We start from the raw sequence: 144179 nt of genomic DNA on the forward strand, positions 1-144179 counted from the left end.
TTCTATGTCATTGACCAAGGAGAGATGGATGTAAGTTTGGCTGCTGGATGAATTAGTATAAAACAGCAGAATTATTTTTTAGTCTGGCACTGTATTATTTCAAAATAGGTGTGCAGAGGTTCGTCTATTCCATTTCTTGACTGGAGCATCTTGCTTTCTGTTAAATGAAACTTGGTCCAAACTGGAATTAATTTTTGATACAGGTTTTTATGGCAATGTATACATGCCCTCGTGTAATAACATGTCCTTGTGTGGTAAACCTAATATCAAGCTGTACATCTATATCAAACTGGTGGTATATAAATGCAGAAATCTGGAAATTGTTTTCTTGTAATGTCAATACACAGAATTTGAGACATTCGGTAACACAGCTCCAGTGCAATGCTGATAGCAACACAGCACTCAAAGTATCAACTGTGTCAGACAAGTTAACATGAAAGTTTGATGGAATTTTCCTTCCCTTTTGTTTGATAAATAGACTTCTTTCTGGCTGAGTAAAATATAAGAGATTAGGAAACAAGGTAGGCACAGTGACACCCTGCAAGTTTGAAAATTTAGCACTTCCCTTCTTGGCGGAATTGCAGTAATTACTGAATCGGTCGTCAATTGAACCGAAGTGTGATACAAATAGGAAGGCTGTGTATGCTCAATTTTTTACTAAAGTATTATTTCTATTGCTTTAGTAACATATTGCTTCTGGGATATCAGTAGTAGTCACAAATTTTGTACTGTGCTATTATCGAAGAAAATCAATTTCTAACTGTGAAGGAAACACTATTTATTGCCTCTCCAATTTTATAAGAATGCAGACTCTAATATTTTTCAACTAACTATTAAGTTGTATGTTCAAGTTTTTAATGAAATTTGTCATTTTTCTCAGAATTTATTGAAGTGAGTTGAATTATTAAGTGTGGTATTTCCAGGATAGTACTTCAAAAATATTTCCATATTCCTGATAGATCTTAACAGTTTAATTTTCATCTGTCATTTGCTGTGTTCACAATACACCATAACTAAATAAATGAGAAGTTGACTGACAGTTGAAACTGGTATTGATTCTGATTTTTTTTTTGAATCCGTTTGCTTTAGGTTTACGTTAACAATGAATGGGTAACCAGCATTGGGGAAGGTGGCAGTTTTGGAGAACTTGCATTGATTTATGGAACCCCAAGAGCAGCAACTGTCAGAGCAAAGACCAACGTGAAATTGTGGGGTATTGACCGGGACAGTTATAGAAGAATCTTAATGGTAAGTCAGTGATTAGTACAGACAATATTGTTTTGCTTAATGCAAATCAACGTTTTTGAATTTAATTTCTTTTTTTCTAAGATATTTTCTAGTCAACATATGTTTTTCACTGGAGTTTAAAACTTGCAACAGAATTGGTGACAAATAACTGCACTTGTAGATATTTTAGCAGCTTTTTTTTTTGGTACGGATCTATCCCAAATTGAAAATATCATTGAAGAAAGAAACTTTATTTATTTATTTTTATTCTTTAGAGTGGGCTTCACTGGTTGGGCCAGAATTAGTGGAAGATCTCTAAGTGCTCTTGAGAGGCTGGTGGTGAGCCGCCGGCTTGAGCTGCTGCAGTATATCTGGTTTTGGGAGTGTGTTCCAGTATTTTGACCCAGCGAAATTGAAATAACATCAATGTATTTAGAAGTCTGGACAGCAAATGGCTTGGAGAGGAACTGGCAGGTGCCGGTATTTCCATGTGCCTACTACCCCTGGTTTTCTAGATGGAAGTGGTGGTGGGTTTGGAAGTTGCAGTCGAAGCAGCTTTGGTGAATTTCTGCAGTGCACCTTGTAGATGTTACACTTCTGCTACTGAGATTGGTGATGCAGGGAGTGAATCTTCTGTGAATGAAATGCCAATCAAGCAGACTGCTTAGCCCTGGATGGCTACACTCATCTAGACATATCAGTGGTATTGATAGAAGTCAGGAGTTTTCCATCACGCTCCTGATCTGGGCCTTGTACATCACGTTGGGGAATCAGGAGGTGATTCACTTGCTGCAGGATTCCTCGCCTTTGACTTGTTCTTGTAGCCACGGTATTTAAATGACAGATCCAGTACAGTTCCTTGTCAATGGTAATGTCCAGGACGTTGTTAGTGATTCAGTAATGGTATTGCCATTGAATGTCAGACAGTGATAGTTAGATAAAAACCAAAAGAACTGTGGATGCTGTAAATCAGGAACAAAAACAAACTTGCAGGAAAAGCTCAGCAGGTCTGGCAGCATCTGTGGAGGAGAAAACAGAATTAAAGTTTCGGGTCCGGTGACCCTTCTTCAGAACTGATGGTGGCTGGGAAAACATCAGTTTATACGCAGAAAATAGAGAGGTGGGTGGTGAAGGTTGTAAACGATAGGATAGAGCCCAAAGCGAGAGAAAGACACTTGGACAGACAAAGGAGTTGCTAACTATCAGGCTGGGAGGGTGAATAGCATTACACCATTAACAACTATTCACCCGCCCAGCCTGATCGTTAGCAACTCCTTTGTCTGTCCAACTGTCTTTTTCTCTCTTTGGGCTCTACCCTATCGTTTACTCCCTACACCACCCACCTCTCTCTTTTCTGCGTATAAACTGACGTTTTCCCAGCCGCCATCGGTTCTGAGGAAGGCTCACCGGACGTGAAACGTTAACTCTGTTTTCTCCTCCACAGATGCTGCCAGTGATGGTTAGATTCTATCTCTTTTGGGGATGTTCATAACCTAGCACCTGTGTGGTGTGAATGTTACTTGAAACTTTCAATCCAAATCTAAATATTGTTCGGGTCTGGGTGCATTTGGACGTACTCTGCAATACTGAAGCAGTTTCATGAATGGTGCTGAACATTGTGAAATCATTAGCCAATATCCCCACTTAAGATTTATGATGGAGAGAAAGTCATTGAAGCAGCTAAAAGTGATTGGCCCTAGGACACTACCCTGGGAAAGTAATGCAGAGATGACTGACCTCCAACAACCACAACTGTCTTTCTTTGAGTTAATTTTGCATTCAACTTGGAAAGAGCTTTCTTCCTGATTCTCTTGACTATGGTTTTGTCAAATGCGGCTTTGATTTCACGCGTAGTCACTCTCTTCAACCGACCCCTACCTTTATGGAGTTCACCTCTTTTTTGTCCATGCTTGAACTAACGCTGTAATGAGTTCAGGAACTCAGTGGCCTTGGTGTAACCCAGATCAAGATCATTGTGTGAATTATTGCTGAGCATGTGCTGTTTGATAGCGCTGATGACCCTGTCCATCACTTCACTGTGAGAAAACTGGGATGGTAATTGGCTAAATTTGATTTGTCATGCTTTTTGTGGACAGGACATATTCATCTCAATAGAACATAGAACAGTACAGCACAGTACAGGCCCTTCGGCCCTCGATGTTGTGCCGAACTTTTACCCTAAACCTAAGGTCTATCTAACTTCCACCACTACCTTATTGATCTAACATCAACTGCCATTTGCAGGGAAGTGTTTCCAGGACATCAAAGGTAAGTATAGAGGTGTTGGTCTTTCTGAAGGAGACAAACTAGATGCTATTCATGGAAGATAGTCCATATAATAAAAATAATTACATCTAATAAGGAATTCAGGAGTAACTTCTTCACCCAGAGAGAATGGTAAGAATGTGGAACTCATTACTGTAGCTGGTAGTCAAGATAATTAGCACCAGTACGCCCACATCCTGCAAAAAAAAAAGTGAATTTAAAAAAACCATCTTAAGCCAGACGTGCCAAGTGGCTGATCAATCTCAGCTTCTTCCAGACATCACCAGCATTATAGATAACAGTCTTCCACCAATTCAATCCGCTCCACGTGATATCAAGAAATGATTGAATGCACTGGATACTGCAAAGGCTACGTGCCCCGACATTTATACTGAACAGCCTGCCAGCCAATTTGTTCCAGGAGAGCTACAACACTGGCAATACCTGACAATGTGGAAAACTGCTCAGGTACGTCCTGTACACAAAAAAAAAGGACAAATCTAATTACCACTTGCTCTCAATCATCAGTAAAGCAATGGAAGCGGTCAGTAACAGTGCAATCAAATAGCACAGCAACAATTATCTCAGTCACCCAGTTTGGGTTCTGCCAAGGTCACTCAACTGTTGAGCTCATGACAGCCTTGGTACAAACATGGACAAGAGAGCTAAATTCCACAAGTGAGGCAAGTGACTGTCCTTAATATCAAGGTCGATTTTGATAGTGTGATCTCAAGGAGCCCTAGCAAAATTGGTGTCACTGAAAATCAGTGATACTCTCCATAGTTGAATACAAAAGCTGATGGTTATTATTATTGGAGGGGAGTCATTTCAGCTTCAGGACATCTCTGCAGGAGTTCCTCATAGTAGCTTGCTAGGATCAACAATCTATTAGGAAGGGAGTTCCATGATTCTGACCTAGTGATAGTAAATTATTGGCACTGAAGTTCAAAAAGTCAGAACAGCATCTGACTTGGAAAGAAACTTGCAGGTAGTGGTGTTCCCACATATCTGCTGTCCTGGATGGTACAGGTCACAGATTTTGAAGTTGCTGTCAAAGGAGCCTTGCCAAGTTGCTGCAGTGTTTTGGTAGTACAGTTTGTATGCCTGATCCAGTTCAGTTTCTGGTCAATGGTAACACTCTAGGATTTTGATAGGAGGAGCCAACAATGGCAATGCCATTGTATGTCAAGGGGAGATGGTTAAATTCTGTGTGAGATGGCACTTATAGCAAATATTATTTCCCAAGTATGAACTCAGGCCTGTACGTTTCCATGATGCCATGTTTGCAATAAAGAGCAGCTTGATCAAAAACATTTCATCCTACAAGAAAAGGGAGGTAAACATTTGAAGCAGAGGAAGATACAAGACCATGGAAAAACAACATTGTACAATTAATTTTGGATTGCTCCAAGTTTGTGGGGAGGTGACGATGTAGTGGCATTGTCATTGGACCAGTAATGTTTTGCGGACCTGGGTTTGAATCACACGACAGCAAAACAGTGGAATCTGAATTTAATTATAAAAGCCATCTGGAATTATCAATTCTCATGACAACCATTACTGATTGCTGTAAAAACCCCTCCGGTTCATTAACATCCTGCAAGGAAGGAAAACTGAAGGCCTTGCCTCATTTGGCTTACAGGGGACTCTACAACTACAGCCAATGTGATGGACTCTCAACTGGTCTGTGAACAGGAAGTAAATCATCCAGACGTACCAAAAAGATTCAAAAAGGAATGAAAGAGGATAGACCACCTGGCATTGACTAGACTACGCTGACAACAGAAACTCAGCACGTTGACTTTCAACATCATCTTGACCAATATCTGCGGGCTAGTACCAAAGTTAGGAGAGCTATCTCACAGAATGGTCTAGCAACAGTCTGTCCGAGTCATACTCATGGAATCATACCGTGCACACAATGTCCCACCAGGACAGGCCAAAAAGAGGTGTCATGATGGTGGTATATAGTCATGGAGTTGCCCTGAGAATCCTCAGGATTGACCAAGCACTCCATGAAGTCTCATGGCTTCGGGGATATGAAAACTTCCTGCAGAATACCAGTTACCACTGGCATACTCTACATGGAATAGATTTTGAACAGATCTAGCAATTTAGTACAGAGCAATCACAAAAGGCTTTGGGCCACCAGCAGCAGAGCTCTACTCGAACTCAATCTGGCTTATATGACATGAGGTTGCACTGTACCAACCTTGATTCTATAAGAAGAACAGAAAAAGGGCAAGCCAGGAACAGCTCAAGGCATACCTAAACATGAGACGTCAACCCTGGCAAAGCTGCAAATCAGCACCACTTGCGGGGCAAACAGCATAAGCAGCAAGTGATAAACAAGGCTAGGTGATTCCACAACCTTCAACTCAGATCAAAACGCTGCAGTCCTGCCACATCCAGTCATGAACAGTGGTAGACAATTCATCAACTTACTGGGAGGTGGTAGCTTCACAAGTAACCAATCCTTGGTGCAAAAAAAAAAGACTGAAGTATTTGCAACAATCTTTAGCCAGAGGTGCCTAGTAGATAATCAATCTTGGCTTCCCCTGGAATTCCCCAGCATAACAGATGCAGGTCTTCAGCCAAAATATTCACTCCATGAGATATCAAGGCAGCGCTGGATTCTGCAAAGGTATTGGGTCCTGACAATATTCCAGCAGTACTGAAAAATTGTACTCCAGAACTGTCACACCTCTAGCCAAGCTGTTCCATTACAGCTACAACATTGGCATCTACCTGAGTGTGGAAAATTGCCCAGATATATCTGTCTCAATGATGTAGTGCCCACAATTACCGCAGGCAACATTTGTCATCAGCATTTTGCGACTGATTTCAAAGGTGCTGCTTATAATGTATTATATGTGCCAGTGTTGTGTAATATTGACGTGGAATTACATAATATTTGTAACACCGAAGTAGACCGTTTGGCCTAACTGGTCTGTGTTAATATAAATGCACCATCCCAACAGTACTTCATCCAACCTAATTAACATTCTCTTCGAATCCTTTCTCACTTGTGTGCTGTATGTTAACATGTATTGTCCCATCCCTAGTTGCCCTTGAGATGGTAATGCTGAGCTGCCTTTTTGACCCACTGCCAGTCCACCTTCTGTGAGTTGACCAACAGTGACAGTTAAGGAATGGCACCAAATTTCCAAGTTAAGATGATGAGTGGCTTGGAGGGGAACTTGAAGGTGGTGGTGTTCCCATGTGTCTGCTGACCTTGTCCTTTTAGATGGAAGTGTTCGTGGGTTTGGAAGTGCTGTCTGAGGATCTTTGAATTTCTACAGTGCATCTTGTAGGTAGTACACACTGAAGCTCCTAAGCATCTGTGGTGGTGGGAGTGGGTGCTTGTTGCAGTGCCAGTCAAGTGGGCAATTTTCCACATTGTCCGGTAGATGCCAGTGTTGTAAATGTGTACTGGAACAGTTTGGCTAGGGGAGCAGCAAGTTCTGGAGCACAAGTCTTCAGGAGTGTTGTAAGGACCCATGGCCTTTGCAGTATTCAGTGCCTCCAACCATTTCTTGGTGCCACGTGGAGTGAATTGAATTTGCTGAAGACTGGTATCTGTAATGCTGAGGACCACTGGAGGAAGCCAAAATGGATCATCCAATCGGCACTTGTGGCTGAAGATGGCTGAAGCTTTCACAGTATTGTCTTTTGCACTGATGTGCTGAGCTCTTCCATCATTTGAGGATGGGGATATTCGTGGAGCCACCTCCCCAGTGAGTTGTTTAATCGTCTGCCACCAATCACAACTGAATGTGACAGGACTGCAGAACTTAGATCTGATCAGTTGGTTGTGAGATTGCTTAACTCTGTCACTTGCTGCTTGAATTGTTTGGCATGTAAGAAGTCCCGCTTGGTGGCTTCACCAGGTTGATACCTCATTTTCAGCTATGCCTGGTGCTGCTCCTGGCATGCCCTCCTGCACTCTCCATTGAACCAGAGTTGATCTGGCATGATGATAATGGTTGAGTAGGGGAAATGCCAGGCCATGAGGTTACATATTGTGCTGAGTACAATTCTGCTGTTGATGGCCCACAGCGCATCATGGATGCCCAGTCCTGAGTTGGTAGATCTGTGCGAAGTCTGTCCCATTTAGCATGGTGATAGTGCCACGCAACATGATTGAGGTTATTTTCAACGTGAAGGCAGGACATCATCTCCACAAGGACTGTGCAGTGGTCACTCTCCCTGATACTGTCATGGACAGATGCATCTGCAGCTGGCAGACTGGTAAGGATGAGGTCAGTTATATTTTTCCCCTCTTGTTGCTTCCCTCACCATCTGCTGCAGACCCAGTCTAGCAACTAAGTCTTTTAGGATCCGACCAGCTCGATCAGTAATACTGCTGCCGAGCCACCCTTGGTGGTGGACATTGAAATCCCCCACCCAGAGTGTGTTTTGTACATAGTTGCAAATGCTTAAGCTTTGTCTTTCACACTTATGTGCTGGGCTCCCTTATTATTGACGGAATATTTGCAAAGTTATTGTTAGGGAAATGGAATTGAAGAGCAGAAAAGTTAGCTATTAACTTGTTTTAATCTTGGCTAGACCATGTCTCTCCATGGAATGGATGCAAAGAAAATTTACAACAATGATAACAAAGGATCAGGATAGACTAAGCAATCTGTCCTTCTCACTGGAAAGAGGAAGTCTTTTGGCTGACCTGATGAAAGTCTTAAAGATAATGAAACGTGTTGATAGGTTGGATGTAGAGAAAATGTTTTCTCTTAAAGGCAGTCCAAGATTAGAAGTCTTAATTATAAGATGTCATTGTAATTATTTTTTAAAAAGAAAGAATAGTATGTTCAGGAGAAACCTCCTTACCTAGAATGATAAAATTGTGGAATGAGTTGCCAAATAGCACAGACAAATACCAAAGGAAGATGGACAAGCATGAATTGTGGTACAGGAATAGAAATGGGCTGGGAGAAGACTTGTGGAGCATGCCTATATGAACCAATTGAGCTGAATGCTGTCCTTTTTTTTAGTGTTTTCAGCTGTGGTATAAGGCTCAAACTTTTCATTCGCAACTGGTTGTTTCCACTTTTCACACCCTGCTATTCAGGAAATGCTACTTTTTAAACTTTGACTATATTTTCTACTTCTCTCTTTTTACTGAGATCCAAACTGTTTACTTTCATGTCTGTTGCATTTACTGTCTAAAGAGGTCATCATATTCACATACACCTTGTTAATTATAATACTTGCCAATGTAGACTTAGAATAGAATTTCTACCCTTCTAACTTTGGTGTTTGACAATCTGTTTTGGAGCTCTCAACTGCTTAGCCTGGATAAAGGCAAGTTTGTTGTTGCAAACAACTTTTTCTGTTTTCGATATTACTTCAACTTTAGCTATTTCAGTCTAAGTTTGTAATTAAATTATGACCTCACCACGACAACTGACCACTCTTGTAACTTGCCTTCACTGCATTTGCACAACACAGCAGGAAGTTACCTATGAAAAAAATTGAGTTCAGTATTAAATCCTACAGTATACAAATACTTGTTGCACAATAACATTATTTACAGAAAGGACAGTCACTAATTTAGAATGCAAATTAATAAGATTTATGAACAATGAAGATTGTTATTTAGCATTTGTAATGTTGTAGCACATTGCTGGTCTGTTCTTCAAGTGGGTCCCAGAACTTTTGGGGCTCTTTTCTTGATTCATGAACATGGTCTTTGATTCATGACGCCTTTGGAGATTTTAGCCTAGTCAACGTAATTCTCACATACATACAAGTCCTTTTGCAGCTTAAGCTCTGCTGAATCTTGAATCCTTTTTCAACCCACAACTTTCCAGACTGCCTAGACTACAGTAGCTGCACGCACCCTACTACTGAGTGTCAAGCAAAGACTATTTACTCTCTCTCGTTACTTAAGTCCCAATGTTGGATTCTAATACTCATCTATTTTTGAACTTTATCATAATTGTCAACTTGTGACATTTATTTTAGTCACTATTGAATTTTTATAGCAACCCCTCAGCCAGGGACAAATCCCCATCAACAGGTAATGTCACACACAAATGCTAATCTCCTGGCGAGTGTTCTGCTCCTAACTTTTGCTGTGGCAAATTTACTGAAAGCTGGTGTCCTGTGACGAACACTATTTCTTGGCTTGTGCATAGTCCTAAGTGATGCACCACTATTTTTATATCTGCTTTGCAGGTAACCTCTATAACATGTAGCCCATGTGTGTGCACCTGTGTCCACACTTCTAGCCAAATATTTGCAACTTCCGATCAGTGGGAAAAGTGCTAATAGCTTTTCCCATAACTTAACCTTTAACTTACATATCTAATTGTAAATCCTGGGCTGGCAAAATGATCTCAGCACATCAGCATTGAAGCCTCAACTTCTGTTTACCCTTAATGCTAGACTCAAGGCCACGTGTGCCCTAGCTATAACTCCACTTGCTCTAGAAGCTACATGTCAATATTTGGCACATAAATACCAGTGCTAAGAGTCTTTAGCAACATATCACAAATTTATCCCAACAATACATATTAATTAAAACTTCATGACTGAGCTTTCATCTAGTATTATTTGATAACTTGAGCATTATTTACACATATGTGTCAATGAGGTGTTTGTGTTTACCTTTTAAAATGAAGATGTTCTTGAAGAATATTTTCTGTATATCAATTCTGATTTTTGTGAGAAACAGCAACTTCAAACATTTTAACTGAGTAAAATTTCTGGAAAGTTTTTAGAGTTTTGTTAACATGTTGGATTACTGAAATGTTTCCTTTCATAGGGAAGTACATTAAGAAAGAGAAAGATGTACGAAGAGTTCCTTAGTAAGGTCTCCATTTTGGGTAAGCAGGAAATATATTCTTTTCTGTACAAAAATCTTGACCAACACGCAATTTTAAAGCAGGTTGAAGCAATAAGTTGTTTAAAGTGCCTTGGCAATATTCAAGAAATCCTAAAGTGCTTCACAGCCAATAGTGTAGCTAGAGATAGCAAGAACTGCAAATGCTGGAGTCAGGTAACACCGTGTGGAGCTGGAGGAACACAGCAGGTTAGGCAGCATCAGAGAAACCGGAAAGCTGATGTTTTGGGTTGGGACCTAGTTAAGGGTTGTGTTCAGGTTAAATGTGGCAACCAAAGTGTGTGCTAATACTTACATGACACAAGTAGGACAAAGATATGATTTTGATTTGATTGAATTCTTGGCTTCCACACTGAAAATGTTTCTGTTCAAAAAGGTGCCATAATCAATTTTTCAACTGCTTTTAAGACAAACGGGCACTCACTTCTAACTGGATTACTTATCCTGTTACTTCTATCGTAGAATGTGAGACTTCTGTTTTATGCCCATTTTGGACAATTCAAACTCTAAAATGAAGCATTCTGCTAACTATAAATGACAGAAAATTAGTAATATTTGCCAGGGCACACAACTACATTCTAATTATAAGGCAAAGCAATAATTCCAGAAAGCTTTAATTGTTCTATTGGGCACATTATAATGTCAGAAATTTCAGTTTTGAATGCAAAATTTATTTTGGAAAACTTGTGATCCTGATGAGAGAAAAGGCTTTAAATCAATGTTCAGAACGTAAAGGGAAGTTTCTCCTTGTAGAATCTCTGGATAAATGGGAGCGTTTGACTGTGGCTGATGCACTGGAACCAGTACAGTTTGAAGATGGACAGAAGATTGTCGTGCAAGGAGAACCAGGCGATGAATTTTTCATTATTTTAGAGGTATGAATAATTAAAATTTAGAAAATAACCAATTTGAGCTTGAATTATTGAATGACTAGTTGTTTAATATGCCCCTGTACTTGACCCTTTGACTGCGGGGAACAGCTGTTTTCTGCCCATGCCCCTCATAATTTTGTACACCTCTGTCAGGTTCCCCTCAACGTTCTCTGCTCTAACGAAAACAACCCAAGTTTATCTAGTCTGTCTTCATTGCTGAATCCTGGTGAATTTCCTTTCCACTCCTTCCAATACATTCACATCCTTCCTACAGTGTGATGACTGGAACTGCAAGTTCTGCAAGATGGTTTCACGTAACATTACGATAAGACATAAGGCTGGCGTGGTGGTTCAGTGATTGGCACTGCTGTCTCTCAGCGCTAGGGACCTGGGTTCACTTCTAGCCTCGGATGATTGTCTGTGTTTGCACGTTCTCCCGCTGTCTGAGTGGGTTTCCTCTGGGTACTCCGATTGCCTCCCACAGAGTCCAAAGATGTGCAGGTTAGGTGGATTGGCCTGCTAAATTACCTGTAGTATCCTGGGATGTAAATTAGTTGGATTAGCCATGGGAAATGCAGGGTTACAGGGTAAGGGGGAGGTGTGGGGGTGAGCCTGGGTGGGATGATCTTCAGAGTATGAGTGTGGACTCATTTACCGCCTGGGAACCCTGCAGCCCAATGGTCTCAATGTGGACTTTACAAGCTTCAAAATCACCCCAAACCCGACCTCATCCCAAGACCAGCCCATCTCGTCTCCGCCTCCTTGACCTGTCTGTCTTTTCTCCCACCTATCTGCTCCTCCGACCTCACTGACCAACCCCCACCCCCACTTCCTAACTACCAGCCTCATCCCTGCCTCCTTGACCTGTCTGTCTTCCCTCCCACGTATCCGCCCCTCCCTCCTCACTGACTAACCCCCATCCCAATTCCCTACCGACACTTGCCTGTACTGGCTTCATACCCGCCTCCTTGACCTGTCCGTGTTCTCTCCACCTATCTGCTCTTCTATCTAACTTCTATCATCACTGCCCCATCTCTCTATTTATTTCAGAGCCCCCGCCCCCTCCCCCATTTCTGAAGAAGGGTCCAGACCCAAAATGTCAACTTTCCTGCTCCTCTGATGCATGGCCTGCTGTGTTCATCCAGCTCCACACCTTGTTATCTCAAACTCCAGCATCGGCAGTTCCTACTATCTCTATATAGAGTGTGGACTTGTTGGGCTGAATGGCCTGTTTTCCACACCATAGGGATTCTACTTCTCTTCATAGATTGTTCAGCCAGCAAATCTTCCCTGCCATTCAGTGAGATCATGGCTGTTCTGATAATCCTCAACTCCAATTCTGTCCTTTCCTCATAATAATTGATTCCCTTGTTGTGGTTGGTTGGCTTGCCGAGCTGTTTCATTGTTCCGCAGACGTTTCATTACCCTGCTGGGTAACATCAGTGAAGCCTCCTATGAAGGGCTGTTGTGTTTTTCTGCCTGTTATTTGAACTCTGATGTCCGTCGGGCTGGATTACCTCACTGCCGGTTTTCCTTCGCAGTGGACTGTATATGGGGTCAAGTTCTGTGTGTTTATTGATGGCATTCTTAGTGGAGTACCAGGCTTCTAGGAATTCCTGTGCTTGTCTCTGCTTTATTTGTCCCAGGATCCTGGTGTTGTCCCAATCGAATTGGTGGTTCTCCTTATCCATGTGGATAGAGATGAGTGAATATTGGTAATTTTTTTTGGGTGCAGATTGATGCTCGTGTACTCGTGGTTAATTTTCTTCCTGTTTGTCCAATGTAGTGTTTGTCACAGTCTCTGCAGGGTATCTTGTATATGACATTGGTCCTGTCCATAGTGGGTAGTGTGTCTTTGGTTCGGGTGAGCTGTTGGCGAAGGGTTGATGTGGGTTTGTGTGCTACTCTGATGCCCAGTGGTCGTAGGAGCCTTTTGTTCAGTTCGGATGTGTTCCTAATGTAAGGTAGTGTGATGAGTGTGTTGGGGTGTGTAGTATCTTCCTGGTGTCGTTCGTGTGATAGGCATCTTCTGACCCAGTTTTTTGTTTTGGGTATCCATTGTCTTTGAATACCTGGAAGCGGTACTCTTCTTCTTCTTGGCATAGCTCTGTGCTGCTGCAGTGTGTTGTTGCCCTTTTAAATGTTCTCACGCAACTTCGTTTGTGTGTGTTAGGGTGGTTGCTGTCGAAATTCAATACTTGGTCAGTGTGTGTGGCTTTCCTGTGTACCTTTGTCAGGAGTTCCCCATTTGTCCTGCGTTCCACCATGACATCCAGGAATGCGAGCTGTTTATTCTTCTCTGATGAATCTGCTTCCGGTGAGGGTGTTGTTTATTAGTTCGTGTGTCTCCTCTAGATACCCAAAAAACTGGGTCAGAAGATGCCTATCACACAACACCAGGAAGATACTACACGCGCCAACACACTCATCATGCTACCTTACATCAGGAACACATCCGAACTGACCACAAGGCTCCTACGACCACTGGGCATCAGAGTAGCACACAAACCCACATCAACCTTTCGCCAACTGCTCACCCAAACCAAAGACCCACTACCCACTATGGACAGGACCAATGTCCTATACAAGATACTCACTCATCTCTATCCATATACTCCACGAAGAAAGCCATCAATAAACACATAGAGCTCCACACCATATATACTCCACTGCGAAGGAAAACTGGCAGTGAGGTAATCCAGCCCGACAGACACCAGAGTTCAAATAACAGGCAGGAAAACACAACAGTGCTTCATCGGAGGCTGCACCGATGATGTTACCCAGCAGGGTAATGAAACATCTGCGGAACAACAAGCCATCCAACCAACCATAACCTGAGCTACAAATCTATTCTAAAACCTTAAATTGATTCCCTTGATTAAAAATGTCTGAATATACTTAATCACCTAGCCTGAACAGCCCTCTGCAATAAAAAACTCAGTAGATTAATTGGAATGGGACTTGAACCCAGGAGCTTGAGGATAAAAGGCGAAAGTGTGACCAGCTGAGCCACTGAATATGATCATTGTCACTTGTTAGTAACTCACATTACAATGAGGATACAATGCACTTGTTAGACGTTTTGAACAAGTCTTTAGGGGTTGTTCTAGTTCACAAAATCAAAGCTCAGTATTTGAGATGTAGGAATATGCAGAACCTTTAGTCATAGAACTGTACAGCATGGAAACAGGTCCTTTGGTCCAACTCGTCTATGCTGACCAGATATCCTAAATAAATTTAGTCCCGTTTGCCAGCATTTGTCCCATATCCCTCCAAAGCCTTCCTATTTATATACCCATCCAGATGCCTTTTAAATGTTGTAATTGTGCCTGCCTTTTCCACTTGCTCTGGCAGCTCATTCCATACTTGCACCACCCTCTATATGAATAAGTTGCCCCTCTGATCCCTTTTAAATCTTACCCCTCTCACCTTAAACCATGCCGTCTAGTTTTGGACTCCCCCACTCTGGAGAAAAGTCCTTGTCTATTCACCCTATCCGTGCCCCCTCATGATTTTGTAAACCTCTATAAGGTTACCCCTCAGCCTGTGACACTCTAAGGAAAATAGTTCTGGTCTATTCAGCTTCTCCCTATAGCTCAAATCCACCAACCTGCAACATCCTTGTGAATCTTTTCTGAACCCTTTCAAGTTACACGACATGCTTCCTATAGCAGGGAGACCAGAATTGCATGCAGTATTCCAGTAGTGGCCTAACCAATGTCCTGTACAGCTGCAACATGACCTCCCAACTCCTATACTCAATGCACTGATCAATAAAGGCAAGCATACCAAGCGCTGCCTTCACTATCCTGTCTATCTGTAACTCTGCTTTCAAGGAGCCCTGAACTTGCACTTCAAGGTCTCTTTGTTCAGCAACACTCCCCAGGACCTTACCATTAACTATACAAGTCCTGCCCTGATTTGCCTTCCCAAAATGCAGCACCTCACATTTATCTAAATTAAACTCCATCTGCCACTCATTGACCCATCTGATCAGGGGTAACTCTGAGGTAACCTGCTTTGCTGTCTGCTGCACTGCCAATTTTGGTGTCATCTGCAAACTTACTTACCGTACGTCCCGTGTTCACATCCAGATCATTTATATAAATGACAAAAAGCGGTGGACCCAGCACCAATCCTTGTGGCTCATTTGCTGGTTACAGACCTCCAGTCTGAAAAGCAGACCACCACCACCACCACCCTTTGTCTTCTACTTACGAGTCAGTTTTGTATCCACATGGCTAGTTCACCCTGTAGTCCATGTAACCTAACCTTGCTAGTCAGTCTACCATGCGAAACCTCGTCGAACACCTTACTGAAGTCTGTATAGATCATGTGCACTCATCGATCCTCTTTGTTGCTAATTAGAAAACTCAAGTTAGTGAGACATGATCTTCCACACACAAAGCCATGTTGACTATTCCTAATCAGTCCTTGCTTTTCTAAATAAATTTAAACCTGTCCCTCCAGGATTTCCTCCAACAACTTGCCCGCCACCAGTGTCAGGCTTACTGGTCTGTAGTACCCTGGCTTGTCCTTACTCCCACCTTTCTTAAATGGTGGCACCACATTAACCAACCTCCAGTCTTCCGGCACCTCACCTTTGGCTGTTGATGATACAAATATCTCAACAAGGGCCCCAGCAATCACTTCCGAGCTTCCCTTGGTACACTTGATCAGGTCCCAGGAATTTAACCACTTCAATGCATTTTTAAGATATCCAGCACCACCAAATCTGTAACATGGTCGTTTTTCAAGATGTCGCTATTTATTTCCCCATATTTGTCTATCTTCCATATCCTTCTCCACAGTAAGCCCTGATGCAAAAATACTCATTTAGTTACTCCCCCATCTCTTGCAGTTCCACAGATAGGTGGCATTGCTGATCTTTAAGGGGCCCCATTATCTCCCTAGTTAACCTTTTGTCCTTAATGAATTTATAGGATCACTTTGGAATCTTCTTAACCCTAATTGCCAAAGCTATTTCATATCCCCTTTTTGCCCTCCTGATTTCTTCCTTAAGTATACTCCTACTGTCTTTATACTCTTATCGAGATTCACTCGATCTCTGCTGTCTGTACCTGACATATGCTTTCTACTTATTCTTGACCAAAACTTCGACTTCTGTAGTCATCCAGCATTCTTTGCAGCTACCAGCCTTGCTTCACCCTAACATACTGTCTTTGGCTTCTCATTGTTTCATTTTTTGAAGGCTTGCCATTTTCCAGCTGTCGCTTTATCTACAAACATCCGCCCCTATCAGCTTTTGAATGTTCTTGCCAAATATCATCAAAATTGGCCTTCCTCTAATTTAGAACTTCAACTTTTAGATCCGGTCTGTCCTTTTCCATCACTATTTTAAAACTAATAGAATTATGGTCAATGGCCCCAAAGTGCTCCCCACTGATACCTCAGTCACCTGCCCTGCCTTATTTCCCAAGAGTAGGTTGAGTTTCGCACCACCTCTAGGTACTACCACATACTGAATCTCAAAATTTTCTTGTACACACTTAACAAAGTCCTCTCCATCCACGCCCTTAACACTGGCAATTCCAGTCTGTTTGGAAAGTTAAAATCCCCTACCGTAACCACCCTATTATTCTTGCGGGTAGCTGAGATCTCCTCTCAAATTTGTTTCTCAATTTCGTACTGTCGGTTGGGGCTGTCTGTAGTACAATCCAATAAGGTGATCATTCCTTTATTTCTCAGTTCTACCCAGATAACTTAACTGGATGTATTCCTGGGAATATCTTCCCTAAGTACAGCTGTAATGTTATCCCAAATTTAAAAATGCCACAAGAGACTCCTGCACCACCTGCCTTCCTCTCTTATCTTTCCTGGAGGTTTACCTGACTCTATCTGCAGTTTTTCTCCCTTCCTGCAACTGACATCCATCCCACCCCTAACTCCTGTAAATTCTTCATTCCTTCCAACTGATCCATGTGATCTGATGAGATTTGCAACCAAACATGCTTCCTGCAGACATAAGTATCAGTAACATTGAAATTCTCTCTAATCTCCCACATCTGACAGGAAGAGCACATCACTCTACTAAAGGCCACCTTTGTACCTTAACAATCTACAGACCCAGAAAATAGCATAGTCTTACTCCTTTTACTGCTCTAAAAACAGTGTTCCAAGCTAACTTTAGTACCAGAGATAGGAGGAACTGCAGATGCTGGAGAATCTGAGATAACAAGATGTAGAGCTGGATGAACTCAGCAGGCCAAGCAACATCAGAGGAGCAGGAAGGCTGTCGGTCTAGGCCCAAAATGTCAGCTTTCCTGCTCCTTTGCTGCTTGGCCTGCTGTGTTCATCCAGCTTACACCTTGTTAACTTTAGTACTGTTGTTTTGTATTTTTAAAGTTTAATTGAGAGAGATCTCAATAAAAACCAACAAGAACGCACTCTACTTACTTGTAAATTTTAAAAAACAGTAAGGTTACGCCTTTTAAAGACTGGCCACTTAGCTGTGCCCTTGTTGTGATCTCCCCCACACAGGTTTCTCTAAGGTCAGCTGTGAATTTCGCTGTTTGTTTATTTTTCTTAGACAAACTGCGATGTCCAGAGATACTTGAAACCAAACAGAAAGGGCAGCCAGCTGTGCAGGTTTATTTCTCCATTTGATTCACTTCCCATGTGGTCATTGCCTTTGTCTCTCTACCTTTCTAAAGTGCTGTTGTTTTGATCTTTTTCTCCTAAGTTCCAAACAGTGCAACACCTTAAAACAGTAATTACTGTCCCTAGAATTTAAGGAAATCCGCTCCAACAATGAAAATACCTTTTTTTAAAAAATGCAGCTCTTACAGCCACATTTTTTCCCTGTTCCTCCAATATTAATGCTTCAAATGTACTTTACATTGAAATTTGTGTTCTAGGGTACAGCAGCTGTGTTACAGCGCAGGTCAGAAAACGAAGAGTTTGTAGAAGTTGGAAGATTGGGGCCATCAGATTATTTTGGTGAGTTTGACAAAGCTTATAAATTTTAAGGTTTAATACTGGAAGCATTTTAAATGTTTGAAGTTGTTAGGAAGTTTGGATTTTTGCTTGCAATAAAGCTGCTTAGAACCTGAAAGAGCATTGCTGTTAGATAGGATTCTAACAAAAGGATACTGAGTAGTTGTAGTTTGACTTCTTCAGCTTAGATTGTGTAATGACTAACAATTGGAATCAAACTTAGTCTAAAAAGCTCAGTTATCTTAGAGCACGGTAAATTCACCCAGGTCATCAAGAGCATGAACTTCATTTTGGTTTGTGGTATCAGTTTTTCAAGATGGATTTGAAATCATTTTTTCTTTATCTCTCAGGTGAGATTGCTCTTCTGATGAATCGTCCCCGTGCTGCCACTGTCGTAGCACGTGGTCCATTGAAGTGTGTGAAACTGGACAGACCTCGGTTTGAACGTGTCCTGGGTCCTTGTTCCGACATACTCAAACGAAACATCCAGCAGTACAACAGCTTTGTATCGCTGTCTGTCTGAAATCCTCTCCTCCGCTGCTGCAGCATCTGCCAGAGCGAACTGCCTCATTTGTCTAAAATGCCGCTTCCTGTGGCAAGACCACCACCAGTCCCACAGCTTCCTAATCGTCAGAGAAAGCATTCCCTTTGTAGCATTCAATGTCACATTTGCTTTGCGTCTTTCTCACACTGCATCAGCTTTCTACACAGTCAATACAGCTTCATTTAAGATCTTTTTTGTTTGGTGCTTGTGTGTAGAACTCTTCCCATTGGTTCTTATTTATAAAGATTAAAACTTTGCTGTTTTAACTGAACAGTGTGATTGATACCCAGATAATAAAGCTTTAGGTTGGTGATATGAGCAGAGGATTTTGAACCCTTTAACTTGCTCTGTTTCACGGTATGTTGTAGTGCGTTCATGAGCCTTGAATCTCAAAATTGTACTCCTGGAAAATCTTGGGTTTTAGGCTGGACAGTTTCAAAATTATTTTTGGGACATCTCAAGCTAACATCTTTATTTTAGTATGGCCAAGACAAAATGCTTAAATATAAACATGCTCTAAAATATTTCTGTGTAGCATTTGCACTTGACAACACAGTGCAGGGGCAGGGGCGGTGGTGAAAGCATCTAAAGTGATATGTTAGATTTTTCTTCACACGTCTTAGTTTTTAAAAAAAATTACATTTTAACTTTTTTTCTTGGAAGCAATTTTAAAAGCATTTGAAATTGTGTTTTCTTAAGTAGCTTCAGGTCTTGCTTTGAGGATTCTATTGGCCTGTGATTTTTGCCAAATTTATTCGCATCACTCCATTTGCACACAGTTTCATTCAGACCTTCTTACCAAAAGCATAAGGTAAAAGCTTGTTTTTATTTGTCAGTAATTTCTGACATAATTTAGTAGTCTCCCAAATATTTAATGGTACCTGCTTCTTTTTGTGCAGCAGTTGTAGCAAAATCTTTGCTTGCAAAAAGGTTAATGTACATTTATATTCATTTATATACAGTACAAATTTCTAAAAAAGCAACATTATTATAAATCAGTCACTGATGCTTAAGTTAATAGGATCTCATTTGTTTTGGCAATCAGATGCTTTTGATATTGTACTCTTATGGATGCTGGCCTTGGAAATAGTAGAGATTTGTATATATTACAGAAATCTTGCAATAATAGGCATACCAGGCTCTCAGCCCATATCATTGTACACTTTTAACAACTGAGAACTACTGCAGTCCTTTCTCATTAGCCTCCCTTCCTGACAACAGAAGCTAAATTCTCTAATACTCTTGGGTGTATTTGACATGCAGCCAGAAAGTCACCAGTTCTCAGTCTGACTTGTTTGCTTTTCTTGTGTGTTTTGCCAGTAGTGAAGGAGCACTGCATAGAGGTACACTGTGCCATTCCATCTCCAATGGGGAAATTAAAATAGTCTTGCTACACTTGAAATGTGCTTCCTGTTGCACAGTGATGGAGTTTTATTGCTGTAAACTGTAGAAACTTCTGCAGCCTAAATTGAGATTAATATGCAGTGTTGAATTCTGTAGGGATGGATTTAACAAAGCTAGATATGTTAACCTGCTCTGTACCAGGTAAGACATAACTGATTCAGTTGAAAGGCTTTGCGTGCTTCAGGTAATTTTACATTTACTGGCATAAAGTAGAAGTACAGATTTTACTGATCATTTGTTTTTGAGATTAAGTGTATTGCCTTTCCTGAAGTAGGGCAGCAAACACGGTCAATTGTTGCTATTTGCTAGGGCAATAATTTGAAACATTGACTGCAGACAATCTCAATCATACCTTGATAAAGTTAGAAAATTTTTTTTGGGAATATGTTTGTAATATATTGACACTCCTATATTTAACAAGTAACCTTTTAATCTGTATTTTTGTTAAGTGATCCTGCCAGTGACCATGATAACTAGTTAATTCAGAATACATAATTTGCAGATTGATTTTTCTCCCTAATTTTACATACAATTGGCTTTCTATTTGTTGAGACAGAGCCAGTGAAAGGGTTACAAAATTAACCTTTTATGTATTAACCAGATGTAATTTCATTCCAAGAGCAAAAAAGTTAAACATTCCTTTTTAGTAACAAACCAGTACCATTCTCACAGGTACTGGTGCAGGTACTGTGTGCATTTGTACTTGACCAGCACTGGCAGCGCAATGTTGGGTGATGGCATCCTAACTCTTCTGCAGTCCTGACCCAGCCTATAAACTATCCACTGTTACTTGGTTCTTATTAATAGCACTGGACATGTTTGGGTATTAAGTCGTTGTCCTGTGCTAGACTGGGATGGTGCGATGTGGTTTCTATTTAAATGAAGATTAATGGCTGACATTTAAGTTGGTGCAGTGCTTTAGTACCCATGTTATTTTGTGTTTAATTATAGTTGCACTTCTTTGCTGTTCACAGTAGCTGGCACTGTTGTTCCATTATTGGCAAACATCAGAGCTCAGCTGACATTATACAAGTGTACACCCAGACACACTAGTAAAATGCAGAAACCAAAAACTGGATGTTTGATCCCTAACTAGCTGACAGACTGGCATCCTGAAATGTATTACAACAGCTTTTTAGCATGGCATGACATGCAATTTTATTTTGAGACTTTCAAGAAAGCTAGAAACTCATTGCTGAGTCTTAATGACATTTCAGTATCTCTCAGCTTTGTATTACATGCGCTCATTTCACACACATTTTACAAATTCCACACAGCTGTAATTAGATGAAATTATATCCATTATTCTATATACAATGATTTAGACTAGAATAATTGTTTGGATTGTACAGCAAGCTGAAACTAAATTGCTTGGAGTTGGGTTGGACATAGGATGTTCATAGATTTTCCTCTGCTGGTATTGCATTTCCTTATGTAATTATACCAAATTTATTAGGCACCAATATTGCTCTTAGTGAGATAACCTGATGAAAAGTTAGTCATTTCAGCTATCTGTGCAATGTGCGCAGTACAAATAATTAGATGTAACTTGCATGTTTTTAACAGCTTATCCATGCACTTCCCTTTATGATGCTGTGTAGTGTGAATAAGGTGCATAAAAATCTGTGTATAAACAAAGACTAGTTGTGTGTTGAGGGCATGATGACTTTCACTTGAGTAGACATTGGCAGGGGCCAGTTCCATTTTACTGCAATTGAAGTAATAGTTTTGGGGGGGGGGGGGGGGTGGTGATTTTTGTTTGGTATTGGAGTAATGCCTCGAGTAATCATGTTCTAGCAATTATGAACGTCATGTCCAATTCTTCTGGTTGTGGCAATGAGTCACATTTATTGAGCTTTTGTTAAATAGAAAACTGTAAATTGGACTTTTATGAGTAACTTTTAATGCCTGACGTTGATTGGAATTCCTTTTCTAATGAGTTAATTTCTGTTTCATCAACTTAAACTTGCTTGGGAATTAAGAGTTGAAAGTAAGGCTGAAATGTATTAACCTAATTTGGTTTGATAATCTGAACGTGGACAAAATTAAGTCAGCTGCTTATTGGAGGTGTCCTTCCAAATATACTGCTATGTTGCATAGATGAAATCTATTGCTTTATATTTAATTTTTCTTTTACCTTGATAATTGGAAAAATTAACAAAGTAGATGAATGTTATTCCAAGATTGACCTTACCAGTACTTTTGATTACCAGTAAGAGTGACATTAACACCGTATTCCAGTAATTTTGAAACTCTTAGAGTCCAACTGCAACAACCCTAGCACCTAGCGGATTGTCTTTGGCTTGCTGCACATTCTTAAGGTTTTTATTTACCTAAATAATTTTATTATAAAGCAGCTGATAAATTTATTGAATAATCTGATGCAGTTGAAGCTTTAACTATTGTGTGCAATCAGAACTGTACGTACAAACGACCACGGTTTAATGTAGTTTGCCTTAGCTATCTTATGTGGGGATCAGAGACATCCTCAGCTAGCTTACCTACAAAAAAATTGCAAAGTGAGAATACAGCGTGATAATATGTAGATTATCCAAGGACCATTTTTTGTATTGTTCCCAATGACTGTATAAGATCAGATGTATGTGCTAAAATAATCCTTTTGTTATAGAGTGTCCTAATGACGACAGGTCAAGCAATAAAAGTTAATTCTTAAAAAGAAAACTGTTTTCCCATTTATTGATTTTTGAACTAATGAAGCAGATACACAAATCATAGATCTTGTTACTTGTAAATATATCAAGATTTATTTTGTTCAAATAAAATGTAAATGGTGGTTGTCATAATAGCATGTCGGTCTCAGGGATTGGACTTTGAGCTTTGCGAGAAGTTGATATATTGGATCAGGTGGGGGTCCGATTCTACCTTTCAAAATTTAACATATAATGTTCCCCTCCTTGACAGTGTTGCTGCTTTTTCCTGGTGGCCAATTCGACTTTGTATGAACTTGTGCTTTTTTTATTTCTGTACTTACACTGTTTCTTAATTTCAAGTGTGTGTATTAACAGCCAGGTTAAAACATTCCTAGCATTTCTCATGTATTTTCTCAATCTGATATGGAACAATGCCCCCTTTAATCGGTTTCTGTTGCTGCTGCACATAGTTGATCCTTCATGGCCACAATACAGATCAGTTAATGCCAGAAAAGTTAGGAAGTCAAGAGTGATGCTTGGCTCTACTTCACAAGTACACGCCAGGGTTTCTTTGGATGTGATGCAGGTTGAAGTTAATGGGAGGAGTTAATGATTTTTTTTTTTTTTAGGGGGAGCTGGTGATTTGGTGATCATTACTGGCTGCACAGGGGCAAATCACATTTCCAAATTTGTGATACCAATGTATGTGGTACAATGTACACATGCCAATATGATTCACGTTTCTCCTAGGTTGGCTAGATTGTATGCATTCTAACTGTTCAATTTTCTTCAATGTATTTCAACTGATCTGTCTATATCCACCAAGATGAGTTTTTTATTGTTCTAATTTTGTCTCCATTTATTTCCACTTAAATTTTCCTTAGCGCACATCAATAATGAAAATTAGTGAAATATTAACACTATATAATTGTAAATCAACTCATTGAACAATTCTGGAGCCCTATTTCTTCCATACTGCAAAGCTTTTTTTGCTGCAACCAAGATCATTGTTCTTCTGTTCACTGCAATTTTAATTCAAGGGATTTCGTAAAAATTGTCTAATTTTAGACCAGGCATTGACAAAATAATTTGGTTTCTATTTCGAATTATTTCCGGTTGTAATCCCACTCTATTTGGAACATTCAAGTGGCTTTGATTTATCTGGGCATGATACCATTAGAACATAGATGATATGTTGAGATATTGATGAGATGTCTGTCAGAGCCACTAATGGTAATTTTTAAAACCTTTGTGCAGGTTAGGCAACAATTTTACGTTTGATTTTACATTTGTTTACCGCTTAGCAACTTGAGCTGAATCTAATTATATTTTGCTGGAAATCTGAAATAAAAACATTTATACAGGTTTACCATAATGTCCTTTCTTTTATATTGTATGCATCTATTTATAAAGCTAAAGTTTCAGTTTACACAACCTTGTCAGCTTGTCCTACCTTAACCCTGCAAAGAGTTGTATTTATGACCAACTTTTCCTGCACCCCATTTAAATATGTACCATAATCATATGCTGCTTTATTTAACAGTGTGTAAAACAGCAAGATTTATTTCTAATCTTTAATGGGATGAGAGCAGTGCTGTCATGGCCATCTGTACTTTGCTTTGAAGGTGATGGTGAGCCACTGCCTTGAACTGCTGAAACATTTGATGTGGATATGTTTTATATGTTTGCTAGAAAATAAATGTCCAGATTTTGATCCAAAATAGTGCAGAAATGGCAATTGAAGTTCTGAAACACGTGGGATTAGTGGGGGTGAAATATACAAATTGAGAGAGGTTCTACTTTTGTCTTGGTGGCAGAGATCATTGGTTTAGTAGGGGCTGTGTATGGCACCATTGCATATTGCTGCAGTGCTTTTTATATACGTTACATGTTATGTTGGTGTGCAGGGAATGTGTGCCTAATGGGGTGCCAATCAAGTGAGTCTTTAATCTGGCATGTTGCTGGAGCTGCACTTATTCAAGCAAATGGAGAGTATTTTCTTCATTCACTTGTGGGATGTGGGTGTTGCTGGCTGGCCAGCATTTATTACCTGTTCCTAGTTGCCCTTGAGAAGGTGATGATCGTGAGCTGCTGCCTCGAACCACTGTGGTCCCTGTGCTTTGATAGCTCCATAATGAATGCCCTTTGGGGAGGGAATTTCAGGATTTTGACCATGACAGTGAAAGAACTGTGATATGTTTCTGAGACAAGATGGTGAGAGTCTTGAAGGGGAGCTAGTAAGAGGTGGTGTGTCTGCTGCCATTGCCCTTCCAATTGGAAGTTTTGAAGTGCTGTTTAAGAATTTTTGAATTTCTGCAGTGCATCTTGTTGATACAGCTGCAACTGAGCATTGGTGGTGGAAGGAATGGATGCTTGTGGATGTAGTGCCAATCAAACGGGCTGCCTTTCCTTGGATCATGTCAATCTTCTCAAGGGTTGTTGGAGCTGTCCCAGTCAAGGCAAGTGGAGAGTATTCCATTTCCAAACTTTAAGCCTTGTAGATGATGGACAGGCTTTAGGGAGTCAGGAAATGAGTCATTCTACACAGTATTCTTAGTGTCTGACCTGTTCTTTAGACTCACCATGTGAATAGAGGCTATGTTTCTGGTCAGTGGTACCCCCCAGGAGGATGTTAATGGGCGATTCAGCAATGGTAACACCATTGAAAGTCAAGGGCCAGTGGTTAGACTGTCTCTTATGGAGATGGTCATTGCTGGCTATTTGTATGGTGGAAGTATTAAATGCCACTGGTCAAACCAAGTCTGGATATTGTCAGATCTTGCTGCATTTGAACAAGGACTGCTTCAGTATCTGAGGAGTTGCGAATGGTGCTGAACATTGTGCAGTCATCGGTGAACATCCCTACTTCTGGTCTTTTGACAGAGGGAAGGCCATTGAAGCAGCTGAAGATGGTTGTGCCTAGGACGGTACCTAAGGAGCTCCTGCAGAGATGTCCTGGAGCTGAGATGACTGACCTCCAACAACCACAACCATCTTTCTATGTGCCAGGTATGATCCCAACCAGAGGAGAGTTTGTCCCCAATTACTATTGATTTCAGTCTTATGGCTCCTTGATGCCACACTCTTTCAAATACTACCTTGATGTCAGGGCTGTCACACACTCCCCTCTGAAATTCAACTCTTATTGTCCATTTTGAACCAAGGTTGTACTGAGGTAGAGTTGAATGGCCCCAGCAGAAACCCAATTGGACATCCTTGAGCAGGTTATTGCTGATCAGGTGCTGCTTGATAGCAATCTTGATACCTTTCATACTGATAATCAAAATTAGACTGATGGGTCAGTAATTGGCTGCATTGGATTAGTCCTGCTTTTTTGTGAACAGGACACACTGGTGTAATTTTCCACATTGTTTGGCAGATGCCAGTGTTGTAATTGTACCGGAAGAGCTTGGCTAGGTGCGTGGCAAGTTCTGGAGCACAAGTCTTAGTACTATTGCTGGAATGTTGTCAAGGCCCATAGCCTTTGTAGTGCCTCCAACCATTTCTTGATATCATGTGCAGTGAATCGAATTGGCTGAAGAATGGTGGGCTGCCGGTGGAGGCTGAGATGTATCGTCACACGGTTTGGTGGCTTCACCAGGATGACACCACCTATTTTATTACATTCTTGGCTTGTCTTGTAGATGGTGGACAGGCTGGTAAGGAGGTGAGTTGCTGCAGAACCTCTAGCCGCTGGACCTCCTAATGTAACCACCGTATTTATATGGCTGATTCAGTTCTATTTCTAGCCAATAGCCTACCCAGGATGTTGATAATGGCTCTACTTAACACCAAATCCATTGAATGTTCAGTGGGGCATGAATGGCCATTGCCTGGCACGTATTGCACAAATGTTACTTGCCGCTCATCAGACCAAGGCTGAAAGAAGTTGTCCAAGGTTTTCTCTGTTTGAATGGAATATTTCAGTATTGGAGAAGTTGAAAATGTTACTAAACCACCTTCAATCACCAGTTAACGTCCCACTTCTGACTTCTTACAATGAAGCAGCTGAAGATGATTGGGCCGGAGACACTTGAGAAATTTCTACAGTAATGTGCTGATACTGAGATGGTTGACTCCAGCAACCACAAATATTGATAGATATGACTCGTGAAGAGACTTCAATTGATTGTGATTGTGCTGAGCTCCTTGAAACCATATTCTGACAAATGCTGCCTTGACGTTAAAGGCAGACACACTTAATTTCTAGAATTGAGCTCTTTTATCAATTATGCCAGGAGCTGAGTGGGTGTTGCCCAAATAAATCTTTAATGTCAGTAATAGGAAAAGTGGCCTGCGGTCACTGTTGCCCACTGGGAAGAGTTCTTTGTGGTAGGGAGAGGGAAGGTGGAAGTGAATAGCAACACAAGGTCTATAAATTCGTTGGCTAGTATTGGAAAGAGGATTTGAAGGCAGGAAGGTCAAACCAAATTTCAGGTCAAGAGCTGAGATACACTTAGTTGTCCAGAGTATTATTAATTGGCTGAAGCCTATTCTATCATCAGGTTTTTGACCAATTAGTATAAAAAGATAGGAAAAGTTTCTTCAGATATTTTTAAAAATGAACGAGTTAACAAAGTAAGTGTTTGTCCTACAGAAATGAGTCTGAGGAATTAGTAATGCAGGATAGATGGCTGATGAACAGATATTTTGCATTGGTCTTCACCAGAGAGAATAGAAATAGGATTCCGGAAGTAGCTAGAAATTGGGATTTGAAAGACAGAAAGTAACTCAAATTACAATTACCAAGGAAGTGGTGCAGAATAATTTGTTGGAACTACGAGTTGCCAAGTCTCTGGGTACTGATGGATTTCATCCTAGGGTTTTAAGAGTAGCAGCCAGTAAAATAGTTGATGGTTTTAACTTCCCAAAAAGATTTATGGAATGTTCTTTTGGTTTGGAGAATTGCTGATGTAACTCATTTATTCAAAAAGGGAGGGAGGCAGAAAGCAGGAACTACAGACCAGTTAGCTTAATATCTGTCAGAAAATGAAAGCTTTTATTAAAGACATTATTGCCTTGAACTTATCCAAGTGCCTTGAATCAGCTACAACCAACATGGTCATGTCAAAGGGAAATCTTAGTTAACTAATTTATTAGAGGGCTTTGAAGAAGCATCGGGCTGCAGCTAAAGGGAAACCAGTAAATGTATTTAAATTCCCCAAAGGCATTTGATAAGCTGCTACATTAAAGGTTAGTGTGGACAATAAAAGCTCAGTGTAGGGGATAACATTGATAATGGAGAGAAGATGTGCTAGCTAACAGAAAGCACAGTAGAAATAAGTAGGTCTTTTTCAGCCTGACACAATTTCATGAATGGTGAAAGGTTCAGTGCTGGGGAATCAACTCTTCACAATTTATATATTTGATTTAGATGAAGGGATTGAAGATATGGTAGATAAATTTACTGATGATACAAAAATAGGTAGGATAGTGAGTTGTGAAGAGGGTATAAGGAGCTTACAAAGGGATATATTTTGAGTGGATGAAGAACTACCAAATGGAGCAAATGTGGAAATGTGAAATTATCCATTTTTTTTTTTCAGCAGCGATAAAGAAAACCTCCTAAATGGTGAATCATTGTAGAACTCTGAAATGCAGAGAGATCTGGGTGTCCTTGTGCATGAAGCACAGAAGGTTAACATGGCTTTGGTCAGACCATGACTGGAGTACAGTGTGCAGTACTGGTCACTCTACTTACAGAAGGGTGGCAGAACAGGCTCATAGAGCCTGAGAAACCATCCCTTAAGTAGATTGTTAGGTCAATAATTAGCTGGACTGACGTGCTGTATGTGCGTAATATGTCAAATTAATCATTTATCCTTATGGAAAGGGCCCATTTCCAATTCAAGTGACTCAAGGATGACAGCGTAGCAACTGATCAAATACACTGTGTTGCTGCTGGCAAGCTTTACCAATTGTGTTTAAGGGAAACTCCCAGGAAAGTACCCAAAAATGCTTTTCTTAGTTTTCCTGTAGTCCTCCAATACTTTATGTAAAATAATCATTCTATAGTTATGAGTATTAAGTCTGTTCATCCATCAAAATTTACATAATTGATAATTTTAAGTATTTCAGTGTTGATAGTAATAATCAATATTAAATTAAACAGGTATTCCTTGCTTTCACCACCATTCAATATTTCCTCTCCCATTCATATACCTGATATTAGATTTTCAATGGCATCTCACAAGATCTCCCTGTAAACTCCACTTTCTAAATGGTAGGTTGTTTTGATATAGACTGTACATGAGGGCTAATCAACTACTGAGCATGGTGACTCTTACAAACAATGATCTGTATCTTTTACAGCTTGTTCCCTCCAGATTCATGGTGATGAGAGAGGATTATTGTTAATTTACTGATTAGAGTCTAAACTGCATTTGAGAAATTTTCTGTTACCCATCACGATGACCACAAATGACATCTTGTTAGAGTACAATAATATATTTGGCTTGAAGGCAGAGGACTTGTCATATGGCATTGCTTTCTGGTTAGATATTCAGAAATGTATCAAATGTAAACCTATTAGCATGTATGATCTTTTGACTTCTAGTTTCTCGATTTTATTGAAAAAATAATCCCAAAGGTTAGATTTCAGTTTTGCTGAAGCGTCACCTCCAAAATAGATAGAGTTCTAACATGCAGTACAAAATGGCTAAGTAGAACTTTAATCATGTAAATTGGAATTTGTGGAAAATATCATTAGCTTGTCCAAAATAACCAGGAAACATAAGAGAAATGATCAAGGATGAACATAAACCAAGGGCTGGGGATCTGGAGATGTGTTGCAGAAGAATATGTTGGGTGAACAGAAATAAAATATGACAATTGCTGAAGAATGCACAGTTGAAGGTTTTTGTCTTGCATTCATTGGATCAATTCACAAAAAATGCTAAAGTTAATGGAAAGTAATATTTACAGTATATGCGAGGGAGTGGTGATGGGTTGACAAGTAGGCTGTCATCGGCAGAAGCTGTATAAATTAATGCCTAAAGCACTTTCTTTGCAGATGGAACGATCATGTACACACATACCTGCACCTATTTCAACAGCACAAACTAGGTGAACTCTGTTGTCTGGTTTGTTGGTCAAGGCATTGCCCTGTGAGATCAGAACCAACCTGCCTAGTTTAAAATTTAAACAAACGTTGGCAGTCAGTTGCCGTTAACTAACGCATTCTCCATGGCAAAGCCTTACTAATCAGAGTTCACTTGCCAACCAATTGGCACTCTCCTCTCTTACAGTGTAAGTATCGGTTTCATCTTGGTATTTCTTGTGTGTTGTCCTGATGAGTGCAAGATGAAAAAGCTTTGACAAAAATGTCTTTTTTTCAGTAACACTGAAGTTCTGTAGAACCAAATGACTATTTAAAATAAAATAGCCAATATTGTTTAAATTGCTGTGCATTTTACCTGAATAGGGTTATTGTTACATCTTCAAATGTGCTTTATTCTGCAGTTTTAAGGCTTCTGTTGTATCCCTAACTTGAAGATTCAAAATACTGCATAATTAGATAAAACAAGTCTTTAAATAGCACAGCAGAACTCTCTCATATTCATGTCTGAGAAAGTCATTTCCTTGAAACTTTTGCTAAGTTTGGCCGTCCTTGTATGGAACCCCTTTGCTCTGACGCTTCAGCCAGTATTTTGGCCTTTTTAAAAGGACCATGTTACTTAGAACAAAAACAAAGTTGCTGGAAAAACTCAGCAGGTCTGGCAGCATCTGTGAAAGAGAAAACAGAGTTAACGTTTCGGGTCCGGTGACCCTTCCTCAGAAAGTGCTTGAGGCATTAATTTATACAGCTTCTGCCGATGACAAGTAGGCTGTCAATCATTTGTTCCACCCGAGAAAAGAGTGACAAGATCAGCGAGAAGACATGCTACATGGCATTCAATGCAAAAGATAACACGGCAGCAAAACGATAGAGATAATGGAATGTAGGTCATCAAGAGAAAAACATGCCAAAATCAGCCTTGCCCTTGTCCAGCGGAAGGCTATCAGCCTTTATGCAAATGTTAAAATGACAAGTTAGCGCTCTACTATAAACCCCAATGAGAAACAAGAATCTTTTAATATATGCCACAGCTGGTTTTATTGTTTCCAGGCAAGGTACAGCTTTAAGAATGTGTATATGCAAGGGGAAGCTATGAATGCTGACACCAGTGTCGCCGAAAAATTCTTAGAGATGTTTGTGGTAGATGATGCAGAGGACAGTGGCTACAACCTTTGCCAAATCTTCAATGCAATTGAGATGGATCTGCATTGGAAATGAATGCTGCCTAGAACTTGCGTCTTTGTCAATGAGCGAAGTGGCCCTGACTTTGAGGCTTTGAAAGACTGCCTCGCTGATTTGCTAGGCGGCAATGCAAAGGCAACAAGAAACTGAACGCTTTGCTCATTTAACAGAATGAGAACCCATGTGCAATGAAAATTTGTCATATCTTATCTCCCTGTTACCTGGAATTCCATGCATTAAAGTGTGGATAATGAGACAGATTTTCTGTGTCTGATTCATGGACTACTTTCTGCATGAGATGGGAAAATTATTGAGCCAAGGAAAATTAGAGATTTAAGATTTTGCTTATTTTAAATAATAACAGCAATCATGATTTGGAATATGAACCTCTGTCCAAATGGCAATGTTGTGCTTCCACCTCCTCGAATGGCTGATGGACCAGGGCATCATTTGCAGCATTTAAAGTCTACAATTTCTAAGAATTTCCAGACTCTCCTAGAAAATAAATCTTTGAATCATATAATACAGATGAGGCCCTTCGATCCATCAAGACTGAATTGGCAAAAATGACTTTAAATCTACAGTTGTCCTATTAGTCAAGGGATGCCATATTTCCAAGAGTTATGGAAACAATTGAAAATCATCAATCTAGTTAACATCATTGCTGCATGGGGAAAAAAATTGTGGTCGGTGTGTAGAAGAAGTCTTTCCCAGGAGCAGTGAACAAATTTGCTGGATTCAAACCAACCACCATTTGTAACAAGTTGGTGAAATTGGCATGTCATGTGGGTTTTGAGGAAGCCGGAGAGGATGAAATCACAGTTATGAGTCCTGCTGAGGACCTTCTAATGAGGACCTGGTGGAAATGCAAGCATTCAGAAGAAAATTTTGACAATGACATCTCACTGCTAGAACATAAAAAGAGCCTGACAATAAGCTGCCTGCAAGGTGTTTTCAGGCATGTTGATAAGGTCTTGAACATTCTTAGGTGTCTTTAATCATTTGCCAGACTGCTCAGACAAAGTGCCATGGCTTGTAAATGACAGTGTGTTATGCTATTCAGAGATTTACGCTGCTAAGCTGCATGAAAGAAAAACCAACGCTGGACATTTTCTTTAAAGGATAGACAACTCCTGAACCTGCTTGGAAAACTTGGATCCTTAGGCCTTCAGACAAAAAAGACAGGAACAAAAAAGTCTGAAATGAAGAACCAAAACCAAATCAGTCACTTTTCTAAAGGAAGAATTAAAATGAAATAGTTTAAAAGCTGCTTGATTTGTGTACTGTATATGAAGTGAACAAATACTAGTGTAAAACTTCTTGATTGTTGTAACAAAGAAGACTTACAGAATTTGTCTGGACTTAAGTTGTTGAGTCTTATGGGAAATAAACCCTTTTTCTTGTTATTTTACTATTCGTCAGATTCTTCTGAAACATTTGTCCTTCAAATAGTGGGACCTCCTGTATCTACACTACTTACTTCATCTCAGCCCCTGTGACAGCTTGTTCCACATTGTCACCACTCTTTGGGTACAGCAGTTGCTTCTGGATTTTTGATGCTATCATACAGACATATCCTAAACCAATCTCAACATTTGAATGAACTAATAACTGGGGGTTGCCATTGATGAGAACTGACCTGGACCAAACACACAAATATGGTGGCTACAAAGGCAGGTCAGAGGCTAGGAATCCTGCAGCAAGTAAATCACCTCTTGACTCCCCAAAACATGTCCACCATCTACAAGGCACAAATCAGACACGTGAGGGAATACTTTCCACTTGCTTAATGGCTGTAGTTCAAACAATACTCGAAGTTTGACATCATCCAGGACAAGGCAGCCTGCTTGATTTGGTACCACATTCACAAACTTTCAGTCAATCTACCACCAACAATCAGTAGCTGCAGTATGTACCATCTTCGAGGTGCACTGCAGAAATTCACCAAAAATCCTTAGATAGCTCTTTCCAAACCCACAACCACTTCCATTGAGAAGGGCAAGGGCAGAAGATACGTGGGAATATCACCACTTACAAGTTCCCGTCCAAGTCACTTACCATCCTGCCTTGGAAATATATTGCTGATTCTTCAGTGTTGTTGGGTCAAAATCCTGGCATTCCCTCCCCAGTAGCATTGTGGATACATCTACAGCACACTGACTGACTGTTTCCCCATACTTCAAAAGAAACATTTGCAGAGGTATATCAGATTACCTGTTCAAAGTTACTATTGAATGTGTTTACACAACATTTTCATGCTGTGCGTTCTGGATCATCATAACCCATTGGGTAAACAAACAAAATTCTCTTCATCTCCTCTTGGATTCTTTTTCCCAATTACCTTAAATTCACATCCATGGGTTACTAACTATTTTACTAATGGGAGCAATTTTGTGCCCACTTCATTTCACTTTGTACTTAGTCCCTTACCTTTATTCAGTTTACTTTTGCTGTTACAGCATAAATTTAAGTACCCATTCTTCTGAACTACATCTAATGCCAGAAGTGGGGAAAAATAATAAACATCAACAGTAGGTTTTATTTTAGTTACCTTAATGTCTGTGATTAAATTAATTATTTTGTTAGTATGAATTTTATTGGAAAAAATTGCATAGATAGTACGATATCAAGTCTTGTCAGGCTTCCCAGAAAATGGTGTTGCCTTGCCTTCAGAATTCTTTGGTCCTTTTCAATACCTTTTCTGAAGATGTTGACTGGAGTACAATTCCAAGTCCTTTGGCAATCATTTTTATGTCACAACATAGATACTAGTAAGCAACTTGCCCCTCGTCAGGAGAAAGGGTGTGGATGTTCTGGCATGCTTTCCCAATTAGGTTCACCCCTGACATCCCTCACTGACCCTACCTGAGTTGGAGCAAATGGAGATCCTTGGATTACGATGAGGTAGCAATTAAGAATGGGAACTCCTCACTCTCAACCAAGAGATGCCAAGATCAGTTATGGAATTGCAGTGGCTGCAGAATACTGGTTTGGATCACTCAGTAATAATTGGGTGATGACTTCATGCACTGTGCCGTTGAGAGATCCACAAAAATTCTCTGTTTAAATAATTCCAAAAACTGTAAGTTTCAAATTATATTTTAAAGATACTAAAACTCAATTTAGACAAGTATGTGTTGATTTTAGAAATTCTAATTTTTGTCTAAGTTTTATATGTACAAGTAAAAGTAAACTTGTTTTTAAAAAGGCAACCATGTAGATACTATGCTATATTGAACAATGCAAGTTGGTAGTCGAGGAGTTAAAAGGGGAAGTTTTCACTAATGAATTCCACCAGGATTTTGTGGGCGTGGGTTTAGTGCGGGAGCAGTATGTAAGGATCTCATTTACAAACATTGCTGGGCTGCCCAGAAAAAAGGACTAAATACCTGTAATTATCTAGGCTATAATTCAGTTCTTCACCACATAGTCACAGTAAATGGATCTTTTGCAGAAAACAACTGAAAGCAACATGAAATCTCAGCTTCTTGTTTTCTTATCTCTCTTCTGTTTCTGGACTGCCATCTCTGAGGTAATAAATACTGTTTTGAGATCTAACAGTGTGTAATGTCTTGGATTTTTTGCATGTCTCAGCACCACTCTTTTGGTTTATATAGCGTACTGCTAATTGTTGCACAAGTCTTAAATATAGTTGCATTTGCAGTATATTCAATGCCAGTAAAAACAGATAGTTCACAATGTCTTGATTTGTGCAAATTATAGTCAGTTTTGTTGTGTGCAGATGTGGTTATTTGTGATTTTCTAGTCTATTTGCATATATTATGCAGAACACAGCACTTCATTTGTGATGCATGCTATTCAATTTATCTCACTCTCTTATTAAATAATAGAGGGCTAGGATTGAATGCAGCTATCCACATGGTGCTTGGATTGTTCAGGGTCAGCATATAGCCAAATCATGAAACTGAGAGTGAGTATGATCCCAAGATCATTTGATGTTGGGTATCTACCTCTGCCTCTGATTCCACTTTTGGCAGGAGATTCAGCATTAAAGTTTATTTCATTGCTTGGGTGAGTAGGCCTTTAATGAAGAACAATTATGAGCAAGTGGTGGAATTGGTACAATACAACACAAAGTGAAATGAAGAGTTGCAGCTATATATAGCACATTTCACCATCTCAGTACTTCCTAATGCTTTACAGCCAATGAAACCTTATCGATGTGCAGTCACTTTGGTAATCTAAGTTCATGGGTATAGAAGTTAGTATTCATCTTCTAACAGAAGAAACTGAAGGGTATGAGAATATATTTTCAAAAAAGAATAAGAATATAAAGTTTATTGTGCTTTGAACTCCTATTGCATCCTCAGGGTAAAGAGTTGGTGAATACAGTTTGCTTGTTTATATGTTGGCACAATACTGTAAATGATAATTCAGATTAAGAAAACATAACCAACATCTAATGAAAGCTGTTAATACTGACACTGATCACAGATGTACAGAAAAGTGTGATGCATTCGGCTGCTGTACAATGGATAATATATATTGGAGTAACAATGCAGCGCTGTGAGGAATGATTTTATAATGACAATGAATACAATGTTGCACTGGGAAACTGGACTGATGATCAGCATTCGATGGCTCTGAGGCAAAGTAGAATGGTGTTAGGGTGTGAGACAATGATATTCAAGTAACGGTCTCGGTTAATGTTCATGTTTCAGTTAGTGGTGAATGGATTAGGGTGGAACCTTCAGATGAAATGGAGGTGAGATGCCGCACTGAAACACAAAGGAAATTGGCAACAGATCTATTTCTGATCACAACTCTATATTTCTTGTCTGTTGACTATAGATGCTAAGACATCAGTGGGCCAGAATTTTCTTTGTGGAGAAGCAACTGTGCCAGTCACTTGGTCATAGATTTCCACTGGGTTTTGCATTGGAACTTGCTGTAAATAATGGAGCCAAAAAGGTCTGTGCCTGCCACAAAGTATTTTGGGCTTGTGCATTCAGGGAACCCAAGCATGTAATTTCTTAACCAATAACTGAAGGATTGTAAATGAGTGCTGATTCTGAACTAAGAAATTTTAGTTAGAATATCAGCTGTAGCTCAGTGTGTAGCACTCTCCCCTTAAGTTACAAGGTTCCAGATACAAATCCAACTCTAGGCCTTGAGCACAAAAATCTAGGTTGACTTTTAACTGCAGTACTGTGGTATTACTATACTGTGAGGATTACCATCTCTTCGTTTGGACACCAAACCAATGCTCCTTTTGGATTCTCAAGTGGATGTAAAAGTTCCTACGGCCTTATTCAAAGAAGAGATAAGGAGTTATTCCCAGTGACTCGGCCAATATTTCTTTCTGATTGACATTGGACAAAAAGAAAATTACATTGTTGTTTGTGGGATGTTGCTGTGTGTATGTTGCACGCCACATTTCCTACATTACAACAGTGGCTATGTTTTAGAAGAACTTCGTTGGCTGTAAAGCACTTTGAGACATCTCGTGGTCAGAAAAAGTGCTTTACAGACTTTTTTTTTTAAAAGACTTCAATGCCAAATCAAGTATGCTGTATTGAGAGAGTAAAAGGCAAGCTTTTTTCAAGATGTTTAACTTTTTAAAATTTACATTAAAATCCAAAGGAATGAAATTACATATTTTTAAGTTTTTTTTTGTGCTAGAGAAGTTGTCCTCCAGTAATCAAAACTTACCGTGCTATTAAAGTGTACTTTGATTGGACTGGATATCACCTAAATTTTTTGGTGTCTGAGGTGGGCACTAAACAGGGAAATGCAGCAATGTTGTATCATTCTACTTATTCCAGTTGTGAGCTATTCAATTATTGTGTTATCACGCGACATTTGGAGAAGCAGGGCATCTTGGAAAGTATCATCCCAATTTGTACATCTGCTGTGCATATGTGGTTGCTCGAAGTCGCTGCTTGATTCAACTAAATGAGAGTCCTTTAAGCCTCATCTTTATTTTAAGTGTAAAATCTAACTCAATAACTTCAGTTCATTTTTAAATCTCAAAGGAACCTATCCAAAGCAGAAAATTGTTTTAATATTCCATGGAAGCAAAAGCAAGAAAGTTTGTTAGAATGACTTTGGAATATTTGCTGATCAACCTGTACATACATGTTATTACACACCTCTGGAGCAGGTGGGACTTTAACCCAAGCATCCTGGCGCAGAGATAGGGACACTACCACTGCACTACAAGAATGCTTGGAAAGTTTCCAGACACTTGAAAGTTCATCTTTAAAAGGCCACCCTTACATTGCTATTTAATTCCAATTAACTGATAGTTCAATTTTTAATGCTAACTTCCCAATTTCCTGTTTTATTCATTTAATTAAATAGATAGAATAATTCATTTTTAAGTGCAAAAAGAAATGTTCAGCAGGACATTATTCTTCACAGGTTAGTATGGAGAACCACAAGTAATACATCTTGGAGATTAGATTTTGTTGTTAAACATTTGATTTCTCTTATAAAAAATCTTTCAGGATGTAGGTTTGAGACCTCCTCCACCTGTATAAACTATCGGAAAACTGCTTAATTGAACATAAAGAGGCAAAACTTGTCAAAAAGTTTAACATAGCTGGACTAAACCTAAAGCCTATTACCTGTCTCTTTGTTATACCTCTCACATTATTAACAGCCCATTCTGAACCACAAGTCTACACAGCCTAAAAAATTGATCTGATGGAATAGAAAATATGAAGTGGTAAATATATATCTACTCCAGTTTTCATAACAGAAGTTAAACTAACAGTATTAAAAACATTAGGAATCTACATATGTATTTGAACTAAATTACACTTCCAACTATCAATCCTATTCGGTGCTCTCATTTAATATACTTTCTTTAAGCTGTTAAATTATCTTTGTTGTGAAAATGTCAAAGGTTCTTAAATCCCATCCAAAGTGGGCAAAGTAGACCTCTCTCTAGGTGATGTTCCATATGAAGGTATTACACGGGTTTAGTCAAAATTATTACAGCAGTCTTAGCAACCACCAAACCTCCATTGACCTTTTTTAGGTGGTAGTGCCACTGTTGTGTTCAGTGATACAGGGAAACTTTTTAAACGGATGGAATTGTTCCACATTTAATAACTAAATTGCACAAGTTTACAGTAATTACTATCAAGGAACTGAGTTCAAAGAACTCCTTGGGGTTACTAGCCATAACATTCCAATTGAAAGTAAAATAGATTTTCTACTTTGTTCCGATAAAATCATTGGTCTGGGTTCTAGAAAATGTAGGCACCTCACATGTGCGTTGCAGTGCAATATGAATCTGGACATTGCTTTACAATTTCTCAACTGAACTGTGATTCAGCAGGTCAGGCACTGGACTGCGTGCAGCAAAGTCCCAACATAAATTTTTCCTTTCAAATAAAATTTATTTGGGTTTGTGGTAAAACCAACGTTTGAACATCTGCTTGATGGATTAGGGACGAAGCTCGGAGATGGTAATTACTGCCACTGTTGTCTTCAGTGATGCAGGGAAACATTTTAAACGGATGGAATTGTTCCATATTTAATAACTAAATTGCACAAGTTTACAGTAATTACCATCAAGGAACTGAGTTCAAGGAACTCATTGGGGTAACTAGCCATGGTTTTACCACAAACCCAAATAAAGTTTATTGAAAGGAAAGCTTTATGTTGGGACTTTGCTGCACACAGTCCAGTGCCTGACCTGCCAAATCACAGTTCAGTTTTGAAATTGTAAAACAATGTCCAGATTCACATTGCACTGCAATGCACATGTGAGGTGCCTACATTTTCTAGTTCCCAGACCAATGAGTTTATGGGAACAAAGTAGAAAATCTATTTTACTTTCTATTGGAATGTTATGGCTAGTCACCCCAATGAGTTCCTTGAACTCAGTTCCTTGAAAGTGGAGTCGCAGGTAGACAGGATAGTGAAGAAGGCTTTTGGTACACTTGCCTTTATTGGTCAGTGTATTGAGAATAGGCATTGGGAGGTTGTGTTGCGGCTGTACAGGACATTGGTCAAGCCACTATTGGAATACTGGGTGCAATTCTAGTTTTTCTGTTATAAGAAAGATTTGTTAAACTTGGAAGGGTTTAGACAAGATTTACAAGGAGGTTGCCAGGGTTGGAGGGTTTTAGCTGTAGGGAGAAGCTGAATAGGCTGGGGCTATTTTCCCTGGAGCGTTAGAGGCTGACTGGTGACCTTATAGAAGTTTATGAAATCATGAGGGGCATGGATACGGTGAATTGCCAAGATCTTTTCTGCAGGGTAGGGGAGTCTAAAACTAGAGGGCATAGCCTTAAGGTGAGAGGGGAAAGATTTAAAAGGGACCTAAGGGGCAACGCAGAGGCTGGTGCATGCATGGAATGAGCTGCCAGAGGAATTGGTGGAGGCAGATACAATTACAACATTTAAAAGATGGCTGGATGAGTATATGAAGAAGCAGGTTTAGAGAGACATGGGCCAAATGCTGGCCAATGGAACTAGATTAATTTAGGATATCTGGTTGGTATGGACCGGAGGGTCTGTTTCCATGCTGTACATCTCTGTTTCTATCACTCTATGACAATTGTATACTTTCCTTTTCAGTTCTCCAGGGCTTATAAACAAAAGTGTTATTTCTTAATTTTTCATAAGAGAGATGAATCCATCAAAGAAGAATCAGCTGATTATTGACTGACTCTTTCAGTGCTAGCCTAGTTGTGACAATGATTATAAAATTGAGGTAAAGATTGTTTAAAAACAGCTTGCAATCTATTTCTGATGGACAATTGTGCCTTTGATTCCAGTGCAGCTCTTGATGACACTAGGGCAGAATTTCTGGTATTTTCTTTCTGAAATGCAGAAACAAGTACATTCATTTCTGATCATTTGTATTGCTTATGCCTGCAGCTAATGTTCTTGTTGCTTAGGACCATCACAACACATGCTGCATGCTCTTAAACTTACTCCCACACAAAACGTGTGAATACGTGCCAGCAAATGACAGAATTCACATAAGATCCCTGTGGTTGCTATGCAGATAACAAATTCTATGCTGTAGGACAGTAGATTTCATATGGATTATCTCAAAGCAGATTACCTTTAAGCTTTCCCTTATTAATGTGGTTACTGTAGTTAATATGCAGAAAGATGTTCTGGGGTTGTTGGTGCTTATTGCAAGTACATGGAAATATTTTGTTCTCCTTTTCTTTCTATCAATTCAATCTGCACCTTTCCTTCCTTTCTTTTCATATGTACTTTAAATATAATATTATTCAGTTTCTTGCAGTATTGCATGCCAACGTCTCTGCAATTTTATACTTGCTTCTCTCAGCAGCCTTGAATGAATCCCATTCAGAGCAGATGACTTTTCTAATTTGAGGGCTGCTGATCTTTTAAGTAATTACTTGTGATCTGTTTTCATCCCATCTAATATCAATACCATCTAATATCAATACTGCCTTCCCTGGTATGCCTAGATTGGCAACATCCATTTCTATTGTGAAGAAAGATGCCAAGTATTCATATAGTAACTAAACCATCCCCTCTGTCTCCAGAAAGATATCTCCTTTGTCCTTATTCCTTTTTATAGACCTCCTCTATCCTATTTATAGTCATTTTGGTTCTCTGCTGTTTTATGAATATTACACATACCTTTTAACCATTATATCTTTCATCACACGGGGAACTCTAGTCAATGATGTATTTCCTTTCTCCCTCATGCAAATGACTCCATTTTCTAACTGAACATATCCTGTTTGAAAGCCTGCCATTGTTCATTTGCTCACCAATTTTAATTCCAGTCTACCTAGGCAAGATCACTTTTCAGCTCATTGAAGTTAGGACTCCTCCAAATAAATATTTTTACACTTAGTTCTTTCATCCTTTTCCAAATAACTGTTTCAAACCTAATATTATGATCATCAAGTACATCCCACTGAAGCGTATTTCATTTGCCCAATTCGCTAGATCCAGTAATATTTCCTTCTACCCTCAGTCCTTTGTTCTGTTGCTAGCCTAGTCTATATTAATATCATTGAAGTCCTCGAATATCACTGCTTTTATTTCATAGAACCATGAAATCCCTGCAGTGTGGAAGCAGGCCGTTAAGCCCATCGAGTCCACACTGACCCTCTGAAGAGCACCTCATCCAGTCCCCATCTGATCCACCCACCTTGAACATCTTTGGACTGTGGGAGGAAACCAATTCTACTGGAAGAAACCCGCACAGACGCGGGGAGAACTCGCCTGAGGATGGTATCAAACCCAGGTCCCTGACGCTGCGAGGCAGCAGTGCTAACCCCTGAGCCACCTGCTGTCCTGCACATTTCCTGGGTGTCTGGATTACGATAATAAAATTTGATGGGCCTGTTGCTAAATCAACAACTGCCACTATTGGGAGCCTAGGGAATGTATTCTGATTTTTAATCTTGAGGGAATCACAGAAGTGGCCCTCATCTGACCCCAGCTTGATCCCAATCCACTCCAGACTCTGTCACCTGTTCCCCAGCCCCTCACAGCTTCCACTCCCCAATCAAACCCCTAACCACCCACTGCCCAGGTTGCCTGCTTGTCCTCCTACCCTCTCCCACAGGAGGCCTGTGATTTAACTCAAAGTTTAGTCATTAACCTCTTTGGTAAACAGAGCTTCAAGCTCCTGCTCATCCAACACACCGTCACTATTTATATCATGCAACTTGAAGGAGATCCTTGCAATTCTTTTTTGTAATTTGCTCCTGTAGCTCCTTCCCACTATTTGGTGGCCTATAAATTACATCCAGTAGGGTAATGGCTTCTTCATTGTACCTTAATGTATACATGGGAATTTATAATGGAAATATGTGCGATCATAAGATTTTTTTACTATAAGCCAGTGGAATTATGGAGTCAGGAGAGTTCGGATCACATTCTAGTATACTTACGTAGTTTTTGTAATACCAGAATGCAACTTGATTGCCTTTATATTGAAATTTTAAATTAAATCAGTCAATCTGGAACATAAAGCTAGTTTCAGTAATGGTGAACACGAAGCTATCATCGTTGTAAAAGCTTGCCTGATTCACTAATGATCTTTTGGGAAAGATATTTGCCATCTCTATTTGGTCTGGATGATACATGACACCATTCCCATAGTAATATGGTCTGTTATTAATGGCCTTCTGAAAAAAGCCCTCGCAAGCCATGCAGTTCAAGAGGATTTAGGAATGGGCAACAAATATTGACTTTTCCAGTCTCAACTAAATCCCATGAAGTAATAACAATTTAAAAATATCTTGGTGGCATCTGATCCATTATTACTGTATAACATGCATGACTTCATGAAAAGCCAACAATGTAAGCAGAACAAAAAGATTCTGCATATTCAGTATGAGGACTTAGGCATCAATTTAAGAAGCAAACCTCAAAGGCCATATCTTAAGATTATTATTTGAGACATGTGTACATTGTATGGGGCAAATCATGTTAGAAAGATTAATGCATGGCTCAAAAACTGATGTAGGAAAGGTGTACTCCTATTCAAGGGGCACTGACACTAGTACAGGGGAAAGTGGAATCTATACCATTGGTCTCCACCTGAACTGAGCTGGGACTGGTGTTCTTCTAGTACATCACTGGAAAGAAGAGAGGATTTTAAACTAAATAGTGGGGGAAAGGATCAAATTTGGGAAGTCTGTTTTTCATAAATTGTATAAATGATTTGGATGTTAGTAAAGGAGGTATGGTGAGTAAGTTTGCAGATGACACCAAAATTAGTGGTGTCGCGGACTTTAATTTAGATAAATGTGAGGTATTGCATTTTGGTAAAGCAAACCAGGGCAAGACTTATACAGCTAATGGTAGGGCCCTGGGAAGTGTTGTTGAACAAAGAGACCTAGAGGTGCAGGTGCAAAGTTCCTTGAAAGTGGAGTCACAGGTATAATGGGTGGTGAAGAAATCATTTGGCATGCTTGCCTTCATTGGTCAAAGCATTGAGTATAGGAATTGGGATGTCATGTGGCTGTACAAGACTTTAGTGAGGCTACTTTTAGAATACTGTGTTCAGTTCTGGTCTCTCTGCTATGGAAAAGATGTTGTTAAACTTGAAAGGGTTCAGAAAAGATTTACAAGAATGTTGCCAGGACTGGAGGATCTGAGTTATAGGGAGAGGCTGAAAAGGCTGGTACTTTCTTCCCTGGAGCATCGGAGGCTGAAGGGTGACACTATAGAGATTTATAAAATCATGAAGAGCATAGTTTGGGTCAAGGTCTTTTCCCCATGGTGGGGCAGTCCAAAACTAGAGGACAAGGTTTGAGGTGAGAGGGGAAAAATTTAAAAAGGACATGAGGGAAAACTTTTTCTTGCAGAGTGTGGTGCATGAATGGACCAAGCTGCCAAATGAGGTGAAGAAAGCAGGTACAATTAGAACACTTAAAAGGCATCTGGATGGGTACATGAATAGGAAGGGTTTAGAGGAATATGGGCCAAATGCTGGAAAGTGGGACGAGATCAGTTTACGATATATGGTCTGCATGGATGAGTTGGACTGAAGGGTCTGTTTCCATGCTGTACATCTCTATGACTTTTTGTGGTGTAGAGACAAAGCAAAGGAAAATGGTATTCGTACTGGAAATGATGAGCAGTCCATGAGAGGAAGAGTTACAGAGCACAAATCAAAGAGAAATTCCACAGATAAAGTTAAAGGTTATTTTAAAAAAAGGATAAAACTAAAGACTCTATCTGAAGGCATGTAGCATTTGAAGCAAAGCAGATGAGGTCGGTGCTCAAATAAAAATAAATAAATACACTGGAGTATCCATTACAGAGACATAGCTGCAAGATGATATGGATTAATACCTGAATATTGAAGGATACAAGAAACTTAGGAAATATAAGAAACCAGAAAAATGGTGGTTCTATTTATTAATTATGGTTTTAGTACCATAGAGAGAGATGGCTTAAGTCCAGGAAGCCAGGGTGTGGGGCTGGTTTGGATAGAGATAAGTGACAAAAGCAAGAAGTCACCAATTCGTGCACCCTATTAGGAAACACATGGTACAATGGAGCATTAAGGAAGAAATAATGAAAAGTTATCAGAAAAACATGATAATAATCATGGGGGGATATATAGAGACTGTTAATGATAATTTCTTAGAACAGCACATTCTGGACCCAACCAGGAAACAGGCTGCACTGGACCTGGTATTGTGAAACATGATAGGATTAATTAAGGATCATGTACTTTAGGCATCCCTGGGTAGCAGTGACCGTAGTATGACTGAATTTTAAATTCAGATTGAGGGAGAGAGAAGTGGGCCTGAGATTATATTTTAAAATTAAATGACAGGACTTATGAGGGCATGAAAGAAGAGCTGTCTGTATCGAATTGTGTTAAAGGATGTGTCAATAGAAATACCAGGGCAGATATTTAGGAGAATATTTTGGAATACATTGGATAGATACACTCCTAAGGGTAAGAAGATTCCAAGGGATGGACTCCCCATCTTTGGTTAGCTAGAAAGTTAAAGATACGATCAAACTTAAAACAAAAGCGTAGAATTGTGCAAGGACAGATGGCAGGTCAGATGATTGGATAGAAAAAAAGAATGACTAAAAACTAAAAAGGAGGGGAAATTTAGAGTACAAGAGAAAGTTAGCTAGAAATTTAAAAACTGATAGTAAGAGCTCTTACAAATATTTTAAAAGAAAACAATTAACAAATTGAGCATTGGCCCAAGAGAAAGTGAGTTTGGAAAATTGATAATAGAAAGTAAAGAGATGGTGGATGAATCAGTCTTCACTATTGAGGGCTCAAATAACATGCCACACAGATCTGAGCACCTTACTATTTACAATTTATATCAATGGCTTTGTTGATGTGATGGAAGGTGTAGTTGCTAAATTGCTGATGACTTAAAGATAGAGAGGTAATTCAGTTGTAAAGAGGTCATAAGAAGGTATAAAAAGATATAGGCAGGCTAAATGAGTGGATTAAGGCCTAGCAGCTATAATATAGAATATTTGAAATTGTTCATTTTGTTTGGAAGAATAAAACAAAAGCATATTATTTAAATTGTGAGAGATTGCGAAGCTTGTGAGATGCGGAGGGATTTGAATGTCGTAGTGAATGAAGTGCAAAAGTCTAAAATGCAGGTACAGCAAGTAATTAGGAAAGCTAAAAGAATGTTATCATTTATTGTGAAGGGAATTGAATTCAAAAGTAGATAGGTTATCCATCACTTATACAGGACATTGATGAGACCACATCTGGGTTACTGTGTATAATATTGATCAACTTATTTAAGGAGGATGCAAATGTGTTGGAAGCAGTTCAGAGAACTTTTACCAATCAAAACCTCAGATATATGGGTTGTGTTGTGAGAATAGGTTGGACAGGTTAGATTTATATCTGCTGAAGTTTAGAAGAGTAAGACTTTGTTGAAACATATAAGACCCCAAGTGATCATAACAGGTAGATCTGGAGAGAACGTTTCCTCTAATTGATGATTCTAGAGCTAAGGATCATTGTTTTAAAAATAATAGTTGCCCGTTTAAAGCAGATGCTTCTTTTTTTATTCTTCCAAACAAAATGGACAATTTCAAATATTCTATATTATAGCTGCTAGGCCTTAATCCACTCATTTAGCCTGCCTATATCTTTTTATACCTTCTTATGACCTCTTTACAACTGAATTACCTCTCTATCTTTATGTCATCAGCATTGTTTCTTATCAAGGGTTACAAGTCTTTGGCACTCTCTTCCTGAAAAGGTATTGGAAGCAGAGTCTTTGAATCATTGAATGGCAGAAATGGGTAGATTTTTTGGCAAGAGGATGACAGGTTTTTGGGCCTAGGCAGGAATGTGGATTTGAGATTACATTTAGAATGGCCATGATTTAACTAAATGACAGAGCAGGCTTGAGGGGCTGAATGGTCCACTCCTGCTCTTTGTTCATTTGTAATTCACTCCATTTGTTCATTTGTATATATTTAAATATCTGTTGAATAATTTATCATTTAATTTGATTATAATATACCCAGGAAAATCAGATCTGAAATATAGCCTTGAAAAATAACATAAGATCTAAGTTAATTCAAGTTTTGTGGGATGGTGGTTTGGCTGAATTGTTTGGGCAGGGCAAGATAGAGGTGAAGAAATATTGACTGTAACTCTGCTATTACTGGCAACACTTTCTGTTCTTGTAACTTCCTACTGTTCTTGTGCTTTACTGTGTTGTTTCAAACTGTGGAACTTTGCTTTTGTCCTCCCCAACACTTGTTACTTCATCCCTGTTCCTTGGAACACCATTACCTTTCCTACAGATTTTGCTCAGTTACTGACATGTATATTTTCTTTTTCTAAAACATGTACTTTTTGTATTACCCTCAATTGCTGGTATTAGACTGGGGTTTGTAAGAATTACATAGGCCTGTTTCTGTGGTCTAAATTCCTTCAGCCCAAATTGTCTGAGCTGGTGTTTTGGCTCAACACCAACTCCCATTCGACTCCACATAACCCTTTAGCATATCCTTTTCTCCCTAATGTTCTAACCTAGCTTCTTCCTAAATTGATCTAAACTATTTAGTTCAACTACTTCATGTGGTGCCAACTCCACATATAAACACTCTCCGGTTCAAGATATTTCTTCTGAATTCTTTATAGGTTTATCAGTGATTATCTTATTGACTGTAGTTGTCTGGTGATTGTGAAAAGTGCTATATAGATGCATGCTTTTAATTCCCTCCCTTGCCTTCTCCCTGGCAGAGCAATGAGTCCTTGACAATTATAGAAGTAAAAGAAAAACAGTCTATTTGGCAATGTAGTGTAGGCAAGTTTTGCATTGTTAAAAATGTTCAAAACTTCCTGATCTCCACTTCAGAACCCAGGACAATGCAATGTTCCAATTCTCTTTCACTGTCACTCACTCTCAGAGGAAGCACACACATGCACGCATATTTTTGTACCGCAGTAGTTTTTAAAGAGCAATAGACTTTGGAAAGGAAATTGAAAAATGAATTGCAGTAAGATTTAGATGTCATTGTTTCATTATCTACATAAGACGTCCTAGTTGTTTAGCGTCACCTACAGCAGAACAGCAGCCATCTTTAGGAATACTTGAGTTCAGCAATAACATAGCAAGTGATAATTGGAGAAGCATCATCTATTCTTAAATACCATTTGACTCTTAAACCTGTATTTATATTTCAAGTGCACCCATTTGTTTAATGTTAGTCTCTCTATACTTTGTCCTTTTTTGGATCTTTGCTATCATAAGATTTTAAATCGCTGCAGTTTGTGCTTTGTGACAAGACTCCGATTTAGGGAACTACAGCAGAAGAGATTCTAGTAAAGTTCTTCTCTGTCACCTCTCTAGTGTTGCAGTAAGACAGTTGGACCTTGTTGATCCCTTCACTTATAATGTCTAGTTTGATTTGCTGCCCGATCTTTACACAATTCCTTTAAAAGTACTAAAAGGGCTGAAAGTTTAAGCAGTAAAACATTATTTGGCACAAGAATTGGCTCACCCTAGGCTTTGGAAGAATATGTAAAAGCTACTTCTCATTTCGATTAAATGTACGAATCTCTCCTGCAGCCTTGTTTTCTCCTTTTCTTTATGGGGGGGTCTCTACTTCACATCAATGGAACCTAGAGATTGAATGGGTCTATTTTGTCCCAGGCTTCTGCCAATCTCAGTCTGAACTAGCAGATGAGAGGCATGTAAGAATGATCCAGGGATGACTGTCTTCAAATTATTTCTCCTCTTCCATGACCTTGGCACCTCCCACTTGACAGTGACTGAGGTGGGAAATCAGTAACAGGAAGATAAAACCATATTCTACAATTATAGAGTGAAGACATTGGGAATATTGTCCTTGGAGAGAAGGTGGCTGAGAGGAGATCTGATCGAGGTTTTCAAAATCGTGAATGGGCTAGATAGAATGCATAAGAGAAACTGTTCTTGTTCGTAAAAGGACCAATAAAAGGACACAGATTTAAAGTGATCGCCAAAACAAGCAAGGGTGAAGTGAGGAAAGACTTATTCACTCAATGAGCAGTTAGGGTATGGAATGCACCACCTGGAAATGTGGTGGAGGCAGGTTCAACTGAAGCATTCAAAAGGACGTTGGGTGATTATCTGGATAAAAATAATATGCAAGGGTAGGGAGGAAAAACAGGAAATTGGCACTAGGTAGTGATGCTCATTTAATGAGCATGATGGGCATGATGGGCTGAATGGTCTCCTTACCTGCTGTAACACTTTAGTGATTCTATCACATTCCTATTATTGGATGGTATGGTACATTGAGTCTGCAGGACTTTACCAACTCTACATTTACAGCTGATGTAATTTTTCATAGAATGACGAAATGAGAGTTAAAATGAGCAATTTGTGTCTATAAGGGCAGTGTAAACTTCAAGGGCATTTTAATTGTTCAGATAACTGAAAGATCCTGCAAATTAAAGCTTAGTACATTACTTTGGCTGTTGCTTAATATTCGAACTTCCACCCTACTTTCTAGAATTTTGTTGAGCCAATGAAATCCATTCTACATGAATGTTATGCTAAAGACTTGGTAAAAAGTCTATCTGCTGTAAGATGATGCAGTAAACTGCAAATTAATGAGCTTGTAACTTACTATGCAATGCTAGAGAGGATTTCTTTGTTATCAAACTCCTAACTTAATATTTATGCTGTATGGACCCCTTAAATTTGGCGCTCTGAGTTCCTGATCTTTGCTGAGTATCCAGGGAGCTGAGTTCTTTACTAAGGTGGAACAATAAAGATCAGAACCAATTCTTACACTTAACAGGTTGCCTCAAGGGTAATTTGTCAGAAACTGAGGCGCAGCTGGCCCTGCTCTGCATGCTGGTGATTTTTATCAGAGAATGGTGCACACTGTGTGGATGGAATTACAAAGAGAGCAAAGTTACTGTGGGATTAATGGTAAATACAACTTAAAGGTGATATAGTGTGATTTCTACATGGAATACCCTAGGAATCTGGCAGTATATGAATGTAGAGAACTACATAGTTATTGAAGCCAGGCAACCACAAGCTGGGATAATCATTTTTGGGAATTGTTTACCTGTCTGTTTTTGTAGAGTAGAAGTCAACACCTGGCACCTTTCCTTGGACAACTCTCATCACCTGCTTTCCACTCCTGCTCCTTCAGGTGACTGAAAATACACTGTGAATGAGAAACATTTTAAGATTCAGAATTCCCACACAGGAGTATGATGGTGCTGAATCTCTTTGAGCAGCAGCAATTAATGGGCGTATCTTTATAACATATATTTGTAATTAGGACTGAGGTGGGTAATTGAAGTAGGGAGTGAGTGTCTGTTAAATTCATTAATGGTAGAGAGGCTGTATTTATGAACTGGGAAGAGGCGCTTAGATGGGGAAGAGTGCCTTCAGGAAATGGGGTGAGACTGGATAGGGATGAGATTTCTACTGTATGCTAAGAGATGAGATTGGAATAGAGTAACACTGTTGGCTAGGTGCAAGAATTTCAATGAGAGAGTGTTTGTGGCTGAGAGACTTGGCAAAAAAGGAAATAACATTGCTAATGTTGTCCTTGATAAGCTCTGATAATTTGTTTAAATATCTGTTGAATGTCACTTCCCATGGTCAATTACTGGCTTTTTGGCATTTTGGCCAAATTTTGAGCACATGTACACTTTACAAAAATGTGTTGTTATATTTATAAAATGCTGTTTTTGGAACCAAACATGACATCCAACCTCAGATTTCCTCGAAGGATAAGATATTCCAAAGATTTGGGCAACAGGTGAAGCTCGCTTTTAACTCTGCTACAATGCAGTAGCAAATGAGTTCTTTCCCCTAACTGATGCTGCCATCAAGCCAAAAAACATTCCGTCAAATACACCAATGAGTAATGTGATATATGAATTTCAGTGCCAGTGTGATGCTATCGAGAGAGATCATACCACCCAAAGACTGGCAGATAATATCAAAAATATCAGAATATACCCACAGTTGTTCACAAGCAATGTACTTGACTATATGCAACCAGCCTTACTTTCAACATACACAATACAATCTCCAACAGAAGATGTGATGCTATGATTGGAAAACATCTGCTAAACAATCCTGAATGTGCGAAGTGTGACACTGACAATCAATATAAACTGTCTGTCGCGCTCACAATGTAGGCACTTGCATATATGGGAAACTACATATGTTAATGTATGGGGTCCTGTTCTTTGCAGAACATTATGCATGTTTTAACTTGATAAAGTAGGTTCTGATTCTTTTCTCAGGGCAATGCTTTGAAAATCAGTCAATCTGCTGGTTAAAATGTAAACAAAGTTTGGAGTTTAACTGTCAGTCACAATTAACTGGTGCTTTCTCCTTGGCAATGCCTCTATTAAACAGACTATTTGCCAAACAACCAATGCTGTCTTCTCATAGTATAAATGTTGTTTTCCCCTGTTACTTTGATATTTCTTGCAAATTGCCCTGATGGGTGCAGTATGAAAAGCTTCTGTATAAAATTTGTTGGAATTAATTATTTAATCTGTTCATAACTGCCAATGTTTCCTCATCTTTCTGAATGCAGGATTTCTTGCTAATCAAGAACCAGAAGCATTGACATATACCTAAGGCAGTTACTTTAATTAGCTCGTTCGGACAACACATCTCTAGGGCAGGTAGTATTTGAACCTGGACCTGCTGGTCCAGAGGTAGGGACACTAAATGTGCCACAGTGTTGCTTGGACAATCTATTATTAGTGTAGTTGCCTTTTAATCGACTGTTTGGAGCAGACAGGAATTGAAACTATGCCTGCTGGTTCAGAGGCAGGGACATTACCACTGTACCGCAGAAGCCCCCATGTCTGCATTCTTGTTCTATCTGCCTGAATATCTTACACCTGGTCCATTAATGTATTCATCAGCCAGTTGAGATTGCACAATCTCTCAACAGGGCATAACAGTTGATTGCTACATCTGTTTCTAACACTTCTTTTCATTGAGATCACATTGTGCTTGATCTTTAGCTTCAGTCATTTCTCTTCCCTGCACCCACACCTTCAGAGTCGTCTCACTTTTTCTAATCTTTGTCACAGAGTACTTGAAGGTAATATTTTTAATCAGATGTTTATGTGAAGCTCCATTGTCAGAACATTGTGGTAATTTCAAGAAAAAACAAAATGTGCACAAAGTACACTTTCTGAATATTTATCTGTAATGTTTTGTCTATTTTAGAGACTTTGTCTTTCAGAGTAATGAAATGTCTTTGGTAAATTTCTGTTAGTACACACTGTGCTGCATGTATTCAGTTATTCAGTTGTCCAAACCAGCTTACTGAGGAAGTTGTATGTGATTGTGATTCCTGTTTTGTTGTTATATAGCCATGTTTCCACTACTAGATGTTTCTAATAGCTTTCTAGAATGAGACTGTACTTCCTTTGACATGTTGATGCCTAAGAAATAGTTCCAATACAAGTTATTTTAGGGGTCATTCAATAAGATCAACTTTTCTTTAAAGAGATAGTGAGAACTGCTGATGCTGATGTCAGAGATAACACCGTGTGGAGTTGGAGGAGCACAGCAGGCCAGGCAGCATCAGAGGAACAGGAAAGTTGCCGTTTTGGCTTGGGATCCTTCTTCAGAAAACTTTTCTTTAAAGTAGTGTTTTCTTGCACTGGAACTGTAGTTATACAGCTCAGTTCTCACTTTAAACTTCTCTTCATAGTGCAAAAGAAACACTCTTTTGACAATATAAACCTGATGAGACAGTTCTTTACCTCAAATGCAGGTTTAAAACATTCAGTATTTAGATTTGGGCCAAACCTAAGAATATGATTGGGCCAGTTAAAGGGGTAACTACAAGCCTTTCTGTTTATTATTATTTTTACAGAGACGTAGTGTGACTGTTGACCTGACGAGGTGTATGGAAGGAGAAATTTGAGGCCTTAGACCACATTAACTGGCGGTAGATACATTTGTAGGATTCGTAGATATGTGACATGAGATTTGAACACATGGATGACTCATAGATTGAGGATTCTTTATTCAATTGGTATTAGATCATTACAAACCAGAAGAGAAATTAATGCTAAAGGTGGAAAACACTATTTATATGAAATCAAGCCTGTGGTTTACATCTGATTGGGGGAATCCTTTGTCTATCTGATCCTTGACCCCATCAGACCTCCTTTCCCCCAAAGACCCCCCTTTCCTCCACAGTAGTTCTGATTGGCTGTTCAAGCTTCCGGCTCAGTATCTTCTCTCGCCATTGCCACCTGTTATAGGAGGTCCAGGCATACCTACCTCAGCTGCCCTGCTTGGTGCTGTTCCTCACCATCGCCACCTGCTGCTAGAGGTTTTTTTGCACATTTCTGTCCTGACAACTATATATAGCACACTGTGACTGTGTTGCTAAGCAGCTGTGTGATTAGCACATTTATTTGCGCCATGTTGGCTAGAATGTTTGGGTCTGCATTAATAGTAACGTTCTTTACTTCCATCACCAATTGTGGGCAGATCATAGAATCCCTACAGTATGGAAAGAGGCCATTCATTCCATTGAGTCCACAAGGCCTTCCAAAGAGCATCCCACTCAGTCCCAGCCCCACATCTTACCCCTGTAACTCCACATGTTACCCTGACTAATCCTCCTCCTGGACACAATGGCCAATTTAACATGGCCAATACACCTAACCTGTACATCTTTGGACTGTGGAAGGAAACTGGAACACCTGGAGAAAACCCATGCAGACAGTTTCCCAAGGTTGGAATTAAACCTGGATCCTTGGTACTGTGAGGCATTCTTCTTCAGATTTACCCTTTTGGATAAAGGTAAATCCATTGTCTTGTTCATTAAGATGCCGTTCTCCTTCCCAACATGCCTCACTCATTACAGCCATGTCAATATTGTAATGCCAGAGTTCCCAAGACAATGATAGCTGTGTGACATCCTAACTGCCGAGCCATGTGCCACTCCAGGGTCCATGGTTGTGGTGGTATCTAGCAGTTGCTCGAGAGAACCTTTTCATTTCTGATCTGTATTGGTAACTTCCAAGGGATTCCGGTTCTGTGACACATCACCCAAATTAGGGTCTATGTCAGTCAGGTCTCCAGGAGTCGTATGGTCAGTGCACATGTTTTAGTTTCTGCCCCTCTAGCACATCATCGCTCTACCATTTTGCCAATGCAGGTGTAGGCCTCCGCACATTAAATGCAGTCCTGGAATCACTACAGACAGCTCACTCCAGGAATACTGATTGCTATCCGACTCCACTTCACTTGAGTCATCACGTATCTCTGAGTGAGTTGCTTGTCTCTGTATCATCCCCAGAATCCTGGCATTAATCAGCTCCATCTGAGAACCATATTCCAGGGTATCCTTCAGCTACTGGTTCAGCAAGATAACTGTGGCTGCTTGTGTCTAGCTGCTTAATGCTGGTGTGGGGTGCAGGGTCCCAGATATCCTGTATCTTATCCCAACCCTTGATATTCTAGTTGTGGAGGAATGCCCTTATGCCAACTGGAAGGTCGGTCTGTTTGTGTTTTTCTTAGCTGTCTTGCATGCCATCTCCAGTTCTTGGTTTAATCTTGTGTGATACCTGGCTATTCACTCATAGACCTGACCATCTCCATCAAAAGGTACGATGAGCCCAAGGAATCCAAGCAAGTACACAATCAACAGATCCGATATAAACTCTGCAGTCTTGTCACATCCAATTACGTATGGTGGTGGACAATTAAGCAACTCACTGGAGGAGGAGGCTCCACAAATATCTCCATTCTCAATGATGGAGGAGCCCAACACATCAGTGTAAAAGCTAAGACTGAAGCATTCACAGCAATCTTCAGCCAGAAATGCTGAGTGGATAATCCATCTCTGCTTCCTCCACTGGTCCCCAGCATTACTGATACCAGTCTTCAGCCAAATCAATTTACTCCATATGATATCAAGAAATAGTTTGAGGCACTGGATACTGCAAAAGCTATGGGCCCTGACAACATTTCAGCAATAGAACTGAAGACTTGTGCTCCAGAACTTGCTGTTCTCCTAGTCAGCCATTTCCATACAGCTACAAAACTGGCATCTACCCAGCAATGTGGAGCATTGCCCAGGTATGTTCCGTACACAAAAAAAGGACAAATTATCACCCCATCAGTCTACTTTCAAGCATCGGAAAAGTGATAGGTGTCATCAACAGTGCTAACAAGCAGCACCTGCTCCGCAATAAACTGCTCAGTGATGCCCAGTTTAGTTCTGCCAGGGCCACTCAGCTCCTGACCTCATTATAGCCATGGATTAAACATGCATAAAAGAGTTGAATTTCAGCGGTGAGGTGAGAGTAACAGTCCTGGGCTGCATTTGACTGAGTGTGGCATCAAGGAGCCATAGCAAAACTGGAACCAACTGGTATCAGGTAGCAAATACTCCACTGGTTAGAGTCAAACCTGGCACAGAGAAAGATGGTTGTGATTGTTGGAGGTCAGTCATCTCAGCTTCCGGACCCCTCTGCTGGGCTCCTCAAGGTGGTGTCCTAGGCCCAATTATGTTTGCCGATGATTGTATAACATTCAGCACCATTTGCAACTCCTCAGGTACTGAAGCAGTTCATGTTAAAATGCAACAATTTCTGGACAATATCCATGCTTGGGCTGACAAGTGACAAGGAACATCCAGGCCACACAAATGCCAGGCAATGACCACCTCCATATTAGACAATTTAACAACCACTCCTTGCCATTCAATGATGTTACCATCACTGAATCCCCTATTATGAACATCCTGGGGGTTGCCACTGACAGAAGCTCAACTGTACTTGCCATAAACAATGGCTACAAGAGCAGGTCAGAAGCTAGGAATACTGCGGCAAGTAATTCACCAGATCCTGTCCACCATCTTCTACAGGGCATAACTCAGGATTGAGATGGAATATTCTCCACTTACCTAGATGGGTTCCAACAATGACCAAAAAGCTTGACACCATCCAGGACTAAGCAGCCTGCTTGATTCATACCACATCCACAGCATCCACTCCCTCCTCCACTGACACTCAGTAGCAGCAGTGTATAATATCTACAATACACACTGTAGAAATTTGCCAACGATCCTTAGACAGCACCTTCCAAACTCTCAAACACTTCCATCTAGAAGGACAAGGGCAGCAGATACATAGGAACACCACTTGCAAGTTCCCTCCAAGCCACTTGTCATCCTGACTTGGAAATATATATTGGTTCCTTCACTATTGCTGGGTCAAAATCCTGGAATTCCCTTCCTAAGGCCATTGACGGTCTACATACAGCACAAGGGCTGCAGTGGTTCAAGAAGGCAGCTCACCACCACCTTCTCAAGGACAACTAGGGATGGGCAATAAATACTGGCCAGCCAGGGATGCCCACATCCCTCAAGTGTATAAAAAAAAATGGTTCATTAGAAAGGACTGTGTTTTATCCAAAAAAGACAGTGTGTGGAGAATAGCCTGTGGGTAACTGCAGGCTGCTATTCTAACCATTAACCAACTCCAGAAAGTACATTTTCATTTATTCTTAGGAGGCAAGGCACGCAGATGGTCATTTTGAGTATGGCTGAATCGTTTAGACAATCCAATACCCTCTGGATGATTGGGGCTAGTGTGGTTCTTGGCGATGCCATTGACCTTACAAAGCTCCGTATAATCTCGCTCTCAAGATTGCACCTTCTGTCACTATGAATTCCACATTGAAAACTGAAATCAATGATGAGAGTTGCTATAGTCTTATCAGATTATAGGACTGCTCTCTCATTAGAGTGGTGATTTAACCTGAGGGCCACTATACCTCAGGTGAGGGGAATGGTTGAAAAGGAGTCTTTCATAGTAACCTCAGCCAGTGATGGGGAATTGAATCCATGCTGCTGGAATCACACTGTTTCATAAACTAACCATCCAGTGACTGAGCTAAATCAACACCCCCAACTAATGCTGTATTAACACTCTGGCTATAGTTGATGCCTTTTGGTTATGGGTGGAAACTTGCCGAGCATAGAACAATACAGCAGGAACAGAACCTTTGGCCCATTGTGTCTGTGCTGACGATGATACCATTTGAAACTAATCCTATCTCCTTTCACATAGTCTGTCTCTCTTTATTGCCTGCCTGTTCGTGTTTCTGTCTAAATGTCTCATAAACATTGTTTTCATAATTGCTTCTACTACCACCCCTGGTATTGTGTTCCAGGCACCTACCACCCTCTGAGTAAAAGAAATTGCCTTGCAATATCCTTTAAACTTTCCCTCTCTCACCTTAAATGTATACACCCTAGTATTTGACATTTCTACCCTGGGAAAGAGATTCCGACTATCCACTCTATCCATGCCTCCTGTAATTTTATATACTTCTGTTAGGTCGCCACCCAGCTTCCAATGCTCTAGTGAAAATAATCCAAGTTTGTCCGACTTCTCCTTGCAACTAATGTACTCTAATCCAGACAACATCCTGGTAAACCTCTTTTGCACCCTCTCCAAAACTGCCGCACCCTTCCTATAATGTGGTATCACAACTGTACACAATATTCCAAATGAGGCCTAACTAAAGTTTTATACAGTTGCAACGTGACTTGCCAAATTTTATATTTAGTGCTCCGACCAACGAAGGCAAGCATGCCATACACCTTGTTTACTGCCTTATCTACTTGTGTTGCCACTTTCAGGGAGCTATGGAATTGCACCCCAAGAACCTCCTGTTTTTCAATGCTAACTAATCTGCCATTTACATTTGTCTTCAATTTGACCTCCCAAAATTCATCACCTCATGATTGTCTGGATTAAACACCTTTTGCCATTTCTCCGCCCAACTTTCCAACTAACTTATATCCTGCTACACCCTGCTGTGAAGACATCTGTGTGTACCAAAACATGCTCCGTCCTGTTGCTATTGGGGTCAAGCATTGTAAACCCTTTTGCAAGGGTCTGTAGAGGTCTTTTGGCAGCTTGGGATCCCGTGCATTCATTTCCCTGCTTTGCTAAAAGATCACATCTCTCAACTGCAACTGTAGTCATCAATATTAGCAGCAATCCATGGCCAATAATACTGCTCTCTGGTCAGAGCAGTCATCTTTTACTTGTGTCCTGATTGGTTATGAACTGTTACTGACACTCGAGGCCATCAGGAAGGATGAGTTGCTTCACCTCACTCTCCTTGTTATGAACCAGCCAATAGAGGACACCAGCCTCTTCCCTAATCCAGCACCTTAACAGTTTCTGTGCTGGTTTGGACTCCCTCATCAGCTGGTGCTGGGCTGAGTGGACGTTGGGCCTTTAAGTAATAGTGCAGTCTATCGATGCCCGCATCAATCAGCTGAAGCTGTCTGAGGTCCTCTTTCAAGGTGGATGGCAGAGATGAAGCCACTCAAGACTCTAGCTCCCTGGATCTGGGTTTGAATCTTGCTCTCAAATGCATCAATGACATTACATTGAATCTTGGTCTGAATGTCATGGGGAAATCAGAGTCAGAATGCCAGACTGCATGGTGACGGCTATAGCCCCCTCAGATTGGGTAGGGCTGGGTTGCCTGTGGTTGCTGTGGTTGTTGAGGCTATTCTCATTTTGAAGTGATCAGCCCCATCACAATTCCAACGCCTCTTTAGAGTGTCCCTTAAGTGGGATTGGCTGTAAGGCTCACCATGGAAGTTGAACTGAATCTGCACTTATTGTATAGGGATCTGTTCTGACTGTCCCTTCAGCCTGAAGTTTACATTCCACAAGTGCGCTGACAGTCACATCCCTGGTGGTAGCCTCTTTCTTGATCATAACAGTCCAATTCTTCCCCATGGTCTAAATAATATGATCCCCACATGTCAAAGAAAAATAATTGAGTTTGCTCATGCAACTCCATTTGGAGGTTCCCAAGCCCTTCTACTAGGTAGTCCTCTAGCTGCCTCTCCCTGCTTGATTTGGAGGAAGGATCCAAGAGGACAATGCTGTCGAATAACTTCATCAGGACCCAGGACACAGAGAGTAGATCCTTCCCTTTAGCTTGCTTGCACTCATAAAACCTCTGCTATAGCTGCATCAGGCTATTGCCTTCTCCAGCAGCCATAATTAGCACCACAAAGATCTGCTGTGGACTTCTTTGAACAGCTGTTCCTCCTCTCTAGTATTTTCTGATGGGCTTTCCCACACAGATGTTTTATCATGAATGCGGCCTGTTCATTTGCATTGAGGCCCTGGAATCCATAACCAGCTGTGCATCCTTAATCCAGTTCGCAATCCCAGATCATTGGGCGTTTCTGGTCTTCCTCTGAATAGGCCCAGCTTCCTCCTCATAAGAAAGTAGAATATTTGACCAGGAACACCTTTTCCTTCCTCCGTGTTGTTAAAGGAATGCATGTTGGGAGCCTCTGTCTGGATATGGCCTAAAAGGGTCTTATTTCTTCCAAAGATGGCTGAGCCACAATTATAATGGAGCAGCCTCAACCACCCTCATGGATATTGCTAGTTTCTACGTAGCCACCATCCATTCCATCTCAGCTAGACACTTCTCAACCTCAGCCTGCCATGATATGTTCTGGAATCCTGCTGACTATGTCAGAAATGTAACATGAAACTACACAGATAGCCCAAAGATCAAGAAGCAGGGATTTTTTATTCCACTGGCCTCTGTTCATTAGAAACATGAAAGAAAATTAAAATTCAACATCGAAAACTTACCATTTACATAGATTCAAGCCTGTGGTTTATATCTGATTGAGGAAATCTTTTTGTCCATCTTATCCTTCTCCCCATCAAGCCTCCTTCCCCCAAAACACCCTTTCCTCCAGAGACTGTCTGTTTGACTGCTTCAGTTATCTTGCTTGGTGTTCTCCTTCACTGTTGCTACCTGCTGCTGAAGGTTCCAAGACAAATGTATACAAATGAAGTATACTTCTTCAAAAAGATTGTCTAGTTTTTTCACTTGAATATGACAATTTTTCTGAAAGTTGTATCTCAAAGATCAAGGACTCAGTCCTAGATGCTATGTCAGAATGTCACCTGCTGCAGAAAGTACAGGGGATGGAGGCTGATAACATTAGGGCTGGTCTACAGTGATGAAGTGCCTCTCTGATTGTGTTTGCAAGAACAGATTGGTCTTTAGGTTGGGGGCTTTGGAAAGACTGTTTGATGATTTCACCTTTTCCCAAAAGCTGCAAACCATGTTTCCATCAAGTTAATGTTTGGGCATTGTTTTAAAACTTCTTTAAAAAGATTTACTCTTCCTTACTCTGATCAAATGTGGAGCTCTGCTTCTATTGGGTTTGTGGTGCTGTCCTGGTTTCCAACTGAGAGTTGTGTTTCCTGATTCAGGAAACCCTTATCTCTACCACCCACTTAAAGTAGTGGTCTTTACAAAGGATGGATACAGACTCTAAAGGCCACTGGATAACAGCCAGGGCATAATGCTTCTGTGTTATAATTGTATTGGTGGCCATTGCAAAAGTTGACAAAATTACAGTGGGAGACTGCAAGAGCAATTGTATGTTCCTGGGTCCACGCTTTCTAATGTTACTTTCATAAACTCTGCTAATAGAATTCTATCTATCCTTGTCTCATGTGATGACATGCTGAAAAAGAACATGAGAAGGTCACTGAGTTATGCAAATACTCTTGCTGTGACTTTAAACAAATTCCTTGAAAATGATGTTATCTATCTGTTATCCAATCATGTTCCCTGTGACACTATTCTGGGAACTCATTCGTGTTAATATTGTTGGCACTTTAATTGCAAACATGTCTAGAACAGATTGTAGAATTAACATTTAATATACCCCATCTCCCACAAAGGTAATAATTTATCATTTTTGTTGATCACTTCTTAATCAAAGCTTTCTAGTGTTCTAAACCATCTCTAAGCAACCATTACAGTTCTTCAACATTTTGGAGTTCATTTTAAGGTTAATTTAAATTTGAAAGGCTGTATATTTGCTTGTGGGGGGTAATGATGCCATAATGGTAATGTCACTGGCCTAGTAATCCAGAGTTCCCATCTAATGCTCTAGGGAAATGGATCCAAATCAGACCACAGAGCTGGTGGAATTTAAATTCCTATTAATAATTCTGGAATTAAATTGAGTCTTGGTGATTATGACCATGAAACTATGATTGATTTTTGTAAGAATCCATCGGGTTCATTAATGCCCTTTAGGGAATTAAATCTGCCATCCTTACCTGGTGCACGAGTAGGACTGCATGCTAAAGAAGTCAATCTGTGCATTCCCCAACCAGAAACCTTAGATGAACTGAGACGGATGACTCAGACCTATACAGAAAATCCAGATATGACCTTCACAAAGCCATCGGGGACGTCAAGAGGCAGTACCGGACAACACTAGAGGCCCAAACCAACCATACAGACTCTCACCTCCTGTGGCAAGGCCGAAACAACATAACAGGATACAAAATGAAGCAGAGCAAGACAGTGGACAAAGACACATCCCTCCCTGATGTGCACAATGCTTTCTAAGATCAGATCGAGCAGAATGCCAGTGTCACCTGCCCTGATATCCCTGAATGCACCTGTTCCCTCCGTCAACACTGCAGATGTCAGATTGATCTTCCTGGGAGTCAGCCCAAGGAAAGTGATGGACCCGAATGGATTTCCTGGCTGTGCACTTCGATCCTGTGCAGTCCAGTTGGTGGGGGTATTCACTGACATCTTCAGCCTTTTCCTCCTACAAGCTGAAGTCCCCACCTGCTTCAAGAAGACAACTATTATCCTGGTACCTAAGAAAGCACATGCAACGTGCCTTAATGGCTACCGCCAAATGGCTCTGACCTTCATAATTGAAGTGTTACGAAAGGCTAATCATGGTCCACATCAACTGTAGTCTCCCAGCCTGCTTCAATCTCCTGCAATTTGCCTACTGACATAACAGGTTCACAGCAGATGCCACTTCTCTAGCACTGCACAGAAAATCTGGACAACAAGGACATCTATGTCAGACTCCTGCTCATCGACTACAGCTCTGCCTTCAACAAAACTCCGAGACCTAGGTTTTGGCTCCGCCCTGTGCAACTGGATCCTCAGCTTCCCGTTCCAAGTACCACAATCAGTAAAGATAGGTAACTGCACCTTTACCATGATAACCCTCAATACTAGAACCCCCCCAAGGATGTGTTCTCAGCTGCCTACTGTACTCCCTGTACACCCACGACTACGTAGCCAAATTCTGAATGAACGCCATCTACAAGTTTGTTGACAACACCACCTTGGTAGGATGGATATCAAACAATGATGAGTCAGAAGACCGAAGGGAGAAAGAGGGCTTAGTGATGTGGTGCAATGATAACAATGTCTCTCTCAATGTTCACTTCAGAAAGAAAGAAGGAGAATGCATCCCCATCTATATCAATGAGCAGAGGTTGGGAGGATTGAGACTGTACGGTTCTTAGGAGTGACGATAACTGACAACATGCCCTGGACCTCCCATGTAGATTCGATGGTCAAGTTGGGAATGGGCAACAAATGCGGATCTTGCCAGTTACTTCACATCCCATGAAAGAAGAAGTAGAACAAAAAACCTTGCAGTTCAGAAGTTCTATTTATGTTGGATAATCAGTTAAAGTTATTTTGTGTATTTGAGCGAGGAAAGTATTTTTGAACATAAAGAGGACAATGAGTTAGAATGTGAGCTCTATAGAGAGATGTCTCTTTCTGCCTAAAAAGGTGCTGCTGACTAGTGATAGTATGAGAAATAGAAAGACACGGATAAATGGTTGCAAGGAAACAGGATCTTTTTTACTTTTGGCAGTAAAGAACTGAACAAGAGAGAACTTGAGGAATATGCATTAAATACTTGGATTTTTAAAAGATTTTGACTGTGTCTCAGAACAAGAGTTCTGTGAGATTAGAGGACTATTCATCAGTTGCATAAGCAATTATTTGTATTCTCCTGAGGTAGAGGTTTGTATTAAAGGTAATGGTTTTGCATGGAACCTTTTAAGTAGTGATTGGTGAGAAGACCATAGTTTATAATGATCGATATTAACAAGCTTGTTGAAGGTATTTGGAAAACTCAGCAGGATCATAGACAACAGAAATATTTGTCCTAGTTTTAAAACAGTTAATAAGGAAAATGTATAACTACAGTTAGATCTGGATATAATGATGTGATGACCTATATCTGGCAAATTATATTTAATGCTGGTTAAGTATAGTGTTATGCCTAGTGCCAAATATTTGTATGCCATGAGAATTCCAAGCTAAAGTCTATTGAACAAGAGAGCCACTTAAGTATAACAATGTCTGAGACTGTAAAGGATCATCAATAGTTCTACAGTGGTCAGTTAGAATAGAATAGAATATTCTTTATAGAATATCTTTTATTGTCATGTGTACTGCAGTAAAGAAGTACAGGAGTACAGTGAAAAGTTTTTATAATGGTTGCCTCTAATGGTGCCATCTTAAGTACAAATCTTGGATACAAAAGAGGAATAAAAGGAAAAGTAGTAGCATTGCTTACAGTGTCTAAAAAATAAGTTAGACATAAGATAGTTATAACAAAGTTAATGGATTGACATAACACTCCAATAAAGAATTTCAGACCAATATTACATTGTAGCAGCTCAGTGAGGACGTGGTCTGACTGCCTGCACCAGGCCCCAGGCCAACAACAGTCCCACTCTACTCCAAACCTCCAGTCTGCTTTGTCATTTGGCTTGATGGCTGGCTTGCAATACACAGCAATGACAACAGCATGGCTTCAATGATAACACAGTGTGGAGCTGGAGGAACATAGCCGGCCAGGCAGCATCAGAGGAGCAGGAAAGTTGACATTTTGGGTCGGGACCCTTCTTCAGAAATGGGGGAGGGGGATGGGGATGGAATGTGTCACAATGATGCCACCCAGAAACTGGAGGAGCAGCACCTCATATTCCGCCTCGGGAGCCTACAACCCAATGGTCTCAATGTGGACTTTACCAGTTTCAAAATCTCCCCACCCCTGGCCTCATCCCATGACCAACCCTCCCTCTCATCCCCGCCTCGTTTACCTGACACAAACTGTCCATCTTCTCTTCCACCTATCCGCTCCTCCCACCTCACTGACCAATCCCCACCACTCCCTACCTGCACTCACCTATCACCATCCCACCTACCTTCTCCAGCCCCATCCCTCCACTCTGTTTTTAATTCTGAGCTCCCTTCCCCCATCCCCCATTTCTGAAGAAGGATCCTGATCTGAAACGTCAACTTTCCTGCTCCTCTGATGCTGCCTGGCCTGCTGTGTTCATCCAGCTCCACACTGTGTTATCTCTGACTCCAGCACCGGCAGTTCTTACTATCTTAGCATGGATTCAATTCCAGCACTGGCTGAAGTTACTGTTGAAGGGCTGTCCTGTTATCAGATGCATGGTGACTCCCAGGTTAAACCACCAGCAGTTATCTCTCTCTAATGAGAGAGCAGCCTTATGGTTCGGTAGAGCTATGGCAACGTTACCTTCTTGCAAATAGTTCTGCAGAGCAAATAAGAGTATTTGGGTTAATCAGTAGAATAATCCTGCATTTTTTAAAAAAAAGCTTATGGTGTTCTTTTAAAACAAAACCTTTGTTTAGAATAGGGTTCAAATTTGCAGTCACTGGCAGGTGTAGCGAGACCATGGAAGAGATTTGGAGAGTGATTACTAGTTCAAAGACATTGAGGTGCATAATAGGAATGGAGAGCTGGATCTCGTTAGTCTAAAGAAGTCAAGCATTCAGAAAGATTTGATTTGAAGTATTTAGAATAATGAAGGAATTAGACTGTGGCTGGACTATTTGAATAGGTAGTTTTAGGGAAAACGAGGAACTGCACATAAGTTACTTAAACTTGGAATCAGGTGAGTTGGCAAGAAGATGAGATAACAAGGTGTAGAGCTGGATGAACACAGCAGGCCAAGCAGCATCAGAGGAGCAGGAAGGCTGACGTTTCGGGCCTAGACCCTTCTTCAGAAATCAAGAAGTTTTGTTTCATACAGAGGATTGAGACCTTTGGAATGGGTTGCTGGCCCAATGCCAAATGCAGATTTGCTTCAAGAATTCAGAAGACAGACAGTCAAGTTCCCTCTTGTGGCAGAAAGTTGTGGACAAAAGAGAGCTAGGAGGCAAATTTGATGTGCCTCGTGGTCATGGTGGCCTCCTGACACCCATTTTGATAAGCAGAATATTAGAGAAGAACTTCCCAGAATATTTCTCCATCAACACCTGCCCTTAATTTGTTTTCAAATAAAAGCAAAATACTGTGGATGCTGCAAGTCTGAAAGAAAAACATAAAATGAAGAGTCATACTGGACTCAGAGTGTTAACTCCGTTTTTCTCTGTCCATAGAAGCTGCCAGGCCTGCTGAGTTTCTCCAGCATTCTGTGTTTGTTCCTGCTTTTCTTTTCTCTCCCTGATGTTACATGGCTGCTGGTAGAGAGGGAGCTCATGATGTTTCATTGCAATACAACTGTACGGGCAATGGCCCAGATGATTTATTTTTTCTCTGTCCATCCTTATTGTATGCTCATTGTAGTGTAAATCACTTTCACTTACTTTCAGTTGTAGGTGATCATGCTACCTGTACATTTCTTGATTTTCTTGAATATCCTTTTTTTGAAAATGATATGAAATGCCTTCCCTCGTGCTGTCTCAATATAAATATCAGAATTATTTGAAATCCAGGGAAATCTGTATTGTTGGCTCCATGATCATTTGTTTCCCTCCGCATTTATAAATATGTTTTGTCTTTCAAACAGCAAATGCCAAAAAGCATAGATACAGAAGAGGGTCTCCCAGAAGACGTGCTGAGGATGATCGCTCAAGCAGACATTAGAAGTATCAATGATCTGGAAGACCTCCTGGGTATTGAGGCCAAAGGTCAGTGTTCTGCAGAAGTATGACCAAGAGCCTGATTAGGCTGGGACTGTGTTTTTTTCTACAAAAGTGAAGGCTGAAAGAGGCTTTGAGAATTGTGAAGTGAAGGTGTTTCCACTTGTGGGGCAGTCCAAAACCAGAAGTAATACCTCTAAAGCAGTGACCGATAAATCCAGTAAGAAATTCAAGCTCAAGTTCCTTACTGAGATGAGAGAGAATGAGGGACTTGCTACCACATTAAATGGTTGAACTGAATGACACAGATGCTGAAGGGAAAGTGTGATAAGTACAAGAGGAAGAATAGAATGATGTGCTGGCAGAGTGAGATTAAGGTAGGGGAGGAGTTTTGCGTCCTCCCAGAAGTTAAAAAAAACCATAAAACTTTCAAAAGGCACAAACTGGTCTGACTTGTCGTCTTTACCTCAGAATAGTGTTCCAGTTTGACCACCATAAGACATAAGAGCAAAAGTAGGCCATTCAAGCCATAGAGTCTGCTGTCATTCAATGAGATCATGGCTGACCTGATAATCCTCAACTCCACTTTTCTTCCATTTTCTCATAACTATTGATTCCCTTACTAACTAAAAATCTATCTCACACTTGAATATACCCAATCTCAATAGCCCTGTGTGGTAAAGAATTCCAGAGATTCACAACTCTTTGCGAAAATAAATTTTTCCTCAACTTTGTCTAAAATGTGCCACACCTTATTCTGAGATTATACATTCTAGTCTTAGACTCTCTGACATGGGGAAACTAGTATGTCAATTTCCAAATATTACTTTTTCTTAATGGATTTTCCATTGGGATATTTTTTTTTCTTTATTCATTCACGGGATGAGGGCGTCGCTGGCTAGGCAGCATTTATTGCTCATCCCTAATTGCCCAGAGGGCAGTTAAGAGTCAACCACGTTGCTGTGGATCTGGAGTCACACGTCGACCAGACCAGGTAAGGATGGCAGTTTCCTTCCCTAAAGGACATTATTAAACCAGATGGGTTTTTCTAACAATTGGCAATGGATTCATGGCCATCATTAATTCCAGATATTTATTGAAATCAAGTTCCACCATCTGCCATGGCAGATTCGAGCCCGGGTCCCCAGAGCGTTATCTGGGTCTCTGGATTAACAGTCCAGCAATAATACCACTAGGCCATCATCTCCCCAATTCATTTTGAAAAAAATGTGCGATGAGAACCTGTTGTAATGTAATCCACCTGAGAACATGGTTTTAACAGTACGTTTCCAGGACTGGGGTTTTATTGGTAGAATAGAAGGGAAATACCATTCTTTATTTGTAGGATGAATTTTTTTTTCCACTCACTCGTGGGATGTGAGTGTCACTGACTGGCCAGCATTTATGGCCATTCCCTAGTTGCCCTTGAGAAGGTGGTGGTGAGCTTCCTTCTTGAGCTACTGCAATTCATGCGCTGTAGGTTGACCCACAATGCCCTTAGGGAGGGATTTCTAGGATTTTGACCCAGCGACAGTGAAGGAATGGCCATATATTTTCACATCAGGATGGTCAGTGGCTTGGAGGGGAACTTGCAGTTGGTGGTGTTTCCATCTATCTGCTGTCCTTGTCCATCTAGATGGAAGTGGTTGTGGGTTCAGAAGGTGCTGCCCAAGGATCTTTGGTGAATTTCTGCAGCGCATCTTATAGATTGTACACTCTGCTACCACTGATTGTCAGCTGTGGAGGGAATGGATACTTGTGGATGAGATGGCAATCAAGTGGCCTGCTTTGTCCTGGATGCTGTCAAACTTCTTGAGTATAGTTGGACCCACCCAGGCATCAGGGGATTATTGCATCTTATTCCTGCCTTGTACCTTATAAATGGTGGACAAGTTTTGGAGAGTCAGAAAGTGAGTTATTTCCTGCAGGATTCCTAGCCTCTAACCTATTGTTGTAGCTATTGTTAACAAATCCAGTTGTGTTTTTGGTCAATGGAAACCCCCAGAATGTTGTTAGTGCAGGATTCAATGATGGTAACACCATTGAAGATCAAGGGTTACTAGTTAGATTGTCTCTTTTTGGTGATGAACTTAGCCTGCCATTTGTGTGGTGCTAATGTTACTTTCCACTTGTCAGACCAAGCCTGCATATTGTCCAGATCTTGTTGCATTTCATTTGAATATGGACTGCTTCAGTATCTGAGGAGTTGTGAATGGTGCGTAATCATCGGTGAACATCCCCATGCCTCACCTTATGATGCAGGGAAGGTCATTGATGAAGGAGCTGGCCTTCGTCCATCTTCTGTCCCCTCAATGAAAGTCACCCTGTGCACCAACCAGTAGGAGGAGTGACAGCTAAGCACCCAGTAATTCTCAACTCAAGACAGTTCAGCGGTGCCCTGCTGCACCAATACCCCTCTGAGAGGGACCAAATACATCTAACAGGGCAGATTCAGGTTGCAGAACCTGCACCTAATCAGGAGATGTCCAGCAGGCTGGAGCCTTCCATGGCCCAGATTACCAAGGATACCCACCAAAGTCATTTGAGACAAAGCAGCAAAGCAGTCAGGAGTCTTCCTCAAGCTCTGCTGCTGCAGCTGGACTGCTATAAGGATGTGGTAGTAGTAAAAAATAACTAATGAACATTGAAGTTACTTTGAGAACAAAGAACAATGAACAACACCACACAGGAACAGGTTCTTTGGCTCTCCAAGCCTGCACTGACTCATTTTGTCCTTCCATACAAAAACAGTCTTCACTTACAGGTTCTACATTCCCTTCTTATTCATGCATTTGTCCAGGTGCTTCTTGAATGTTGCTATTGTGTCCGCTTCCACCACCTCCTCTGGCAGCGCTGGAACCTTTGTCTGAAAAACTTCCCTCGAACATCTCTTTTAAACTTCCGCCCCTACACCTTCAACCTGCCTCCCCTAGTAATTGACTCCTCCACTCTGGGAAAAACACACATATTTTCCATTCTATTCATGCCATTCACAATCTTATAAACTTCTATCAGATCACCCTCAACCTCCTGTGTTCCAGTGAAAACAAACCCATTCTATCCAACCTTTCTTCAAAGCTAAAATCCCCCATAGTAGGCAACATCCTGGTAAACCTTTTCAATACCCTCTCCAAACCATCCACATCTTTCTGGTAGTGTGGTGACCAGAACTGTATGCAATATTCCAAGTGTGGCCTAACTAAAGTTCTATAAAGCTGCAGCATAACTTGCCTATCTCTGTCAATGCCCCTTCCAATGAAAGCAAGCACACCATAGGCCTTTTTTACTACATTATCCACCTGCGCTACCACCTTTGGACCTGTACATCCAGATATCTCTGCATATCAATGCTCCTAAGGGTTCTGCCATTCACTGTGTAATTTACACGTATACTTGACCTTCCAAAATGCATCACCTCACATGTGTCCGGATTAAACTCCATCTGCCATTTTTATGCCCATGTCTCCAACTGATCTATATCCTGCTTTATCCTCCAACAATCCTCCTCATTATCCACAACTTCACCAAACTTTGTATTATCCGCAAACTTACTAATTATTTTCCTCCAAATCATTTATGTAGACAACGAGTAGCAGAGGTCCCAGCACCAATCCCTGTGGAATACCACTAGTCACAACTCTCCATTCCAAAAAGCAGTTTTCCAGCACTACCCTCTGTCTCCTATGGCTAAGCCAGTTCTGTATCCATCTTGCCAGCTCACCCCTAATATCATGTGACTTCACCTTGTGTACCAGTCTGCCATGTCAAAGGCTTAATTGAAGTACGTCTAGACAATATCAACCGCTTTTACCTCATCAATCATATTTGTCACCTCCTCAAAAAATTCATAGAAGTTAATGAAGGACAACCAACACTGCTGAAAACTCTGCTGCCTATCACTAATAAGTCCATTTGCTTCTAAATGCACATCGCTTTTCTCCCTGAGAATCTTTTCCAATAATCACAGGTCTGTAATTTCCAGGATTATCCCTGCTACACTTCTTAAACAACGGGACAACACTAGCTATTCTTCAGTCCTCTGGGACCTCACCTGTGGCCAAAGAGGATACAAAGATGTCTGTCAATGCTCCAGCAATTTTTTCTCTTGCCTTCCTCAATATTCTGCGATGGATCCCATCAGGGCCTGGGGACTTACCTACCTTAATACTTTTTAAGATGCAAAACAACTGTTCCTTTTTAATAGCAACTTGGCTTAGAAATTTGACACTCCCTTCCCTGAGATCTTCCTCCAATTCCTTCTCTTTGGTGAATACTGATACAAAGTATTTGGTTAGGACCCCAACTACCTCTTCTAGCTCCATACATAGATTCCCTCCTTTGTCCTTGAGTCGGCCAACCTTTTCCCTGGCTACCATTTTGCTTTTTATATATGTGTAAAAAGCCTTGGGATTCTCCTTAATCCTATTTGCTAACAACTTGTCATGACCCGTTTTAGCCCTTCTAATTCCTTACTTAAGTTCTTTCCTACTTTCCCATTTTACTTCAAGAGCTTTGTCAATCCCCATCCTCCTAAACCTCATGTATACTTCCTTTTTCTTTATGACCAAGGCCATAACATCCCTGGTTCACATAACTTCCATACCTATCCTTCATTCTCACAGAAGCATGACGCTCCTGAACTCTTATCAACTTCCATTGGAAATACTCCCGTATATCCAATGTGGATTTACCCTCAAACAGCTGCCACCAATCAACATTCTCCAGTTCCTGCCTAATATTGTTGTAGTTTGCCTTTCCCCATTTTAACACCTTCACCCAAGCACTGCTGTTATCCCTATCCTTGACTATCTTAAAACTCATGGTATTATGGTCACTACTCCCAAAATGCTCACCCACTGAAACGTCACTCACCTGGCCGGACTCATTTCCCAAAACAAGGTCCAGTATAGCCCCTGAGATAACAAGGTGTAGAGCTGGATGAACACAGCAGGCCAAGCTGCATCTGAGGAGCAGAAGGCTGACGTTTCGGGCCTAAACCCTTCTTCAGAAAAATCAGAAAACAATTTTTTCTGAAGAAGGGTCTAGGCCCAAAACGTCAGCCTTCCTGCTCTTCTGATGCTGCTTGGCCTGCTGTGTTCATCCAGCTCTACACCTTGTTATCTCAGATTCTCCAGCATCTGCAGTTCCTACTATCTCCAGTATAGCCCCTTCCCACTTTGGGTGTATGTGCGTCTGCCAACCTTCTGTATAATGTTACATTTGACACAAACACTGCACCTTGTACAACAGGCCTACTGTCTTTCTCTTTTAGCTATTTATGGTCTCCTTATAGACTACGTTGTCATTGAGCTTGATTGTATAGGGCACAGCAGACAATTACTATTCTGGAGATACTGATCAGCAAGTACTGAGTGATCCTCCTGAGCACTCCTCAGGCAGTTGAAGCGCATCTTTGGAAAATTAATTGTCTAATCACTAATGGCTACAATGGAAGCATGTGTTGCATCTAATGATATTTGGCATCAGTCTGAGAGTTTTGCACTCGGATCATTAGCCTTGCCTTTTGGGGGTATCATTTGTCATCCATGAGCCAGACGTGGAGATGATGCCAGGAGAGTAAACTTTCAAGGAACCTGGGAATTTTGCCAAATGCAAACATTATGATAGTTCTCTGGATAGCAGGTGCAAACCTGCAGGAATTGTTGCCTGTAGTCCCAAACAAGCTGGACATTAAAGGAGTGAAATTACTTTGTGTTTGAGAATCTGGCTGAATGATGCCATAGAGTTCTGAGCACCACAAGCATTCTGTTGATGACCCCATGCAGTTGAGGGAACTCAGTGGTGACTGTAACTCCAGTAGCTTGGACATCTTAGCTTTCTGGGTCTATGGTAAGCTGGACAAACTGTATTATTTCCCTGTAAAAGATGGTGAACATATGAACGCAGCTGTGGGCTGTCACACGTGTCCTCAGTGAAGGTTTCAATGGAACTGATGGTGGGGAAGTTCAATTCTGCTGTAATCTTCAGTGTCACAGACATAGTGCTTCCCTTTTTAAGCTACATGGCTGCAGGTCTGTCTGCAGGAACTGAAAGATCTATGTAACAGCCTCCCGAGACAGGCAACCACATCTCTGACTCTGCCTGTCCCTCATACACAGGAAGCTGTAATGCTTTGAGTACAGTCTCTCGGTTTTGCTCGTAAGCTTTGCAGACTTTGCTCTTCCTGTGCTGCTTCTTCCACAGCTGCAGCTTTCAGAGAATCTCTGTCTCTGTTGGTGTTGTTCATCCCTTAGTTTCCTCCTGCTTCTTCCACTTAACCTTAATAAAGCTAGTATAGCTGCTGGGTTAGGCATCTGGCATAAAAGTACTGATCTATGAAGAAATATCAGGGATGAGAGGTATGTTTTCTATTTGATATCATGACATGTTCAATACACCCATTTGGCCTTTATCAGACTGATTATGTCTTGTGACAAAGCCTGCTGTACAGCCAGAGGTGAGCTGCATCATCCATGACCACTGACTGGTTTTTCTCTTCCAAATGCTGCCACGTGCATGATGGCCATGATACTTACACAGCTTGCCATGCGTGTTAGCTCAATCTGGTGAGTCTTGTCGGTCTTCATCATTCCTATAATACAGCCTGACAATCTGAGAAACTACAACGATTTCATCTCCATGTCCTTAACTTCCATCCGTATAGACAAGGTTGTGAACGCTCCTGCATAGCCTAGTGTGGAATAACCTCTCCAGCACCAGCGCCACTGCTGGTCATTTCTGGGTGCCCTACGTCTGAATTAGGAGCAGGAAAAGGCCATTTGGCTCCTTCAGCCGTCCCCATCCCCCATTCAATAAGATCATGCTGATCTATGTGGTAACAAGGCCTGGTGTGTATGGTTGGGGGCTGGGACATGGGAGAGTTCAGGCCCTAAAATTATTGAACTAGAGATTGAGTCCGGAGGGCTGCAGAGTCCCCAAGTGAAAAATGAGGTGTTGTTCTTCCAGCTTGCGCTGAACTTTGGTGGGAAACTGCAGCAAGCCTGAGACAGAGATATCAGCCAGGGAACTGGGTGGTGACAGGCAACTGGAAGCTCAGGGTCTTTTTTGCGAGCAGAACGTAGGTGTTCTGTGAAGCAGTCATCCAGTCTGTTTTGTTTCCCACATTGTGAGCAGCGAATGCAGTAGACTAGATGGTGGGAAGTGCATGTAAAGTGCTGTTTCACCTGGAAGGTATGTTTGGGCCCTTGGATTCTGAGGAGGGAGGAGGTAAATGGGCAGGTGTTTGGCAATTGCAGGGAAAGGTGTTGTGGGGCTATGGGGGAGTGTTGGGGTGAAGGAAGAGTGGACAAGGGTGTCCTGCAGGGAATGGTCCTTGCGGAAGGCGGGCAAGGGAGGGGGAGGGAATATGTGTCTGGTGGTGGAAATGGCGGCTGATGATCTGGATGTGGATGCTGGTGCGATGGTAGGTAAGGACATGGGGAACCCTACCGCTGTTGTGGGAGGGAAGAGAGGGAGTAAGGGCGGAAGTGCGAGATGGGTCGGACCCTGGTGAGAGTCCTGTCGACAACAGTGCTGGGGAGTCCTCCGATGTGTGGGCGTGCTCTGAAGCCATCATGCTGGGGGATGGACACCTACATCTGCCTGCAAAAAAGACCCTGAGCTTCCAGTTGGCTGCCACTTTAACACACCACCCTGTTCCCTGGCCAACATCTCTGTCTCAGGCTTGCTGCAGTGTCCCAGCAAAGCTCAGGGCAAGCTGGAAGAACAACACCTCATTTTCCGCTTAGGAACCCTGCAGCTCTCCAGACTCAATATCGAGTTCAATAATTTTAGGCCCTGAACTCTCCCATGTCCCAGCCCCAACCCCACACACCAGGCCTTGTTATCACAAAGTCTGCCATTACACACCCCCTGTTGTTAGCCACTAATTGTCTGCATTAAAAGCTATTCGATCTCCTAACCAGATCGTTATCCACTCAAAGAACAAAGAACAAAGAAGATTACAGTACAGAAACAGGTCCTATGGCCCTCCAAGCCTGCACCAACATGCTGCACGTCACAACTAAAACCCCATACACTTCCAGGGACTGTATCCCTCTATTCCCATCTTATTCATGTATTTGTCAAGACGCCCTTTAAAAGTCACTATAGTATCTGCTTCCATTACCTCCCCCGACAACGAGTTCCAGGCATCTACCGCCTTCTGTGTAAAAAACTTGCCTTGTACATCATCTTTAAACCTTGCCCCTCGCACCTTAAACACATGGCCCCTGATAACTCACCCTTCCACCCTGGGAAGAAGCTTCTGACTGTCCACTCTGTCCATGCCCTTCATAATCCTGTAGACCTCTAACAGGTCGCCCCTCAACCTCCGTCGTTCCAGTGAGAACAACCCAAGGTTCTCCAGCCTATCCTCATAGCTAATGCCCACCATACCAGGCAACATCCTGGTAAACCTTTTCTGTACCCTCTCCAAACCACCACATCCTTCTGGTAGTGTGGCCTTTGTCTGTCCAACTGTTCTTCTCTCTGTTTGGGCTCTATCGCCACCTATTGTTTACTCCTTACAGCCCCCCGCTTCCCCCCGCCCTATCTACTGCATATAAAGCAACATTTTCCTAGCTACCACCCAGTTCTGAGGAAGTGTCAACAGGCCCAAAATGTTAACTCTGATTTCTCTTCACAGATGCTACCAAAACTGCTGAGTTTTTCTAGCAACTTCTGTTTTTGTTCAAATCCTATAATGGCCAATAAAATCTGGTTTTAAAATGAATGATAGTCTAATGAATGATATAAAGCCAGAAGGTTTTGGAGAAACTCAGCAGGTCTAGCAAGATCCATGGAGAGAGAAATAACGTTAATGTTTCAACATCAGTATAACTCTGTTCATGTTAAAATGAATAGCTTTTAGTCTGTTCTGAGGAGAAATTCAGAAGTTCTGACAAAGGGCCTCTGGACTCGGAATGTTAAATCTGTTTCTCTACGCAGATGCTACCAGACCTGCAGTATTTCTATTGCACTTTCTGTTTTGATATAGGGCAATCAATGTTTTCAGCTCACTGTGTTCATCCACTTTGAAATAATAGCTCTGCTGTCATCATTGCAATTGCCATGACAGACGGGCACAAAACTCTAAACCAAAAGGCTGGTCACTCCTCTCCAACCTTTGTAGTTATACACAGTCCCCTTTCCCATTCCACAATCCACATTCCTAAAGAAGGCCACAAATACCACAATTACTAGCCTGTTGTTCCACTAAATATACATGAAGAGACACACACATACAGGATTCTTCACATGGACGTCATTTAGCACCTTTCCACCCATTACTGATCATTCTGATCTGGTTAGATATTATCACAATTTTCACCTTCCTCTACCAACCCCACCCTCACACAAACAAACCCACTATGCAATGCAAAAATATTTTTCAGATTCATTCTAATTTCACCTCTGTATAATCATTCCAAATGATTAGAACCTCAATAATAAGCTGTTAAATCTGTAACTTTCAGTTATGCAGACCTCTTATGACAATGATATCATTCGGTTACCAATACTTATAGGATATTTTCAATGCTAATATCTTTGAGAGTTATAGTAATAATTCAAATTTGTGTAACAGTCCTTTAATGCTGGCTTCTCTGAATACAGTAAAAATCTCATGCATTCATTATCATTTGAAATTTAAGTTTAGCAATAATAAATTGCTTCAGAAGTTTTAAGTTTTCAGTACCAAAATATATCCCTTCTGAACCTGTTAAATGGTTTTGATTTCCAAACTGGTGTTAGAATTGCTTCACAGTTGCCTATTGCTGGTGTCAAAGTGAGAAATAACCTTCACCCTGCTGGTTTGATTTTGAGTCTAAAGTCTTCAGGGTCTATGAAACATGACACCACTATATGTTTCAGCTGCCTATTGATTCAACACCTTCAAAGTAATAAATAGTAAAGTTGTTTTATAACTATGATAACACATGCAAATTTATAAATTTTTAGACTTACGTCTCCTCCTATAGAGGATGAAAAAAATCTCAAAAGCTATGAAATCTTGGTTAACCTTAGTAATTCTTGGACTGACAGCCATGTTGTATAATTTATATGTTAACTTATTATAATGACTTCTGGGGGCCCACCCGAGCAAATCAACATGGGCTGCAGGGCAGTGATACAGAGTAGCACATGAAAAAATGACTCCATGGTATAGTTCTGTCTGGGCAAGGAAATGTCAGCTAACTTCTGTCCTTGATAACTCCCATGGGTTTTTTCTTGCTGAGAATTCAAGTCTTTCAACCGTTCCAAGGCAAGGGAATAAAAAAATAGTGCTTTCTCAAACTAATGCTTCCATCAGTCTTGTGAAGCTCAAAGGCATAAGGCTGGACTCTCAGCTGTCTCAGTCATAGAATCATACAGCATGGAAACAGACCCTTCGGTCCAATCAGTCCATGCCGACCATGTTCCCATGCTAAACTAGTCCTACCCGTCTGCGCTTGGCACAAATCCCTCCAAACTTTCTTATTCATCTACTTATCTGAATGTCTTTTAATCATTGTAACTGCACACACACCGCCACTTCCTCTGGAAGTTCATTCCACACCCAAATCAGCCTGTGTAAAAGAAATTACCCCTCAATTCTTGTTTAAATCTTTTTCCTCTCACCTTAAAAATTTACCTGCTAATCTTGAAATCCCCCACACTAGGGAAAAGACACCTGCCATTCGCCTTATCTATACCTTCATTATTTTATAAAACTCTATAAGATCACCTCTCAACTCTTACGCTCTGGTGAAAAACCGTCTGAGCCTCTCTTTATAACTCAAACCCTACAATCCCAGCAATATCCTGGTAAATCTCTTCTATATCCTCTCAAGTACAGGTTCTTGCAGCCTTGTGGAGTAAATGATCATTTGGTGAGTTGAGCTCTTTAAAATGTAAAGGGACATTTTGATCTGATCATTTATAAAGCAAGGTTGATTAGCTCATGTATGAGACGGACTGGAGTAAACTTTAGAAAGTCCTGTGGATGGTTCAGGATTTGGATATGTGTTTGCAAATGTGATTTGTAACACATCAGATTTTAGTCCAGTCTTTCGGGAGTTGAAAATGAGGTTGTGTCATCAGTACTCACAGGCTTCATTACTCATTATATAATGAAGGGTACATCATCTGTTTGTGTTTCAGCCATAGAAATTCAATATATGACAATTCCCCAAGGGTTCTTGTAGTGTAGTGCTAGTGTTCCTACCTCGGAGCCAAGAAACTTGTATTCAAGTCCCATCTGTAACAACTCTAAATCTATGACAACCGCACAGGTGAGGTCTGCCTCTTAAAAAGAGGTTTAGTTTAGAAGGCTACGCTCAGGTTAAGCTGGGAACGTTTTGCATTACAGTATCTCTGCAATGCAAATTTAAGTTTATTTTCCCAGTCTTTCTTTTTTCACTAAAACCTCATTTTTACTGTGCTGCACTTGGAGTTTTTGTCCCACAGTCGTCCTGCAATATAGGTTGCAAATATGAAGACAAAGAAGATGAGAGCCAATCTATTAACTTTGCTTTTATTCTATGTTCTGCATGAGGACCATTAGCTATGATTCAAAATGATCACAGGGCCGGAGAAACCTGCACCCCCACTGTCAAAAATCATGCCACTCCCATCTCAGCCTTGTCAGAAGAGACTAGTTTTTAGTGGCAATGTAGTAGCAAAGATATGTGGATGGCCTAGAATTTGCCCAACACTTCTCATTGTCACCAAGGACACCATAACATTTAGCTGCTCTGCAGCAGGAATTTTCCAGGTCACCCTAGGAAACTTCTGTCAGACAAACCAGTCTCCAGTCCAGACGTTGCACCTCTGTTTTGGTTACTTTTCAACTATTATCATCCATTAACCCTTCCACTTCCTTCGGTTAGAAGGAAATATGTTTCCTTGTGGCCACCAAGGACACTCCATATACTCCCAGGACCAGTCTATGTATAAGTGCTGATTTCCCCTTGTGTGTTGAAACTTGCATTTCAATTGCATTTGATTAATAATAGTGGCCAGACAACAAACTAAGAAAAAAAATTATCTCCAGAGTGGCAAGTACATTCTTCTGAGGATAACCAGTGCTAATAGATACATTTCAGTATCTTGGGTTTTTGTGAAAAACATCAGGGGTCAAGTATTCTCAATTTATTTCACTAAAATGTTCTGGTTGTTTGAAAAGGCTCTTAATAAGCAAATGCCACCACATAGCTTTCATGAGAATGTATGCATGGCAAGGCAGGTTTCTTTCTATGCTATTTTCATGTTTTTTTTAACCTAGCTAGGCATAATTAAAAGAGCACATATTGAAGCTGACAAGGATAATAATCTCTTTCTTTTAAAACAATACTGGCTTAGTGTTTTCTTTTACTTCTTGGCCAATGGAAGAGTTTTATAATAGGTTCTATTTGGTCGTGACCTGGAACTGTAAAGATCTGTTATTTTTTCCCCTGTTTCCAGATTACAATAAAGCCTACAGAAACTACAGAGGGATATTGTCTATTTAGGGTTGCACAGTTATTGATATGAAAATGAGGTTTAAATGTGCTCATTGAATGTAATCATTCTACCTCAAATCACTGCAGTACTGGCTATCATTCTTATTCCTTGCATTTGAGATCCACTTTGGCTTGACGTGTGCTCAACTGGAATAATATGGAAGCAATGACCCACAGAACCCTTTGGAATTCAATGCTCTTATTCTCACAGTCCTTTATTGCTGGTTTGGGTCAACAACCAGAATAGATTTACGTAACAAACAAATCAAAACCAGATATTCAGCTCCGAGCCAGAGAAAGTAGGATTATGTTTGTTCTGATTAATTAGAAAAGAAAACCATATGTTTGCAAGACCACAAGCTACTTAGAGATGAAGAAGGCCATTTGGCCCATCGTAATTCAGTGATTGAGAGCAACCTTGAATGCTTTCTATTGCTGTATTTAATTGGGGTGGAATAGTATCTCCTTAGAGCTACAGAGAATCCTACAAACAGCTGAACTAAAGTTTTGCCATTTAACTGGTATTTATGCTGCCCATCATAACCTGGAATCTTAAATGCACAATTGAGTGGAATAATGTCTGCATTATCTTCCTTCTTTGCATTTGAACAGAGATGAACAAAGATATTGAACTTGCATTAATCATTATTCCTCAGCAGATGATACTCCCCTCGCCATCTTCATCGCACCTTCCTATTTCCTTTTATTTACGGATCACTTATTTACAGAGGACACACCACGAGTCAGTGGCTTGCAGATAAAAAGTGTTAACGGAGACGTCCAACGTTAGCTTGCAACAGTGTTTCTGACTTCTCAATTTGAGGAACAGATCCAGAAACAAAACATTATACTATTGTTTCTTAAATAGTAGGGTTTTCACCTGCACCACTCTACACAGAAGTCCATCTGAGTGTTGATCACACCTTATGTGAAGAGCAATTTTTGGACTCCCAGAATTATCTTCTCCCAGTTTGAAACATTTGCTAGCATGGAAAATAAACAGGAGGGAAATTAGCTTATCAATTAAGTTAACTTAAACACCATAAATTATTATGTACTTGTATTAGGTAAATATATCACAAATGCTTATATCATTTCCCTTTTTTTAGGGAATTTAAAAGAAAGAACAAATGTTGTTACAATATCTAAACTACGATTATTTGAATACTCACTTTGGGATGATAGTAAAAGTTTAGGATTTCATTTTATTTTTTAAAAAGTGAAGACAAATCAGCCAAGGAAGATAAATGGTGAAATAAAAATCCTCACACATAGATAAATGGACCATGTTCAGTTCAAACACAGTCGGAATGAGCAATGGTGCTATTATTGAGAATGGTACTGTGTGGCCCCTGAGAACTTGACTCAGGAAGGAGATGCAATTGGTAACAAGAGAATGGATTTTATGTTGAGGGCAAGGGATGAGCAGGAATAAGATCATTGCCTTATTCTTCCTGAAATTGAACTGAAAAGAAGTTGTGACTCATTGAAGATTTTTGATGTTGGACAAGCACATGGACAAAGATGTTGGAAAGGGTAGAACTGGTCATCTGGGTAATGGAAATATGGACTGGAATTAAGTGTCTAGTGCTGTTCCACAAGGATTTATACCCAGCCTTCAACTATTCATTGTGTTCATTCATGACCTCAATATATGGCTGTCTATTGAGTTATCCAGTTTTGCCACAAAACTTAGTGATTTAGTAACTAATATGGATGAGATCCTAAAATTACAAAGCGATATTGATTGATTATGTGAGTGGGTGAAACTGCGGCAGATAAATTTCCACCTAGTTAAGCGTGAGGCCATCGATTTTGGATCACAAAAGGTTTTAAAAATGAGTTTGATTTATATGGTAACAATCTAGGAAAGGCAGAGATCTAAATAGGTTAAATGAAGTGGTCACAAAATAAGAAGCAAAAACATGAATTAAATGTTAGGTATTATAACTAGAGGGTTAGAATTTATAGCTTCAGATCTGTAAATCCCTAGTTGGCCACAGCTGAAGTATTGTGTACAATTCAGGATGCTCCACGTTAGAAAAGATATATTGGCTTTGGAAGCTGTGAAGCCCAGATTCATCAAAATAGTACTATTTTCCCAAGGTTTAAAGTATGAGTGGGTCTCAAATGTATTTTTATTCCAACATATACAAATATTATTCCAGTTCAGCATAAGTCAAGCCAAAGTGGATCATAAATACAAGGAACAAGAATGAAAGCCAGTGCTGCAGTGATTTGTGACAGAACAATGACATTCATTGAGTACATTTAAGCCTCATTTTCATATCAATAAGTGTACAGCCCTAGTTTCTGTAGGCTTTATTGTAAACTGGAAACAGAAGAAAAACAGATCCTTACACTTTCAAGTCACAACCAAATAGCACCATAATAAAACTCTATCACTGGCCAAAAAAAGAAGCAAATGATCTGATTTAAAACTTATACATTTGTTTTAAAGTGACATTATTGTCCTTATAAGCCTCAATTTAAGTTTTATTAATTATGCCTAGCTAGGTCAAGAAAAAAAACAAATGATGATGAAAGCATGATGAGGGATAACCTAAACTAGGTTTGCATGCCCTAGAATATTGAAAGGGTGATCTGACTGAGTTCTTTCGGATTTTAAAAGGAGGGGTAGACAAAGGAACTTTTCCCAATGCTGGCAGAGTCTAAGAGAGGGGAACATATCCTTAAAGTCAAATTCAAACCCTTCGAGGGAGAAGATAGGAAACATTTCTTCGAGTAAATGGTGGTAGAAGTGTGAGATTCTCTCTGACAAAATGTAAGTTGATGCCAGTTTAATTAATAATTATAAATCTGAAATTGCTGCTAGAAAAGGGTATGAAAGGATATGGAACCAGGATGGGCAAATGGAGGTAAGATATATATCAGCCCTGATTGCAATATATGATGGAACAGACTCGAGGCATTAAATGGCTTTTAAGAGACTTTTAAGGAGTAGAATTGCTACCTGCTTCAGACCTGCTTTGAGGGATGAAGTTTGATCTTTTGATAGTTTATCAAAAAATAAATACAAAATGAAAGCTCAGACAAAGTCAATCTGACTTGAGCAAAACGATGGAGGAATTTGAGAAAAGGAACCTTCAGAATATGCTGAATCTCATTCAAGTGAGAAATATGAAAACTCATCGTGTATCTGTTTGTTCTCACCTGATGATAGCACCATTCAGAAACAAACTTAACAATAAGAGACTGTCGAAGTTTTACTTTTGATGAGTGTTATTCAAGTTGTCTCACGTGTGCTGGAGTTGTGGCATGTTTGGAAATATTCTGGTTGAGCATATTTTTCATGTGGCAGGTTAAACATCTCAGAGCAAAAAGCAGGCTCTTTTTTTATGGAGGCAGGATTGAAACATGAGAACAACATATCTGAGTAAGAAAACAAGTTAGCAATAAAAAGGATGTTGTGCATAAAATACTGCAACACCAGATGTAAACAAGTATGGTTCCAATCGCAAAGGAAAATATTGGACTACTGCTGTTGTAAAAGTCCCTGGAGCATAGAAAGAGATGACAGTTGTTCAAATCCATGCCACATGAAACAATTGATTGTTGTTGTGGAGCTAGTCTTTATTTTTAATGTCACATCGCTGACACACCATTTGTATCTTTCTCTATTAGGACAAAACTTCTTAGTTTTTAATGGCTCTGTTAAAATAGGTTACATGCTCAATATAGCCAGAATGACTTTAGTACATAAATCTGTGATTGGCTAAGAATAAATCCTGAACTGATTAGGAATGGCAAAAATTGATCCAAGAAATAATTATGAAGTATATCTTGTCAGTTTTGTATGTTCACTCAAGTATTGAAAGAAAAAGTACCATACTTAAATAAAGTCAGAATTACTAAAGAACAGCAAGAGGTGTCTCCCAGCTCTGTTGAAAGTCAGTCTGCGGACACTTTCCCGGTTAAATAGCATTTTTCAGTTTGGGTGAGAGGACAATTTGCTGCCGAATCTAAACCACAAGATCTCTGTTGTCTCCTTCAGCAGTGAAAGAAACAACTTGGCTGAATTCCAACCCTCATTTGCAACTAAAAAAGAGAAATAATCACCTAGGCTTGAACCATTAAACCTTACTCTTGGCTTAGTTCCACCAAACAGTCAATGTTTGAGGAGACAGAGCCTGGAGCTAGATTGTGCTTGTTCCTTTTTTTAACAACATACAGCTTTTACAAATTCAAGCATGTTTTCCAGAAAGAACTCATCACGTGAGCAAGCTGATTGATTTTGAAGATTGTCTGAAATATCATACCTGGTGGTTTAAATATTACAGACATTGACACTAAAATTATATTAGTGAATAATCATTGTCTGCTATGAAATCACCTACTTTGGTGAGGGATGACTGATTGGGCAATAAATCTAAATAATACAGAGCTAAGCTGTGACAATGCTAAGGGGTTAAATGTGTAACTTGTTCAATCATTAAAATTCCACAGTTGTACCAGTCTTTGACAAGGTAACAGGCATTCCATTGAAATATTAATTCAATCCTCTCAAACCTACTCTGTAGACCTCTATGCAATATGTCATTTGAAAATGTCTGTTATTTTCATTTTAGTTTCCTTTCTGCTTTCTAACAAGCTCACTAATATTTTATCCATCAAAGCACAAGTTGAACTATATGAACAGCATAGCATATCTGTTTATTCAGATGATTAATACTAAGTGTAGTTTTAAAAATGCTGACATTTGCCTTGTTTTGATATTAATCTTGTATGCACGTTGCTAAGTGCGTATGTGCACACTTTTATAAATGTATCATACTTCCACTTATGTTGATGCAGCTGGTGGCAATCTTCTGCCAATAAATAATGATCTTCATGTTATAAGAGGGTACTGAAGCTACATTGTAATGAATTAGCACTCATTATTCAAATTTATGTATGACTAGATTGTTCTTATTTTAGTCATAGTATCTCAAAAATACTCCCCAGTTATTGCCAGTCTAATTTTTAAAATGTATTTTCTTTCAATAGATCCTCCTGGCTTCAAACCCATGTACAAAATAGGTAAGCCGAACGTATGTACTCTTAGATTGACAGTTTAAATACAATGGGTGGTAAGGTTTAAGTTGCACTATCCATATTTGAGCTTCAATTCAGTGCAGACAAGCAGACACAGCATACAATGTAGCATTGAAATTTAAGGCGGTGGTTTGTTTTACTTTTTAAAAACGTCACTATATTTTGGATTTAAAGCAATATGAGTTGTTTTACTGTTAGTTCCATCACTCATCCAGTTGGTTTCAAGCTGTAGCTTTACGGCTGGCAAATTGGTGATAGAACTTAAGGAACCTGTTGAAAGTTATTCCATCTTTCATCTTTTATGCATTGGCATGGTAGCAAAACAAAGAAAAATCATATTACTAATTACATCAACTTCTGAAAAAGGTGGAAAGGTAAACTATGGAAGGCAAGCTCATCCTTATACAAAGTAACAACAAAAAAAATCTAAGGGGCCAACTTTAAAGGTGCAAAAACGAGTGCTGGAGCCATGACAACAATTGGCCTGCACCCACTGATAACAATGCGGGAAATATAACAACTTCATGTTGCCTTCTTATATCAGTGAATTTCACGTCTAATTGTGCTATAGTTTGGTTGGATACATCAGCAGCTGTCAATATCAAGAATGGCAAGCACTATTTTAATGTAACATATATCTCTTAAAGAGAAAAAGTGTTTGGACTTGTGCAGGCGCTAGCAGTCATACAGGAAGTGAATCTCACCTGAGAAGGTCAGCATGGAGGAGAATGAGTTCCAACGTTTATCGAAACTCCTCTGGGGGCCTTGCTGGAGGAGGAGAAAAGGAAAAGAAATGTCCTGCAACCACAGGATGCCCTCCAGCGAAACAGTCAGAAACAACTAGAGGGATCAGCGAAAGCAGCCAAGGCCCAAGGACTGGATTCTGTGCCTCAAGAGCTCACTGACCTCACACATGTGGCCACAGTCAGTAAATTCATCTTTCAAGAATCATATTTCCCAACTGCATCCTGAACCTCAAAAACTACCTGCTCAATAGCAATACCCTTCTTACTCACCTGTCAACAATCTCTATCCGTCTTGACATTAATATGTATATATAAATAAAAATTCATGTGCTTCACACACCTAGCACTGTTGCAAGCCTCACCCCCACATCTCACATTTTTCACATGCTATCAGCTGTTCAACCATGGTAAGCATATCAGCTAAAATTAATTGCACCAACGCACTTCCCTCTCTCTTTCAGGACAAATTGGCCTATAACTGGATAAAGCAGGAACTAATTGACTTAGAATTTGCATACCTAAACCCTAAGGAGAGAACTGTACTGACCAATACCCAGATGGCTATGCTTATGTGGTCAGAGATGAGGCCGATGTCATTGATGCTGATAGTACCTTGTTTATCTAATCTTCCTCTTCACCTGCACCTCATCTCAAACTCTTTCCTGGCATTGAAACTGATGGTGTAAACAATCTGACAAGGTTGTGGAGGAACAGGAAGAAGACAATAGTTGAGTCACCACCATCATTTGATTTCGTACTGCCAGTCACCAACTCAGAAGTTGTCATAATACGTCATTTGGATGATATGTTAAAGGCTGGATCTGCAAGTTGTAAGTCACAGTGAGATAAGGCACCAACTTGCTGGCAGATGAGACCAGACACAAGCTTCATTGCACAGGACTGATATAGGACAGTGCACTGAAGAATGTTGATGGGTATGCACAGACAGGATCAATGCATTGGGAAACCCACCAGAGAACCTGTGGTCAGTGTTAAGGATCATGGAGGAGTTTCACACCGGCTTGGAATAGCTGGTCAATTCCAGTCACACAGAGGATCCAACCATGGTGTACCCTCTGGTGGATGATATTCCAGTTCCTTTTGCAGCACATGCAGCAGTCTCCCAGTATCAGAGAAATGACATGGTGTTTTTGACTGCCTTTTGAAGTCAGTTTTCTGCCTGCAAGCTCAGATTGCCTCCAGTGTGGCTAAGGATTATAATGTGAAAAGGGGCTTTCAGGCTGTTACAGCAATCCAGCAACCAATCACTAGAGTTTGTGAGGTGCCATCCCAGAATACTGGCACTGATTCATGGGACATGAAAACTCTGTTCGTTCTTAGGAAGATAGCATTTGTTGTTCTACCACTGCCACACGTCTTCTGCTCTTGTCAGCCAGTCCAGGTTGCTGTTGCCAATGCCAGGTTGGTGCAGTACAGATATTTTCTAATCAACCTGTTCAGAGATGTTATTATATACCTCCTGGAGCAGGTAGGATTTGAACACGTGCCTCCTGGCTCAGTTTAGGAACATGACCACTGCACCACAAGAGCCCTTCAATAGTGAAAGCATCGTACCTTGAGGGTCTCAAACCACCAACTGTTTGCTGCATGTGATGACCAACTGCGCCATAGAGAATGACATTGGTGCAGTACAACATTAGGCCTACTAGGTTCAGAGCTGCACAAGAACACACCAAGACCATCCACAGTCTCTTCCAGGAAAATGTCGTCAACCTCTTACAGCCATGTTGTAGTCACAGCATAGGAGGGAATGAGTTCAGGCAAAGGCAGTGGAAGGCAGCTACTGAAGGAATGTATAAAGGTGGTTAGTTGACATTTATGTGCAATATGTCATCATTTCATTAATAAATTTTGTTTGGAGTGTTCTGTTTGTGATGGTATTTATATCTGCATTGTGTAGCCAAGGGGTGCAGTGATGGTCAGTGACAGAGGGAAGGTGAAGTGTGGGACCATTGGTAGATTGAGGATTGGGATGACAGTCACTGGCATTGGACTCAGAAAAGGCATGATGAGAGTTCCTTCTCCCTTCCACTTCCCCTTCCTTCTCCTGCACCTCAGCTATTTGTGATAGAGCTGTTTGCAATGTCTACGCCCTTATGATGCTGAGGTATGCAGCATGTAGCAGACTACCACAAAATGTACATCCGTGCTGCCAGCTACTGCAGAGTTTCTCCAAAGCAGTCTGAGCTGCAGTTATTTTGACCACAATGGTGGTCATATGTGGCAGAATGACTTTTATTAAATACATGCTGCCCCAGTATGATGTCCACCAGGGACATCTATCATGTGGTCAGTGGGTAGCTTTTATAGTTATGTCACCACTCCTGGTTTTGTCATGGGGGCTCAAATGCAGCTGGCAAAGTGGACTGCCACGGACTACCACTGTCAGAATACTGGGCATGGAAATGCATGACATATTATCATAAAGCAGCCAGACCTTGAGAGATTGTTCTATAGCCAAACTGAAAACAATTCCAATGTTGGTATACCATGCCTGTTAAATAATGTGTGCGCAGTCAGTGATCCCCCGCACAACGGGGAAGCTTGTGATCTTGGAGAAAACCTTGTGGTTGCTCTGCTTGTTGTTCTCTGGCAAGAGATTTGAAATATAGTCAACTTGCTTGAGGTATAGACCTTCAGTGATCTCCCTTATAAAACAATAGATGGAAAACTGTGAGATGTTGCAACTATCTCCAGCCTGGCAGGAGCTGAATGTGTAAAAGCTCATTGCCTCAATAACCTTCATCCCACTGACAATGCAATCTATGGGTGCAGTTGTAGCTGCAGCTGGCAAATTTTAATGAGGATATTTTTACAGAAGCACAGACATACCACATTTTGGTCCAGAAGGACAATTGCTCCCTGAACACTCTGGCCTCCTGGTGACAATATCTGCTCTCCCCGTTCCTCCTTTCTCCAGCATTTTGTTCTGCTCTGTAATGGACTCTGTCTATTTTTCAAATCAAAGTATATTGCAAGAGAAATAGTGACAAAAGTACTCATGCTGAGGAGCTAATAACTTATTCAGGAGCCTTGATATTTCCAAAAATTCTTCAATAGCTGCCACATCACTGTCACTTGATCAGTAATCTAGAAACCCAGACTTATGTTTTGGGGACCAGAGCTCGAATCCCACCGTAGCAGATGTTGAAACTGAATTCCAATAAAATCTGCCATTAAAAGCTAGCCTAATAGTGACCATGTAACCACTATCATTTTTCCTTAAAAACCCATTTGGTTCACTCATGTCCTTTAGAAAGGAAATCTGTCATCCTTACCTGGGCTGGCCTCCATATGACTCCAGATCCAAAGCGTTGTTGTTGAATGTTAAACACCCTCTGGATAATTAGGGATGGAAAATAAATGATGGTCTATAAATAAATAAAATTGCACAAAACACTGATAGAAGCGAAGAAATCAAGCAGCAACCAACTCAGAAGTAGGTGATGGTCACTTTAATTTTAAATAGCACTGTTGTGTGGTCCTTCCTGCTGCAGAATGCATGTTTAGCTGTGCAAGGTTAAGAGAAGCTAGAAATTCAGTTCCAAAAATGGTAATTGTTGTCATCACAGGGTGCGCATAACAAAATGGCAAATGATCAACATTTCTTGCACTTAGGTGCCAGGGTAAACAGTTTCATTGGGTTAAAATAAAAAGAAACTGTTAAAATAATTTCTTGGAGAATTAATCGCCTAATGTTTGGATATGTTGACATCGGAAGAGTATAACTCAAGACAGAAGTTGTATAAACAATGTGAACAATGTGAGGACAAAGAAGCAAAACACAGGCAAATGGAGTTGATTTCTTCTCCATGCCTATATGAGCTGTGAACTCATCTCTCTTGGAACCAATCTGGGCAAAAAAATGCATCAATCCTACTGCTAAACCATTGGCTCCTCTCCAATGAGTTCAAGCATAACAAACTCCTTAAGCATTTCTTAGAGAAGCCAAAAGGCTTGTGCAACTGTTCTGTACAAGTTGTGATGTTACATTTAACTTCAATAAAACTGACTTAGATTAGTGGCAAGAGTACTTCAGGCCAACCTATCTAGTATTTACTCAGAAATAATGTGGATTACAATGGATAAGAAATATTCTAGGCCTTTTGTGGTTCCCCATTCAACAAGCATTTGTTTTTAGGATGCTGGTAACTCCAGAATCTGTATTTGTTATCCCTCCATTTATCATTCATGGTGTGGCACTGGAGTCATTTGCAGGTCAGATACCCTGCCCTGAAAGCCTTGTTTGGAATTGTTGACTTGTAGACACAATCAGGCAGCTGTTATAGTCAATTTCTGTGTCTAACCTGAAGGTTTTCAGATTCATTGAAGCCAACTTCATAATTTTCCACAATGGCACCATCAATCTAAGATCTTCAGAGTATAAGTTCATTACCATAACCACCAGACTACCACACATATGGCTGAGAAATCTTTTTAAAGCACTTCCTCAGCTAAACTGTCTTCAGCTAACCATGCGACTTGTACCAAACAGAGGTAGTCAAATTGATATTAGCTAGTGAGAAACGTGGCAAAAGACCAGGTGTGATACCGTGGACCAGGGATAATTGTAGCGACAGATCTGTGCATTATTCATCTTCAGATAGGATGCTTGTGGAATTGCGAGTAGTCCAAACAGGCATCAGTGTAAGTTACATTCACATACCCAATAATATAATGCTTTTTTAAACTATGAGTAGATCATGTTGATACAGATTATACGGTTTCCAACTGTATTTAAGCATTGTGCAGTAGTTTGGAAATGTGCCATTGAAAATAAGCAATTACAAATTTTTTAATAATACATTGCAATGAAAACATCATGGATTTGGGAAGCGAAATGTAAGATATCAGCTGATGTAAGAAATAGAACAAATAGAATTAACAGATGATCTTGAGTGTTTTATAAATATGTTGCTGCGAAGGATTTACTGTCATGCACACAGTTTAAGTACTGTTTTGAAGATGTTCAGAAGCAGTGGAGGCATGTTGTGGATTGCCAAAACAAAATTTTTAATAAGAGTTGGTGTCTCTTCTTATTTTGTTTGTTGATAAATGCTGCTAGATTTATCTTTGTTCTGAAATACTAACAGGCTTTCTGTGTATTCATCTTATTGCCCCTGATTTTTTTCTCTTTACGTGCTCGTTCCAGGAGGGTGACATTGCTGAATGTGGGCAGGAGCTGTCATCATGTGAATTGAGCAGCTTACTCTTTTCCTGCCTATTATTTTCATATTTTTGTGCGTATTTCCATTACAAAGACGTGTTCAATTCATTAGCATTTAACACATACAGTCATTTCACAGACATAGCTGAGCAGTGGCAAGTTGTCTTTAAGAATATGAAGTATTCAGTGATTTTTGGATGAAGAAACACAACATTTTTACTTTTGTCTACAACTATTGGATGATAAACAATTATGAGGATGGCCCAGCTTGACTTGTCACTGTAGTAAGCATCATCCACAGTTCTTCTTAGAAATCCTGCCCAAAAACAGGCCAACTGTGTAAAAACCAAAAGTGTTTAAAAGTGCCTGAGCTTTTATAATTTTTAAAACTCTAACCACCTCTATGTAGTGGCACGGTGGCTCAGTGGTTAGCACTGTTGCCTCACAGTGCTAGGGACCTGGGTTTGCCTTGACCCTCAGATGACTGCCTGTGTGAAGTTTGCACATTCTCCCCATATCTGCATGATTTTCCTCCCGGTGCTCTGGTTTCCTCCCACTGTCCAAAGATGTGCAAGATAGGAGGATTGGCCATGCTAAATTGCCCACAGTGGCCAGGGATGTGCAGGCTAGGTGGATTAGCCATGGAAATGCAAGGTTACAGGGATTGGGTGGAATACTCTTCAGAGGATTGGTGTGGACTTGATGGGCTGAATGACTGCTTCCACACTGTAGGGATTCTATGACCTTCTTGCGTGGACCATGTTGCATCCAAATATGCAAATTGCTGCATGACTATCTTTCCTTATTTCTGAGCAGCTGCCTCATTGTGTCCTGGACATCTTGAAAAGTCTAGAAATTCCTAACAAGGTCATTAATGAACAACACAAAAACCATCAATTCCAGGAGAGAGATCATGCACCAAGTATACAGTTATGGTGCTTAAGTACTTGTTTTTCTTGAAAACTATATTGACATTTTTCTTCAATTCTTTATAGCTCTAGGCATAGCTCTTTTCTCTGTGAAAGTTTCAATGGATCATTATCTGATGATAGCTTTGTACTTTGACTGATGGCCAAGTTGACTTTGAACTTTTGCATGGATATAAGACTTTAATAAGTTGTTGTTCCTCAGAATCTAGTAGAAAATACACATAATTTAGTCTCATTATTAGACACGCTAATTCAAAGAATTCACTTCAAGCCTCCTGAAGCTGTTCTTGCGACAGTCAAGTAATTGTTACAATGCACCAGTTTCTTTATGTTTTTGCAGTTCAGAATCAAAGCACATCATGTAACAAATCCATGTCAAAGTAAGATAAATTTGTGCATTATGTTTGCAACAACTTACATACACCTTCACATTATTAAGATACTTGTTTTATTTTGAGCTGGTTGTTTATTGCACTTATCCCTCTTTCTGCCCACTCTCATTCAATCTTCTCTTGGGCTAGGTCTATGCTTCCTGCTGAAACTTGCTTAGCTCTTTACAAGGAGATTGCTCTCCTTGCCTGATCTTGCCTGATATTCCCATTAGCAACACCACTGAAGAAACAGTGGAAAGCAATTTGGAGACTTGCTTAAAAGGGAAAAAAATACCACTCACAGAAAAGCAGCTGGTGGGAGGAATGGAACAATCAAGATTAAAAGAAAAGAATGAGGGTAAAAGATACAAAAACAAAGTTGCTGCAAAAGCTCAGCAGGTTTGGCAGCATCTGTGAAGGAGAAAACAGAGTTAACGTTTCGGTTCCGGTGACCCTTCCTCAGAACTTAGGTTAGATGGGCTTCAGATTGGTTTCATAGGTCAGCGCAACATCGAGGGCCGAAGGGCCTGTACTGCACTGTAATGTTCTATGTTCTATGTTCTATAACAAACAAGGAAAAATTCACCCAACTCAAGCTTGATCTAGAGTGCATACTCTTTTATCAATAGGGAAACTGCCCAGTTAACTGCCCAGGATATTTAGGTGCAAGTTGATAGGAACCAAGGTTTTCACAGCATCCCCCAGATTTGTAAGTTCTATCACACAGAGCAGCAAGAGCAGCAGGTGCTAGTGAACACCAGCCCCTGCAAGTTTCCTGCCACATCATAAACCATCCTGAACTGGAAATATATCTTTCAGCAATGCTGCCTAACAGTAATGCAGGAATACCTTCACCATGTGAACTGTATTCATTCAAGATAATAACTCGCTACCACCTTCTCAATGGCAGTTTGGAATGGGCAATATATGCAGTCTTTGCCAATCATACCCATATCCCATGAATGCATAATGAGCTAAAAATCTGAAGTATGTCTGAAACTCAACCAAAACTGTGCACTTTGCAGGCACAACTCATTGATAATGATTTCACTACTTGATTACCGAGGATCATCCTGCCAGTTCAGGCATTAACATGTTGGGTTATTTGGTTGTATGAAGAATCACAGTCCCACTAACAAGCCTGTCTGTTAAATTCCTACCAATGAGTTATGATGGCAGGCCAACCATCACTGACATATTCTGAATATTCTTGTTTCCAATGCCAGATTAGAAGTTCTCCTAAAATGAATGTCAAGTATGCCATCTTGAAACCAACTCAACATTGAAGAAATACTATTTTGGTATTTAAAAAATTCTTTTAATATGAACTCTATTATATGTCGATCTACCTCAATTATATTTTGAAGGGCATTTCAATTATATTTAGTGTTTTGTCTTTCTAATTTTATACACCTATGCCTTCAGGGCCAAAAATAGCTGTTGAAATCGGCCTTGATCATTTTTTTTGCCCTTTATTGCAATCTTGCCACATATTAGACCTAATTCATTATGATCACTGGTGACAAATGTTCCATTTCAGTTCATGGCTAAATATTAAATAAACATTATGATCACGAGTGACAAATGTTCCATTTCAGTTCATGGCTAAATATTAACTGAAATAAAGTCACTTCTCTTTTCACATGCTTCATCAAGAAGGGTTTTGTATTTGCTGGATTGCTGGATTGCCATGATTTAATCGTTTGAAAAATATTCTTAAGACTTGGAAAATTGATTTTAAAGTATAGGTTTCAGTAAGGTTCTCTGTTTCCACCATGATTTGTTAATGGAAAGTTTTCACTGATTTTCTACTTGGTGAACAATAGACCCTTGAAATTATACAATGTGAATATTAGTTGTTAAGCACTCATATAAAAGTCCTTTAATTTGGTAGAAGCATTTATTCACTTAAAATGAGTGGCTTAATAAGTTAAAGTAGCCAAAAATTTCAACAAAGAGTGCACATGTGTCTGTGCATTAATATTTCTGCTGTATAATTTCAAGTGCATCTCTAGTTCCCTTAGACTTTCAAGCAGTGATGGAAATGGCCAGAAATATTACCACTTTGATACAATTGCCATTTTTTTTTGTTGTCCTACAAATAACTGGTACCATTAGCTGTATGTTTGCAGATAACAGATTCTAAATATATTTCAGGGTCCTTAATAATCACCAAAGCAGGTGAGAATGATCCAAATGCAATGGCTGAAGCGCCAATTATATGGTCTGATGCTATGCCAATTGCTTTAAGAAAAATAAGGAACACTATCCTATTGAAACTAGATCTCCTTATTTTGATTCTTTTGTAGTTTTTGTGGAATATTACTTTATGAAAGGGTTCCTTGGAGGTATTTCTCATTCAAGTTGCATCAAATTCAACAATTTCTGGAATCTCCTGACTTCATCGCTGCAGGCCCAGGCCTATCATGCCGCCAGCTGAGTAATTTTCACAGCCACATGATGTCGTGTGGCGAATTTGGACTTGGCATTGCATGCTTGTTGAACTGAGCAGGGTTTTTGTGCTTTGTGTTTTTTTTAAGGTGTGCCAATTAGGCTGGGGAGACACAAAGGTACTAATGAACACCTTGGACAAAAGGCAAGCAATGAAGGACGCTCGCTCTCACCGCTTCACCTAGCAATAACGCCAGAACCACCACCACAGAGCCAACCAAGATCATTTATAGCAGGTCTGCTAGCATTACTACCAGTTCATGCTCAGCTTCCGTTTCCTCTTTGACAGTGAAATCCTACTTATCAACTAGAGCACCTCTCTCCTCAAGTACTTCTGGGTGAGAGTAAGCTTGGTGTTACTTCAGCTTATTTGGGCCTCATTTTGCTTTCTTTTCACCATTTACACAGGCTTGCAATTACAAACATTATCCTAAATGCTCCCATGTAATTAATACATTTTATTCAGAAACTAGACTTTTTCACTTGTGAAGATTCCTCTAAGATATAAGATGTTTTGGTTTCAGGAATCAGGTTTCATGTTTCTGATTCCAGAAGTGGAAATTAATGTTATGCTCATCTGTTTGCCACAACCTACCTCATTCCTGAATCCATTCAAAGCGTATTTGAGGACAAATCTAGAAGAAAAAAGTCCTGGAGATGAATGAGCAGCAGACTTTGGAGAGCAGAAATAAAAACATTTCTGCAAAACCAAAGGGCAACAGTCAGAACCGCTGACTGGATAAAGCAAATTCCATCTTTTGGACATATAATTCAGGAATTTTAATTGAGCTTCTGCATTTGCATTCTGTTCATTTTTCTATGAATGACCATTTTCCATTAAAGGGCAAATTAGCGACCTTGGCTATGGTGTAATAGGCAACATTCTTCTCACTACTAGATAGAGCTAATGCTTGCCCAGAATTGCTACATCACAAGGAGGAGCCCTTTTGTCTTCATCAATGGACAATCTTTAAGACATAAATGCTCAAGTCATTATGATTGGAACACCAACATGGGTATAACAGCATGGATGGCAGTGTATGTTCATTCTTTAGGAGAATAGGTGAGATGAGAGAGCTTGACAAAATTGTACATATATGTTTCTTTTCTATATGGTATCAGATTCCTCACTGCTACTTCCTAAGTGATTGATACAAGCCAAGTTACAGTGGAAGCATTACGTTAGAATTGAAATTGACAAGAATATATACATTTTAGTGAATATATGTGATCAGGAGTTGATATACACTTAGGTACAAAACATGCTTCAAGCATTTGTCCAAGTGATATATGATCACAGATCCTGTGTGACAGATGCTGATTAAATTTTCCATTAATGTGCATAATACACCATTTTTGAGACTCTAAGTATTAAGAATAAACTCAATGTGAACTGAACTTCATAAATAACTTGTTTAATTGGAGTAACTTCCAATAACTGATTGCATTTACAGGGTATTTCTTGGTTGAGATCATGATTTCCTGAAGTATATATTGGACCTTATTATGTTCATTTCCAGTCTGGTTATTTTTTCAGCTATTCTTGGCAGCTGCGTAAGTCAAGCATTAAGTCCCTTTCATTTGTAAATGATGTGCTTCCTTTGCTCCATAATCACTGCTCCTTGAAGCTACTCCATCCCTCGTCTGGGACATACCCTTGGGGACTACGACATGCCATGCAGGCAAAACGAGCAAGCTGTACGTAGTGGCATAATAATACAAGCATGGCCTGGTCTGCTGCATGCCTTGGACCTCATTGTTGGGGTATGTCTTTATGGACAGTTGATAGCCTGTCCAAAAAAAAAGACCCTAATCAACTTTGTACATGGGTCTGCTAAAGGTTTGCCTGCAAACAAGACCAAAGTTAGATTCAAGTAAATGTCCATGAAGTTTTATCCTTTATCAGATTGAAAAGAAAAGCTATAAGTGAATGTTATACCAGTTAACATGACTAAAGCTAAAACTTCCTAACGCGAATAATTTAAAACAAATTCATTTCTGAAAACATGAGCTACAATATGGTAATAGTTGAAAATGTTATATTATCAAAATGACCTACTGAGTTAAAAACAGTGTACTAAATATATATAGAATAATGAATAGGACAGATGGATTTCAAGGGCTGTAATTCATGTAAATGCTTAACCACATGAATGTACCTCAAACAGTTAGAAATGCTCACAAGATCAAGAGCCATTACTTCCCTCTTCAACATCTGCTATGCTCACTACATTTTTAGACATTCAACAATGTAATCAGTACTGTCCAATGTTATTTAGACTGTGTTGCTGTGGGGATTGTTTTACAAAGAATGCTAATGATAGTTAAAAGTGGCAGAGCCATGATTTTCATAAAAGACAGACAGTTGGAATGTGGAACACCTCAAATTAAAACCTGAAAGAGATTCAAATATGGTTGAATCAGGCTTGTTCATGAAGATTTAAATTGAATTCAAATTGTGTAATTTCAAGTGCAGGGAAAATGATCCCAGTGGAAGTAAAGGATGCGCATGCCATCACTATGAACAATTAAGTGCATTGTACATAATTTAGAGTATTAAGAATTAGAGGAATGACAGAATCGACAATACCACTGTGAGTCATTTGTGTGCTATAGTACAAAGTCTTACAACTTATTCAATGAATTCCTTTCTTTTAAATATTAAAACTGCCGTTCATAATTAATGGGAACAGGTTCTAAAACAATTTCTGAAAGTTTACTTTTTAAAGGTAAAAGCATGTTGTGGTGACAAGTGAGCTACACGATCTTCTTGAAGGATATGTTTAAGTTTCAAAATTTATTTTTCACCCATGCTTTGCTTATGTTTTCACATTTGTATAAATGGAAAAATATTGTATAAGTTCTGAACATCAATGTTCAGGAAATTGTGTTCAGAGAGTGGATAAGTTTCTGTTAAATGTTTCTGAGGCTTTTGATTTCCCATAAGAAACACAATTACCCCTAAGAGCAAAGCAAGAAATACAAGTTAATTTTAAAGAAAAATGAATTTTAGCAATCTTGTTATTTTCAACACTTCTGTATTGCTTTGTAAGAGTATGACTTCAGTTGTCTTATGGCAGGCCTGTGATTTAACTGAAAGACTTGTTTTAAAAGGGTTGAAATATTAACCATCCATAGCGATGTTTGTTACAACAAGCTGAGAAATGTTACAGCACCATCTTTGGAGCAGCCAGGTGTAACATGTAGTCATGATAATTTATATATATATATTGCTTTGTTTAGGAGCTAGCAGGGCCATCGCTTGGAGGAAATAATATCAATTAACTTTTACCTTTATCCTTGTCACATCTGCTTTCTGTAAAATGGAGAATGAATTATAATGTTAACGTAGATTTGAATGAGTTTGTAATTGTAAATAATAACTTTACCATTTTCTTTTCTTGTTAACCAAAGGATATTCAAAACCAGCTGGATGCAAAACACGAATAGTTTCAGTAGAGGTTCCTCGATACAAAGTGGACCCAACTTCGGTGGGCTTCCTTCTGTGGCCTTCGTGTGTTGAGATACAGCGCTGTTCTGGCTGTTGTAACACTAAAACCTATAAATGCATTCCAATACATGCAAGTTACAAACCCTTTCAGGTATGTAGTAATATGTTGTTTCACCCTTTCGGGTATGTAGTAATATGTTGTTTCATATGTTTTGCAACTGGAACATTTTATATATGACCTTTGAAACCTTGCAGGCTGGCTAGTTTAGGGATTTTAATTGTCTTAGCAGTATCACATCTACAACTCAATGAAATGTCAATGACTGTCAGCTGCTACCCCTTCCCTATACACTTACGAACATTCTGCATCAACATCATTTTGAATGGAGCTTTGCTCTGTTCAGATCTTGTTTTTAAATTGGGCATGATGAAATAAAAGCAAAACTGTTAAACTTCTGCTGACTACATCTTAATTATAAATTAACAAAGAAAAAGTTCCAAAAACTTGAAAATTCAAATTCACAGATGAAATATTTCAGCCCTTATTTATATAATATTTCAATATTGAATTAATGATTGAAAACCAAAATTCAAACCCCTTTAGAGAAACTGTAAGCGCAAGTCATTAAAATACAATCTGAAATGTGAGAAGAGCTGGTCTCTGTAATGATGATCATAAACCATACATAATCAGAAAACACCCATTTGGGTCTCTTATGTCATTTAGAGAAGGAAATTAAATAACCTTAAGTGGTCTGGCCTATTTGTGACTCCAGACACAGAGAAATAGAGTTGACTCTTAGATAGCAAGAACTGCAGATGCTGGAGTCAGAGTCAATACAGTGTGGAGCTGGATGAACACAGCAGGTCAGGCAGCATTCGAGGAGCAGGAGATTCGACATTTCGCATTTACATCCTTCATCAGGACTGGGGAGGCGGAAGGGAGCTCGGAAATAAATGGGTGGGTGTGCTGGTGCTGGGGGAATGTAGATGGGATGGTGATAAGTGGATGCAAGTAAATAGGTCATGGGAAGGGTGGAGCAGATAGGTGAGAAAGAAGATGGGCAGGTTGTGTCAGGTCAAGAGACGGGGATGAGAGGGAGGGTTGGACATGGGATGAGGCCCGGGGGTGGAGAGATTTTGAAACTGGTGAAGGATTCACCTATACGTCCTCCAGCCTGGTCTACTGTGTCTGTTGCTCCCAATGTGGCCTCCTTAACATCGGTGAGACCAAGCACAGACTTGGTGACTGATTCACAGAGCATCTGAGCTCTGTACGCTATAATCAACAACACCCTCCGGTTGCTAACCATTTTAACTTCCCCTCCCACTCACTGGGTGACATGTCCATCCTGGGCTTCTCCAGTGCCACAATGATGCCACACGTAAACTAGAGGAATAACATCTCATATTCCACCTCTGGAGCCTACAGCCCGATGGCCTGAACATAGAATTCACCAGTTTCAAAATCTCCCCAATCCCCCGGCCTAATCCCATGTCCAACCCTCCCTCTCATCCCCGCCTCCTTGACCTGAAACAACCAGTCCATCTTTTTTCTCACCTATCTGCTCACCCTTCCCATGACCCATCTCCACAACCCCCTAGCTGCATCCACTTGTCACCATCCCACCTAACCTCCCCCAACCCCACCCCTTTCCCTCTATTTATTTCTGTACTGTATTGAGTGTTGACTCTGAACTGCCTTATGAAATGTTATAGTAAGTCACTCAGTCATATTCAAGAAGGTGGTTAACCACTTCTTCCTTTGAGGGTGTTGCTGATGGATAGCAAATATTGACCTTTCAGCAACGCCCAGATCCTGTGAATATTTTTTTTTAAATAGTTTACCTTCTGTTATAAATTACATGTGATTAGAAAAAGAGAACTTCCAATTGTACAGCACTGTCTTTTGTCTTCATGATATTGCAATATGATTCACAACCAATGTTTGTCCATGCAGCCCTGTTGTTGTAGGCAAATTCGGCAGACACTTTGTACATAACTAGATGTCAGAAAAGTAAATTAGGTCAATGTATTCTCAGTTCTTCTCCAGAAGACTCAACTTGCATAATGTGTGCTCTGTGATAATGTGGCACTCCACTTAAATGTCAATATATGAAGTCCTGGAGTGAGCCATGAGACTTCATATTCTCATTCAATGGTGGTAGCAGCACAAACGTTGATGAAATGCACTGTGGGTGATGATTAATAGTGTAGTAGATTACATCATTTGCCCTTTCAACCTCTAGAGCCCGGAATTGAATGTAACACCACCAGGTCTATTGGAAGTTATTTTTGATGAGTATCCAAATTCTTTGCTAAACAAGTTTTGACAGCTTCATGTCAGGACTTAATGGATCAGTGTTAAAAAGCCGCAAAAAACTGGCAGTTGGTCTCAGATAATCCATAAGGGTGATGATTGTAGTAAATTGAAATTTTGGTATTGTGCAACAGCGACTACTTTGCAAGTAATGTCCAACAACCACATTATGGACTAACGCAACATATTAGTGGCTGGGACACCAATTGTTTGGTACCTAAAATAGAAAAGTGGTGGATAAAATTAAATCAGAATCTGAATTATTTCAAGTAGTCAACAGAATAATTGATCATCTAGAATGTATATGTGTATTTCAATAGGTAACTTGAGATTTTAACACATGCAAAGCACAAAGATCAGGAAGTAGGAGTGCTTTATTCCACTGGCATCAGGTCATTACAAACAGGACAAGAAAGTAAGGATAAACAAGGAACTATTTACAGTATGTACAACCAACGAAGCCTATGTGTAAGAATGGACTACAGAATTCTTTCTAATCCTCTCCCTCTTCCTATCAGTTCAGCTTTCACCAAAGACACCATTTTTTCCCCACTAAGAGTCGTTTGACTATTTCAACTGCCATCCGTCACTGTCACCACCTACTGATGGAAGTCCCAGTGAACTGCTTAGCTCCCTAGTGCGGTGCCCTCTATCACCATTGCCACCTGCTGCTGGAGGTGCTGTTACACATTATTGATTCAGTTAGTTCCACACGATCTTGCACAGAAAACAAAAGAGGAACTGTTCATAACCATATTTGTCCATAACACCTACTCAGTATTGACGAAGCTGTTCCAATCTGGCACTTAGTGAAAACCCCCTTATATAATGAACGTGCTTATATTGGATGTACATAAAAGGGGGTTTCACTTCCAAAACTTAGATGGTATTAACTGACCAGCTTTTTTTTTAGAAAAGAAAAGATTTTTATTCATTTGCTGGAATAACATTTCCTTCAAAACACGAATTGATAAATAATAAAGAACATTATTATTTAAAGAGGCTCCTTACTGAATTTAATGGAAACCTTACTCCAGCTTGCCCACACCAAAATAAATACAAGAGATTATACTGCCTCAGCTTAAGTTTTATTCAAAGCACTGTTTATTTTATATTTTTAAACATTTATGGGCAGCACTCCATTGTATTTGCTGTGATACCATTGCAGTTTCATTCAATATTCCATTCTGTATCATATGTTTGAATTTTCTTTCTGTTCAATGTGTACAATTTTTCTTCCTCTATTGAGATTCCAGACTTTAGTTTAAAAGTCTTGCAATCTCAAGTAATTATGTTAGTTTCTTCCAATCACTAATGTCTTACATGCCTCAACAAATTGGAAACTGACACATCATCACTATAAATCTTAGGCTATCAATGCAACAAATTATGGAATTAGAGTCGCAACACACAAGGAGGCCATTTGTTCCATCATACCTGTGCGAGGTCAATGGAAGGTCTATACCAATTAGTCCCAATTCTCTGGTCTCTTCCCTGAGTCCTTCAGTTCTTTCTGCATCAAGCATTTAGTTTTGAATTTGCTTTGGCTGCTCTTTCAGGCAATGCATTCCAGATCCCAAGAACTCCTCTAGTTCTTAACCATTCTGCTAAGACAATAAGGACATCAGAAGTAGGAGCAAGAGTAAACTACTCAGCCTGTATGTCTTGCCCCCCAGTTCAGTGTGATCACAGCAGAACTTCTACTGTAACTCTACCTCTTGACTACTCCCCATATTTTTTGATTCCCAGAGCAGTGGGAAATCTATTGATCTCAGTCTTGAAGTCAACTTGAAAACATCCTCATCCTCTTGGAATGGACAGTTACAAAGATTCATAACCAGCTGTGAAGAAACTTCTCCTCATCTCATCTACCCCTTATCCTGATGCTGTGCCCCCACGTTCTAGATTCCTCAGCTGGGAATTCCTCAACCTGTCAGTGTCTACCCTGTTAAGTCCCTTTGAAATCTTACATGTTTCAATCAGATTAGCACCCATTTGTCTAAATGTCATAGAGTATAGGCCAGTTTCCATTGCCTGTCATCATAGGACAATCTTCTCATCCCAGAACATCATCTAGTGAACTTTCCTTTGATATGGAAACCAAACCTTCACGCAGTAGTCCAAGTGTCATCACCAAAGCCCTTTGTAGCAAGATTTTCTTCTTGCATTGCAATCATCTTGTAATGAAAGTCTAAGGGTCGTTTGCTTTCCTAATTGCTTGCTATACCTCGATGCTATCATACTGCATTTCTTTTTGAATGCATCTGAATTCAACATTTAATAGTTTCATGCCTTTTAAAAAATACACTGTTGTTCTTTCTCTTTTCTGTTATTGTGCTGGATATGTTTCCTGTCCAAGTAGTTAGTTAGGGCACATGAAGCGAACTTAAATTCCCACGTGGCACAGCAATTTTGCCTTTGGGCCGCCATTGTCCATTATTTTACTTTAAAGTTTATCTATTTTTGTTAGATATATCTTATGTTATCTGTATGGTTTAAGTGTCCTACCTCGCTGAACAAATTTTAAAAGAATACATATACACCTAAATTTTTAGTAATTGCAATTCAAATTCCCTTAATGTTGGCATCCTCTACCAAGTTAAATTTAATTTTAGTCTTTTGTTCTAAGTATTTACTCTATTTATGTATTTACTCATTTTTTTATTGCCCCTGTAGCTAATGTTACTGAGCATCATTTTCCACTCTGCTCTCAATTCCCACCGTGCAGCCAATTCCTGCTCTCACCACAGCCCTAGATTCACTCTGTTTAGCAATTCACTTCATTTTGCAATTCACCCAGCTCTGTGCTCTTGCTGAGTACAGGAGACAAGACCTGCTTCTGTTCAAACCAGCTCACACATTATGCATGTTGTTCATCATGTTTTCTTTCTTGACCAATTTTGATAAAATTGCCAAAATAACTAGAGAGGACAGGAAGAGATTTTTTTTATGCAGTGAGTCACAATGATTTGGAATGCGCTGCCTCAAAGGGCGGTTGGGGCACTCAATAATAACGTTCAGCAGGGAATTAGAGATATGTGTTTCCAAAGAAATGTTTGTTTTGCTATAAGAATATTTATTGCACGGCATGTTGTAATGTCATGTGCTTTTTACGCAAGTTCTTCAATGGAATATTGACAGATGCCCTTGGGCAGAGTGGCATTGTTTATTGTTTGTGATTTGCACAGATAGCGAAGGTGACTTATCGGTATGGTAGGAATGAGCTCACCATACACACTGTATCAATCAGAGAACATCTAAGCTGTAACTGCACAGAACTGGCAAGACATCAACCAAGGTAAGAGGTCACTTGAAAGTATCTTCAGGAGACAAGATAATGCAACCTACTGTTTTGTGTATTTACAAAGCATTGTGTGTTTGTCACTGTTGTAATGCATGAAAGTTGTTGTTCAATTTGTGCACAAAAACCTCCAAAAAGATCGTGAATGAAATGACCAGACTATTTGTTTTAAATGATGTTGTTTGAGGGATAAATATAGCCATGAGACTGAGAAAGTCATGTACCTTCTTCAGATAGACCCATGGGACCTTCTGCAACGACCTGAGAAGTCAAACAAAGCCTGGGTTTAAAAGCTCAGCCAAAAGTTGGTGTTTCCAACAGTGTAGCATTCTCTTAGTAATGCACCAGTGTGGCAGACTAGATCATGTGTTCAAGCCTCAGTGATGAGTCTTGAACCCTCAATCTTCTGAGAGTGTTACCACTGAACCAAGGCTGACAAGTGAAGGTATTTTCTCACAATAAATTAAAGATACAGAGACATAGGGATAGTTTCACTGTTCACCAAATTTGTCTTTGAAATTATTTGGTTTTCCATATATCCAAATTATGAAGAATGTTTTGCGCAGGATTTATGAAATTGGTATTTCTATCCACTGAGAACATCTAAGATAATTCCAATTAATATATTTTAATGAGATAAAATTTAAACTTTTAGCCAATTTTGTTGTCTAATGTAGCATCAAAATGGCCAAAGTGAATTATGGAAGTTGGTCAATGATCTGTCTCATGTTAAGGACAATGATAGATATACAATCATGAGTGTCCCACATTATAGGAAAAGTGTTAGCTTAAAGTACCTCAACAACAAATTTCATTTATATTTCACTTTTAATGATATAAAATATCCCAGGGAGTTTTACAAATATTATAGAGTCATAGAGTCATACAGCATGGAAACAGCCCTTCGGTCTAACTAGTCCATGCCAACCATGTTCCCAAACCAAAATAGACCCACTTGCCTGCATTTGGCCCATCTCTCTCTAAACCTTTCCTATTCATGTACTCATCCAAATGTCTTTTAAATCTTGTAACTGTACCTGCATCTACCTCTTCATCTGGCAGTTCATCACACATATATACCAATCTCTGTAAAAAAAAATTTGTCCCTCATGTCATTTTTAAACCTTTCTCATCTCACCTTAAAATATGCCCCCTAGTTTTGAACTCCCCACTCGAGGGAAAAGACGCTTGCTATTCATCTCATCTAAGTCCCTCATGATTTTATAAACCGCCGTAAGGTTACCCCTCAATCTCTTATGCTCCTGTGAAAAAAAGTACAATTATCTAAACAATGTGACACCAAACCACAGAAATGGATATTGGACCAGACGACCAAAAGCTTGGTCAAAGAGATTGATTTTAATGTTTATTCTAAAGGAGAAAAGAAGTGGCACTTATAGTTATGAAGGAGGGCGAGGCCATGGAAAGACTTAAAAACAAAGATGTGAATTTTAAAATCAAAGCTTTGCTTAACTAGTAATCAATATTGACCATGGAGTACAGGGAAGAAAGTATTTGGTGCAGGTCAGGACATGGAGCAGAGTTTTGAACAGCCTTAAGATTGTGGAGAATAGAACTGGCCATATACTGGAATAAACAAAACCCAATATTAACTATAAATCGAAATTGGATATCAAGAGGTGCTTTGGGCCTTCAGCAGTAGAATTATATTCAATCATAACCTGTAATCTTATAGCTTAGCATTTATGCCACTGTACCATTAAGATGCAGGTCAATGCTGGTTCAATGAAGTGCGCTGAAAGGCATGCCAGAAGCAGCTCTATGCTTATGAATGAATGAGGTTTCAATCTGGTGATCCTACAACACAGGACAACTTGGAAACCAAACAGCATAAGCAACATACAGTTGACAGGGCTAAGTGATTCCACAATCAACATAGCAGTACAAAGTTCCACAGTTCTGTCTCATCCCGTTGTAAATGGTGGTGGAAAATTAAACAAATCACTGGAGGATGAGGCTCCATACATATCCCCACCCTCAACAATGGAGGATTCCAACACATCAGTACAAAGGACAACGCTGAAACTTTTGTTACAATCTTCAGCCAGAAGTGTGGAGTTGAAAGACTCATCTTGCCTCCTATGAGGTTCTCAGCAGCATTGATTCCTGTCTTCAGCCAATTTGATAAATTTCATGTGTGTTCAAGAAACCTGAAAGTAGTTGATCCAACAAAGGCCATGACAATATTCCAATAATAATGCTGAAGACTTATGCTGCAAAATTAGGCAAGCCCGTAGTCAAGTTGTTTCAGTACAGTTGCAACACTGGCATCTACCAGACCAGATGGAATTTTGCCCTGGTATACCGTGTACATAAAAACAGGCTGCAGGAAGATGGTAATATAGTGATAACATCATTGAATGAGTAATACAGAGACACAGGCTAATGATCTGGAAACATATATTGGAATTGCACCGCAACAGGTGGTGAAATTTGGATTTAAAAAATGATCTGAAATGTAAAACTAATCCAGTGGTGATCACGGAACTACTGTTCATTGTTGTAAATACCCATTTGGTTTATTTTAAGGAAAGAAATCTGCCTTATTTGATCTGATCTACATGTAACACACATAACAATGTGATTTATGCTAAACTGTCCTCTGAAATGGCCTAAAAATTCATTTCAATGTCATTTATAAATCAGCAACAAATGCTGGCCTTGCTGACAATGGCCATGTACCTTGAAAGAAAAAGACATATCCAGCCAATTACCATTACCGACTTTCAATCATTAGCAAAGTGATAGAATGGATTGTTGACAGTGCTATTAAGTTTCGTTTGCTCAGCAATGTCTACTCACAGAGATAGCGATAGGATTCCACCAAGGCCAGCTCAGCTCCTGACTTCACTACAGCCTTGGTTGAAACTTGGACAAAATAGCTGAATTTCAGAGGTGAGGTGAAGTGGAGGTGACTGCCCTTAATATCAAGGCAGCTTTTGACTGAGTGTGGCATAAAGGAACACTAACTAAACCAAAGTCAATGGGGAAACGGACGGAAATCTGTCCACTGTTTAGAATCAAACTAAGCACAAAGGAAGGTGTTTGTTGTTGAATGTCAATCATCTCACTCTCAGGTCATCTCTGCAGGAGAGATAGCTCAATCAGCCTTCAGCTACTTCATCAACAATCTTCCCTCCATTGTAAGGTCAGAAGTGGGGATGTTCTCTGATCATTGTGCAATGTGCAGCACCATTTACAACTTCTCAGGTATTGAGGCAGTCTGGGTCCATATGTAGCAAGACCTTAAAAATGGCAAGTAACATTGCAATGCACAAGTGCCAAGCAATGACCAAGCAACAAGAGAATATCTGAACATCTCTCCTTGCCATTCAATGGCATTAGCATTGCTGACACCCCCCTAACAACATCCTGGGTTTACCATTATGAGAATCTGAACTGAACTAGCCACATAACTACATAGTTATGAACGAGGTCAGAGACTAGAAATGCTGTAATGTGTAAAACCCATCTCTGGTGTGTTCAATGCCTGCTTACCATCTACGTGGCACAAGTCTGAGGTGTGATGAAATACTCCTCACTTGCCCAGATGAGTGCAGCTCCAACAACACTCAAAGACACCATCCAGGAAAATGCAGCCTGCTTAATTGGAATCACCAACACATCCTTCAAAGTTCACTCTATTCATACTGACACCCAGTAGCAGTGGTGTCTACCACCAACAAGAAGTAATCAAGCAACTCACCAAGACTCCTCCAGCAGCACCTTCCAGACCAGCGGCCTCTGGCATTGAGATGAACACGTGCAGCAGATGCATGGAAACGTCACCACCTGCTTCTTCACTGTCACTGGATCAGAATCCTGGAACTCCCTTCCCAACAACACAGTGAGTGTCCCTATACCTCAAGGACTACAGTAATTCAAGGACATGACTGACCACCACCTTTTCAAGGGCAATTAGTGGTCAGCAATAAACGCTGACCTAGCTAGAGATGCGTACATTGCATAAACAAATATCTCCTATCTCCTCTCTATCCAGTTATTATTTTCTCCATTTGTTTAGATTCTAACAATTTCTAATGACTTTTCCATCTCTGTAATCCTAGGACATGTGTGAGTGCCTCATTGACTCACCATCTGCTTTTCTCTTCATTTTTCTGATAAAAAGACTTCTAAAAAAATTGATTTCAACATCTCCCTGCATTAGCCTGATTGGGCACATTCTGAGTTCCTAAACTCAATCAGGAACACAAAAAAGTTGTTTTGTTTAGAATTCTTTCACTGTTTTTCCAGCAGATGTGGTTAATTTTGTCTTGTTCACCAGTTGTGCAATTGTATTATCTTTGGCAATATTGACGGAATATTTCAGAAGCAGGGATTAAAAGAAAAGCTGCAAACTTCATCTGTGATCTGAATTCTCTGTTTCTGGTACATCAATCAAAGCATTAAAAGATGCAATTTGTTCCCTCATGTCATGTCTCCTTTACAGCCCTCTATTAAAGTTTAGAGGCTGGGTTTTTATCTCTCAGTGGAGGCACATATCAGGTCACAAAATGAAGAACTTCATTTTTCTTTACTGGTAAAACAATTTCCTTCTGTATTCTTGAACCCATAACATTTTCATGTGGCCTTTTCCATGTGTTGGGAAGGCCTAGGGCGTGAAATGCACACAGGCATATGCCTGTATGCGTTTTGGAGCACTAAAGACAATACCGCCTTGGAGAGTTTGTGATCACAAGTGGAAGCCTGCCTAGGAATCAGTAACATTCTAAACAGTAAATATAGAATTTTTTTTCAAACCTTCAAATACCACTATTAGATGCTGCATTGTAATGTAGGTGTTTTTAAAGCAATAATTCATCATAGAGCTTTGTTCCTCAATGGTCCATTGACCATTATATTGAGCACATTGTGTTTCTGTTGCCATGAATTACAGTACTTCTTCCATCAATGAAAGTGCCATTCAAAAATGTAGAAAAATGTGTTGGTTACTCTCTGCATCTTGTTTGACATTGGAATCTAGGTGTTTAGATTTCTTTGACTATGAAAACAAAATAATTCTTTGTTTTTTTTATTTACTCATGGGATGCATGATTAGTTTAGTGTCAACTGTAGAGTTGTGTAATTGTCATCAAACTTCACCTCATTTATGACTAACCTCTGACTTTTGAAGTATTGTAATGCTGCTTTACAATTACATCTGAGCAACTGTCGTACTTTGTTCCAAGTCTCTCTTTGCCCATCTGACCACTTTCTAATATGATTCTACTGCTTTTGACATTGTCAAAGCTGTCCACTTCACATTTCCTTCTGAATGGTTTATGCAGGTTATCTTTCCTCTGTATTTTTCTTCTCAATAATCTATTCATCAATTTGAGGCTACATTGTTTAGTGTCAGCTTGCTGTTCATAGACATGATTTTATCTTGCACAAACCAAATTATACCTTTACAGGTATCTTACCTTATTGTTACTGAAGTATTGTTGAACACTGTTTATTTATTTTAGCTGTTCTCTGATTTGTTTGCAGCTAATTTCATTGATTAAATAGCTCCATTAAACATAGGAGCAGAAGAAGGCCATTCAACTCATTGAATCTGCTCCACTCTTCAGTAAGATCATGGCAGATCTGATTGTCCTCAACTTCACATTCCTACCTTTTCTGCAAAACTCTTGATTCATAGAGTCATAAGGTCATACAGCATGGAAAAAGACCTTTTTGTCCATGCTGATCATATTCCCAAACTAAACTAGTCCTACCTACGTGCACTTGGTCCATATCCCCCTAGACATTTCTTATTCACATACTTATCTAAATGTCATAGAATCATAGAGTTGTACAGCACAGAAACAGACCCGTCAATCCAACTTGCCCATATCCTAAATTAATCTAGTTCCATTTGCCAGCATTTGGCCCATATCCCTCTAAATCCTTCCTATTCATATACCCATCCAGATACCTTTTAAATGTTGTTATTGTACCATTTCCACCACTTCCTCTGGCAGCTCATTCCATACACGCACCACCCTCTGTGAAAAAGTTGCCCCTTAGGTCCCTTTTAAGTCTTTCCCCTCTCACTTTAAACCTATGTCCTCTAGTTTTAGACTCCCCTACTCTGGGGAAAAGACCTTGACTATTCACCCTATCTATGCCCTTCATATAAACTTCTATAAGATTACCCCTCAGCCTCTGACACTCCAGGGAAAATAGCCCCAGCCTATTCAACCTCTCCCTGTAGTTCAAACCCTCCAACTGTGGCAACATCCTAGTAAATCTATTCTGAAACCTTTCAAATTTAACAACATCTTTTCTATAGGAGGGAGACCAGAATTGAATGCAGTATTCCAAAAGTGGCCTAACCAATATCCTGTACAGATGCAACATGACCTCCCTACTCTTATACTCAATGCTGTGACCATAAGGACAAGCATACCAAGTGCCTTCTTCATCACTACCCTGTCTACCTGCAACTCTACTTTCAAGGAACTGTGAACCTGCACTCCAAGGTCTCTTTGTTGGGCAACACTCTCCAGGTCCTTACCATTAAATGTCTAAGTCCTGTCTTGATTTGCCCTACGTAACACCTCACAGTTATCTAGATGAATCTCTATCTGTCACTCCTTGGCCCATTGGCCCATCTGATCGAGATAACCTTTTTCGCTGTCCACTACACCACTAATTTTGGTGTCATCTGCAAACTTACTAACCATACCTCTTATGTTCACTTCCAAATCATTTATATAAATGATGAAAAGCAGTGGACCCAGCACCAATCCTTGTGGCACACTGCTGGTCACAGGCCTCCAGTCCAAAAACCAATCCTCTACACCACTCTCTGTCTGCTACTTTCGAGCCAATTTTGTATCCAAATGGCTAGCTCCCCATGTATTACATGTGATCTAACCTTGTCTAACATCTTACTGAAGTCCAGTGTCCACCACTCTGCCTTCATCAATCGTCTTCATCACTACTTCAAAAATCTCAATCAAGTTAGTGAGGTACTATTTCTCATGCATAAAGCCATGTTAATGATCCTTAATCAGCCTTTGACTTTCCAAGTACGTGTAAATCCTATCCCTCTGAATTCCTTCCAACAACTTGCCATCACTGATGTCAGGCTTACCGTTTATTGTTCCCTGGCTTTTCCTTCACCACATTAGCCAACCTCCAGTCTTCCAGCACCTCACACATGGCTATCGTTGATACAAATACCTCAGCAAGGAGGCCCAGCAATCACTGTCTTTTAAATGTTGTAAGTGTACCTGTATCCACCACTTCCTCTGGAAGTTCATTTCACACACGAACCACTCTCCGGGTAAAAATATTGTCCCTTATATCTTTTTTAAACCTTTCTCTTCTCACCTTAAAAATATGCCCCCTTGTCTTGAAATCCTCCAGCCTAGGGAAAAAGATACATGCCATTCACTTTATCTATACCTCTCACGATTTTATAAACCTCTTAAGGCCACCCTCAAACTGCTATGCTCCAGTGATAAAAAGTCCCAGCCTATCCAGCCTCTCCTTATAATTCAAACCCTCTATTCCCAGCAATATACTGGTAAATCTCTTCTGAACCCTCTCCAGCTTGATAATATTCTTCCTATAACAGGGTGACCAGAACTGGACACAGTACTCACCAACGTCCTGTACAATGCGAACATGACATTCCACCTCCTACTCATAAAGGTCTGAGCAATGAAGGCAAGTGTGCTAAATGCAAGCTTAGCCACACTATCTATATGTGATGCAAACTTCAAAGAATTATGTATTAATTATGCATTAATTCCCTTATTTTTAAAAATGCTGTCGACCTCAACTTTGAATATTCTTAATGACCATGCCTCAACAACTCTCTGCATTAGGAATTCCATAGATTCACCAGCCATACAAAAATCCATGTAAACAACATCCACTGCTCTCCCCTTATCAATAACCTTCGTCACCTCCTCGAAAAATTCAATCAATTTAGTAAGACATGACCTGCCCTGCACAAAGCCATATGACTGTTCCTAATTAGGCCATGCTTTTCCAAAAGTGTGTAAATCCTATCCCTAAGAATTCTTTTCAATAACTTCTCAACCTCTGATGTGAGACTCACCAGTTTATAGTTTCCTGGATTATCCCTACTTCCTTTCTTGAACAGAGGAATAACATTAGGTACTTGCTAGTCCTCCGGGACCTCTCCAGTGGCTAGATACAAAGTATACAAAGATCTTGGTCAAGGCCCTAATCATCCTTTTAGCTTTTGCTGTAGCCTGTATATTAGTACTTTCACCTCTGAATCAAAAGTTTCTGTGTTCAAGTCCCATTCCAGGACTTGAAGACAAAATTTGGGACTGATATTCCCGTTGCAGTACAGGGAGTATACATTGTCAGAGGTGCAGTCATTAGGATGTGACATTGAACTGAAAGCCACTTTAAGGTGAATGTTGAGTTCAGGAGTTATCTGGTTCTGTGGATCCCTGGTGTTAGACTAATTTTTAACTTGTCTGACATTTCCTGGGTAACAACCCAGTTATGTTCATTGGAACTGCCCAAGTCTCCCACTGTAACTTTGAATCAGAGGTACTAGCATTGGATCCTGGGGAGGAGGAAAATTATCTGTTCGACGTTCAAACATCCCATCTTCAGTTGCATATCCGGTCTGGGGTGACCTGGACACCAGAAATTTTGCTGATTGTTGTTTAAGATTAAAAATAAATGCCTGATATTTAAACACTTATCTCAGCAGCACTGATACCTTTGAAAGTAGCGGCACTACACCTAATGTCAACTGTAGAAGCAGCTACTCAAATCATACCCCTTGCTCTTGTATTCTTCAGTACATTCACTCTGTAAATATTTAGGTGTAACTATTTCAAACCTAATTGTAAAAATGAAAGAATACAAGATGAATATAAACTAATAGCAGCCTGAATAAATGGGCAGGTTTAGGAAATTAATTCTCCAATCACATTTGAGGAAGAGTTCTATGAAAAAATTGGTTGTCTTCCTCTCTGTCTAGCAGGAAGCAGGCAGCCAGTGAACATAATGCAAATTGTGGGGAGGAAGGGTCAGGATGAGAAGTGATCACTGTTTCATTTCTGTTTTTAAGTATTATCAATGACATATATTCAATTATATACAGTGCAAAGATGTGAAACATAGAGAATCAGAGGAAAAGATGTCAACAAGGGCATCCTATCAAAACTAAGGCGTAAAGAGCAGCAAAAATTAGAAGTAGATGAGAAGTTTAGGATTTTTTTTAGGAACAAGCAGTGAATAACTAAAAACTTGATTTAGTGGGAGTAGTTAAAATGAGTGTGGCACTTTGGACGAATTGGTAACTGGAGAATTGATAAGATGGAGCAAGAAAATGGCAGATAACTGAAACCAATATATTGCAGCAGTCTTCGTGATGGAGGACAATGAAGAAATCGCAAAGATATCAGATAAGTAACGTGAACACAGGAGGAAAGATCTTGTAACAGTCTGTACCATGAGAGACAAAGTATTTGATAAGGCAATGTAGTTGAAGGCAGACAATGAAGTCCTGTATCCAAGGATTTCAAAGCAAGTGGCTGCAGTGTCAGTGGAAGCATTGGTCAGAATATTCCAGACTCATTGGATTCCAGGAATGTTCCACTAGATTGCAAAACCAATAATATGACACCCTGTTCAAGAAGGGGTGGAGACAGAAAGCAGGATACAATAGGCCAATTAGCCCAACATCTGTATTTAGGAAAATGCAAGGGTGCATTATTAAGGAAGAAATAGCACAGCATTGAGAAAAAGCTTAACACAATCAGATTCAACATGGCTTTGAGAAACGGAAATCATAGTTAATAATTTTTGTCACATTTTTTGAGGATATATCAAGGAGAGTTGATAAATAGTAACCAATAGATTTAGCGTATTTAGATTTCCAGAAGCTATTTGATAAGGTGTTACATAAAAGGTTTTTGCACAAGATAGCTCCTATGTGAGGGGAGGGGGCATATTGTGATGAAAATATAAAGAATCTGCAAGGATTATGGATAGGTTGTGTGAATAAGCAAAACCTGGCACATGGAGAGTTTAATGCAGGAAAGTAAAATGTCAGGCACTTTAATAGGAAGAATGAAAGAGCAGATTATTATTTAGATGGAGAGAGTCTCCAAATAAATGCAATGCAGAGGGATCTGTGTCTTCTTGTCTACGGAACACAAAAGGTTAGCAACAAGGAGTGAAGAAAGCAAATAGAATTTGGGCCTTTATTGCTAGGGGATTTGAGTTTAAAAGTAGGAAAGTATTGTTATAACTGGACAGTGTGTTCATGTAGCCACTTCTGGAATAGTCTGCGCAGTTTTGATCTTCATAAACAAGAAAGCGTACATTGGCATTGGACATAGTTTGAAAGAGATTCACAAGGATAATTGCTGGTATGAGGAGGTTGTCTATTGAAAATGGCTAACCATTCATTAGAGTTTTGAGCAATGAGGAGAGATCTTGTTAAGACATGCAAGATTCTGAGTGTCTTCATAGGGTAGATGTTGAGAATAGTTTGACTGCTGGGGGAACCTCAAACTAGGGAGCAAAATTTCAGATTAAACGACATCATTTAAAACTGAGATGTGAAGGAATTTCTTCTACCAGAGGAATCAAAAATTCCTGGCATTTGAATGTTTGGAATTCTATATGTCAGAGAGTTGTGGAGGCCAGACCACTGAAAGGATTTAAAGAGGTGGTAAACAGATTTTTACAATATCGAGGAGCTGAGGGTTATGAGGAACTGGCACAAAAGAGGAGTTGAGACCTGGGGAAGCTCAGCCATGATCATGTTGAATGGTGGGGCAGAATTGAGGAGACAAATGGCTTACTCCTGCTCCTATTTCTTATGTTCTTATGATTCGACCCACAAGAAGTTAGTTGCCCTGCAGTAACGGATTGAAAATAATACTCAAGATAAAATGTGAACAGCATCCTGATTGGGAAACCAGGCATTTCGCTTCAAATTACACTGTTTGGACATTGCTGTAAGCACGATTTGCTGAGTAATTATGTTGAGATTCTGTTGAGATTCGGTGATTGTAGGATTTTCACATATCTGGCTTTTTCCTTATTTTCTAATCAGTCATATGTTCCTATTACTTGAAAAGATCTATTGAAACATTTACATTAATTCCTTTGTGTTCAGTAGGATGAGAGACACATTTTTTCACTTTTGAGAAAAGAAAAAATTAGTTGGAGAGTAAATGTTCCTGTAGCAGAACTTTAACTTATGGAGAGCAGCAGCTCTCTGTGTGTCTGTGAGAGTGGTATCATATCTCACACCAGCTTAATTTCCAGCTTTTCAAAATGAGGATGCAGACAAAGTAAGTTCTGTGCTTACACTGTGACAGCATCAGGTCAATATTGGGACTGACGAAAGACATTTCGCTTTACGGCTGTTATGGTCAATGGGGAGAGGAAGTTTGCATGTTATCAACCTCACGTTGAATTAAAGCTGTCTTCTGGAACTGAAAGGCTAGCATTCAAAGCCAATTTAACACTCAGTCCCCTGAACAAGTAGTAAAACTGAATCCAGCCATGTAACCTCCTGCAGTGTTACAAAGCGTCTTACAGTATGTTTTTCTCTTTCAGGTTCCCTCCAAAATATTATCGACAATCAGCTGACAACAACTGATGTGTAATCTCACAGTCAACACACAACACTAAAAGGACAGAGTTGACAAACAACAATATTTTGCATGCATTAAGGAGGCAGTATTCTCCCTCTATCTTTGGAATGTGCTGGCATGCATCTTCTTGGGTGAGCTCACAAAGATAATGAGAAGCCATGGCTATCGGGATGGTGCTATGGGTTCTCCATCACTGGGGACTCCGCCCGGTCCACTTGTGATGTGCAATAACTATGAAGAGCTTCCTCACCTTTCCTACACTTCACAGTCCACAGGCAGTGACTTGCAGCAGTTCCACAGAATTAGAGGGAATTGATTCTGAAAGTGGGAACTCTGAATCAAGGAGACATTTGATTAATTTCTAAACTTTCATTTTGCTGGTGAGGGGCTTATCATAAAAACTGAAGATTTATAACAAAACTTCCTAACGGTAAAATAATAAAACAAAAAAAATGTACACTTTTAGTCTTGTCTTCATTTAAACAAACCAACCGTTAGTACAATTTTCTCCATTATTCTGAAATGGATACGTGGACATAAGTGATGACACCAATCTCACTGAGTTGCGCTGACAAAGTAATCCAGTAATTCCCAAAGATATTTAGTCTTGGATGGTACTAAAGTCTGAATTATTCAGGTAACTGTCATAGCTTTATAAATCCTGAAGATTGGTATTGAAAATGGTTTCTGATCTTTTAGTAAAATGTGCCATTTTTCACATACATTAGTTCACGCTGACACACAGTTGCCAGATAGTTCTTTCTCGCTTCCATCTCTTGATTTACAGCTATTTCTGGAATGTTTTTTGCATTCTCTATAGTGACCACAGAAGAAAATTTTTGTTCACCTTTTTTTGTACTAGAGCATGAACCGATTTCAATCAGCTCCAATGAATGTATCTCTGATTAACTGCTTGTCACAGGGACTTCCTCAATAAGTCCTCTAATCTATTGGAGACAGTGAGAGTTCTGGTTGTAAATGCTTCCATGAAGATAGAGCAACTTCTTCTGTATCACTGCAATGTGTTGGCCCTTTTTAGTATGAACTACTAATATAAAGCTGTTTTCACTAATGCCATTGCTGAAAATACAAAGTACTAATCCAGGATGCACTCTAACCATGACATATGAACGCTTGTTGAATGATAAAAAGAAACAATAAATCATTAGCTGTACAACTTTTTCAATACAGACCATGCACTTTTATTATGATACAGGGGCGATCCATGGAATGTTTAGAATATGGGATAAGTGTGCTTCAGCGGTAAAAAGGTTGAGAATCCATGTTTTTTTTTATTCATCCAACGGCTAAGGGTGTAACTAACTACGCCAGCATTTATTGTCTATCCTTAATTGGGTTAATAGTCAACCACATTGCTCTGGATCTGGAGTTACATGTAGGCCAGGCCAGGTAAAGATGGCAATTCCCTTCTCTAAAAGACATTTGTGAACCAGATGGATTCAAACAATTGACAATGGATTCATGATTAGCAGTAGAGTCTTAATTCCAGAATTTTTTTTACTGAATTCAAATTGCACCATGTGCCATGGCAGTATTTGAACCCAAGTCCCCAGAACATTACCTAAATCTCTGGATTAGCAGCCCAGTGATAACACAACTAGGCCATACTGTCCCCATTTACACATAAGTTACACTCTGACTACAGGAGAGGTGCATCTCCTAAGGAAAACTGCCTTTTTATTGTGAATCTGAATAAAAAAAATACAGTTGTTCAAATTCAGGCTATAAGTAAGCTCATAGTGGTGCAAAACAATATTATTGGTGTGCTACTCTGACAGTTAAGTGATCACAATCTATTCATTTCATTCTATGAAGCAATTCCCAAGGCCTTCCAATCATTAACAGTGCAAGGTTCTTGTTGTGAAGTTGGGAAGAGTTCTTGTAGATTGGGAGGCAGGAAATTAGAATTTGGTGTTTATAAAATGCTAGAGATGAAAGCATTGTGTGGCTCCTTACAAAGATCATGTGTTTTTTTCTGTGCTTAGGGGTTTAAAATGGATGTCTGTGAGCAGTAGCTTAGAAGTATGCAAGTATACAGAGAGCACCAGAATTGAAACATTTGTATCGAAAGGCCATACAGATAGCAGGCCAAGCAGCGGTTTTTACCATGAAAACAAGTTTTTGAATTTAGTTAATCAATTTGAAACAGACACTTTGATACCAAAAACCTATTAAAGTTAAATCTGATGGTTTTGACAACATAGTACCAATCCTATTGTAAGAAATATTGATATATCATCAAGGATATAAAAAGAAGGGGGCAGTTTGACAAAGAGCTAGCTGCCATCCGCCAGAGCTAAGTCTTCAGCTCTCAAGACAGAATCCCTGGCCCTCACAGCCTCCTCTATATCTTAGAGAAAGCACTATCTAAATAATAATGGTACCAATGGTACAACTAATTGATATTGCTGACAGAAGAATCAACAGAGAAGGCACAGAACATTCCATAAGACACACAACCTGGCTGTAATTTCCAGAGACTAAATTCTTAATTTTTTAATTAAGTGGGACTTCTTTTTATTGGAACAGCATACCATTAGAATCATGCTTTATTTGGGAATAGTTGGTAGTTAGAAGGGATTTATTCAGTTTTTATTAGTTAAGTTAATTTGTTCACTGTTAGAACTAGATAAATAAATATTTCTTGTTGATTTTAAAGTGAGTGTCAGGGATTTACTTTATTTAATCACTAAAAGTTGCTAAAAGGCAAGTTACACCACTTTTCACACTCCTTTTACAGATTATAGGGCGGGACACTCCTCTTTGGGTGTTTTAGTGTTAGTCCTAAGTTGGGGGGAGGGGTCAACCTCTGCTTTATAACATTCTACATGTGGTATGTTTTTCATCTCAGCAAATATTTTTCAGCTGTTTTGCAAATAACTGAATTGACTCTATAATGCACATATAAATATTGACCTTGAAACTAAGTCTAAATCTATAATGAAAACTCTTGTGAATGTATTACAAAATTTTAATTGGAATTGGGTTCAATCAAGGTTGCACCTATTGAATGGGCCTAAGTGTGGATCTGAAATCTCCAACTCAAGACAGTATGTTAACTGGAATTATGACAGAGATTTCCATCAGAATAGTTCATGATGTAAGCAAATGGATCCCATTTACCAACATGACCCTTCATTCCTCAAGCACCAAATGAAGTTAGTGTTAAGTGTGAGTTTTAAAAAATTGTTTCTTCCATAGAATGTGGGCATCATTAGCAATGTATTGCCTATTGCTAATTACCCTTGAACTGAATGTTTTGCTGGGCCATTTAAAAGGATAGAATCATAGTATCCTAGAATCCCTACTGTGCAGATAGAGGCCATTTGGCCCATGTCTGCACCAACTCTCTGAAGAACATCTCACCCAGACCCAATTAAGAATCAACTACAACTCAGGTAAGGATGGCAGATTTCCTTCCCTAAAGGACATTGGTGAATTAGATAGATTTTATATCTGACAGTAACTTCATATCCCAAAATTTAATTGATTTTAAATTACATTAGCTGTCTCAGTGAGAATTTGAACACATGTCCCCACATCATAAACAGTGCCTCTGATCCATTGCCATTACCATGACACTAGCATCTTCTTGGGAGCAAGAACAGACAAGGTGATATTTCCATTCATAGGAGAGCTGAGTCTGAATCAGCAAAAGTGTCCAGCGATATCAATATGAAAAGTGTTGGAGAAAACGTATTTTTCAATTCCTTTAATTATTATTTTCATGGGAAAAACAGACATTTGTTTTCTCTAAAAATAGAGAAATTTTAGTCGGGTTGTAGTTTACAGCTAAACTCTAAGCATGAGTCTAACTCCACTGCAATTGCTAATATTGAGTCAAAGAATGTGGGAATGCTTAGCTTTATGGTGACAAAGGGAAGGTGCTGATGGTGAAATGGAAACTAACTGTTTAATGTCTTCACCAGTCCAATGAGTAACCTGGCCAATTAACTTCAAACAGAAATGGAGTAGCTATGAAAATGATGTGCTGAGGAATGCATTATTCAAGCAACAACCTGCATAAGTCTTCCTCAACTGTTCAGATCACAGTCCAAGTGTATTTATATTGGTGACTCATCTCTCGATCTCTGCTGCTGGCTACTCAGTACAGAATGCCAATTTACATCTACATATATTGGCTTTACAGCAAATCCAGCTTCTGTGTTTTATGGAACTGCTTCCTGGGTGTGCAAGCCAGGTAGGTTACAGTGGAGTTACTATGGATGGGGTGATCATGGACTGGGGCAACTCCTGACAGCTGCCTCAAGAAGCAGGAGCAGGGAGTCAGGGTGTGGTGCTGAACAGCGGTTAGTCAGAGACAATGGACTGATGGATAAAGCCTGAGGAAACAGTAAAATGAGGAAACTAGGGCCTCAGGAAAATGGGCCAATGTAACACTGAGACACAGGCTACACATACAGGGGCAACACATGGGGAAAACCCAGAGAGGGCAACACAGAGAGAGGGGCAGCACAGAGGCAAGAGCAGCACAGAGAGAGGGGCAGCACAGAGACGGGGGCAGCACTGAGAGGGGGAGGGGCAGCACTGAGAGGTGAGCAGCACTGAGAGGGGGGCAGCACTGAGACAGGGGCTGACAGCACTGAGAAGCGGGCTGCACTGAGAGAAGGGCAGTCAGTACTGAGACAGGGGCAGCACTGAGAGGGGGGCAGCACTGAGACAGGGGCAGACAGCACTGAGAGGGGGGCAGACAGCACTGAGACAGGGGCAGACAGCACTGAGAGGGGGAGAGCACTGAGAAGGGGGCTGCACTGAGTGGCGGGCAGTCAGTACTGAGACAGGGGCAGCACTGAGAGGGGGAGAGCACTGAGAAGGGAGCTGCACTGAGAGGGGGGCAGTCAGTACTGAGACAGGGGCAGCACTGAGAGAGGGGCAGCACTGAGACATGGAGAGTATTGAATCAAAGGTGACAATTTTAATTTCCCATCTAGAGCTAACTGTGTTTGCGCTCTTAGTTTTGACAACGTCTCACACAACAACTGCTCCTACAGAGCCAGAAGTAAAGATTCTTAATTTAACGGGACTCAATCCTTCTAGTTCCTTTTTTTTAACATTTGATGACAGGTTTCAAACCAAATATTTGAGGGATGTAGTAAGTACCCCCTTATAGGGAACCATCAATAAACGACAACAAAAAATAAGAAAACCAACACTTTAAAGGAAATTGTAGAAATTAGATGAAGTAACATTCAGTGAGGCTGAGAAAGCTCCAGGGATCATCACATGAACAAACCTTCAGGAATGTCTCCAACCAATGTCGCCAACCCTGAGCTTATACACAGCACATTGGGAAAAAGCTGGAATCACATCGGTGTATCTGTGAAATCCGATGTAACAACAGGACTGGAAGCCTTGGCGGTGTTTGCAAATTTTGAGATCAGAAGGAAAAACAAGCTCAAGGCCACTTGCAGAATGAAAGCAGGTGAACTCCAACCGATTTATGTTACCAGCATGTTGGAAAGGTGATGCTGACTGCCTCAGTAAATATTGTTAGTTGTTCTGAGCAGAGTTAAATTTTTCAAATATTTGCTGTGTTGTGATTTGTTTTGCAAAGGAAGCGATTGTGTGGTGAGAATAACCCCTTTTGAAATGGTTTTCAGTTCATTGGGTCCTGGCAGCAATACTGAAGTAGAGGGGAGCTGTCGCAATGGATAGGCTGGGACCAGTGTCTTGGCAAATCAAATAACTAGGCAATAAGAGAGAGCCTTTAAACTAATTAGAGAGGTCAAGTGAACAGGAGCATGGAAATGTAAGCTGACAAACAATGCAAGGGAATATGGCAGCATTAAAAAGGAGCTGTTTGGATATTGCAGCTGTACAAAACTCTGGTGCGGCCGCACTTGGAGTATTGCGTACAATTCTGGTCACCGCATTATAGGAAGGATGTGGAAGCATTGGAAAGGGTGCAGAGGAGATTTACCAGGACGTTGCCTGGTATGGAGGGAAGGTCTTATGAGGAAAGGCTGAGGGTTTTGAGGCTGTTTTCGTTAGAGAGAAGAAGGTTAAGAGGTGACTTGATAGAGACATACAAGATCATCAGAGGATTAGATAGGGTGGACAGTGGGAGCCTTTTTCCTCGGATGGTGATGGCTAGCACGAGGGGACATAGCTTTAAATTGAGGGGTGATAGATATAGGACAGATGTCAGAGGTAGGTTCTTTACTCAGAGAGTAGTAAGGGCGTGGAATGCCCTGCCTGCAAAAATAGTAGACTCGCCCACTTTAAGGGCATTTAAATGGTCATTGGATAAACATATGGATGATAATGGAATAGTTTAGGTTAGATGGGCTTCAGATTGGTTTCACAGGTCGGCGCAACATCGAGAGCTGAAGGGCCTGTACTGCGCTGTAATGTTCTATGTTCTATTGATACCCAGAGTGGGTCAGTAAGGGAAAATGTAAAAACATAGAAAAACAGTAGTAAATAGGGTCAAAGGGGGAAAAAAATTGGTAAAAGGCAAAGTTAATGGCTCATTATTGAATGTGTGTAGTATTTAGAAGAAAATAAATTAGTTAATGGCATGAATACAGAGTGCAATCTTACAGCCATTACAGAGTTATGGTTACAAGGAGATTAAAGCTGGGATATATTCAAAGTTTTGGTTACAAGGAGATTAAAGCTGGCAAATATTCAGGGTTATGATCACAAGGAAATCAGAGCTGGGATATATTCAGGGTTATGTGACTTTTCAGAAGGACAGGCAAGAAGCAAAGAGCAGTGGGCTGGCATTGTTAGCCCACAGTTTCATTAGTAGGAGAATCAAAGATTATGGGGTGAAGTAGAGGACTATCAGATCAAGCATGATCACATTGAATGGATCAACAGATTTGATAGGCTGAATTACCTATTTCTGCTCTGATGTTGTATGGTATTTCCACACAGCATGTAGTTAGGATCTGGAAGTGTGGTGTGGTAGGTTCAATCGAGGAATTTAAGTCGGCTTTGGATTACTATTTAAATAGAAACAAAGTGTAGGGTAGAAGGGAAAATGCAGAAGTTCAGCACCAAGCCAGTACAAGCATGATGGGCTGAATGGCCTCCTTCTGCACTGTAACAATTCTGTGGTTGTGTTGTAGTTGTGTGGGTAAGTGAATTCAGATGAATGTGAAAAAAAGCAAGGAAGGATTTTAGCACAAAGAGTCGCTCAGAGAGAAGGAAGAAGTATTATTGTTTTGTTTTGATGAAATCAGAAAGAAATGGCAGATTTTTATTGCAATACGGATACAGGGTAGAACAGGTTGGGGGGTTTTTAATTGACTGGAAGATGGTGGGTGGAGACTCTACCTCCTTCCTACCTCTGCCCTGATTAAGTGTAGGGCTGGGAGGCTCATGGACAGCCTTTAGGACTGCGGCTGATTTAGGCCTTAAAGTGGTCAATTAATGTCAATTAATTCATCCATCAGCTGGTGGACGACTTGCTATACAAAAGGCACAGCATGTAATGGTTGGTGGAGGTTTCCCAAGTGTTGGTGGAAGTTTCCCAAGGTGGAGGGGAGAAGGGTTCATTTTTCAAGGCACTGCCTAATCAAAGAAACTGGCATTGGGAAATGAAGAGCTATTGAAAACCACCCCTCTGCCCTCATTCCTCCACAATGCCCTTCTCCATGTGGCCTTGATCGATTGGCATTTCTAGGCTTCAGGTGGGTGCAGTACCAGAAACAACCACAGACTCACTGGTGGCAGTATTGCTGAGAGATCGTAAGAACTGCCGATGCTGGAGTCAGAGATAACACAGTGTGGAGCTGGAGGAACACAGCAGGTCAGGCAGCACCAGAGGAGCAGGAAAGCTGACGTTTTGGGTCCCTTCTTCAGAAATGGAGGCTGACATCTTTTGGAGTTGAGCTTTCTGCTATAGAGATCCTTGATACCAGGGGAGGCCTGCTGCTGAGAGGCACTAAATGTTCCCAGCATTCCCAAAAATAGGTGATGTGGTACCAAGAACCCTGTCAACTACATTAAGTACCAGTCACTGTGTGGCTCGGGTCATGACTGAGATAATGAGCTGATAAAGGGTGGGGGAGGATTCTGCATTTATACACGGCCAGCTGTTGATGGCTGCTGCCTTTCCAGGGCTTCTTTATGAGATTAGGCTTATACTGAGGTTTGTTACTGGTTGTTTGCTGAAGGACATTTCTGCAGGTTGGCACATGCTTGTAAATCATGGCCCTACAAGAATAGGACAAGTTACCAGAATCACAAAAATCATAAAAGAATGAATTCCTTTCCCTTCTTTAATAAAATATGTTAGAAATTGCCATACAACTGTTTCAACTCCATAACCTCACCTCTAGTCAAGTGGTAGGGAACAGCATTTAGCACGTTCTTTGCTGTTACTTCCTCCTTTACAATTCTAACTCATTTATCTGCTCAACAAAATTTGAGTTATCTGATAGTTTGAATGAAACCACAAAACTGACACAGCAAAGTGAGTATTTACTGTCAGAATATCTGAGTTGTCAGCAAGTACTAAATTAAGTGGAGATGATGATTATTTGAGACTTGTAAAAGGACTAAGATGTGGCATTTGCAGACGTGACACAAAACTTTTACACAGATAAGTACACACAAACTAAATTAAATGAGTGTTGTCGCCCATCTGGTTACAGAGGCAAGAGGCCATTTTGTTCTGAGTGGGGTGTCCCAAAATTTCTAAAATTTCAAAGTCCAGTTTGCACTCTGATATATAAAACTTATTTTAAAAAATCTAACCTATTTTTCTAATCAACCTGTTCAGAGATGTTATTAGACTCCCCTGGAACAGGTGAGACTTGAACCCAGGTCTCTCGGTCTGTTTTCCCACTTGCTTCTGTGAGTCCCGATGTGGGAATTATTACAGTGAGTTTCATTCCAGCTAGTGGCAGTGTTAAAATGAAGGTAGTCAACCCTAGCAGTAACCACTCATTCCTGCTCCCCAACTATTTTAGTTTTGTTTTAATAGAAATCACCACTGGTAAAAGCACTCATGTATCCAATTTAGTATTTACATGCAAAGCCCATTATGGCAATGCAAACCATCAAAGGTGAGGGGTAGGGAAAGCAGGAAGGGACTAAAACAAAATGGAGTTGGAGGGGGAAATAAAGCACTGTATATCCGCAGTGCCCACCTCTCTCTAAAGGCATCGACAGCATTGATGGATACCACATGCTCCCTCTCCAAGGACAGCCAGGCACAAACATAACCATGGAACAGAGTCAGACAGGCAGCAAGGATAACTCCTGCCACAGCCCGCTCCCTGGACCTCTTTATATCCAGCCTGGCCATGCCCTGGAGCACCCCCACTGTTTTAACGTGGACCTCCCCAAACATGCTGATTGGGTTATCTCATTAACTGATGTAAATCAGGATTTTATAGTGTACATAGAACCCCAGCGTAGTGCTGAGCATTTACTGGGTACAGGCTTGCACCACGTACACTCTGTTCAGTAAATCTCAGTGACTGTTACACTGACCTCTGGTGGGCAGATCATACAATCCGCTAAGCAACTGCTGTCAAAATGGAATGGGCCTCCCAATGAATAATCTGGCACCTGGTATACCAGGCTAACTGCCCAATAATTAATTACTACCCTGTTAGTTTTTTTAAGGCCACCAGGTTTCCAATAAATGTTTAACAGTGCAAAGCAAATGGCAGGACTAAAGCTGTAATCATGTTCCGCCCCCACCCCCCTCTCCCTTATAACAGGTTCGTAATTAACAAAGTGTGACAGCCCCATCTAAAAAGTTATAGTGGGCAGAATGAAATTCACTGTCAAAGTGCCCAATCTGGAGCAGCAGAGGCTCCTATAGCCGGGTGAGATGGGCAGTGTGATTTCCTCACCCAGTTTAGTGCAGTAATGAACCAATGAGCTGGTGCTCCATCTATTGGCTCAGACAACTAAAAATGAATCTGTGAATCTTCAGCAGCAAATCCAAATAATTTTGAGAAAGTTCCACACTTCGTATTCTGAGCAACCACTTTTGGAAGCCAGGCTACAGAGATGGACAAAATTGTGCAGTCTTAAATATTACCACGTGTCAGTCAACAGAAGTGCATCTTCGGAAATAATCGAAAGTGACACAAACAAAAACAAAATCTACCACATCAACTGAAAGTTTGCCTTTTAAATGTGGGGAGAATTCAATTCTCAACGGTGTTTCCATTCCTTCCTATTTATCGTTCACTCTCCTTGTGCATATGGACAAGACGTGAGTGGGCCAGTTACCTGGCCACTGCACTGCTGTTAAAATCCATGTAGTCAAACTCATCTCCCACATCGTCCTTGATCACGTTATCGACTCCGCGGTGCTGCAAACATTTCTGGACTGCATTCAGCACGGCCTGCAGCCGTCTATCAAGGGCAAGGAGGTGAGGCTCTGTCAATACTGGACTGAGAGCATCATGAAGCAAGGATTCCCGCATAACATCACTTAAACGATAATCTGGCTGTGACAAGAGCTTCAAGCGTAAGAGTGTTGACTTCTTTATTCTGTAAAGTAAACAGTACATCGATTAGGGTCTTCAGTTGATAATCTATTGGACTGGATTTTGCATCAAGAATAATAGGGAGAGCATCTTACTCCTCAACAGTGAATCCAATCAGATAGCAACTTGTGTCCATGTAGGTACATTAGAAGTGGATGTTTGTAAGTTGTTGTTTTAAAGTTTCTTTTGTAGTTCCTACAGAGACACCTCACTGAGAGATTTGGTGTTTAAACACATAGGGGCCATTTCAAACCCACCGATTCCCATAGTTACCTTGACTACACCTCCTCTCACCCACCCTCCTGCAAGACTGCGATCTCTTACTGCCAATTCCTCTGCCTCCGCCACTGCTCCCAAGATGGAGTGTTCCACTCCCAGACATCCCAGATGTCCTGCTGCTTCAAGGACTGTGACATCCCCGCTCCATTGATCCAAAATGCCCTCAACTGCATCTCTTGCATTTCCCACACTTCTGCCCTCAAACCCCCTCCCAACAAAAACAAGGACAGAGACTCCCCCTGATCCTCACACGCCACCCCAGCAACATCCACATCCAGCGCATCATACTCTGCCACTTCTGCCACCTGCAATCCGACCCCACCACCAAAGATATATTTCCCTCCCCACCCCTATCTGTCTTTCGTAGGAACCACTCACCCCGCGACTCCCTCATCCAGTCCACACTCCCCACTAACCCCACCAGCACTGGCATCTTTCCCTGCATCTGCAGGAGGTTCAATACCTGCCCCTACACCACCCCGCTCACCTCCATCCAAGGCCCAAGACAAACTTTCCATATCTGACAGAGGTTCATCTGTACATCCTCCAGCCTGGTCTACTCTATCTGTTGCTTCCGATGTGGCCTCCTCTACATAGCTGAGACCAAGGATAGACTCAGAGACCGATTCGCGGAGTATCTGCGCTTTGAATGCTATAATCAACAATACCTTCCAATTGCTAACCATTTTAACTCCCCCTCTCACTCCCTTGGTGACATGTCCATCCTGGGCCTCCTCCACTGTCACAATGACGCCACACGCAAGCTGGAGGAACAACACCTCATATTTCGCCTCAGCAGCCTACAATCCTGAACACAGAATTCACCAGTTTCAAAATCTCCCCACCACCGGCTTCATCCCAAGTCCAACCCTCCCTCCCGCCTCTTTGACCTGACACAACCTGTCCATTTTCTTTTCCACCTATCCGGCCCACCCTTCCCACTGACCAATCCCCACTACCCCTACCTGCACCCTCCTATCACCATCCCGCCTATCTTCCCCTAGCCCTACCCTTCCTCCCTCTATTTAGTTCCCAGCTCCCTTTCCCCTCCCAGTTCTGATGAAGTGTCCCGACCTGAAACGTCAACTCTTCTGCTTCTCTGATGCTGCCTGACCTGCTGTGTTCATCCAGCTCCACACTGTAGTGACACAGGGACCATAGATTTGCTGTACCTACCCAGTTCATACCCACTAAACATACCATATGTGAGAAAGTTCCTTTCAAGAGTAAGTGAATTTTTAATAGGCTAATATCTTAATTACTGCAAATCAACCTCTCCAGCAATGAAAATTACATTTTACATGAGTGGAGTCTCATTCCTTCAGATTTAAATTATTGCTGACTATTTAAAAAAAATTGATCCTCTGACCTCGGGTCAAAAAGTAACAGTAGAACCAATGCATGTCCAGATTAGGCACAGATGGTCTCATGGCTAAATTGTTATGTTTCATACCCATCTTATGACCCAGACACAGGTATAACACATGTTTGAATGAATTTGTCCTCATTTATAAGATATCATTCTGACAGTGAGGGATTACCTGCAGCACTGAATCAGAGGGGCAAGTATGGAGAGTTCATCATGTGAGTGTTTCCCAAACCTAAGAAAAATAAAGGAATGCTTTAAAAGCTGGTTTGCTGAAATGGGAAAGAAAGCATTGTTATCCAGATATGCTCATCAGGATGAGATACAGACATTAATTAAGGTTGGTTTGTTGTCAGTATGGATTCCCACGCAAGCCCAACAATGCACTTTCAACTATTTGTTATTTTGCACAATAACCATACTCTTTAATTTTTCTGTCCATGAAATGTTGGTAATATTACATCACGGTTAATGGATTAAATGAGTCTGCCCCCATGTTAGCTCATCTGCTGCTGAAATTACCATCCACGCTTTTGTAACCTCAAACCTTAAAGTTGCTGTCCTGGTTGACTTCCTATTTTCCACCCCACATGAACTTGAACTCATCCCAAGCTCTCATGATCATGTCCAAACTCATACCAAGTCCCATTCATGTATTACCCTCAAGTTGCTCAGCTACTTTGACTCCTAGTCCAGAAATGCTCGATTTTAGAATTCTCATTATTTTGTAATTGTCTCTATAAATCCCTCTGTATCGCTACCCCTTTCCTCATTTATGATTCTCCTTAAAAACTTTTAGATCAAGCTTTTAGTCATCAGTCCAAATATCTCCTGATGTGTTTTGGTGTCAAATTTTGTTTAATAATGGTCCTGTTAAGCAACAAAGGATGTTTTAATGTATTAAAGATGCATGGTGTCACAACAAAGTGATAGCAAAAAAAAGGATTGTGACAGCAAAGGAGTAACAGGTTGTTCATAACAGGACAGAATTTCCAAAAAAAATGAAGATATTTTACTATAAGCAATTGACCTGTTTTTTTGTTTGAACTTAGGAAGTCTTAAATTATCTGTTAATATGAGCAAAACCAATGAATTACTAGACTAAACTAGTGCTTGAGTCTCAATGATGGCATAATGCAATATTTTACTATAATGCAGTGTTACTTCTATCTACAGCATTGAACTGCAAAGCTGAACAATCACCCTATGTTTTGGACAGACCCAAAAACATGACAGATTTTTGACCCTGTCATGTTCTGATACCAGAAACATAAACTGATTCTCAACAGGTTGTAGCTTATCATAGAATCCCTATTTAGTGTGTAAAGAGGTCATTCAGCCCATCAGGCCCACATCAACCCTCAAAACAGCATCCCAGCCAGATCTAGCCCTCTGCCCTATCCCCATATGCAAACCACCACAGCTAATCCACTTAGCCTGCACATTTCTTGTCACTATGGGCAATTTAGCATGGCCAGTCCACCTAATCTGCACACCCTGAACTGTGGAATGAAACAGAAGCACCTGGAGGAAACCCATACAGACACAGGGAGAATGTGAAAATTCCACACAGATAGTCACTCCAGGTTGGAATTGAACCCAGGAACCTGGTGCTATAAGGCAGCAGCACTAACCACTGAGGCACCATGTCACCCCAAGCAAGCTGGCTCATCCGGGAATGATAGCAGCCTGTATAGCTCAGAAAGCTTTGTTTCTCCAAATCGTGTTTTTTTTACAAGAGTCTGAGATAGTCTTTGTCTCTTCTGATCATTAATGAAATATTTAAAAGAAACAAGGTTCTCACCACAGAAATCACTTCCAGGTACGTTACAAAGCTAGCCTAGACTAGTCACAATTAATCCAGACTGTCTGCCTTCTCATTTCAGACACACCTTTTGGAAATAGTGACAATGGACTGCTGATTTTATATTACTCTAATAGAATGCAGATTTACTTTTATAATTAAAACTGCAGGGGTGTGTTTGATTCAGACTACACTCATTTCCTGAATCGAGATTCCTCTACGTTCACTTTCTGATTGTTATTTGCAATCCTGATTATCAGAAGTCTTTATATATTCTGACAGCTTTCCTTTACTATTATTGAGAAAATCACCTCTAAAGTGCAGCACCAAAACGAATGTATGCCCAGCTCACTTGCTAAGTCTGCCAGTTTCCAATGGCTTACTATATCTGAGACAAGCTGTCAGAAATCACCATTAAAAACCCACTTGAGAAAACAAATAGTGCAACACTCAGAGCTAAACCAGGAAAGCTGCCTTTAGCATTGCACTAGCCAATAACATTTTTAAAATGTTTCCTTCAGCACAGCTGAAATTGTGTTCTCGATGGGCAAGGATCCAGCTTTGTGCTTGCTCAGCATTTTAATGATCTTGAAGACTTTTTCTTAAATTCCCTTTTGATAATCTGCAGTTCACAGCTGGACCAGATGTTTCTATCCTCCCGCCCTCAGCTGCATGCAATAAGAAATCAAACAACTTAAGTCTTTCCCTTCAGAAAATGAATCCAAAAGTAAGAGAAGCAGAAAGCAAGCCTTCTCTACCAATGGATAGTTGTTGACGCACTCGTCAGGACATTTCTCCTCTTGATCCAAAGGTGGTGTTATTAGAGTGATGTCCCACAAAAGACAAAATGCACACCTGAATAATTATGATAGCAGTTCATGGCTGGGTAGGACACTGTAAAGTGGGAAACTAACAGGAAATAGTGGTTGAAAATATAGAACAAAATGAGGAGATGTGTTGAAAATTCTCCTGGACTTCTGCTGTAACTTTGGCTGAAATGCTGAACTCCTCCTCCAACCCCATCTCTAATATCTTTATTTGTCCCAGTATCATCATCCCTTTTGTCATTTAATCTCTCCTGCTTTCCAGTCTATCACAGATTTTCCCTTTTATTCTTGCCCTGACCCTCTGAGTCCTTTCACGACCTCTTAATTTGTTACATCTCCAACTTATTCCAGTTCTGATGAATGGTTGTTGACCTGATATGTTAACATTTTTCTCTCGCTTCACAAAAGCTGTCTGACTTTGTTTTATATTTTAAATTTCCAGCATCAATGATATTTGCTCTTGATTTTTCATACACACATTTGTCTGTTTTGATTTTGGGTTTGGATACAGTGTCCAATCACGAATTGCAGAAAGCTTACAGAGTTTAGTGTGTACGAATGCAGATAATTTCATGGGTCGATTTTATGTTCAGCAGTTGTGTTAATTGCTGGTAAGCAGGAATGTCCATTAAAATGAGATGATCAAATCACAATGAACAAGGACTTGGTGATGAAACCTTTGTGGAATCTCACTGTTATTCTCTTCCATCTGGACTCATACCCTCCAAAAAGCACATTTCAAAATGGACTCTTCTTTCTTTTAATAAAGTTATTATGCTTTTTACTTGTTTGCTTTATGTATGAGCTGCAGAAAGTTTTTACCCTCTGGCATTGTCAAAGTGGATGATGTAGCTGTCCTTTCCAAACTTCTTGAAGACCTCAAAGTGATGTCGATCCATATTTCCTGTAAACAAATTTAGAAACATTGTTATAACTAGCAGTAGAAAATTTCCATCAGGCCTAAATTTCTATTCAGAGATTGTTTTTGAAATTCAGCTTTAGCTGTCCAGATGGCTATCCTAGTCTTTAATGAGCCTGGCACTTAATGATCCATTAATGATGCCAATAATTATGAATATTAATTACTGAATTTTTAGTAGTTCTGCTGAGTCTCCTTGCATTGTCCTTGTCTAGTGATACCATAAAATATTTTAAAATCCTTAAGCAGCTCACTTTCCTAACAGTCACCAAAAAAAACTTTAAGATTGAACATGTCTCAAAATACTTCCCAAAAGCAGAAATCAAAGCATGAAGAGATGCAGTAAAGCAGATTTTAAGATGTTTCGAAGAAGCTTCAAGGGTGGGCAGACAACTAGAAAGGTGGAAAGATTTGGGAGGAGTGTTCTAGAGGTTTGAGCTAAGAATGATGCAGATTAATTCCTTCAACAATTTATGTTGCTTCTGATTGGAAGATCTTTCAAAGTGATACTGTGGACTCTGCAGTTTATTAAGACTGGGATTGAAAGGAGTAACCTCAAATAACAGAATTCATTCTTGTTCCATGTGACACTTGTCTTGGCTTCTGGAAGCTGCTCAATTAGCTCTATCAGTAAAATACTCTGCGAGCAAGAGCCACTCAATAGACCTATTCTGATCTCTCAAATACTTTTCTTCCTGACAAAACAAAATAATGATCTTGGACTAGATATGGAGATTTGATGTGTGCAAAATCATTTAACCTACTTTCAATCACTAACCAAAATGGCAACAACCCAAAAGAAATATCTTTACACCTTAAAAAGAAACAAGGTTTCATTTCAGAGCTGATGTGCGTACCTTGTCACTGCAACACAGTATACAAGAACGAGTTCAATCAAAACAGGATCAATTCGACATACTTCTCTGCATTGAGCTCCCTCTAGTGGAGTTCGCTGTTCCTGGTGATTGTTTTGAGAAATTGCTTGTGTGGCAATCATCTTTTACTACATTAAAGTGCAAATTCTGCCTGTTGTGTTACATGTACCTCATTTCTCATTTTAAAATTACTTTTGTTTGCATTGTACTATCGTTTTTGTTTGTTATATGGTGATAGGACTTTGTTTTTTCTTCCAAAATGTGCCGAGGGACATTCCTACCGATACAAATGAAGATTCCTCTGGTCAATCTTGGCCAATCTTAATGTTTCAGTATTGCCCAGTGAGTTGGCTCGAATGATATCACAGCTGAATTGACCCTACCTTTTCTTGATATCCCTCATAATGTATAAATCAACAGAAATGACAGGATACTAATATATAAAAAAACACACCTTTTGAGTCCAAGTGGGCTGGGTTCAATTGTAGTAATTATTGACCTACTTCCTCACAACCTAGAGAACACACAAAGTACCTCCTGACTCAGTTATGTGCTGAGGTGCGATGGAATGACAAATTTGGGTTGTGAATACTGGGGGTAAAAGTGGTGTTTAATAGAGTCATAGAGTCATACAGCACAGAAACAGACCCTTCCGTTCAACCAGTCCATGCCGAACATAATCCCAAACTAAACTAATCCCACCTGCCTGCTCCTGGCCCATACCCCTCAAAACCTTTCCTATTCATGTATCTATTCAAATGTCTTTTAAACATTGTAATTGTACCCGCATTCACTACTTCCTCAGGAAATTCATTCCGCACATGAACCACCCTCTGTGTATAAAATTTGCCTCTCATGTCTTTTTAAAATTTCTCTCCTCTCACCTTAAATAATGTTACATCTAGTCTTGAATCTCTTATAAATCAATGTACAGACAGTTCTCAACAATCAGCTTTGTCAAGTTGAGGCACTGTCAGACTAGCATATCCTCCACAGGGAGTTAAAGTCAATTGTATTTTATTAGTTGAAACCTTGCTGCCCTTCCATCTCTTCTCACTCCATTCAAATGTCACTTAAAATCCATGTTTTTAGCCAACTGTTCTAATATTTCCGTTTGTGGCTTGGTGACAACGTTTGCGAGATTATCTTCTTGTGAAACACCTTCTTGTTTACTGCATTAGGGCTGCTCTTGCTGTTGAAACAATTGGAAGTAAATGAGAAAATTATCTTCCTTTCCATTCTTACCTGTTAAAAAGTCAAATATCGCCATATCGATAACATTCAATAATCTGCTACCTGTGTTGTAAGGAGGAGTACGTTTGATCTTGTCACAGTAACTTGGATTGGTTTCCCACCTACAGAAAAACAAGGAGAGAACAGAAATGTTTTGAAATCCTAGAGATAATAACACTCACAGTACATCATAATGTCAGCAAACCCATTAATGTATTGCTTCCCAAGTACATATTGCTTTAAGGCAATTCAATTTTTGTCTAATACTTACCATTTTGACTGAGTGGAATCTTGCTCTTTACTTTTCTAATTGCTAATATTGTTTTCTTCCATCCTTCATCAAGACCAAATGTATTATGTACATTGACTGATCAATACTGTTTGAGCAAATACTTAAGCAATTCCATTATTTTTCTCTATTCTACTCATTATCTGTTATTTTTGCTTGTTTTGGAGCTCCCCCATTGTATGTACCTAGTGCCATAGAATGTATGTTTCAGGTGTTTGGTTCTTGTGAATGGGATTTTCCTTATAATGTAAGGAATGTGATTCATATTTTATTATGTTATTTTTGAATTCTTAGATGTGAACTAGTGGCATGTGGGCTTTGTGTATTTCTGAAGAGATTAACTTGGAAGTATTTCAGTAACTATAGGGATTTATTTTAAAATACAGTATTAGTAAGGGACTTCCCGGAGAATAATAGGTTTTGATTATATTGGGATAGTTTATAAACGAATAACTTAAACAGTACAGTGCTTTAGGCTTTCAGACAGCAAATTCTGGATTTTTTGAGTTTAAGGGGAACTCCTATGGCTTGGAAAACATATTTTTAGTTTCAGCATGGGATAGTTTGCAGAAATCTTGGCTGAAGCTGGATGTGTGTAATAGTTGCTCCTGAGAAACGGAGGTAGTTTGAGACTGTTAAGGAAGAGGTTACCTGACTATAAGGAGATTAGTTTAAAACTTTGGGTCCAAAAGTGTTTGTTTACAACACTGAAACAGTTATTTTAACTGAGAAAGTTTAAGCTCAGTTGAATGAACACTCCAAGAAAAGGCAATCAGATTCTCAACATGGGGAATTAAAGGCACAATTACATTAAGCCCCAAGGATGTGAAAGAGAAGGACTAAGGGTAGGTGGGTTGCTAATAACACATCTACCCACCATAATATGGGGGACAAATTGAAGGTGAGCTAGAAGGTAGAGAGTAGCCCTCTGTTCTCTTTTACATATGCCCTCATTTGGAATTACATTGGTGGGAGGGCTGTAAAATTCAGTGGAGTAGGAGGATGTAGGCCATCAAACACATTAGGATGAAGGCAGAGAGGAAATGTGATGTATATATTTGTGGAGACTTAGGGAAGTGAGGCATTTGCTCGGTTGGGGGGTGGGAATCATTAATAAGCTGAAATAGAAAGCATGCAATATTTGTGTTCTACATTTTTTAATTCAACCTGTTTGGATAGGTCACATGGCATACCTTCAGGGCAGGTGGGACTTGAACCAAAACTTTGTGACCCAGCAGCAAGAACACTATGTCTGCACCTCAAAATCTTTAAAGCATTGGGCTAGGTCTCTGAAATACTTGTCCAGTCACATACATCACTACCAAGCTGAGACTAATTTCATAGAATAGAATCCCTATAGTCTGGAAGCTGGCCATTCAGCCCAACGAGTCTATACTGATTGTCCAAATAGCATCCCACCCAGACCCATCCTCTACCCTACCCCTGTAACCCTGCATTTTCCATGAATAATTCACCTCGCCTGCACATCCCTGGACACTATTGGCAATTTAGCTTGGCCAATCCACCTAACCTGAATATTTTTGGACTGTGGGAAGAAACCGGAGCACCTGGAGGAAATCAATGCAGATAATGTGCAAACACCACACAGTCCCCCGACAGCAGAATCAAACCTTGTGAGACAGCAGTGCTAACCACTGATCCACCGTGCCAACCATGAAACTAATTGTCAAAGCAATAATGACATAATAGAAACAGCTCTTGCGGTGCAGTGGTAGTGTCCCTAACTTTGAGCCAGGAGGCCAGGCTTATATCCCACCTACTCCAGACGTTTGTAATGACATCTCTGAACAGGTCAATTAGAAAATAACTGAAGGAATGGAAACCAGTGGAATACAAATCTTGGTTTCGTTTGTTCCATTTGTGATGGTTGGCACTCTATTCAAACCTGTTTCACTTCAGTTGCTATTATCTAAAGAGGAAGAATGTTGTAGCCGAAATACAGAGAGTGATAAATCCTAGCACTTACTCTTTTTTAACAGTGAACGTGTAGGATCTGCTCCACGGGTTCTCAATGAGTTCCCGCTGGGCAATGTACAGGTCAGGCAGAAAGGCAGACACTGACCCTTCCAGTAGGTGAGGTTTCCCACAGACTGCATACTCTGTTTTACATGAGTACAGACATCTTGCAAAGAAACACACATTGTTCTCTGTAAAAGAATAAAGACACAATTAATTCACAATATTGTTATAACCAAGTATAGACCTTATTTTGAAAATTGTTAAATAGTTAGAGTTGCCAACTCTGACCAAATATATTCCTCCAGTCTATTTGCCAGGTCAGTCTTCTTTGTCCATCTTTAATACTTTTATAACTAATCAACAAAAGTGTTCAAAAGAAATGAGAAAAGCACCACAATCATTCTGCTTTTGTTGTTGACAACGGAATCCAGGAGATTAATCTCTGATTCCTGGTGGTTCCAGGATAATCCTGGAAGGTTAACAGACCAACAAAGCAGACGTGACAGGAAGGGCAGGTGTGTACTTTGATATTTTAGCAACATTCATAGGAACTAAGAAAACTGTCCAGCCTTTGACTCTGGCAGGAAACAAGAACTTACTGCTGTACATGTCCTCAATGTTCCTTCACTCCTGTGGACAGGCATGTTAAAAGATCTTCTGCTATATTTCTCATTCACAAGATCTCTGTTTTTGATCTGGGTAAAACATTTTTGAAAAGTAATCTGAACACCAGCTGTGCAACGACAGCTTCATTCCATTGTTACTGTCCAACAGTGAATAGCTTAAAACAAACAGTCAGGAGTTTTGTTTAGTTATCTTTGGGGATGAGGAAGTATTTATGTAGATGTTTCCCGCAAGAGGTTAATATGGAGAAAACAGCTTGGCATGTGAAAGGAGCAACTTAATGATTAAATAATGTCCTTGCTTCATGCTTCCATACATTCTTATAGCCATTAATGGGAGAAGGAATCAAAAATTATACTAGTCAAATTGCCAAATTTAAAATAATAGAAATTTGCCAGGCTCTTAATTGTGCCAAGTGGAAACATTATAGAAAGATGATGAAATGAGTCGTGGGTTTATCAAGTGTACTACCAATTAAACAGTTACAAAGTACATACATTATTATTGTAGAAATCAGATGGAAATTGGCTTCCCTTTTTACACAGCAAAAATTGTTACTGAATTTGGACATTGAGAGGCGAGGACTGAATATTGTTACACATTTACGAAAGTATTTTGGACTGTCACTTGAGAGTCTGATCACGTGACATCATGTTAATGTCCTTGGCCATTTTGCAGGCAAACAGCCCAGTCTAGCTTGGGCCAGTGAACACCTCCCTTAATGAAGCTTTTACTCTCCCTTGGAGAGTGAACACCTCCCTTAATGAAGCTTTTACTGTTGTTAAACACTTCAGCCTCCGAGCCTTTGTGAAACATAACAAATATCTGGAATTATATTTGGGATAGGACAGTGCAAACCTATTTTTCTGCTGTTTGGAATATTTCAGGCTGGCTCCTCTCATTCATTTTCCACATGTGTTACTTGTTGAATTTACCATGTTGGACAAACCCAGGTTCCCACTTATTGGCATGATCAAAATGGACTCACACTCCTATTATTAGACGTAAGATGATTATACTGTTTTTAGCTTCTATTAGTTGAAAGAAAACTAAGTTGCTTTTCAGTTTATGGAAAGCTTTTGCTCTGAACTACACAGACTTCAGTAGAGTTTGGCTTCTTTCTTCATTACCTGGTGAGATGAAAAAAGTGGCTTTCAAATCTTCATTTCTAGTCAGGTCTTGGATTTCTCTACTTAGGTTAAGCTTTCGGCCAGCCACTGGTGGAACACGCCGGAAATCAAGAATTCTTCAATGGAAGGTATAGATTCATAGCAAATAAAATGAATAATATATTTGATTAATGTATCTTCAGATAAAGTGTGTGCGCATGTACCTGAGGCGCAGGGGTTTCAACTCCTGAACAATTGCTACTTTAGCAATTTACTTACAATTGCTACTGTATGCAATCTGTTGTTCAAAACAAAACCTTGGGCATTCTTAACAGCCCCAGTGCCATTTGTCATCAACAAACTGTTGATTGTGTATATTCCTGAATTTCTTATCAAAGAGCAACAGGAGGAAGCCATTAAACCCTTGAGCCAATTTCACTATTCAATAAGATCATGGCTGATTGTAAACCAACTCCATTTACCTTCCTTTTCCCTTAGTATCTTTGATTAATAAATCAAATCTCAGAGTTCCAACATTCTAACACCATTTACATGTTTTCTAATTCATTCCTCTAGGCCAATGTTCCAGTCCCATGACACTGTAAGCAATGGGAATTCCCATGTTGGCCATGGGACACCAGTTTTCTTTTGACTTCCATTGTTTCTAGCTTTCATCATTTGGAAAGTCCCCCATTCCGTCCTATTAGGTCCAAAGCAGACACTCTCACAGTTATCTCCACCAAAAGCTATTTGTCAGAACTTTGACCAATTGCTTGATCTGTTTGTATCTCTTTGTAATTTTGAGCAGTCATCTACACTACTCCCAATGCTCCTTTTCTTTATGTCAATGGAAAACAAGGACATGTGGCTATTTATCCCATCAGCATGTCATGGTGAACAGTTCCAGTCCCAAAAACAAATCTTTGTGGGACACCAGTAGTTACATCCAGCCGATTAGTCCATTATCCCTGCTGTCTTTATACCCTGTCATATACAACAACGTTACTGAAGCTTTTCAATCAATTAATGATGATGATTGAATATAGAAATCCCTTCTCCTCCTTTCCATTATTATTTAGATTGTTGTTTGAAGCAAATTTTTTTAAAAATCCTTCCAGTGCACCATTTTATACAGAGTTTATACTTGTGGTCAATCTGCTGATGATTGCTAAGCCATTGCCAACTTGTATTGAAAGACATTTTGATGCTGTGGGTTTAAAACATAACTTGCAAGCTGACACACAAGAGGAGGGAGCAGAGCCAATTGTTTTACACACCCCATGATAATTTTCCTTTTCACTGCAGTTGAGTTTCACTATTACATCTCCGGGACAAATTTAGTGCCGCATCCTGAGTGTAAGAAAGGCTGTGCTGTATTAGTTTGCAGTAAGGCTGCTGGACGGATCAGCTCTTAGTGCATTCCCCATCTAGGGGGAACACATTGAAAGACTTGCCTTTCGCTTCAAACACACATTCCAGAGAAGAAGCCTGAGTCACAACGTCTTTCCAGTTTAGGGGCCATAGAGTCATAGAGATATACAGTACGGAAACAGACCCTTGGGTCCAACTCGTCCAGGCCAACCAGATATCCTATATAAATCTAGTCCCATTTTCCAGCATTTGGCCCATATCCCTCTAAACCCTTCCTATTCGTATACCCATCCAGATGCCTTTTAAATGTTGTAATCGTACCAGCCTCCACCACTTTTTCTGGCAGCCCTTTCCATATACGCACCACCCTCTGTGTGAAAAAGTTGCCCCTTAAGTCCCTATTATATCTTTCCCTTCTAACCTTAAACCCTTCCCCCTAGATATGGACTCTCCCACCCTCGGGAAAAGACATTGCCCATAGATCTATCCATGCCCCTCATGATTTTATAAACTTCAATAAGGTTATCCCTCAGCCGCCAACACTCCAGGGAAATAGCCCCAACCTACTCAGCTTCTCCTTATAGGTCAAACGCTCCAACCCTGGTAACATCCTCATAAACCTTTTTTGAACCCTTTCTAGTTTCACAACATCCTTCCTACAGGAGGGAGACCAGAATTGCATGCAAAACTCCAAAAGTGGCTGAACCAATGTCTTGTACAGATGCAAAATGACCTCCCATAAGGGGAATGTAGTTGCTCCTGTGAAGGACAACTTAGATGGAGGAACAGAGTAAAGAGAGATTTTTTTAATGAACTCATTGTTTTCAAACACCTTCAACTCCACAGCTAAGTTTGAGCAATAAAAAGTGCATTGACAATAAAATCCCTTCTCCACCCAACTGTTTTCGTAGATGTGTCACCCTGCAGGGAACATATATATGATTATATGAACTCTCAATAGTTTATGTGGTTGATATAATTATAGTATTTTGGCTTAAACTTTAGGTGGAATGTCAGCCAGCTGTAATCTTTACAATAACAATATTTATGAAGATTTTCAAGAAGTACAACCTTCATAAAAAGACTTTCAGATAAAATCTTTCTATGCTCCAACATGGCATTGGCTTACTGCCATGCCTTGTCAGAGCTGGAATTTTTTTTATATTTCAAAACTTAGAAATTTCTTTTTGTTCTAATCCGAAATGGATTCTGGTCTCCTCTCTGAAAAATTAATAATTCTTAACATCACTGACACCAAGAGATGTGTTTTGAGGTTCCTGTGGGGTATATCATTATTTTGTTCTCCTGGTTAAATGTACATTTCCACAACTGATAATGGAGAAGATTTTGTTTTTAAATTAATGGAGGAGGAGTATAATTTAAAATGTAATTAAATCACACGATAGCCCACGACTAAGTGTCAATGAATTCATTTGTGTGCAAATAACTTCCTCTCACTTGTGCCCAGCTATTGAGAAGTGATGTTATAGTTTTCTGAATTCCCTCCTGATCCACTTCAATCAGAAGGCTGGATTTTTTTTAAGGGATTTTCCCAATAAATTGAATTTAAGTGTCTGGAATTAATGGCACCCTGTTCCCCACAGGTAAAAGCAAATCAGAGAAAGGAGCCCAGCCACTCAGCTGTCCAAAGACATTCAAAAGAGTCAGGCTTCCATGCCTTCTCCCCCAACACCAGGATGTCCCACCTCAGCTTGTGGGCTGGATGCCTTTGCGGACTCTCCCTCCACTGCTTTAATCCCAGTCACAGCACGATGAGACCTTTAAGTGGGCATTAGTTGGTCGCGCAAGGGCTTCAATTGGCCTGCAGGTTGACTGACAACTTGACACACAGTAACCCCACCCAGCACTCTTTGTAAAATGGGGATGTAGTGAATGATTGGTGGCAGGCATGTACCAACTGCACCCTCCCCACCCCATCTTAGGGATGTGCAGGCTAGGTGTATTAGCCACGGTAAATGCAGGGTTACAGAGATAGGGTAGGAGGGTGGATCTGGTTGAGATGCTCATCAGAGGCTTGTTGTGGACTCATTGGACCGAATGGCCTGCTTCCATACTGTAAGGATTCTATGATCTTCGAAACCACAAACAAGGGAATATTAAATTTTGCCCCACGTGTTTGCATTCACATTGGCTTTTACAACAACATTTCGAGATAACAGAAATGTTAATCCCCAAGATCACACTGCTCAAAAGCTTCTTGCTTTTGGTCCTTCTACAAATCACCAGAAAGTTGAGCAAGACGGCAGCTGGATTAATGTAAAAACCCATTAGTTCACTAAAATCTCGCCCTGCCTACTTGGCCTAACCTAGCTAGTACAATATTACGAGGCTGACTCTTAATCCCATCTGTGTTCAGTCAGCTGCTCAATTATAAAATCCAAGCAACTATGAATAGACAATGAATGTTGTTTTTCCAGTGTTAAATATTGATCAATTTTAAAAAATCTTGCATCAAAAATTCAAAGCCTACAGAGCATGACAAAGACCAATAAGAATTAAAGATGAATACATTAATATATACAATGAAGTGGATTATTGTACAATCTCATTATTCTAGATAATCTGTTTCAGGGAGCTATTACTGTTGAAGTCTGTAGAACCATACAAACAGCCCGTAATTCATTTCATTGCCATCTTAGTGTTAGTAAAACTTCATTCCATTTTTAGTCATTTACATTGGATTCTTTAAGTTGGCCTTACCTGTCCAGGTGAAAAGCAGCTATTTCAGCATTATGCCTTTGAAAGTCAACAAAATAAAACACATCTGCTGGAGTTTCCTCTTCTCGTTTCTGCCTGAGAAAACGGAAGGAACATTTCTTTTGTAGTGTGGGTCATTCATCATGCAACAAATTAAAGGGTAATTTACCCGGTTATTACACACACACATACACATTACCTCTGTGAATTATTTCTTTAATTCTCCTCTTAATGGCTCTTCCCATGATTTCTCAGTGACCCACTGACTTCCTGCAATCTGCTGTATAGCCAGCTGGCAGAAAGTGCCTGACCCTTTATGTTCTGAATATCTTCATTTAACTGCTGGACTAGTCAGTAATAGGCCTAGAATCACTGTGCTCAGAACACGGAGATATGTACTTCCATAAACAATCCCCTTAGAAGTGATATTAGATGGTCATAGTTACACTCTGGGAGAAAGGCTGTGGAAGAATTTAATTTGTTCTTTGTCTTCCTGGCTAGATATCCTCAATTTACAGCAATGATATTGTCAAACAGATGTAGTTGCTGTTGATTTTAAATCTTCTTACAACATTGGTTAGTATGTGAAAGACAAAGAGAGATGCACCCAGAATTAAAGGAGGCTGTCAAAATTATCTGCTACGTTTTGAGGGCTCAAGTGTTACCATCCCTTTATGGCCATGAACCAACACCCCATTACTCTCTCCTGTTTTCCCCCATTTACACACCTTCCCTCTCATGTTTTCCTCTTCTCCCATTTTTCCCTGCCTCTGACCTTGCTTAATCATAAAAGATTGGCAACTTTTTGCTGTTCTGATATGAGGTTATTGAGCTGAAATATTAACTATGTTTCTCTCATAGAATCCCTACAGCATGGAAAGAGGCCATTTGGCCCATTTAGTCTACACTGACCCTCCGAAGAACATCCCACCCAGACTCCTACTCCATCTCCAAAACCCTACATTTACCACGGCTAATCTACCTAGTTTGCACATCCCTGCAGACTATGGGCAATTTAGCCTGGCCAATCCACCTAACCTGCACAACTTTGGACAATGGAAGGAAACTGGAACACCCAGAGGAAACCCACGCAGACATGGAGAGGATGTGCAAACTCCACACAGACAGTTACCCAAGGCTGGAATTAAACCTGTGTCCCTGGCACTGTGAGGCAGCCGTGCTAACCACTGAGCCACCATGCTGCCCCTACTTGGGAAAAACAGACAGAACTAAAAAAAAAAATCAGTGGGCCGAATATTCCCATTTTTTTGGCTAAGTGTCATTTTTGTCAAGTTTCATGTGAGGTCTAACATGTCACAATCACCAGACTGTGCTCCTGAAACTGTGCTTCTTCCTAGGAAGAATACCCTTTGAGGTGAAAGCCTCTGAGTTGGTGGAGGTGCAGAGAAAAGCCTTGTGAATGTATCCTCTGAGGGCTCAGCAGCTTCCACTTGAGGTCTCTTCATCCCACAAGTGGTCATGCTCTTCTCCGGCTAATTCAAGAGTCTTCTTCGTCTAAGGAGCAAAGGGCCTGATGTCCACCCTTCCCTCCCACCACCCATTGATCTTTCCCTTCTTGGCTCAGTTATGGGTCAAATCCTCCTGCAATGAGACAACAAGAGGGTTCAATATGACGGAAGTAGATGGAAGAGATATTAGTGCTGATATGTCAGCAGGATAAGTGGTAAGGTCTCCCCAGTGAGTGAGAATGAAGCTCAGATGGCAGGAAGGGTTAGCAGGTTGGGAGGAATGAGGTGGATGGGAGTCATTGGGTGGATTTGATGGATGTAGTAATGAGAGAGATCCAATCCATGAGCCTTGGTGAGGAGTGTGTGCAGTGGCAGAGTTAGAGACAGCAGTGGCCCATTATTTTTGAGGTAGCAGAGAGACAATGGTGGCTCTTATCTTGCAGAGTGCAGAGGATCATTGGTCTTTTCCCTTCATTGCTGAGTGTCCCCTTCTGACTTGAAATAAGCACTAACCTGAGCTATTTAAGTCCAGGCTGGTTTGAACTGGTGGCATGGCCTCCTGTGGCAGCCTGCAGGAGAGAAGACAGCCCTCCTCTCCACAGCAACTTCAGGCCCCTGTCTGCAAAGCATGGAGCAGGCGTTTCTCTCCTGTGACCCATACCTCCAGAGTGTCAGGGATAGTTCCTGGCTTGCAGCATCAGAAGTGCACAGTCTGCTTTAAATATGATAAAGGCAGCAGGAACACTGGGAAGAACCAGCAGCAATAAGCACTTCCATCTCTTCTGACATGCCATCCCATAAGAAAGGTCCTCAAGAGCCCAAAAGGTTGCATGATACAAGTTGTTGTAAGCCATGGCAGACAGGTCGATATGAATCTCACTCAGCAAAACACTAAATGCAAAAGGGCAAGTTCCACCCAATGTCTATTTCCCTTGGCTGAGCTCCTTAGGTCGTTGCAAAATTTCAATTGGATCAGTTTGAATTTTGCCTCTTGCATCTGGCTGGTCTCTGAAAGTGATCCCTCTGCTCTATCAGGTGAAATCAGCAACCACTAAGTTGCACAGGCCAATTAGGAATCCCAAACTAAACAGGGGCTGAGATTTTGAAAATTTAACAAATTTATCTCGTGGATTGCTTCCTGGTAACAGTTAGTAATATAAATATTAAGGAAAAATTGCAATAAGGATAAACATTGATCAGGACACCCGGGATAACTCCCTTGCTCTTATTAAAATTAAATTCATGGGCTCTTTTGTGTCAATTGAGGGGGCAAGTTCAGTTTAACATCTTATCCAAAAGACAGCATGTGTAATGATGCAGCACTCCAAAATTATACTGGGTTGTCAGCCCAGAACTTTGTGCTCAAATCCCTGTTGTGTGTCTTCTATCCACAAACATTTACCTCAGAGGCAAACGTCCGACTAACTGAGCCACAGCTGGCACATTGGTTTTTAATGCTTAGCGTTCTAAAGTATAATAACTGAGAGCCGCATCTTCGATAGCAGTTATGCCTGAGTGTGTTACATGTTTTCATATACTTGAGGTGTTCAATTGATATGAATTACCTTGTGGTTTGTGAGCATCTTCTCAACCATGAGCCAGTGTTGCAGTGCATGAACACACTCCAACACGACTGCCAAACTCTGCATCATGCAGACGTCGCAATTTGTTTTGTTTTAAATTTGTCGTAAAATCTGCTGCACCAGGGTGTATCATTAAGTTTCGTGGAACCCTGGGGTAGTGGGGCTTGAGAATCAGCGCACTTTTGCAAGTAGGTTGGAACAATGTTGATCAGTAGTTTGTCCATATTAAAAAAGGGAGACTCAGAGGCATGCTCATTACATATTGATTTGATTTTGAACAGCCAAATATGCATTTTTCTTCTAATTTGTAAAATTCAAATTTTAAAATGAGTGTAATTTCCACAGTGGATTGTAATGATCTTCACTTTAATTTCAGCAGAAATTCCAGAGAAAAAGCAGAATCATTTATGCCATTTCTTCAAAGTTTCGAATAATACTACACCATAATCTCCAGCGAACCTCTTAGGGATCTTGGAAGTCTGACCACTTATTGTGCAGTAAGTGACAGTTTTCTATGAAAGGAAAGAAGTGTTTAATCTTGCGACTGATTACTTCCGCTAGATTTGTGGGTGAAGCCACTGGCTTACAACGTGTGGTATACAGTGGAATAATAAATTTCTATGACCATGAAGGTTAACAGGTCAAGCTGTAGGTGAAGGTTGTAACTCACCTTTATTCACAAGCCCGATTACCCCTGATCATTGCTAATGAGTGGCAAATTCCAATTCAATGAGTGAGCCAAAAGTTTTGTGGTGGAGTTTGAAACTTTGTTTTTCTGGTTGTTTGTGACTTTTTAAAAACTGGAACTCAATTCAGATTGTGATACGGGGATCTATATTTCCATTAAAGTTGGTGACATTTGAGTGCATTTTCATTGAACCAAACTGTGACCAGTGTTTGAAGATGGAATAGTCAATTAATTTTAATGTCCTAGAAATAATGGGTAAGGGTTTCTTGCCAGTTGCTATTTGTCGTGAAGTTGTAACCATTTTCTTTACAATCATATTTATGGTTGAGCAGAAATTGTAAAATGAGGTAACTCCTCCTAATGTACTTAATTCCTTTTTATATTTATTTACAGGACATGAGGATGTTGTAAAGCCAGTGCTTATTTCTCATTCCTATTTACCTTTGAAGGTAATGGTGGCTTGTCATTCTCAAATACAAGTGGTTTGCGAGGCCATTAAGTCTTGTGGGTCTGGAGTCACATTATAGGCTGGACTAAATCAGTATAGCAGATTACCCTCCTTAGAAGGTAGCAGATATTGACAGTGTTTCCTGAAGGCACAGTGGGCATATAATTTGGGCAGGAAATTTGATGTTTCGGGTCAGGACCCTTCTTCAGAAATGGGGGTGGGGGAAGGGAGCTCAGAAATAAATAGAGAGGAGGGATGGGGCTGGGGAAGGTAGGTGGGATGTTGTTTGGTGAGCGCTGGTAGGAAGTGGTGGGGATTGGTCAGTGAGGGGGGAGGAGCGGATAGGTGAGAGAGAAGATGGACAGGTTGTGTCAGGTCAAGGTGGCAGGGATGAGAGGGAGGGTTGGTCATGGGATGACGCTGGGGGTAGGGAGATTTTGAAACTGGTAAAATCCACATTTAGGCCATTGGGCTGCAGGCTCCTGAGGTGGAGTATGAGGCGTTGCTCCTCCAGTTTCCTACTGCATTCCTCCAGCTCCACACCGTGTTATCTTTGACTCCAGCGTCGGCAGTTCTTACTATCCCTGAATGATTATTTTATAGTTATTTTCATGCAAATGACTGGAGCAAAAAAAGTCCAAGAATTAAAAGTAGGATGGGTCATTCCAAGGTCTGTCTCTCAGCAGTATCTCTGCAGTTTGATTTAAGCACATGGACGTCAAAAACAAGAAAAGTGCAATATTCTCAATCTTTCTTCGTGTCCTTTCTCATTTGTATATTTATAGCAGTGATGAACAATTACAAAATCTAATCATCCACTCCAGTGTGAAAGAGCTACAGGCTGTTTAATTTGCATTGGTGGGTGCTGGTGAATTGACTTACTTCATAGGCTTGAATATCGCTTTGCCGAAGTTCTGAAATTTTAGGAGTAGTTTCAGATGAACCCCACTTGGCTTCACAACTTGTGGGGAGAAAAAAAAGTCAAGAAAATCAAATACCATGAAAAGATAAAATAATGTTTCATATCATATAGAATACCTTCATTTGAATGCTGCTGCTAGCCACTACTCAATATCCAAGACAAACAGAGAATAAAAAAACTTGAAGCCAAAGTGCTCTAACTTTATAACAGAGCAAACACTTTGAGTTATATAATGAGAGCAGACTGTACATATACTCATAGCTTTAAGTGGGAAATCCACATCTTCTGCCCACAATTCTCATCCTTCAATTAAAAACTGTAATTCTCATGATTGAGGAAGAAGTGCTTCCTTCAGCAGAAAGATGCCCTAATTCCCAAACAATTAAACTAAGTGCAGTTTGGCTTGTGTATTTCAGAATTATAGAACACTGACACTGGTGCCAAGCAAGCCAGTTTCCAGAAAGCTGTAGCAATTTATGTCATGACCTTTCATTTCAGGGAATGACATCAATATT

General features: G+C 40.1%; 3 protein-coding genes across 7 annotated transcripts in view; 2 read left to right on the plus strand and 1 right to left on the minus strand.

Annotated features, from left to right (window-relative positions):
• The window catches only part of LOC109919189 (cAMP-dependent protein kinase type I-alpha regulatory subunit), a 42999-nt gene extending 20186 nt beyond the window's left edge, over window positions 1–22813 (plus strand). For both annotated transcript variants that reach the window (XM_048611060.1, XM_020519171.2), the window contains exons 6-11: window positions 1–30; window positions 1090–1248; window positions 10277–10337; window positions 11108–11229; window positions 18105–18186; window positions 18534–22813. The exon at window positions 1–30 is cut by the window's left edge and continues 17 nt beyond it. In XM_048611060.1, coding sequence (XP_048467017.1) covers window positions 1–30; window positions 1090–1248; window positions 10277–10337; window positions 11108–11229; window positions 18105–18186; window positions 18534–18706 — 627 coding nt within the window. In that variant the 3' untranslated portion in view covers window positions 18707–22813. The remainder of the gene's footprint in view (window positions 31–1089; window positions 1249–10276; window positions 10338–11107; window positions 11230–18104; window positions 18187–18533) is intronic.
• Window positions 22814–34352: 11539 nt separating this feature from the next.
• Window positions 34353–113106, plus strand: LOC109936774 (platelet-derived growth factor subunit A-like). Of its 4 annotated transcripts, none has more exons than XM_048610928.1 (7): window positions 34353–34553; window positions 64668–64788; window positions 82230–82262; window positions 92052–92198; window positions 95377–95564; window positions 100922–101031; window positions 112618–113106. In XM_048610928.1, exons 1-7 carry the CDS (start codon window positions 34461–34463, stop codon window positions 112658–112660), a joined length of 735 nt encoding a protein of 244 aa, XP_048466885.1. In that variant the 5' UTR covers window positions 34353–34460; the 3' UTR covers window positions 112661–113106. The 4 variants fall into 4 exon arrangements, with proteins under 4 accessions (XP_048466885.1, XP_048466888.1, XP_048466886.1 ...); XM_048610930.1 differs by lacking the exon at window positions 34353–34553 and adding an exon at window positions 50949–51052 and having other exon boundaries at window positions 112618–113081; XM_048610931.1 differs by lacking the exon at window positions 92052–92198 and having other exon boundaries at window positions 112618–113081.
• A 7804-nt stretch (window positions 113107–120910) lies between these two features.
• The window catches only part of LOC109936773 (FAM20A golgi associated secretory pathway pseudokinase), a 46654-nt gene continuing 23385 nt past the window's right edge, over window positions 120911–144179 (minus strand). Inside the window, exons 4-11 of the mRNA XM_020535367.2 lie at window positions 143625–143703; window positions 138558–138650; window positions 134487–134602; window positions 132740–132920; window positions 130476–130585; window positions 128259–128340; window positions 124981–125040; window positions 120911–123164 (exon numbers count right to left, since the gene is read on the minus strand). Of these exons, the coding sequence (XP_020390956.2) occupies window positions 122897–123164; window positions 124981–125040; window positions 128259–128340; window positions 130476–130585; window positions 132740–132920; window positions 134487–134602; window positions 138558–138650; window positions 143625–143703 (989 nt within the window). The 3' untranslated portion in view covers window positions 120911–122896. The remainder of the gene's footprint in view (window positions 123165–124980; window positions 125041–128258; window positions 128341–130475; window positions 130586–132739; window positions 132921–134486; window positions 134603–138557; window positions 138651–143624; window positions 143704–144179) is intronic.

The sequence above is a fragment of the Rhincodon typus genome, chromosome 23 (assembly GCF_021869965.1).
Source record: "Rhincodon typus isolate 14 chromosome 23, sRhiTyp1.1, whole genome shotgun sequence".
In the NCBI taxonomy this organism is placed as follows: Eukaryota; Metazoa; Chordata; class Chondrichthyes; order Orectolobiformes; family Rhincodontidae; genus Rhincodon; species Rhincodon typus.

Bases quoted from the DNA above. Each gene is read 5' to 3' on its own strand.
- LOC109936774 (XM_048610928.1), top strand. From the start codon at position 34,461: ATGGATCTTTTGCAGAAAACAACTGAAAGCAACATGAAATCTCAGCTT. The intron at 34,554-64,667 runs GTAATAAATACT...TCTTTCAAACAG, and splicing joins TCTGGACTGCCATCTCTGAG to CAAATGCCAAAAAGCATAGA. The intron at 82,263-92,051 runs GTAAGCCGAACG...GTTTTTTTTAAG, and splicing joins CAAACCCATGTACAAAATAG to GTGTGCCAATTAGGCTGGGG.